The following is a 144179-nucleotide window of genomic DNA, read 5'->3' on the forward strand; positions in this document are numbered from 1 at the left end:
TGTAGAATGAAGCTTAGTGAGTAAAAACCGTAATACATTCTATCTTGCTCAGTAATTTGTTTTGTCAGGGGCTATGGTAGGTAAATGAATATACTTTTCCTTCGTCTGGACTTCAAAACTATTTTGCACTAGATTTGATCTCAAAACGAGATAATAGATCATTGAATCAAAGCCAGGAATTCAGTCAGGCTAATCTCAATACCAGACCTGAAATAATTAAATCTCCCCATTGTATAGGAGCTCATATTTGGCTGATAAATTGATATTAATCTTTTTCATACCTTATTTGTATTATACCTTTGATTAGGGCTATCTGGGCAGTAATACATGGCTTCATTAAATAAACAGCTAATTAAATAACTACCTAGATGCAAATAAACAGCTGAACATAGAAACCAAAGATGTTGAACAGAATTAAATAAAGGTAGAGTTGAGCATCATTGTTTCCAGTTTCTTGCCAAGCATTAATTACCTCTTTTATATACCCAACTGACATTATTATTTAGCCACTTTAAGATTGGGGAAAAAATTAGCAGAAATATTGAATGGTCAACATATTGGCAAAGCCATCATAAGTGACTGACATTTATACCGAATCTATCCTGAAACCATGTTCTAGTTTCTTCTTTAACTTAAGTACCATTTCACTTTTTGGAATTACCCATAAATTTTCAATTGCATCTGCTGGGCTACTGGTTAGTAACACATTACTATGTTTCTAAGAACTGGGATGCGTTGTTAAGTTAATTTCTTCCTACAGCTGCCCCTCACCCCCAGACTCCTCTCTGGGAACAACAGAGTGTGTATTTCTGACTGCAGTCTCAAGGCTAAATCCTTAGCGTGGTTTCTGCCTCAAGTAGGATGCACATTATTCTTTATTTACTCATTTTCTTAGTAATTAGGTTAATGCACAAATATATTGAAGTGGTAGTGAGAGAGCAGGGGTTACAGGTAAAGAAATCCATGTCCTCAAAGACCTTCTGATTTGTGGGAAGCCATTAATAGTGAAAAGGCAATATACGTACAATGCTAGGGACGAGTGTTCAAACTCAGATTGCATGTCTAAACTCAGTTCGGTGGGGCATGGTTGCAGGTCTCAGTCTCTGAAAAAGTGGCACCCTAAGATATATTTTGAAAGAGTTAATACTCAGTCCAGAGAAGGGGTGTGGGGGTAAAAAATTGTTGCTGATACTGTAGAAGAAAGGAGAAATCAGATAATGGACGGACTCTCATGCCCATCCCTGCGGGTGAATTTCATACTGGAAATTAGTTCAGAGATTGGGAAGCATAGTCTACAGGATTTTCAATAACAGCATTACCAGATTTGAATTCTAGAATGGTTTGAAAACCTGTTACACGAATATTAGTGGATTAATTCTAAGATTAACTGACAGGTGGACTTGCCCACTTCTTGACTGCTCCGAGAGCACCCTCGTGCTGGTATTCTAGATCTCTGCACCTTGTCTCTCCTCGTCAAGGATGCCATCTCCCAGCACCACCTCATGTGTTTCCAGGTTAATTCCCAGGACCTGAATGAACCCAAAAGAAACTTTGATTTCTGTTAACAGCTCTATGATGCATTGATCCTACCAGCTTTTTATCGTCCCTCACTATGCTGGTCTTCTCACTTCTCTCTCTGCTCAGTTTATGTTATATGATAAAGCCATTCTGTCCCCTCTCCTCAGCTGAGCTAATTTCACACCTGCTAAAATCCTCCTCTCTCATGTTTGCATCCAGGCTGTTAAAGAAAAATATCTAGCTCTGCCGGCCGGCCGGCCTCACTCAGTGTAGATGATCCTTAGTGCTGCCTAGCAAGTCTGCTTCATCTCCCCAAAATACCAAAACAATCAGAGAAGAACCTCCACGGTCCCCCACCTCCTCCACCAATCTACTTGCCATCTGTTGTCACTCCTATTTTTTGGTGGACGAGTTGTCTTCCCCTAAGGCCAACCCCTTCCTTGGGCAATGCATTGCATTGCTTCCTTCAAAATCCAGGTGATTGTTTCAGAAATCCCTGCCCCACACCCTCTCTCTGCAATAGGATTTCCCTCTGCAGGATCATTTCTGCGAGCATACAAACATCCCCATACTGTCCTCCATATTCAAAAGTATTCTTTGTTGGTTTTGACTTCAGCTCTAGCTGTAAGTTCTGCCTTTTACTGAGATTCCCCACAATAGTCCTCTGTATTTGTTTCTCCTTCTTCTTTCCTCCTTTTGTCTTGAGAACCCACTCCAATTACTATTTTTAATTACCCTCCTTTGCCATTAAAACAGCCCTTGTCAGTGACCTCTAGATTGTTAAGTCCATAGGTCAAATTCTGCATCTTTATCTACTCAACCCAGGCCTTTCTCTTGGAAGAGTTGTTCACGCCTTCTTTTGTCAAACACTTTAGTTAGTGGAAAGGTTGAGTGAGCATTGACTGAAGCATAGAGGGCTAGGAGGTGACGGAGTAGTTTTGTTTTAAATATGTTCATTAGGTAAAAATATCATAGTTATATAATATTTTATTATTTTCAAAGGTCACCTAGAGATGACAAGATGCATTCTTGACTAATCAAAGTCAAATTTGACTTGTATTTTTACCCCTATTGTGGACAAGGTAAGGTGTCTTTGATTTCATTTAACTCCTTCCAAATTACATACTTTTGTTTATTAATGGTTTTTAATGATATGTACTTAAAACCTTAGAACATGTTACAGTTACTGTTTTCTATAATCAGTATTCAGTTGGATTTACTGTGTAATTATCTTTTGAATTGCTCGGCATTCCTTACATTTCCTTGTTTGCAGCTGTGGACTTTTCTTTCGATCAAGTCCCTTTAGTATTCTTTAGTGCCCTTCAACTGGTGGTAAATTGTTTTTATTTACCTGAACATGTCTTTTCTTTCATGCTCATTCTTGAAGGACATCTTCACTGGCAAAAGTATAGGCTGGCATAATTGAATTTTAGCACTACGTTTTTGCCTGGCTTCCATTGTGTCTTCTAAGAAATCAGTTTTTCTTCAATTTTTTTACTCCTTTGAAGAAAAATTGCATTTTATTCTTTAGCTGCTTTTAATGTTTTAATTTTGTATTTGGTTTTGAAAGGTGTTAGTATGATATTTCCATGTGTCCATTTAAAAATATTTATCCTACCTGTGTATCCTGCCTCAATTTATTTTTTAAAAAATTCCAGTTAGTTAACATACAGCATAATATTGGTTTCAGGTGCGCAATGTAATGATTCACCACTTCAGTACAACACCTGGTGCTCATCACAACAAGTACACTCCTTAATCCGCATCACCTATATCACCCATCCCTATCTCCCCAGCCTCCATTCTGGTAAATGTCGGTGTGTTCTCCCATAGTTGAGAGTCTGTTTCTTGGTTTGCCTCTCTCTCTCTTTCTCCTTTTTTTCCCTTTGCTCATTTGTTTTGTTTCTCAGATCCCACATATGAGTTAAATCATATGGTATTTGGCTTTCTCTGACTGACTTGTTTCGCTTAGCATAATACTCCCTAGCTCCATCCATGTTGTTGCGAATGCAAGATTTCATTTTTTTTTTTATGGCTGAGTAATACTCCCTGGTATGTATGTGTGTATATGTATATTCCACATCATTTTTATCCATTCATCCATTGACAGGCAGTTTTGCTGCTTCCACAGTTTGGCTGTTATTGGTAATGCTGCTATAAACATTGGGGTGGGTGTGTTTCCCAGATTAGTATTTTTTTATTTTGGGGGTTAATACCTAATAGTGCAATTGTTGGATTGTAGAGTAGCTCTATTCTTAACTTTCTGAGGAACCTCCGTACTGTTTTCCACAATGGCTATACCAGTTTGCATTCCCACCAACAGTGCCAGAGGGTTCCTCCTTCTGCACAGCAAAGGAAACAATCAAAAAAACTAAAAGGCAGTGTAGGGAATGGGAGAAGAGATTAGCAAATGATATATCCAATAAAAGGTTAGTATCCAAAATATGTAAAGGACTTAAAAACTCAACACCCCAAAAATGAATAATCCAATTAAGAAATGGGCAGAAGTAGGGCGCCTGAGTGGCTCAGTCGGTCAAACATCTGACTCTTTTTTTTTTTTTTAAGATTTCATGTATCTATTTGACAGACAGAGATCACAAGTAGGCAGAGAGGCAGGCAGAGAGAGAAGGGGAAACAATTCTGAGCAGAGAGCCGGATGTGGGGCTCGATTCCAGGACCCTGGGATCATGACCTGAGCCGAAGGCAGAGGCTTCAACCCACTGAGCCCCCCAGGTGCCCCAAACATCTGACTTTTGATTTTGGTTCAGGTCATGATATCTCAGGGTTGTGAGCACCTGCTTAAGATTGTCTCTCTCCTTCTCCCTCTGCCCCTTCCCACTCAAGCTCTTTCTCTCTCTCAAAAAAAAAAAAAAAAAGCAGAAGACATAAATAGACATTTCTCTAAAGAAGACATCCAGATGGCCAACAGACACAGGGCAACAGACACGGGACAACAGACACAGGATGGTCAGCATCTCTGATCATCAGAGAAATGCAGATCAAAACTAAAATGTGGTATCACCTCACACCTGTTAGAATTCAATTTATTTTTATGTTTTGATAGTTTTGGAATTCTTGGGCTTTTTACTTTCAAATTTTTTTCTGCTATATGTTGTGTCTGTTTGTTAGACCTGCTCTCTGTGTTCCCTGTGTCTGCCACCTTCTCTTCCATATTGCAACCTTGAGTGTCTTTGTCCTACTGGAAACTTTCTTCTGACCTGTCGTTCAGTTCACTAATTCTAGTTCTAGCTGATCTGCCATTAAACCCACCTGTTGTTGGTTTCTTTGTTTTGCTGTTAGTGGTCTTTTTTTCAACTCTGCCTTATCTTTTTATATTTTCTACTCATCTGTCCTGTTTCTCTATCCTGTCTTTTATTTACTGGAACCCAAGAAGCTTAATTATTTTCAGTTCATTGTCACAGCCTCGGTGGATCTGTTTCTACTGTCATTTAATTCTGCTATTTAGAAAAATGTTGTCTTCTCATCTGCCAGGCTATTTTTTATTGTGAGCCAAATACAGTATTAGAAATTACAGCAATAAATTGAGAGAAGCCCTAGAAATTGAGAAGATTCCCTGTGGGAGTTCATTGGAACTTAGCATATAGCTCAGTACACTGAACTGCCCACAGGTTCACTGGTTCCTGGCTCCCATGTGGAGGGCATTGGGCTCCGGATGCTGTTTTATGAGACCTGTGAAAATTCTGACAGTATTCTGCTTCCCAACCTCTCTGCCACCTTCTCCAGAATCAGCCATGCCCATAGTAAAAGAGGTCATAGATTCTGAGCTTATCATTTGGTGTTTTTTCTCTTCCTAGATCATAGCTTAGTAATTAAAAAAAAAAATCAAACATTCAGAATTAGAAGGGAAAAATATCTTGCAGATTAAAACAATTTCTGCTTTCTTTTTAGCTATCTAATGTGTTTAAGTAGGTAGTTTTTACTTTTATCTAGATCTTGGTCTCGTTTCTCTCAAAGGTAGGCTTGGCCTCATAGCCACACTTAGTCTTACATTGCTGGAGCTAGAGAGCCTTACGCCTTGGGACACTTTCTTCTGTTGGATTCCAGAACAGCACTTGACCCCTTTAAAACCTCTTCCTGAGGAAAAAAGAAAACAAGACAAAATCAGAGAGGGAGACAAACCGTAAGAGGCTCTAATCATGGGAAACAAACTGAGGGTTGCTGGAGGAGAGGGGGGTTGGAGGATGGGGTAACTGGGTGTTGGACATTAAGGAGGGCACATGATGTAAAGAGCACTGGGGGTTATATAAGACTGATGAATCACTGACCTCTATGTCTGAAATAAATAATACAGTATATGTTAATTAATTAAAATTAAATAAAAAATAAAACAAAAAGTAAAGCCTCTTCCCTTCCTCACACATGTCTCTCCCCCTCTCTGCAGCCTCTCCTTATCTTGCCAGCCTGCAAACCGAGCTCTTCCCTTGGCCTTCTCTGTCTCTGTCCACACCACTCCTTCAAGATGTTTGTGTCTAGCTCACAGCTTCAAAGGGCTTCTACTTGCTCATAACTTCAACTGTGTGCACCCAGCCCACTTTTCTCTTCCAGCCTTCTGGCTGATGGACCAGACCAGCTATTCAGCATATTTATTTAGATGCCAAATAAACATTTCATGCTTAATATGCTCCGAAATGGGTTGTAATTCTCCACCCCAAACGAGTCCCTTCTGCAGCTTTTCCCATCTGAGCAAGAGGTGACTCCTTTAGGTGACAGAGTTAAAGAGCCTGCTGTCATCTTTGACTTCTCATTTTCTCTTAGACTCTACATCCAAACTATCCGTAATTTTATTGGTATTACCTTCAAACTGTACTCCAAATACTCAGGCCATTTCTTCAAACATCTTTTATGATACTCTGGATTGTTGTAGCAAACCCCTAACTGTTTTCTTTCCTTTTCACATTACACCGCCCCTACTCCCCTAATTGGTTCCCACTCAGCAGCCAGAACAATCATTTAAACAGTCGATAATATAACTGCTAACTTCTTTTTAGTACTTCTAGGCACTATTCTAAGTACTTTAAATTTGTTAACTTTTTTAAAACTTCACACAACCCTATCCAGTGATATCCTCACAACTCCTCATATAACAGATGAAGAATTTAAGTGCAGAGATTAAGTAACTTCCCAAGGTCATAAACTGGAAGTAGCAGAGCTGGGATCTGAACTTGACAATCACCTTTCCATCTCAGAGTAAATCAACATCACCGCCCCGTCTCTGTGGTCTCGATTATCTTCCTCTGGCCCCTTTCCAGTCCTATCTCCTACCACTCCCTTCTTAGGTCACTCAGGTTCTTAAACAGGCCGAGTACACTTCCATCTCAGGGCTTGTGTGTGCTTGCTTTTCCTATACCTGGAGTGCCCTTCCTTTCAATATCCAGCTGGATTGCATAGAATCCTAGCCCCTTCCCGATTCCCAGTCTCCCCTTATGGATTTATATTTCTCACCACCTGACCTATTTCATTTGTCCTCACAGATGGCAGAGACAGACTGGTAGCTCCTGACTGTATCTCCTGAACCTGCAACAGTGTCAGGTATAAGAAGCCATTCAGGTATTTTTGACTGCATGAATGAATGGGTAACTGCTTAGCTACTTAATGATGGTTGCTTGTACAGCACAGAGCAGAAGATGTAGCCCCTCTTTGCTGGCAACTTTCTGTGATGGAGTAAATGGAAGCAGGGCCAGGTCAGAAGAAACATTGAAATAAAATAAGGCCTAACCCCTGCTTTGTCATCAGTGAGTTGTGTCATCTTGGTTAATTGAATTCATTACCTTGAATCTCCATTTCCTTATCTTCAAAATGATGTATTGAAAGAAATGCTCACTTAGGAGCAAAATACATTTTAAAATAGGGCAGGATTTATATGATTATGGATACCCCTGTCAGTGGTAGAAAAATCAGCTTAGTATACAGCATTAAGTTCTCAACCAGAGGTAATTTTGCACCCTGCACCTCCCAGGGGAACTTTGGCAGTATCTGTAGTCACTTTTGGTTGTCACAGCTGGGGGATGAGCCAGGCATTTAGTGGATGGAGGCTAGGGATGCTGATAAATGTTCTACAGGGTATGGGATAGTCACCACTACCCCTAACAAAGAATTATCTAACTTAAAATGTCAAAAACTGTGCAGCAGAGACACCCTGGTATAGAGCAGACTGAACTGGTGAGGTGTTGGGGTGAAGCCAAGGAAGAAGAGCACAGCTAAAAAGGCGGGGGCCACCAACATGAAGTAGAAATATGTTCTATTCACATACTGGAACAAAGATTACGATCTTCAGGAACACTGATAACAGCAGTATCAACACAGCAGGGATGGGGGGGTCCGAAGGGGGGATGGCATCATGTGTGAACTTGGAAGACAATGACCACAGATGGATGAGAGCTTATCTGAGTGTGCCTAAACTAGCTTCCCTAGAGCATTTCGTGATTACGCACATCCCGGCCCATTTGTTTCTAATTGCAGTGAAGACCGTGCCCTGTTCTATCACTAAGGTGAATATCATCAGGTTTTAGAGGAAATAAATTCACAAGATGCTCCATAAAAGTAAGCTCTACTTTTTGGCATCTAAACCCATCAAGCATGGATGAGGCAAGCAGGAAACCTAATGAAAATAATACAAGGAAATCTTTTCATCAACACCCATCCCTTAATGTCTCAGCTATCAGGTCATTGTTTTTGCTTCCCTAGGTGGAATATGCCATCCGCAGCCAACGTCGGAAACTCTGATCTTAAACAAGGCTAAGTGGTAATTTTTACATGACCTGAGTCAGGCAAGTGGTGCCAACCCTGCCTCAATTAAGATGTAGTGATTTTTAAGTGTGTTTATATTATAGCTTCTTTCTCAAGCACAAGCACACACACACACAGACACCAGAACAGGGGCCTTCAGTGGTTGTAATATGGCCATCTACTTTTCTTTCCCGAAAGGAACATGCACGGAAAGTTTATATTGGTTTAAATATGCTTGGTTTATTGGCAAAGATAGAAATGGAATTAATCTGATGTTTTACAATGGCTCCCCCTTTCTCTTGGGTAAAAATGATCACTTTATAACATTATAATAATCTTATTTTATCTATAAAGAGCATTAAAAATGAGATTGACTCTTTATTCTTTCATCTAAAATATCCTGGTGAAGAAGTTTGGAGACCCCAAGATAAAGGATGAACCTTAGGGACATAAGTCCCATGAGGGTGTATTTACTGAGGTAAGCAGAGTTGAGTGATGGGCGTGTAAAGGTGGAGATGGGGGGATAGGGCAGGGACAGGAAATCCTCTTCATCAAACATACATTGCTTTCCTCATCATTAACGTAACAGAGTTACACAGATTGTCCTGGCTCAAACACTTAGAGGACCAGAAACTGAACCCACCCTTCCATGAGGTTCAAAGTGAAATGATCATCAAGGAAACTTGTAATGTCCTGTCTAGGGAATGTGGCCAGATAATGAGGATTTAAAAGATGGCTGTGACTAGGTTAAACTACTTCTGCAAGGTGCAAAGGAAACATAAATGACCCCAGTGCTGGAAGAACACAAAGCTTAACAGGATTGTTTATACTAGAATGGACTCATTCTTTTCTAACTCTTGATGTGGCATTTCCATCCTTCTTCCTTGGGTAGAACAGCAAGAATAGGCAGAGATTACCTCACAATATGCATTTTACTGGTACTTTGGTGCCTGGTAGGAGTTCAATAAATTATTAAAAAGGATATCACCAAGTAAGCACCTATTTTATGCAAGACACTGGGTAAGAGATATAAAAATACGAACAAAATAAGAGTACAGTTTCTGAACTCCAGGAATTTAAAATGGAGTTGGAGCCTATAGATCCACTAACTATAGTTTACAGTGGGTTGGCAAATTATGGCCTATGGCCAAAGCTGGCCCACTGCCTATTTTTGTTAATAAAGTTTTATTGGAAAACAGCCATGCCCATTCACTTATGTATTATTTATGGCTATTCTCACACTACAGCAGCAGAATCAAATAGTTGCCATAGAGACCATATGGCTGTTAAGTCTAAAATATTTACTTTCTTTTCTTTACATAAAGTTATAATGCCTAATTATCAGAAATACCAGGCAAAGAGAGAAAAATCTGTACCAGAATTTAAGAAAGAAAATTTCAAATTGAAAGAAATCAAGGTGTCAAAAAATATGAATACTTTCAAAAACTAATATTTACCCCTCACTATACCCCTGTGAAGTTGGTAGGTATTATTATTATCACAGTATCACAGATGGGAAACTAAGACATGGAGATGCTAACCAACCTTCCAAGCATTTTATATGTAGACACTCATTTAATCCTTAAAACAATCCTTTGAAGTAGGTACTATGATTATCCCAAGTTAGCAGATGATAAAGTAGGGCAGAGAAAAATTTAAAAACGTACCCAACATCACACAGGTAATAAGCATTACAAATGAGTCTTTAACCAAGGTGCTCCGACTCTGAAGGAATATATGTAACTATTAAGCCATAACTGCCAGATGGAACAAAATGAAGATTCACAACCAAACACAAATGGAACTTTTACATCTCATGGTAATACAGAAAAAGAAAATAGTTATGAAGTAATATCTTCAGACTATACAATATTAAGCTAGATTACTAGATTGGTTTTATTTAGCCAGCCAATAACTCAGTGATGAATTTAGGACTTTTGCTTCCAACCATGATGGAGTATTTGGTATAGGAATTGCTGTATCACCATAAACAACTAGAAAAAATGGGGGGGGAGAGAAAAAAAAATCCTGTTTTTAGAAGTTAGAGAATGAACAGGATAGGATTGTGATCCTGAGAAAAGAGGAACAAATGAGGTAAGCCCTACAATTCTGTTGTCTTTCTGCTGAAGAGCACTTACACTGTTGGTGAAACAAAACTCAGCACTCTTTAAAGGAAGACAAAAATATTCCAAGCATCAATATTATTTTATTAACAATACCTACCATCCAATCAAAAATTTTTAGACATACAAAGCAGAAGGAAAATATAAACCATAACTAAGAAAAACCAATCAATAGAAACAGGTCCAGAGATGACACAGATAATAGAAGCTGAAGTCAAGGACTCTTAAGTAGTTACTGTACACATGCTCTGGGATTTAGAGAACATCATGATCCATATAATAAGAAAAATGAAAGATATATTTAAAAAAAATAAGTGGAATTTCCAGAGAAGAAGAATACAATGTTTAACATGAAAAATTAACTGGATGGACTTATTAGATGATTAAGCATTGCGGGGGGAAAAGACCAATAAAACTAATTATGTGAAAGAGAAAAATTCCAAAATATAGTACAGACAGAAAAAGTGAAAAAAATTTTAACTGAGCCTCAGTTAGCTGTGTCACAATATAAAGGTGATAAGATGCAGAGATCCAGAAAAGGGGGATTGGCAGAAATTGAAGAAATAATGACCAGAAGTTCCCACATGCAAAAAGCTAAATAATACTAAACACAATAAACAACATCAAATCCTATCATAATCAAATCACGAAAACTAGGGAGAAGAGAAGGATTTAGAGAAGCCAGAAAGACAGACAGACATGTTACCTACAGGGAAGCAAAGGTAAAAAGGACAACAGACTTTTAAGAGCAATAGTGGAAGCCAGAATCTAATAAATTAGTCATGTTAAGTGCTGAAATTAAAAAAAGTCAATATAGAATTTTTTTTTTTTTAAGATTTTATTTACTTATTTGACAGAGACAGAGCAAGCGAGGGAACACAAGCAGGAGGGGTGGGAGAGAGAGAAGCAGGCTTCCCTCTGAGCAGGGAGCCCAGTGCCAGGCTGGAGCCTAGTGCCGGGCTCGATCCCAGGACCCTGGGACCATGACCTGACTGAAGGCAGATGCTTAACGACTGAGCCACCCAGGCACCCTCAATGTAGAATTCTGTATCTGATGAAAATGTGTTTTAGAAATTGAGGAGGAAGAAAGAAATTATTTTTTAGACCAAAAAAGCTGAGAGAATGTGTTGTTCATAAATGTATAGCACAAAAAATAGTAAAGGAATTCTCTCAGGAGAAAGAATAATGATAACAAATGGAAACTTGGAAAACCAACATAAAAAGTCAGTATGTGGATGAGTATTTAAATGTCTTTAAAGATAAATGGTTAAATAAAACAAAGCATATTGAATTTTATAATGGAGGTAGAAGCAAAAGCATGACGACACTAGCACAAACGATGAATTATGGACATTGGATTTCTATTGTTTCATAGTTTTTTATTGTAGATGAAATTATGTGATATTATTTGAATGCTGTCAGTTACAACCTGAAGATGTTTATAAACTCTGGAACAACCATTAAAAAACTTAGAATTGCCAGTAATTCATCAGTGAATAAAAAGTATAATATCCCAAAATAGTCACTCCCCCAAAAAAGGAGCAGGGGAAAAAAAAAAAAAGAAATAGCATGACAAACAACACAAATTTATAGCAAGATGGTAGACTATGTCCAACCACGCTGAAAAAGAATTAAATGGTCTAAATACTGTGCTTAAAAAGCTGATTTGGAGTTGCCTCAGGCTGTCATACTTCCCAGAACATCCGGGAATCACATCCACTTTGTTTTCCTTACTCTTCCCTCTCCTTCCTGGGACCTGCGGTTTAGGTGCCTTGATCTCGTTTGGATGCAACAGCTGCACCAAGAGGAGGAGCCACAAGCAGCCTGGCTTGAGAGAATTCTAGAAACAGGCCACAGAGTCCTACCTACTGGAAAGCCCAGGGTAAGGGAGGAATGGGGGGGCCACCAGTTCTCACCACACCAGCAGCACCACAGGGGTGGGGAGGAAAAGAGTGGCGAGTGCAAAGAGGATGGCGAAGGAGACCCACGTGCTGTTCCGTAGACACAGGATAAGAATGGGACAAACAACTAATGCGTCTCTTTATGGTGGAGAAGAAATGAAATGGACCTGAAAGGCCAAAAACCAGACCAGGACCAAAGAATAATCTAGGGCAGGGATAAGCAAACTAGGTTCAATGGGCAAAATCTTGCCCCTAAAACCAAAAATATTTACTGTCTGACCCTTTATGGAAAACGTTGCCACTCTCTGTTCTAGGGCGGTCAGGCAGAAGTTGCTTCAAGGACACCTCTGACCAGCTCCTCCTGCAGGACTAGTGGTGGCCCCATGTTTGAAATCTCACAATGAGCATCTCCTGGGCTCCTGCGGGGTCCTGACCTCCTTGACTCCTCTCAGCAGCCTGCCCATAAGTCCCTCGGGCCTGATCTGCCTTTTTGGGTGGTCATTTGCCTCTTGTTTGGAGGTCTGGCCCCTCTCTATCCCTCGTTAATGAAGACATGGTTCTAATAGAAAGGAAATACAGAAGTTGTCAGACTGGGGAAATAAAAACCATGTTTTCTGTTCAAAAAAACCTATTTACATATGAAGAAATAGATGAGTTACATACAAAAAAGGTAAAAACAGATACAGCAGGCAAATACTATTCATGAAGAAGCAAAAGTGGGGAGCGGCTGTATTAGTAGGAGAAAAAGTAGACTTCAGGACAAGCAATATTACTGGATATAAAGAGGGACATTTCGTGGTGATCGAGGGGTGAGCTCATTAAGAGAGGGTACCAAACCTCAAAGGATATGCACCTAAAAACAGAGCTTCAAAACACATAAATAAAATAGAAAAAAAAATAACTAGAGATTTTAACAATCCTCTTTCAATAAATCACAGAACAAGTAGACAAGAAAAGTCAGTAAGAATATAGAATGCTTAAAATATCAACCAACTTGCCATAACTGATATTTCTAGAGCAACTCATTCAGCAATACAGAACGCATTCTTTCCAGGAGCACATGGTAAATTCTCCATAAACCAAGTCTCCATAGTTAAAAAGGTTAATTATTGCAGAATATGTTCTCTGAGAACAGTGAAATTAATTAGAAATAAATACTAGAAAGATATTAGTAAAATCCCCAAATACTTGCAAATTAAATGACATGTTTCTAAATAGTGAATGGCTTGAAGAAGCAATCACAAGGCAAGTCAAAATATTTTGAGGTGAAAGAAAGACACAGTGTGACAGAATTTGGGGACTACAGCTTAAATAGTGCTTAAGAGATAATTTAGAAGTTTTTTTTTTTTTTTTAAGATTCATTTATTTATTTTAGAGAAAAAAGGAGTGTGTGAGTGGAGGGTAGGGGCAGGGAGAGGGAGAGAATCCAAGCAGACTCCCCCTGAGCCTGTGGAGCAAACGCGGGGCTTGATCTCACAACTCTGAGATCATGGGCTGAACCTAAATCAGGAGTCAGACGCTCAGGCACCCCAGGGGGCTCAGTCAATTAAGCATCTGCCTTCGGCTCAGGTCATGATCCCAGGGTCCTGGGATTGAGCACAGCATCAGGCTCCCTGCTCAGCAGGGTTGGGGAAAGCTGCCGCTTCTCCCTTTCCCTCTGCTGTTCCCCTGCTGTGCTCTCTGTCAAATAAATAAATAATTTTTTTTTTAAAGGGATGCTCAACTGACTTAGCCACCCAGGCCCCCCAGGAAATTTAGAGTTTTAAATGTGTCTATTTGAAAAAGAAGAAAATTCTAAAATCAGTGATGGAAACTTTCACCTTAAAGAGTGAGAAAGGAGAGAACTACAAAGAAAGTAAAAGGAAGAAAATAACAGAAATGAGTGAAATAGAAAACAGATGACTAATCAAGAAACTTAGAGCCAAAAAGTGGTTCTCTGAAAATATCAATAAAATTACAAAAACCTTTACTAGACCAATGAAGGAATAAACAATAAAAAGAATATGAGGGCACAAATTACAAATACCGAGAATGATGCATCTTGAGTAATAAATAGTTATCAGCCAGCCTCTGAGATTGCCCCAACCATCCCCACCTCCTGGTGGTCCTACTTCAGTAGGAATTTTACGTTAATAGAGCTCGCAAGCATGACGAAAAGATATCATAAAACTCACCAAGTGTGACTCCCAAGGCCAGGCCTCAAAGACATTGTGTCATCCACCTTGTTTGGCATTGAATCCCCCACTCTGGGAGCAGCCAGCTGTCAAGTTGTGACCACGGATAAGAAGCCTAGTGGCAGGGTTCACATGATAAGGACCTCCTGCCAGCAACCAATCCTAATCTGTCCAACTCATGTGTGAGCTGCCCTGATGACCAATTCTGCATTCCTGGTCAACCCTTCCAACGGCTACGGCCTCCCCCAAACATCTGACGGCATGCAGCTTCATGAAAGCCCCTGGGCCAGGGCCACCCAACTACCACACTTTGGAATTCCTGACCCAGAACCTAGGAACCTGTGTGAAATCTTTAAATATTTGTTTTAAGCTTCTAAGTGTTTGTCTATGCAGCGGTAGATAATACCAATTCTAGAGAAGGAGAACAAGGGAATATTATAAACAACTTCATGTCAACAAACCTGACTACTTCAAAGAAATGGACGGATTCTTTGAAAAACAAAAATTACCAAAATTGTGGCAGGAAGAAATGGGAAATCAGATGAACCATACATACCCTTTTAAATACATTGAATTTAGTAATAAAGACATTTCCACAGTGAAACTTCACACCACAATACCTTCACTAGTGAATTCTATCAAACATGTTAGGAGAAAACGGTCCCCATCCTACACAAAATCTTAGGGAAAACAGGGAAAGGGAACCTTGACCAATTCATCAAGCCAGTGTAATTCTGATTTCAAAACCTGATTAAAACATTACAAGAAAAAGACCAGTATTCTTCATGAGCATAGATGCAAACATCCTTAACTAAATAAATAAATAAGTTGAATCCTAGCTTGATATGATTATATCATATGGTGAGGTTTTAAAAAGTCCGAGTATGTACATCATCAAACCCTAAGTAAAAGAAAATTTAAGTTGATAGGCTTGGAAACATGATTGCAAATTATAACAGATTATCTAACACTTAGAAGCTTTCTTCGTAGAGCATTGTGATTATCTCATCGTGGGATTAATTTAACTAGTGAGGTTATAGCAGGACAGCAGGTAGACATCTGACTGGTTCTTCAGAACTTTCCACCACACTTTGGATCAAGTCTGATCTGCTACTGGGAAGGGATCTGGCTTTGGAACTCCTCTGAGTTTAAATAATGTGTCCTGATATGATGGTACACTACATCTACACTCAAGATTGCTGTAGTTTCAGTGACAGTATATAATATGATATCATCAAAACAACTGCCCTAAAGAAATTTTGAGGATAAAAACTCTAAAAGTAAACTCAATTGAAATGAAATACAAGTAAGCAAAATTGAATTTTAATAGTAATTAGACTTGGCTTTCTGCAAGATTAAATTTATGTGAGTCGATTATTAAGTTAATCTGAAGGTTACATTACTGAGCTAGGGGCTGGAGTGTCTTACCTCTGGGTTCGCATCACAGTGGAGGTGAAAAGTCTTTGCTTAGCCTGCGAGTGATAACAAGGGGCTGTCCTCTGTGTCCCAAGGGAAATAGTCACTCTCATATTCAGGCCTATTATGGTTTAAAACGCAATGTTCCAATAAGATGCTTTTTAAAAACGTGTGGGAAGGGAGTTGAGATAATCTAATCCTTTTACTTCGTTTATTTTCTCCATTTTTCAAAGGGTGATATGTTAGTATTCACTTTAATAGTCACTTAACTGTTGGCTTTGATTTTCAATAAAAGCATGTGGTTTTAATCCCCTATTCTGTACACAGTCATAGGCTCATGGGTTGACTGTGCGCAGACAAGGGGTAGAATGTACAATGCATTCTGTCCTGCCACCCTGCAGCCTCTCCCTGACCCGGGGCCTCCAGTCCTTCTGGTAGATCTGTCTTAATGGCCGAAGGCACTGTTTTCCAAAGGCCAAATGAAAAACAAATATAGAACTTGAGGCATAGAACATGTTAAGTAATAATCCTCTCCAGTTCTCTGAATACAGAGTCTGAATGTTCTCAGAGGAGGAAAGAGGAAAATGACTGCACCTTCCCTATGCTCTCCCAACAACCAGGGGCTGGTGTGTGCATACACATGGGCATGGAGGGGATGTCTGCAGGACAGCAAGAGGTGATGATAAAAGTCAGAGTTTCTGCACTCACAAGTTTCCCACCACCTTCAAATTGTGTCCAACATGCTTCCTCCATTCTTTGCAGGAACCATGTGAAGTTTACCTTTTCCAGGAAGTTCTTGATTTAATATGTCTGACCCTGTTTTGTTTTCAGTGGTACTTACAGATTTGACTTTTTTGTGATTTGAGTGTATTTCTGGGAGTTGCTTCTTTGTAAAACTTGCCTCTCAACTAGATTAAGAACTCCCCAGAGTGCATGAATCATTACCTTTTTAATTAAATTCCCAAAGAGCATCAACCATGAATTCTATATTTAAAAATAAAATGCTACATATAATACCTAGAGCAATCACTAGCAAATTCTCTTTTGCCATTAACACATTTTTCTCCTTCCCTCATTAAAACACCATATGTCTTCTTTTGTCTTCCTCCTTTATTCTTTATTTGTATTTATATTCTTTATATCCTTACTCTTCAGAAGGGAATATCTGAGGAATTTTTTTAAAGATTTTATTTATTTATTTGAGAAAGAAAGTGAGCATGAGCAGGGGAGGGCCAGAGAGAGAAGCAGACTCCTCACTGAGCCGGGAGTGCGACATGGGGCTCCATCTGAGGACTCTGAGATCATGACCAGAGCCAAAAACAGACACTTAACCTACTGAGCCACCCCAGGAACCCCAAATTTTTGAGAAATTCTGGCCAGCATCCTGCTTCTCCTTTTTCCCCGGTGTCTACCCATGTTTGAGGCATGAGGCCATGCATGAGGCATGACACCTTCCTAGCTGTCTTCTTGAATGCAAGACACAGAAAAAAGAGTCAAAAAGCAAGATTATCCTAGGCTTAGTAGAGGCAACAAGAAGGCCCGGAGGTGTACAAAGTAAGAACTGTTCTGTCACCAGGGATAGGCGCTACTGATGGAGGACATCAGAAAGAAACAGCACTTTTCACTGAGGGCTAGTGGGAAGTCACACAGGGTCCTTCAGCCGTGTGCTTGCGTGTCTCTGTGTGTGGATTTCCACGTGTTACAAATCATCCTCAGGGTCTAGTACTAGCAAACTGTTAATTCCAGGGAGATTTTTTATAAATTCCAGTGATAAAGTTTCTCTCACACATGAGGAGAGAATTGGTTTAGCATCACCCACAAGCCTCCTTAAAGGTATAGATTAAAAGACTGGGAGCACGAAACCTATATGGAGTCTTTTTTTAGTCATTCATTAATTTTGCATTATTGTTATTATTTTTAATCTGAGATTGTTTCACAGAAAGCATTGTAAGCCTCTTGTCCATCTGGTATGCATCCAATAATATCTGTAAATCCCCATAACCAGGTACAAACGGCATGCTGTATATTGAGAATGGACAAAGAAAGCGTGTTTCCCTGTCAACACCCCCACTTTGTGGAACTCTTATCTCCCACAGACCCAGTGAGGACACCAGTGTCAGAGTATTAAAGATCAGTAAGCAGGTAAGGACTTAAAATGCAAACAGAATAGCTGCTTGGACCTGTAGATGTATCCTCTCATTCCAGTTTTGGGGAAAAGTGGGAAATCCAAGTTGAGGCAAAATTAGAAACCTCTCTCCTGGTTTGTGGTACATACGTCCCACTGTCCTCTCTCCGCTTGGCCCTTTAGTGGCCAGGACCCTCACTTTGTCCCATGATTGTCCCCTTGAGCTGCTCTGTACTTCAGTATTACTCTTTCTTCTAAAAGTTTCTGTCTCTTAAGTCGGTAAGGAAGGAAGACACATATGACCTTCAGAAAATTTCCCTGGGACAGTTGCATGTTGTTTCTTCAGATCTTCGAGAATTGAACTCTAAAATGGGTTGGGGAGGAGCTCTTTTGGTGGAAAGGGACCCTTTTACATTAACTGAAGATTGAAGTACCTTATAATTGCCCATTTTCCCCTCTGTCCTCTTGGAAGCTGAGACACCTGCCACCCTCGAATCGTCAGCAGAGGGGTCAGGTAAGACACAACTCCTACCACTTAGGACGGTCAGCATTATTTCAGACCTACTCATTGCCTGCTTCTTCTTAACCCTGACAATCAAGAATAAACACTTCGACTTTGGGCTCTTTCGTAGGGATCGCTCCCACCGGAAAGAAAGACAAGAACTCATCACTCGCTGCTTCTGCACTACTAATCTGATAATTCTCTTCCTCGCTTCAGATCTGCTTCTCATGTAGGCAATGGCACCTGTCCTAGAGGTAGACCATAGACAATGGAAAGTTTTTTCTCTCTCTTTTTTAAAATTTTTTAAATTTATTTCCAGCGTAACAGTATTCATTGTTTTTGCACCACACCCAGTGCTCCATGCAATCCATGCCCTCTCCAATACCCACCACCTGGTTCCCCCAACCTCCCACCCCCCGCCCCTTCAAAACCCTCAGATTGTTTTTCAGAGTCCATAGTCTCTCATGGTTCACCTCCCCTTCCAATTTCCCTCAACTCCCTTCTCTCTAACTCCCCTTGTCCTCCATGCTATTTGTTATGCTCCACAAATAAGTGAAACCATATGATAATTGACTCTCTCTGCTTGACTTTTTTCACTCAGCATAATCTCTTCCAGTCCCGTCCATGTTAATACAAAAGTTGGGTATTCATCCTTTCTGATGGAGGCATAATACACCATAGTGTATATGGACCACATCTTCCTTATCCATTTGTGCGTTGAAGGGCATCTTGGTTCTTTCCACAGTTTGGCGACCATGGCCATTGCTGCTATAAACATTGGGGGTACAGATGGCCCTTCTTTTCACTCCATCTGTATCTTTGGGGTAAATACCCAGTAGTGCAATTGCAGGGTCATAGGGAAGTTCTATTTTTAATTTCTTGAGGAATCTCCACACTGTTCTCCAAAGTGGCTGCACCAACTTACATTCCCACCAACAGTGTAAGTGGCTTCCCCTTTCTCCACATCCCCTCCAACACATGTTGTTTCCTGTCTTGCTAATTTTGGCCATTCTAACTGGTGTAAGGTGATATCTCAATGTGGTTTTAATTTGAATCTCCCTGATGGCTAGTGATGATGAACATTTTTTCATGTGTCTGATAGCCACTTGTATGTCTTCATTGGAGAAGTGTCTGTTCATATCCTCTGCCCATTTTTTGATATGATTGTCTGTTTTGTGTGTGTTTAGTTTGAGGAATCCATCAGAATCTTAGAGGAGAATATAGGCAGTAACCTCTTCGATATCAGCCACAGCAACTTCTTTTAAGATAGTCTCCAAAGGCAAAGGAAACAAAAGCAAAAATGAACTTTTGGGACTTCATCAAAATCAAAAGCTTCTGCACAGCAAAGGAAACAGTCAACAAAACAAAGAGGCAACCCACGGAATAGGAGAAGATATTTGCAAATGACAGTACAGACAAAAGGTTGATATCCAGGATCTATAAAGAACTCCTCAAACTCAACACACATGTTTTTTCTCTTTTTAAGAAAATCTAACAGATATGTCTAGCACTCTTTCTAAGATTATATATGAGCTTGATCTATTTTCTTCAGCGGCACTTCTAAGACAGGAAAAGTCTCACGTAATACCTATTACACCAATTCTTTGTGGGGCTTCTTGTCTCCATCTATTTTGCATTAAATGCTGGGATGCTTCAAGGATAGTCACACTTTCTAACGGTATTTTAAACTACAATTTTGTGTCAGAATTGGTTAATATTAGAGAATTCTGTATAATTCTAGTTATTTGCTTATGAATTTTTTGCAGCTTTTTTGACCTTCCTAGAATTCCCTCTTTTACTCTGAAGATGATGTAATGTGTCAGCCCCATGGACTCAACATGAATTATGTATTTTAATATCACTACAAGAATCATGGTGAAGAGAGGAATTCCCTTAGTGATCACACAACAGACTTGATGTAAAAAGTTCTGATTCCTCTATTGCATGAAATCATATTAATGATTAGAAACCTTAGATTTCTAATTCACAGAGACCTGGCAACTAATTATGCTGTCCATTATTCTGATGATATAATTTTATCATCACAAACCCAGACAGAGCACAAAATAAAATTGGTCTTAGTATCTAAATGTTGTAAAAATATAAAAATATTAATAATTTTATAACTCTAATGCCTTCTTTCTCAAATATTCTCCAAAGCTGAATTCATTCATGTCAAGCCAAGTCATTTTTTTTTTTAACAATTTCCTCAGTAATAGGAACAAAGAAAATATGGGTGAACAGAATAAGTATTATTGCCCTCATGGGTCTTTAAGTCCAAAAAAAAAGAAATAAAAATGGAGTATCACCAGAGCATTGATGTAAATAGAATAAACATCATTTATGCATTGATGCCAAAATACAAAGTAGAAACCCTGAAATTAGGTTTGTGAAAGGGAATATCCAGGGAGATCCCAGAAACAATGTTACCAAAGGATATTGAATCTGAAGTTTTAAAGCGGTTTCATGTGAATACTCTGTGACTCAAAACCACTATCTAACAATTTCCTGGCTCAAAATAATTGTGGCCGTCTTGTGTGCTGAAGAATTGAGGAGATTCTGGAATCCCCCTCCCTACCCCACCCCCCATCACTGAGTTCTCTTAGTATTTCCTGGGGAAATTTCTGGCTTTGTCTTTAGATATCCTTATGCCTCTATCACTATGGAAGGTCATTGTTCTCACTCTGCCATGCTGAAAGCTGGTTAGCCATCCAGTTTACTGAGGTCCACCAGTTTCCCATCCTAGATGAGCCTAAGTCAATAATAATTTAGGATTCACAATAGTGAAAATTTATGGGGCACTTAACCTGTCCCAAGAGCAAATGTTTTAAATAGTAGCTCATTTCATTGTCGAAACAATCCCGTAAGATGGCACTACCATTATTTTCTCTATTTTTAACGACTGATTTATTTATTTGAGAATGAGAGAGAGGGAGAGAGACAGAGTAGGAAGGGGAGAGGGAGAGAGAGAATCTCTAGCAGACGCGGCTCTAAGCATGGAGTCTGATACAGGGCTCCATCTCACAGCCCTGAGATTGTGACCTTAGCTGAAGTCAGATGTTTTACTGACTGCACCACCCAGGCGCCCCAACTTTTATTTCCATTTTACAGATGAGGAAACTGAGGTACCATGATGTTAAGTAACTTTCCAAAGGCCACTCAGGTGTTTACTGGCATCACCCCTTCATGACTTCAGGCACTGGTATTCCAAAGTGCACACCCTGATAGACTGTTTCAGTGCATAGATGCACAGAAACTGGGGGGGCAAATCCATAAGCTGACTAGAATTACCTCTCATTTTATTTTATTTTTTTTTTCTCATTGATCTTCAGCTTGCATAGTGTGTTGTTATTTAACAAGCATGTGTTGTCTTGGATGACAAGCACGTGATGTTAAAGGAAGCAGGGAGTGGAGTGGAAAGAGCAGCTCGCAGAGCTATCCACTGAGTTAAAAAGTAAGTTAATAGATGCAGTTCAACATTTAAAAATCTCAGTCCCTCCAGTACATCGGAGGCCTCAAGTTAAATCAAAAGTTTTATTCTTTGCGAACACCAAACATGGAACCATCGGCAGCATTTAGGTTCAAAAGCTATTTTATGTGGTAGTACTTGAAAATGAGATGAGATGATGAAATGTGTCTACGAAAAGTCTGTTCTAAAAGTCACCAGGACTTTCCCTAAACACATTCCCTGAGTCTGGTTTTTATTACATCAGAGAAAGCACAGTTTTCATTCCCAATCATTGCCGCAAGGTAGATTGTAAAGGATCACAGTGCAGTACAAGTTTTTAAACATTTGTGTTCTCATAGTTATTATTTGATGCTTGTTAGATGTGTGAGCTGTTCAGACCCCACATTTTCCGAGGGCTTATTATCCCATAAGGAGATCATGATGACTCTTGGTTGCTTTTCTGTATGTGGTTCACGTTTTGTGTTTTTCTCTTGTGGGATGGGCTCTCTGAAGAATCTCCACCTTGAACTCTGAAATGGTTCCACTAGATTTGTGTGGATCATCTGATGGCTAAATGGCAGATCACATGGATTATATGTGTCGGTTGGTTAGAATTGGCAGAAAATTAGCCAAAAAACGATGTATGCACAAGGCATTGCAGTATTATTTGTAATTGCAAAGTACAAGACACACTGCAAATATCCATCACTACGGGACTGGTTGAATAAAGGATGACATGTCCACATGGTGATATGTGTGTAGCTGTAAAATGGAAAACAGAATATCTATATATGGCTACGCATAATCCCAGGATGTATTATTAAATGAAAAAAGCAGGGTTCAGAAGAGTGTTGATGATATGATCATTAGTTTTGATGATATGATCATTGTGTGTGCATGTATGTGTGTGCACACACGTGTGTGTATGCTTGCTTATATTTTCAGAAAGAAACAATGGAAAGTTAGTCCAAAAACTAATGAGCATCTCCACCTATATGATGAGAGAGGAGGTAGGGGGAGGAGCAGCAGTGGGAACGATTGTTCTCCGAACATTTTTATGTTACTTTGACTTTGGAATTATGCAATGTCTTACAAAGCAATAAAACCCCAAAGTAAGCAAACCAACCTAATCTTCTGCCTCAGGGAAAATCTAAAACTAATTTTAAAAACGTTGGTGGGTTGGAAAAAAAAATTTTTTTGTTTGGTTGGAAAAAAAAAAAAATCCTAAGAACGATGGGGCAAAGTGCTAAACAATGTGGCTGTCAGATAAGATGAGTCAGTTTATTGTTATTGAGAAGAACTATCAGGAGAAGAAGGTAGCCTTTTCTTATGTGTCATTAGATTCTAAATTAATTACTGAGGTCTTGGTATTTGCCATGAACAAGATCTCAAGTTACAAAATGACTTCTTGTTCTCTGGGCAGAGAAAGGAAGTAAACAGTGTGCAAAGATTAGACAAAAATATTTACAGGATGATCAAAGTGGAGAAGGGAGGGATCCCTGTTCTTGCTTGCCTTTGTTCTACTGACTTTTCAAGTTCCTTGCTTGTCAGGATTATAAACCATGTCGTGTCATCAGAGTTCATGGCTGGTAATAAGGATGACCCCAGAGGGCTTCCCCTTTGTCCGATGGCCCCGGCTGTCACACACTAGTAGGTGGAGGTCCTCGTTCACTTCCAGATGTAGTGATAAACACTCTCCAACTTGCTGACCTTCTTGGGATTTGGAAGGTCATTCCTGACTGCCCAGAAGTTTCCTCCAGACGTAGCCTGCCTTGTAGAAATCACATCAGCACTAATATTCTAAAAATGGCTTTGTCATTTTAAAGACTACAGATTGCTCAAGTGAATGCCAAAATAAAGAATGAAAAGTACTATAACTATGTGCTCGAAACAGAACAGAGGACAATTCCAACATCATAAATGGTGTGGATTGCGTGGTTGGTGAAATGCTGGTGAGTTGACAGGATGTGAAGACATCAAAGAAGCTTGCGTCAGAGAAAAACATGGCACCTACGATGATCAGCCGGTAGGTTACAGCTTGGAGAACCCATCACCTCAGTGTATAAACCTAGCTCTCTTTTACTGGTTTAGTCAAAGTGGACTGCAGGGCCAAAAAGTTTCTTGGAAGATTTCTGAATGAAATTGACGAGAAACTGGACTGTTCCATTATGGAAATACAGCTGCTGCCATATTTTAAAATTTTTTTACTTGATTTTTTCCCAAAATAAACAATAACTGTTTTTTTGACACATTATCTTTCCTATAATGAGGAGACTTTGATTCTGGTTATACTTAGAAAATGGCCACAAAAGGTAAAATATCTACACTGTTGTTCTTTTCTCCTAACCATGGAAACTTTTAGAATTTGTTTTAAAAAGTCAAAAGTAAAAGAATTGCCAGGTTTTAATAAGTTCCTTTGGTCTGAAAGTGGGAATAAATCAAAAACATTTGGAACCAACAGGATGCTGATAGTGTTTGTTATTTTAAAATGCTTCAAGGCATCCCTACAAAAAGGTTTGAAATTTGAAAACCCCTGGGGCCTCCCAAAATGTTTACACATTTTGTTATCAGAATGTAGAAGTAGGTTAGTGAATAGCATCCCATGCATTTCAAGTTAAACAGGATTTCTCAAAAACCCAACATCCAACTCTGTTTTTCAGCATAGTGCAAGTAATATAATCACGGAAAAAATTAATAAATGTTATGAGCCTCTGACTCCTGAGGTACGTTATCTGTGATAGTCTGCTTTTTATGCGCAATAGTTCAAAAAATTTTGTATCACGCCATTACTTCTAGTACCAATTATCTTCCTTTGAATGTGGGGATTTGGAATGCTTATCATTTCCCATAAATCTCTTAATCCAGTTCTAATCACGTAGATTTATCCATAAGAAATAAATAGCAACTTGATAAATATTCCATGCCTCTTATCATAAAAATGGAATGGCCCCAGATAACAGTCGTATGCATCCTAAGAGCGCTGAATGCAGTCAGTCTTCTATGATTCTTTGGTTAATTTTGTAGTATCACAGAACAGGGAGACCTAATACGTAACATGTTTAAAAAGGAAAAAACAACGAAAACCAACTAAAAGAGAGTAGATGTTGGTCACCTTGGGAAACATACACAGAACATAGATCATAAGGACCAAGGGGGAGGTCCGTTCCTATGCATCAAGCTGTACAGGTGCCATAGGTCACAGGGCTGACTTTCAGTCACAGAGATGCTAGTCTGTGGCCATGACTCATGGAAACAGTGCTAGAGATCTGGAAAGTATAAGAACCATACTGCGATGTTTGACATGTAAAGAATCGGTTGCAGAAGCTTTTGATCTCGATGAAGTTTCAAAAGTTCATTTCCCCTTTTGTTTCCTTTGCCTTTGGAGCCATATTTTGAAAGAAGTTGCTGTGGCTGATATCGAAGAGGTTACTGCCTATGTTCTCCTCTATGATTCTGATGGATTCCTGTCCCACATTGAGGTCTTTTATCCATTTCGAGTTTATCTTTGTGTACATCATCAAGATCAAAAGCTCCTGCACAATTGCAGGGTCATAAGGAAGTTCTATTTTTAATTTCTTGAGGAATCTCCACACTGTTCTCCAAAGAGGCTGCACCAACTTGCATTCCCACCAGTAGTGTAAGAGGGTTCCCCTTTCTCCACATCCCCTCCAACACATGTTGTTTCCTGTCTTGCTAATTTTGGCCATTCTAACTGGTGTAAGGTGGTATCTCAATGTGGTTTTGATTTGAATCTCCCTGATGGCTAGTGATGATGAACATTTTTTCATGTATCTGATAGCCATTTGTATGTCTTCATTGGAGAAGTGTCTGTTCATATCTTCTGCCCATTTTTTGATATGATTGTCTGTTTTTTGTGTGTTTAGTTTGAGGAATCCGTCAGAATCTTAGAGGAGAATATAGGCAATAACCTCTTCGATATCAGCCACAACATCTTCTTTCAAGATATGTCTCCAAAGGCAAAGGAAACAAAAGCAAAAATGAACTTTTGGGACTTCATCAAAATCAAAAGCTTCTGCACACCAAAGGAAACAGTCAACAAAACAAAGAGGCAACCCACGGAATAGGAGAAGATATTTGCAAATGACAGTACAGATAAAAGGCTGTTATCCAGGCTCTATAAAGAACTCCTCAAACTCAACACACACAAAACAGATAATCATATCAAAAAATGGGCAGAAGATATGAACAGACACTTCTCCAATGAAGACATACAAGTGGCTATCAGACACATGAAAAAGTGTTCATCATCACTAGCCATCAGGGAGATTCAAATCAAAACCACATTGAGAAACCACCTGACACCAAATAGAATGGCCAAAATTAGCAAGACAGGAAACAACGTGTGTTGCAGAGGATGTGGAGAAAGGGGAACCCACTTACACTGTTGGTAGGAATGCACGTTTGTGCAGCCTCTTTGGAGAACAGTGTGGAGATTCCTCAAGAAATTAAAAATAGAACTTCCCTATGACCCTGTAATTGCACTACTGGGTATTTACCCCAAAGATACAGATGTAGTGAAAAGAAGGGCCATCTGTACGCCAATGTTTGTAGCAGCAATGGCCATGGTCGCCAAACTGTGGAAAGAACCAAGATGCCCTTCAACGCACAAATGGATAAGGAAGATGTGGTCCATATACACTATGGAGTATTATGCCTCCATCAGAAAGGATGAATACCCAACTTTTGTATTAACATGGACGGGACTGGAAGAGATTATGCTGAGTGAAATAAGTCAAGGAGAGAGAGCCAATTATCATATGGTTTCACTTATTTGTGGAGCATAAGAAATAACATGGAGGACATGAGGAGATGGAGAGGAGAAGGGAGTTGAGGGAAATTGGAGGGGGAGATGAACCATGAGAGACTATGGACTCTGAAACACAATCAGTTTTGAAGGGGCGGAGGGTGGGAGGTTGGGGGAGCCTGGTGGTGGGTATTATGGAGGGCACGTATTGCATGGTGCACTGGGTGTGGTGCATAAACAATGAATTCTGTTACACTGAAAAGAAATTAAAAAAGAATAGGTTGCAAAATCTATGGTTCTATACTTCTGTTAGCAGCGTAGGCCAGAGATGATGATCACATGAGGCTTTGAAGACAGCCTGCCCCCAGAGGGCTCTTTCCTGCTATGTGAACTAGCCCCTCATCTCCTTGTTTTCCTCATCTATAAACTGGGCACAGTAAAAGTCCCTCCTTTCCAGGATGATTGGGAGGATTTAGTGATTTAAATCACGTGTGCATTTTAGAACAGTGTCTGGGACACAGTAAACTTCCAAAAAATATTGTCTAATTTTGTTTTGTGTCAGGAAAGGGACAAGAAATGCGGCATATACTGAATGTTATGAACAATAATATAGGTTCATGACAAAGGTGGTCTTTATCATTATTTTATAAATATGTTTTCATAATGGGTGAGGAGAGACATGATAATCTGCAAGAAATGTGCATACACAGATGTTATTCTATCAATAAAGGCTGAAAAATAGAACCATGATTTTATAGTCTTATGAAGACATTAAAAAGGATTTAAATCAGATTTTCAGGAGGTGATCTGGTTAAGAGTCTTAATCCAAGATAACTTTACCAATGGTGGTTTATGTATTGTACTAGAAGCTATGGGAGCCCCTATCCATGTTCCCAAGCTTCACCTTCTGAGGAATGAGCTTTCCTTCCAGAGTCTCATGGAGATCTCTGCCTGAGGGCTTTTTCTGGCATGCCCACACTTGAGAAGTTGATGCCTCTAGAGCAGCCTATGGGCCATGATGGATAGGAGTTGGGGGATAAATTAGCTGACTTCTTCACCTCTTAGGGAGAAGTACTTCTATGTGTGTCCGCACATCTCCCCAGAGGCACTCAGCAGTAACCTGCTCCTTAACATGCCCTGGGTTAACACCTTCCCCTTTCTGCCTCACTTCTCTGAGCCCTGCGATCCCTTCCTTAGATCACATCGCAGGTCTACAATGATCCCTACATTGGCATCTGTTTCTAGCAAACTCCCAAACCCCAAACTCCCCTCTGCTCCAGAGCCCTAAGGAAATGATATGTGACGATGTTTTCAAAACGACTCGTGGGCCGTTGTCTCAGGGCAAGGAAGACAGACAACATAGCACTGAAAACCACCTGATGAGATGACATTCTATTTCCAAATATAGCAATCTGTGTTCACACACGTTTTAATGGGAATTTCTCTTCCCTGTTAGACGGGACTCCAAGGATAAAAGAAAAGGCAGTATGGCTGGCATCCAAACCTGCAGCTTCTCCATCAGCTTCCCTTTGTCATTTAGGTGCGGAAAAAAGATAGAAGAGAAACCACAACCCAAGTATGCGGTTGACTGTTGTCAGTGTTTGGCTTCAAGGCCTCAGTGTTGAGTACTCAGCCTCCGTGAGCTGGGCTGTGCTGGCTCTGTCCTCTCCATTCTCATCTTATTCCTGAGGAGGAAAGGCAAGGATTTCAATTGTTCCCATTGCAGGTGCTCAGCGAAGCCAGCGCTCTGAGGGGGAGTGTGTCGTCTGTGAAGGAAACACGGCCTCTTCATTTGTCCTTTGGGCAGGTGGGCTTTGCATTTCATTGTTGTAGTGAGTTCTGAGAGGCTGGTTCGAGCTTTGGGAGAAAAAGAGCAGGCAGGAGAACCTCCTTGTTTCAGGAATATTTAGACCTAACTAGTATAGGAAAAATAAAATACTTCCATATGATTCAACTTTACTCACTGGGCTTCTACTCAGGCATAAAATCCTAGTTAATAAGAGAGTACCGTGTTTCTTATGTTGCCACAATTGTACATTTAGGGCCTTTTGAGAAGGAAGCGTGGCCAGCCAAGGCAGGAATCAGGGGATTTCAGTGTTCTTGGAGTCCCATCTTAATGCAACTCCTGCATAAGATCAATCTCTCATTTGCTGGAAACATAAGAGCTGGGGTGACTTCATTTGTATAGACTAGACAGATTAAGGGAGTCTAGGCTAAAAATAGGCCTTATTTACTCATTCCTTTTTATCCACATCCAAACCCTGGCCACTAATAGGCCACTCAGATCACAAGAGGCAAAGGAAAATAAACCTAACAGAAACTACACCGAGGGAAAGAGATTATTTTATGCTCTACAATCCAGAGCATGGCAGGTGTGGGCTGGGATTGTCCATTCATAGGCATCTCTGAGTGCTACAGGGAAGATTTCTCAAAGAGTCGTCTTTCTCATTCATTGCACATATGCTTATTGAGTATTTATGGAACACTAGAGACTTCATGGTGCAAAAAATGATAAAATTAAGTGCTGCCTTGATAGAGCTTACGCTAACCTGGCCTCCTTGTAGTAACACAGTAAAGAATCCAGAGAGGAAAGAGAGTTGTTTCAAATATAAAAGATGTCTTTTAAGTAGAATCCAAAATAATGAATGCACATTGAAGAATTAACTCATTCGCATGGCAAAAGGACATGAGGAAATTCTGTTGGATCTAGGCTTTGGCTCGAGTTCTTCTCCGTTCATGACACAGAGCCAAGGAAAGCCACTCTCTTCTCCCACATGACCTGCATTGATTGCTACTGGCAAACTTCCTAGGGCCTTGAGGTGAAATAGCCTTAAGATGAATCCAGCACTGTGCAGAGTAGAGAGAAGAAACAAATAATCGGAGGCCTGATTGCCATCTCTGTTTTGTGGGGTTAAACTATTCTGAAGCCTACACTCCTTATGGATGCCCTCTTTTACAAGATCCTACAGAAGTTGCACTAGTGTTGTAGGGGTTTTTGCTTTTGCCAGATACAAATATGTGAATGGACTTAGAAATTGATATTAGGGTTGTAGTCAGGAGTCCCCCAGGAACTGGAAGTTGTTTGGCAGGGGCTTATTTGGTCATCCAGTGTTGAAGGCAGTGGCGTCTACACAGTTACGGGAATGTGGCTGTCCATGGCGCACAGTGGTAAACAGCTTAATCAACTGTCATCTGAGGTACGCATCAAAGGTGAGGCTATGAGGGGCCGAGTTGCCACTGCTAAGAAACAGCATTCGTGCCATGCTTTTTTATCGACACTGAAAAGATTAAGATTAAAGAAAGAGAATGATGAGCTCAAGTTTTCAAATTCATAAGTCAATGTATAAACTAAATCTCAGGGGCTTCCTCCAATGGCTGAATGAATCTCTCATCTTTCCATGAGCATAGAAATAGCTGAAAAGCAAATGTGCCATGTGTTTCTGCAGTTGTAGATTTCCACACCAGTGTGCCTTACAACTACTGAAGAAACCTGATGAGACAGCAAGGCCATGGTTCGTAGGAAGAGAACTACTAGCACTAGTGTGGGGTTATCTGGGATGGATTTAGCAGATGAAGGAATTCAGGCATCGAACTTCAACAAACTTTCCATACCAGGTGAAGTCACTCCTTTCTACTTCCTAAGAGCTTGTTACTGCCTTGTTTAAACACTTAGAATCTCATGGGATGGAGGGAATTGTGTTTCAATGGGAAGCCAGCTAACTTCATCATCATGCTGTGTCATATCTAAATCTACAACTACATTAGATCCCATCACACTGGGGGCAGAGGATGGTGAGGAGGGATTATATAGTCAAGACCAGTAGGATGGGATTTACCCACCCCAAGAGCTGGAGTAATTTCCTAATTCATATCGGGAAGAATCTGGGGAACGGGTCTATGCATGCTTGAACAAGGGAGGAAACATAGTTTCAGATTGGGCTGGATTTATCCATAGGAGTGCCAGAATTCTGATGTCAGTGTGGCTTTAACCACTGGCAGTAATGATTATGATTTGGTTGAGTAACAAAAATAAAGTCTCAGGTGACTCTTACTAAGTCAAACTGAGAAGGCAGAAAATGTTTGGAATGAAATAAGCAAAGAAGTCCAAAGGTATTGGGAGAGAAAATATGTTAGAGTAGAACGTGTGTGGCTAACGTCTCCCTACCTTGCTTTGACCAGAGAAGACTCTGAAGACAGAGCATCTCTCAATGAGAGCTGATCTGCAGACCAGAGAGCCAGCAGGCTAGCAATTGTTGAAGGAAGACATGGCAATTGAAATGACTCCCTGATTTCAATGGGTAAGGTAATTTCCTGGGGTGATGGAGGCTGTGTTGTCACACTTCATCCCCCAAAGTAAGATGGATGTGCTTACCATAATAGGCATCAGGCACTGTGTGGTTGGTCATCAGTCTGAAGTTCTGTGGGGGTGGCTGGATAATCTGAGATTGTGAGGATGGAAACAGATGATGAACCCATTAAGGGCCAACTTGATTTGTATATCTGAGCAAGGACAGGTCAGATGAGAAAAGCTCTGGCTTGGACAGGATCATAACATCAACTCTTTCTTTGATTCCACATTCAGCGTCCTTTGATTGATGGAGAAGCCAAGAGTGCACAAGAATATCTGTGCAATAGCAACTCAGTAATGTTTTTCGAATCTCCTGATTAGCCTTCCTCAAACGACTCTATGGTTATTTTAAGAATAACAGGAAGAAGGAAAAGGGAGATACCTCTCTCTTTACCATCAACCTAGCACTGATTCCTTGTGGGCTAGTCTCCTGTAAATCTCCCTGGATATTGCTTTAGCCACATATGTACAGTAATCAAGGCTGGGAGTATGAGGAAGTGGTCTCAGGCTACACATTCTAGACCCCAGGCCCCTGATCATACGAGGGTAGGAACTTGGAGGTCAATTCTCTGCTTTGTTTTACTACCATAACTACAAGGCTTGAACACAAGCCTTCGATCTTGCCAGAGGAGAGGCTGGTACTTTTCCAGTCATGGAACTTAAAAGTCTCAAAGTCTGAAAGGGTACCTTTCTTAATATCATTTGTTGGGTCTTATAAGATCTCTCTGTGCTGTTCAACAATTCATGGGCCACAGAAGATCATACACTTGCTGTTGCTTTCACCCTGAGAGATTCTCCAGTAAATGGTGTGTCTGAAGACCTAGTGTATATAGTCTTAGATCCTTCTCCCTTACTGTACACACACACACACACACACACACACACTTAGGAGCGATGATTCAGTATTCATTAATGCAGTGTTATTATCATTGTTAGGAATAGCTAAGTGGGAGCTTCTAGAATCTTTCCCACTCACAATGGGAATAAATCAAAGGCATTACCACAGGCCTGGTGAAATTACAAATATTTGCAGTATCATTTAAGACTTGGAAGATGTGGGAGTGGAGATCCTCATCACTTTTGTAGTTGGCTGTCTAGTTCAGCTAGTGAAAAAGAGAGATGGAGCACAGAGAATGACTATAGATTATCAGAAGTTTAATCAAGTGGGAATTCAATATTGCAATTTTGTACAAGATGTGGATTCTTCATCGAAACAAATCAATATGGCCCTTCCTAAGCACTCATTGATTTGACAAATGCTTTTTTCTCTAACTCCAAAAGCAGTAAACAGCAGAAGTTTGTTTTCATGTGATAAAGACAGCTGTACATCTTCACTGCCTTGTCACAGGGTTATATCACCTTTCTGGTTCTGTGTCCCAAGTCATTCTGCAAGGATAAGTAATTACCCCATCAGTGCTCAGGACATCATCATGGCCAGCACCCTACTGATATATAGAAAACCTGGCAGGGTCCCTATTACCTTGTAAGATACATGAGTACCCAGCTTGAAAAATAAATGCCACAGAAGTGCAAGGATCTATCACTTCCACAGGGCTGCTATAATCTAAGTAGTTTCTCTTTGATTTTGAAAGAAAAATAAATCATAAATCTGTGGGCAGCACCGACCCATATACAGTTGCCCTAAACAATTGCTAGCTTGACCCAAGAATGCTCCCCTAACTGGTGCAGACCACAATGCAAGCCCCCCTTACGTCTGGCCCTTGTGACTCCTTGGGTCCTCTAGATGCTGCATAGACCCTGTGCTGAGAGCAAGAGGGAGCTCTGGTGATTTTGGAGACACATCATGCCTTTGCTGTAAATAAATTAGCTCTTGACTTGCCTCCAAGCCCTACTACATGGGGAAGGCCTGACTGTACCATCTCATGTGACCGTTAGATCTTGGCTGTCCAATATCAACTGAACGTTCTCTGACTCACCATGTCATAAATTTTGGTATTCATAGTGGTTGAGTTTTATGCTTAATAAATATGTGAACTTGGGCAAGTTTCCTTTTGTGCTTTGGTTTCCACATTAGCCAGAAGTTGATGATAGTAAGTACTCTACAGTGTTTTGATGGGATTAAATGGTTTGACACCTGTAGATCACAAACAATAGTGTCTGGCACATAGTAATGGCTTATTAAATGTTAACTTTTATGGTTATTGTTCTCCTTTGAGGAAGAGGACCTGTAATACCATAGAGCTCAGATTGGCAAGTATGGGTCATTAGAAATCGTTATGGTTCAGTCTTGCACCCAAACCAGTGTGCTCTTTATTGAGGGGTCCACAGCCCCATATAAAGGTTATGTAACCTGTCCTGGAAGAGGGGATCCCATCCTCACAGAGCGTTGCTCTCCAGCTGGTGCTGCCGTGCCTCTGGATGTTAATTCCAGTGCTTGTGGAGCCCCTTCCTCATCAATGTCTTGCTTACCCCACGTACAGGCAGAGCAGTATTCCCAGGTATGTAATATGGTGCCTCCAAAATGAGGACACCTACCAAGGGCTATGATTTGTTCCAAATGGTAGGAATCCAAATTCTAACAGTTTGCCTTCTCCTATGAAGGGAACATCCTGGCATGTCCTTGACCATGGGAGCCCTCCAATCTTTACTGGAGAGACAGGTCTCTGAATGTTCGCAGGAGCACTCTCCTGTCTTCCTCTGGAACATAAGTGTCTCCACAAGCCCCACCCGCACCCCGCTTATCCTGCCAGATTGCCCTAATATCACTGATCAGATGGATCCATGTGATATTTTGTGGAATATCCAAAAAGTCTAGATCTCTCTAGACCATATTATGGTGGGGTGGGATTATCAAAAAGCCTTGGAGAAAACTGTAAATGTGCAACTTTACTTTTTCCAAGGGAAATCTAATGGTTCCTGCTCTTCTTTGTTGATTGGGAAAGAAAGTATGTTATAGTTAAGTCACTAGCTACTTGTCATGTGGCTGAGGCCACAGTCATCTGTTGTAGCAATGCTGTTACCACTATCAGGGCAGCTGGTCAGCCTACTACTTGAAGTCTAAGATCCTTTTCCAGGATCCATCCATTTCTTGCAGGAGGCAGCCTGACAAATGAATGGAGCTGTAGTTGACATTGGGACCTCCCTGGCTTTAGATCTAGAAGGGTGGCACTATTCTGTTACCTTCCTGGTATATACTTTCCATTTACTATCTTGACTGGGATGGGGGGCAAAGTCAGAGATTTCCCCACTATCATAGCTCTTACTACACAGGCCAAGAACCCATCGTGAAGGTTACTTTATTTCCAAGCAAAGTCAAATGTATTTATGTACTTGGGAACTTTAGAAAAGACCTTTGGGTAGATTTATAGACCCAGAGCCTCACTTTAGATTGCATTAATTCTGGGAGTCCACTAATTACCTGGGCACCATAGGCTCCCATGACAACAAGGGGGCCAAATGGATAATTTAGTGCTCTGGGTATCCATATCAACTCAGACCTGTGTCTAGTAGTCCTTGAAATGCCTGAGTATTGCTCTATTCTCAGTGAACAGTTATGAGAGTATATTGTTTCAGGTTCATCTGGGGAACGAGTGGAGGTATGGTTACAGCATGTGTTTGCCAAGTTGTTTTAGGGTCTTGCTTCCTGTGGACACAGCTACCTCTTCAGTTAATGGCTCTCGACTTTGAAAACTGCCTCTGGATTGTGGCTTTTTATAGGGAGAGACAGCCTCCTGCCTCTTGCTGATCCATTCTTGCTTTCTTTTGATTATATGTGAAATAACACCCTCACACATGTATTTTTTTGCTAAAGATTCCATGTTACGTTCATCATCTGCATACCTCCCCATGAAGCAAACCCCACCAGCTGCCACTCTGATCTGGATGGTTGTTATGATCGTTGAGAATCCCCGCCTCTCAGATTCTGGTATTTAAAAGCCACTGGCTTCACTGCTTTAGGCCTGAGTGTCTCTGTGGCTTTCAATGAGGCAAGTTCTGTTACAGCTTCTCCTCTCTCAGGCCTGGCCTGCATAGGGCAGTCACTATTGACTCTTAGTGAAGCTGATACCAGTGATGGGCAATCTCCTGCGAGAGCTGTTGCAGATCTTCAGGGCAGCAGGTCTGCACTTTCTTCCTCCACGGGGGTGTGGAGAGGTCTTGACAGGGAGGAGAGGCTCACTGCTGTAGGCTTGGAGGGCTCTGAAGAATCTGGATGTTGAGGAGAGGAGGCTGTGCATACAAGGGAACATTCTGTACTTTCCACTCAGTTTTGCTGTGAACCTAAAAGTGCTCCAAAAATGAAGTTTAAGAATTAAAATAAAGAGTCTTAGGAACCCAAATCTCAAGGGACATCTACCCAGATATCCTCATCTTGTGTGTCAGGATTCCAGGTCCACCTAGCCAGGGCCCCAAGCTTGCTAGGAAAGACTTGCTTCAGCTGAGGCTTCAACTGCTTTGAAGATGAGTGACTATCATGGAAATCCTTGGTTTTGTCATAGGCCTTCTCCATTCTCCCAAGAGAGAAAATTGGCTTCTTTTAGGCTACCAACAAGGATGCGGGTCTTTACACTTGATTCTCAGTTATTTGTTGAGTAGTGTCAGCTTTTCATTGGGAAGGACATTGTACTGACTTAAGGGCCACCAACCATTCCACCATTCTTCTGTACACTGTTTCCTGTTCTGTTAGATCTGCCAGTCATGGCATTTCCTTCTGTAAGAATAGTCTATGCAGTCACATCAATGGCTCTTTAGCAATTGGGCTGCCTCTTTGTGCCAGAGTCTGTTCATGGCTCACACACCACTGGGATGGTGTCCTCATCATCAGATGGGGGGTTGGCCAGCCAGTCTTGGAACCACACCTTTCCTGCCAGCTGTCTTGGGCTACTCTTGGAGTCTGTTGGGTTCTTAGGAAGTAGACACTGGGATGGAAACAGAAGGCTTTTGTGAGAGGAAAAGAGAGGAAACAAGGTTGTCCTGGAGGAGCTCTCGGACCCTGATGGGCCTGACAGATCTCAGCGCTGCCAGTGTGGAGGTCCAGAGCCAGGTCTGCCTGCTAGACTGGTTGCCAGTTGGGCGGAAATGGTGAGGGCTTTGTACCTCAGCCTTGTTCTGTTTTCAGCCATCCTCTGGGATGATCCTGAAAAGAGTGTCACTTGGTGTAAATGCTGTCTGCTAACCACACTCCTCCCATATTAAAAAGGATCTGAGGGACTCAGCCCCACTTCTTCCACACATGCTCCAAATGAATTCAGGTAGTGAAATGTGGGGACAAGATTGATCTGCAGTTTGTATAATGGAGACAGGACATTGCTTCTCCAGCGTGAGAGCTTCCCAGTATAGTGGCTTCAAAATAATAAATCATTTTAGCATCCGTTTCTGTCTGAGGGACAAAGGACAGTGTGCCTCCATGTTAACTGTGACACGTCAGGGTCATCATTGTTTCATTTCATCTTATTTATTCATCATACAATTGAGATCAAATTATGGATCTAATCTAGAAAGTATTTGCAGTAACCTTGAATATCATGATGGTGCTTTTCGTGTGTACTTTCAAAGTGCTTAGATAACCATCATCTCATCTGGTCCACAGAATAACCCTATCAAGTAGACAGAGCAGTGTCAGAAATTCTCATGGTCAATTTTTATGGGTGTCCCATAGTTTCTAAAGATATTTTCATGACACCAGAAAAAATTTAAAAAAGATTTCCACATGATCATAGGGGCCCTTAGCTACTCTAGAAGTGATCCAGGGACTACTAAAACTGAGGTACGAGCACATTCTTTTTATCTTTTATTGGAATATAGTTGACATGCAATGTTATACTGGTTTCAGGCAGACCACACATAGTGATTTGATAAGTCTATACATTAAGCTATGCTCACCAGCATATTCTCAGTGACATTACTCTCACTTTTTTAAGTTTTTGTCACGACTCTAAGTTCATGTGAATTTGATGAATTTAAAGGTAAATGATATTATTTGTTGGCACTTGAATTTTAACCTTAATATATGAAATACAAAACATAAGGAAATTTGATAAGCGATAAAATTCACCAGTGATAACACAGATTTTAAGTTTCTCTTATCATCCAGTCTTTATTTAGGTACATTTTTACATTACTGCAAATATGTGTATATATAATTTTCTACTTTGCTTTTTTAAAAACTTTACACCATTAAAGCATTTCCAAGACCCATAATTCTATAGTCATCAGTACTATAATTTTCTTTTTAAGGTTGCATTTATTTATTTTAGAGAGAGAGAGAGTTGAGAGAGGCAGGGTGGGGGAGAGGAAGAAAGAATCTGAAGCAGACTCCTATGGAGTGCAGAGACCCCCCCCCCCCACACTCCACCCCCGCCTGGGCTTGATCTCATGACTCAAGATCATGACCTGAGCTGAAACTAAGAGTTGGACATTTAACTAACCAAGCCACCCAGGTACCCCCATTACTATAATTTTAAAAGACTGTCTACTATTATATCTAGTGTTTTAAAATGTTTTAAACATGGTTTAAATGGCATTTTAAAAATGAATCTCATGGCAGATAAACATCTGGGGACATATACAGTGAAAAAGACATTTTAAAATAGTATATTCCCATTTTTAAAAAACTGTACCAAAAACATGTGGTTAAAAATCATTTGTAATGTAGTTGTTCCTGTGAGACTTTAGCATTCTCATTGACCTTTCAGCCTGAATCTAAAAATAGAAGACTTTATCAGAGGTTTAGCCTGTAGACCTATTTTTAGATGTATAGCGTCATGACCTAAACTTAATAAAAATCAAACACAAAGAGTTGAAAGTGGGAAGCTTCTTTGTAGAAATTCCTTTGGGGCTATATCCTGCCTAAATTCTACAAGAAGAATTCCCACAGAAATCAGTAGGAGATTAAAATAAATATCAATGGCAGGATACAGTCCAAATTATGAACAAAAACTTTAAACTTGACAGGTTAATTGTTTTTCAGAATGATTGGAATTTGGGGGCAGTATTTTCATGAGGGAAAACCAGCATTTTGGCCATAGATGAATTTGTACACAGCGTTTTGTATAGTAGAGCCTTATCTATGGGAATAATGCCCACCAGTTGTTTTAAGACATTGGTTTCTACCATTTTTAAAAACATTCTTAAACAGTTTTTGAAATTATGTTATGTTAGTCACCATACAGTGCATTATTAGATTTTGATGTCGTCTTCCATGATTCATTGTTTGCGTATAACCTCCAGTGCGCCATGCAATATGTGCCCTCCTTAAAAATTTTTTTTTATTTGAGAGAGAGAGAGAGAGAGCTTGAGTGCATAGGGGAGGGGAGGGGGCACAGGGATCTCTATGTGGGGCTCCATCCCAGGACCCTGGGATCACCACTTGGGCCAGAGGCAGATACCCAACCAACTGAACCACCCAAGTGCCCCGGTTTCTACCATTTTGAAGGGAAGTGTCTAGATGAGGCGGCATTCTGATTTTTCATTAGTGGGTCAAATTTCCAATATGCTTTTATTTTAAGTAGGACAGACAATATACAAAGTGAAAAAATTCATTTCTAACCCTCCTTGCTTAACCACATTACTTGAAAATTATTAAGAAAAAATTATACCACAAGTGAAAGATTCAAAGACGAGATTGGGCAGTGTGAGGCTTGAAGCCCTTTCTCTGCAAGATGTTGCAACTAGTACGAATATATACAGAGTGTTTGGTTGCCTAACTTACCATCTGGAGCACTTGACTAGAGGTTGTATACAAGTCAGGTTTTGCATTCATTATTAAACTTTGCCCCAATATGTCACATAACAAATGCACAGCCTTAGACATGTTAACCTCTCTGAGTCACTTTTTCCTTTTTTGAGAAAAGAGGGTAACAATGCCTTTTTGTGAAATGAGGATGAGATTCAAGAAAGAGCAACATAAGCATGGAAGGGTTTCCTTTTCTAACAATTAGAAGCCAGGAGTTAAGCAATCAGGGACAATGACTCAGCATTTCAGGGATGACAGGCTAGCTGTCCTGGGCGTCTGGTGTCCTTTCCTTACTGTGATTAGGTGGCTGCCTAATTGCGTCTCTGTTCCAGATATCGTGTCTTTGTTCAAGGCTGATTGTGGGGGAGAGGAATGATGTCACTGATGCCCATCCCTTTTATCAAAAAATTAAATGAATAGATGAATGATTTCCCAGAAGCTTCCTTGCATCTGTCAACATGTGTCCTGCCTAGAACTATACCGTATGACCAGTCCTAGCTACAAAGGAGATTGGGGATTAGAGTGGAGCATTTTTGGCACAAGCACAATTGGATTGTGTGACCCCTTATATAAATTATGTTAATGATCTTAAAGGTACTTATTAAAAATTGCAATAATATTTTGGATAAAGATGGGCACAGAGCAGATGCCCACTGACCTCCATGAGATCAATAACGAGGCTTGTTCAGTGTACTGTAAACTCCACTGTGAGAGTTTTCACTTTACTGGAGCACTGTCATATAAGCCGGTGGTGGGCACATAATATGTGCAGGAAATACAAGGGGCTGAATCAGTAATATTCATTTCAATGAAGGTATTCAATTCAAACAACATTAAGTAAGTGCCTATTATATTCAAATTATGTTCCAGCGGCTGTAAGAAGTATAGTGATTCTAATGACATACCGAAAAGGACTATATTCTGATAGGCAGGTAAACTTGAGTCCAGACAACCCAAGCATACGCACAAGGAACATAACCAGAGATTTAAATGAAGACTCTAGAAATATAAAGCAATAGCAATTATTTTCCACTAGAAGTTAAGTGGAGAGTCAACTGGATGATTGGTGAGGAACACAGGCAGGGGAGGATCTAAGAGGAAAGGACCAACTTCTGCAGTGGCCAGGATGTCAATGACAGCGGTAAGACCTCACAAAGTAATTTGTTTTTATTTGGAAGTGAAAGAACAGACTCATGAATGAGTCTTTGGAAAGTGGTGACAAGAGTGGTTTTGATTATTTAACAATTTGAAAGTAAGAACATAAACAGGACTTCTTTTATGAAGTTAAAAGATTCTATCTAGTATGATGATACCACAGAAGAATATGGAAATTAAATGAGGTTATCTAGTCCAATGAGAAAGAGTACTTGGTTGAAATGGAAACAATTTGTTGTTTTCTGTGAGACCCAAGATCTTGAACAGTAAAACATAAGAAAAAAAATTTAAGTACCAGTGGGAAAATGATACTCCCTCTGATTAACTTTAGAAGCTGGGCACAGATTGAATTTGTTATCAAGGAAGCTGTTAAGAGAGCCCCAAATAAATCAGTTTGGTTCCAAATTTACCTTAGGTTGAAAATGGTCTGATCAAAATGTTTTCCATACTGCATGGAAGGAAAACCTCTATCTAAAGCATGTTGGCATTGCTATATTAGTTTCTTTTAATACCAGTTTCAGCAAATATTTTAAGACAATTGAGGCATGAAAATCTGTTTGAGATTAAAAAACTGCTGTTAGCCCAAGGAATGTAATAGCAAATGAAATTCAGGAAAAATTCAGTGTACATGTTTGAGCTTGTAGAACAACCATGTTCAAAGGAAATTAAACTGAAAAAAAAAATTGTTTCAATATGGCCAATTCATGACTAGATTAGATAGTTTATAAAAACCTCTTGTTCAGTGGCTACATTATAAAACTGTTCCTGTGTAAGTATACATTCCCTTTCTCTGATGCTAAGAGCTAATGTTTATTGAGCATTTACTATATTCCAGCTACTGTGCTAATTACATTACACTCTTTGTCATTTAATCTTCTCAGCAACCTAATGAGGTAGAAACTATTTTTAATTCTCCTTTAGCGATGAGAAAACTGCAAAGTGGTAGTGTGTCTGTGGTCCCACTGTTATTAAGCAGAAACATAAGACTGGGCCCTTTCTGGACTCTTTCTCACCGGTAACCATACTCTCATGTACTATTTCTGTTGTTTGGATTCACTAGGTATGTTTCAAAAAAAGTTGGGGGTAGAGAGGAGAACTTAGGTGATTGATATACCCTTGATACTAATACCCATGATTCTAGCTTATTCAAGTTATTAAATTAAGTTTAAACTAAAGTATTCTCAGCTCTATAAAGAAAGTCTTCCATTAAACATTAGACATAAATCTACACCCATTTTTCACCATTGAGTAAGTTTACCTCTGGAAAGGACTAGTTTTCAGTAGGTGAGATGATTTTGTGTATTCAGCTAGGGAAATAAAAAATGTTCTATGGTATGATAACTATATGAGTTTAAGAAATACATTATGGTTCTAGGACTCAGGTATGTTCCCTTTTATATATTCTCTTTAATGTTTAATGAGGAAATATCTTGTTTGATTTCCCTTCTTTGAAAGGGAACATTCATTTCTGAAAGTTATAAATCTGACTGCTGTTGTATTCCATGTAACAAAAGATTTTGAAATGAAAAAAATACAAACACAAATAAGAGAACTCCGCAAAAATGGTGTCTAGGCTTGAATACTGTTATTTGTCATTTTTGATGGCATTATGGTACAATTATATTGATAGAAATATGACCTTCTTTCATTAAATGACTGCCTTTATGGTTTCCATGAGCCATTCTTCCTTCTCACAGAGCATGGTCCTGGGGAGCTCTGTAAAAAGGACCTGTCTTGAGAGTGGTTCGTGTTGCCAGAGGATTTGGGGCACAGAACGAAGAGAAGTGGAGACCTGCGGGGAGAAGGAGAATAAGCTAAAAGCTAGGAAATGTCTGAAAATTTAAGTCTATAAAATCAGACAGTGCAAACACAGGAGCCCAAGTAAAGTATGTTACAGAGCATCTATGAGCCAATTTGGAACGTTGAGCCCAGAAGATTCCCCTTGGTCACAAGATAGGAGGTAAGGATTCTCTTACAGGTTGGCAGCAGTAGATCTAGATGCTGGGAAAGAGATCAATTTTAGACACTTAAAGTTATTAAAGTCTCATTTTCACAATGGAGTCTCTCAATGGTGGACAGTTCAGCTAACAGGATAATTTAACCAAGAAAGGAATTTATCCAAAATATTCCTGAAGGACTGATATAAGAAACTTTTTACTGAGGCAAAAACCCAGAATTTATTAAATTGTACCATGGACATTCTACAAGCAAATCTAATATTAAAAGTATTAGAAGTCCCCCCCCACACAGGGACTTTTATTCCTTGACCTAACTTTGCCCCTGGATCCAAAATTCATACAAATTAAGTGGTGAAATGTTTGAATTACCTTAAAATGACACGTTATGAATTTAAAGCAGAAGGAGGGAAGATGAACTAACGTTTGCCTAAAGTAACAGATTCACTAATTGCAAGCTTAACAGAGAAAGTGTTCATGAGAATAAAAATACCATAAGGAAATCACAATTCAGGAAATTTCTTTATGATGTAAAAGTGTTATAGGTAAAAAAAAACCATATATATATATATAAAATATTAATATATATGTGAGATTTTGCCCTAATGAATTATTATACAGTCAAATAGAAAAGACTTTAGGACCCACAAATCACCATTCCTGTGTACTAGACGCTTGCTGCACGTCAGATACTGCCTTCGTGCTTGACCTGTTGAGGGCTGTCTCCTCTGGGCTTCACATCAAACCCCCAGAGTAGCTGCGACTCCTCCCTGCACAGATAAAGATGCAGGTGCAGGTAAGAAACAGGCTCCTGGAAGGTTCCATGATTTGCCAGATGTGGGATTAGAAGTCTTTCATGCCTGTCTCCAAAACTTGACTTTTGAGGATAGATATGCCTATTAATTCTACTTTTCCCCATGTTATTCGTTGTTACATAAACAAGGGAGGTATATGTTCCAAGGGGGCATCCTAGGAACCCTTGAATCGTATATTATTAGATTGTGCTAAAAGCATACAATTGAAAGGAAATTTTGTATCATCACCTTTGAACATTTCAGGGTAAATCTTTTCAATGACTTGAATTTATTTTATAATTTATTTTTATTTTTTTAATAAACATATAATGTATTGTTAGCCCCAGGGGTACAGGTCTGTGAATCACCAGGTTTACAGACTTCACAGCACTCACCATAGCACATACCCTCCCCAATGTCCATAACCCCCCCGACCCCCCTGACCCCCTGCAACCCTCAGTTTGTTTTGTGAGATTAAGAGTCTTTTATGGTTTGTCTCCCTCCCGATCCCATCTTGTTTCATTTATTCTTTTCCTACCCCCCAAACCCCCACGTTGCATTTCCACATCCTCATATCAGGGAAATCATATGATAGTTGAATGACTTGAATTTTGATGAAAGCGTTGGTTTCCCTTCTATAACTGCCTTTTTTCTTGTCCAGGCTTTAAACAAATTGACAGATAAGATGAAGAGTAATGTATAAAGAAAATTAAAATATTGCTAGCCACACCCTCCAACCAGCAAAAAAAAAAAACAAAACAAAACCTCCCAACAACTAACAAGGGTTAAGTTTTCAAGGGCTCAATAAGCCTGGTAAATGAACCCAGAATTAGACTTACCCACCCAGTCAAGGCATCAGGGACCAACGGTTTTAGGAGAAAGCTGGCCCCCCAGACCAATAGAGAAACTGTACAGTTGGGAGCCAATAGCTCTCAAGAGGGAAAATGGGCTGGCTTTGCACGCCCAGTTCTTTCTTTTGAAATTTATCTATCAGATCAACCACTCCATCTCCATACGGCAGAGTAAAGGGGCAGACAAGAGGTAGGTTTTATAGTAATAGAATCACCTTCAGAGAAGGAAAACACAGGGTTCCCTTGAACATTTTTGTTTGGTTTCTTCTTCTTCACTGGCTAAGCTCCTCAGCCCTTGCATGCGTGATTGGTGGTGGTGATGGTGGTGGGGTCCTCTCTCTAGGAGATGACCATTCTAACACATTCTAGCTGCTGCCACACACACAAGGCCATTCCTCACCCTCTCTCAGAGACCAATCACTGCTCCCTTAGTCTCCTCTTGGCACCACTTCTGGGAAAGATACATTTTGCCCTGAGAAGGCTCTGAAGTGAGTTTGCTACTTCATTAATTAACCCACTCCAGGGCTACTCTAGGTTAGCATTGACAATTTACTCGCTACTTCTATTTTCCATCCCAAGTTATGTCCAACTGTGCTTTCCAACATAACCTGTCACTGGTTCTACAAGGTTTAATGACATTATTGAGAATTAAATATATAAATGTTACAATAATAAGATTCCAGAAAAGCTCAGTAGAAGCCCTCTTCTGCTGTCACATTCACAGAGAGGAAGGCCACACTTACTAAGCTTTAAAGAAAGTAATGCTTAAAATTTAATTTTCTTGATAATATGAGTTAAAAGTTAGAATTTAAAATAATGCCCAATTTTTAATTCTGCTAGTGGTTTTTCTTAATTGGATACATGAGAATGGGGTATATTTCTTCAGGACCTCATATATTTTATTAATTTAACACAGTGTCTAACATGTCTCTCTCTCTAGAGTCCAAAGAATTAATAGAGCATGAAGGCGTGTAACTATACTGTGCCTGTAGATACCAACTTTACGAAAAATGGGCAACCCTTGGGTCCTAGAATGTTTTCCCAGGTAAAAAATCCCTTGAACTCATGTAATATTAACAGAAACTATAGTAAAAGCTCAGTTATTTCTAAATGAAAGAAGGCATATTAGTTTGTCTGTTGCTATATGATAAATCACCCCAAAACGTAGTAGCTTATAACAACAAACATATCATCCCATGGTTCCTGTGGTTCAGGAATCCAAGAGCACTCTTTCTGGTTGGGTCTTACTCAGAGGGTGTGTCCCGCTGCCCTCCAGGTCAGCATTTCCAAACTCACTCACGTGGGACCTTCTCACCAGACATTGGCCATACACCTCAATTTTGACCATGGGATCCCCTCCAAAGGCTGTCAGAGTTCCTCAGAACATGGGAGTTGGGTTCCCCCAGAGCCAGTGGTCTGGCAGAGAGAAAGAGGAAGAGTGATATGGCGCTGTCATTTAGTCCTAAGTCCTGAGTCATGCACCGTGTCTTCTGTCTTACTCTGTTCCTTAGAAATGAGTCACTTGGGACGCCTGGGTGGTTCCATTGGTTGAATGTCTGACTCTTGATTTCGGTTCAGGTCATGATCTCAGGGGTCATGGGATGGAGCCCCTCCTTGGCTCTATACTCAGTGGGGAGTCTGCTTGAGATTCTCTCTTCCTCTGCCCCTCTCCCATGCATATGGTTTCTCTTTCTCTCTCAGATAAATAAATCTTAAAAAAAAAAAAAAAGAGTCACTCAGTATAATAATAACTTCAACAGAGAATATTATACAAAGGTTTTAATACTAGGAGGTAGGGAACATTGGAGGCCATCTTGGGGACTGGCTCCCTAAAACAGGTGATAGAAATAAAAAAATCTTAATTTTTATTCTCACCAAGATGCCACTGGTGAGTCGATACAAGGTAAGCAGAATCTATGATTTGTTCATTTAAATTTAATAAGGGTAAATCTCCAGTAAAAAGGTTTAGTACAATGCACCTACCATTTCTAGCAAAGAAATCTGCGCAGGGTTCTTAATTTCCATTTCCTCTTTGAGTGCTGTGTTCTTGGCACCTCAGTGCTATGTAGACAATGAACTCTGGTCATATAGCTACTATGTATCTTGTAACAATAATTTTTAATCCTCTGCCACAGTGGCTAATGTTTCTGCCTCTTGTGATAGAGCTGCTTCAGCCCAAGAAATTTGCTTTTAGTGATGGCTTTCATCTTGTCCCCATATTTATTTCAACCAGAAAAATACTAGCAACATTTTCTTGTGATGGAACTCCTGTGGATGCTTCCAAAGCCTGTGCCACTTGGGCTCTGCCATACGCTCCTCAAGACACTGTCTTTCCTCTGCTTGTTTCTTAGTCAGATCCCCACATAATAGAGTGAGACCATTGAAAGCCCCCTACAGTGACTATATCCCCTTGATACCTATCCTCTGTTTTTCCGAGTAGTTTCCATTTGAGCCTGTGGAGATCCTCATAAATCCATGGTCCTTTCCATGGTCCTGACTAGAGAGACTAATTCTAGGCAATTGATCATTGATCTATTGCTGCTCACCAAACCTGCCACCAACAAGGTAAAGATAGACCCCCAGAATACTCCATGGCACATGTGAAACTCAGCTGCCTGGTAGTTTAAAAGCAATTGTATCAGGGGTTCCTGGGTGGTCCCGTTGGTTAAGTGTCCACATCTTGATTTCAGCTCAAGACATGATCTCAGGGTCTTAGGATCAATCAAGCCCTGCATCGGGCTCCACACTGGGCATGGAGCCTCCCCCTGAGGTTCTCTCTTTCCCTCTGCCCTCTCTCCTGTGCTCTCTCTCTCTCAGAAATATATAATCTTAAAAAAAATAAAGCAACAATATCAGAGTCTACAAATTTATGGAAAAACTCCGGTTGTCTCTAGAACTTCCTGGAGTTCTGAGGTCTCTGTAGCGGCTGGCATCTGTTGTGGTTTTGCATGTGTATGTTATATGCGAGTGTATTTCAAGGTCAAGAAGCAATAAATTTGGTTCTAAACTGCTGATGCCTTTTGCTGATGCCTTTTGTTGCCTTGTACATCTTTGTCGAGGTCGCGCTAGACTTACCTCCATAGAAAGGTGCTTCGGTGAGGTGTGTGAGTCGGTAAAGGGGGCAGAAACAAGCTATCAGGGGGTTCACGAATGGAATACCCTCCAGAGGAAGAAAGCATAGAAGTTTTCTCTTTTAAGAAGAACAATTCAGGCTCTCTCTCGGGCTGAAAGGAGAAAAACACCTCTCTTAGACTCCTCATGTGTTGAATGTTCTTCTAAAAGTGTAGCTATTGCTTTGTAACACTATTATTTCCACTGTGGGATTTGAGGAAGAGATGAGCACAGACACCAGAAAAGAATCCGTTTTTCAAGAGAAAGCTCTCCCACTTGCCCCCTGTCCTGCTCTGCACCTCACCGTGTGCCCGGTGCCCGATGCCTGCCTCCCACCGGCCACCTTCTCAGATGTCAATGGGGATCTCCCAAATGCCAAATGCAACAAACACCCCACACTCCCCCTCCAACGGGCTCTCTCTTTGATATTCGAGACTCAGCTTTTTGAAATGATGTGTTTTATTTTTGGGGATCACTTTTTCAAAATTCTCATCTGCCTAGACTTCCTTAACCATGCATTCTCCAAAGTGTTGGCTGCATCTCTGAAAGCTCTTTTCCTCTCTCTCCAGACTCATCACCTGTCCTGAGTCCTTAAAGAAGGGATCCCAGGCGTCTGTCCCCAGGGCTGGTGTCTTCTAATCACATGCTCTGCAGTGAGATTGCGCTCTGCCCTGGCTTCGAAGACAGTCTGCAGGAGGGACACTCAGGGCGCTGTAGCCTTAGCCCTAACCTGAACTTCTGGCTTCCGACTGAATAGAGCAGTATTTTCATTTTTCAGGGTAATCATGTAAATGTGTGCAAAAACTAAGATCTGTCTATAGATCGATAGATATAGATCTACCTATAGATAGATCGATATATAGATACAGATATATCTGTATATCAACACTAAGATTGATTGATTGATTTTCTACCAGAAACCAATTTCCTCCATATATTCCTTATCCCAGCCAATCTGGTCCCCATTCTTGAAGTCACTGATGCCAGGAACAACACGATCATCGTCTGTTGCCACTTGCTCATTTCCCGTGGTCACCCAGGCAAGTTGGAGGGTGTGTATTGCAAGGGTTTGTCCGGCTCTGGACTCAGACTGGGGTTCAGTCCCAGCTCTACCATTTCTTCACTACGTGACCTTGAACAAACTCCTTAACCTCCCTGAACCTCAATTCTCCCAGCTGGAAAACAGGGATACTAAGCAGAAAGCAGCTCCCAGGGCTGTTTGGAAGACTGAACGGACAAGAGTGCCGGTGTCCTTACTCCAGTAAGGGGCACAGAGAAGTCAGCCTGTGTCTGTTTCAGGCGCATCGCTGTGCTGGTTCTAACCCTGGACTGTCTTTGGATTGTGCGCTCCGCCTTTATTTCCATGGCCACTGCCTTAGTTGATTTCCTTTGGTTTTCCCATGTGGATTATTGCATTTGACTGGCCGCCTTGTTTATATTTTCTTGCCCTTTAAATCCATCATTCGTTCTGTCACACGCTTTCTCTTACAAAAGCCTGAAAATGTTCATGCCACACTCTGCTACTCTCAATGCTCCCGTGGCTTCCCATTTGCTATAAGATCATGTCTGGTCCCTAGCACGGGATCCAAGTCCTCGATAATCTGCATACAACTTGCTGTCCTCATCACATGCTTAGGCTGCAGTCACACCGGACTCTTCAGTGCTCCCGAGGACACTTTTCCTAAACCCATGACTTTTCTGAAGAAAGAAAGAAAAAATCCCTCAGCCTGAAGTTCTCTATGCCGTTGCAGATATAAGCTAAAATTCCTTTCCTTTCTGCCTAATTAGCAGATTTTCCTCTTACTGTCCTCACCATTTTTTAACCTCATTGTCGTGATTTATAGGTTCATTTCTGCAACAACTTTGTAAGCTCCCTGAGAGCAGAAACCTTGTTCGAGTCTTTGGACACAGTCCTAACAGCAAACAGATGATGAGGAGGCATTTATGTACGTGAATCTGTAACTCTCAACCGTTCTAGGTTGGGAGCTTTAAACTGTGGATTCTACTCTGTTGCCAAATTAATATGTTTATGTTTTTATAATTATGTGCCTCTTTTCTACTTGGAGGACACTGTGCAAGGAAACGCATGGCCCGTTCCTGGCAGCGTGCCATGTGAGCCCGCCTGTGAAGAACAGAGGGAAAGTGGGAGGCAGGACATTCGCAGTAGCACAGTGAAGATGTTAAAAATTAAATCTGAAATACAATAAGTAAACAAATCAATGTAAAACTCTGTAATTAAAAGAACAAAACAGTATCAGCAAGAATCCAGATGGAAGGTGTTTTCTGAAATTAACATCAGTCTCTCATACCCTAAGAGTCATTGGTTCTAACTTTACTTAGAAACAGGTACTGTTAAAAGAAATTCAACTTTATTTAGTGCCACATCATCGACAGTACACTTTCCAGTGTTCACGCAGTTTTATTTCGGAGTCTCGTTTATTTCTTGGTTTTATTGAAGTTCTACGCCAAATGTGAGCCCTGTGGAGTTAATGAGCAGAAGCATCCTTTTCTACCCCTATTAAAACTTGACTGTTGGCTATATAACACTGAACACACCTCAGCTTCTTAAACAAGGTGCCAATATAGGCTGCCCTACTTAAAAAGAAAATTAAGAAAGGCACCTTGGTGTCATGTATTGGAACCGTTCCAAATCCCTGAATGCCTGCTAATGTACCTCATTTTCAAAATAAATGAAATCTCCAGTCTCTTGGTTGAAACACAATTTGTTTGTTTAAACCTCTGTTTTCAAACATTTATCACACCTCGTAATTCCTCCTGTGATACCAGTATCCTAATTTCAAGACATATCTTCAAATGTAAAGCTAGTAAACATAGAAACTTCTTTTTTGTCTCTACTTAATTTAAGATTTTGATTATTTTCTAAGCGTAAAATCTATATGTGTTATAGAAAAACAGAGAAAAGCAAACAATTTTATTTTATATCCAGATGTATCTACTCTTTCTATTGTAACATTTCTGGATCTTTTCCTATGTGTTTTACAACCTCTTATATACTTGTGTTCTGCTACAGAGTCTTCTAAAGTTGTGTCCTTATTTTGTCATTTAACATTATAACACGTTTTCCCACATTAGTAAAACTCTTTGCATGCAAATTTTAATGGTCTTATGCATACCGCTGACCCTTTACCAACTGCATGGGTCCATTTACATATGGAATTTTTAAATATAGTACAGTACTGTAAATATATTTTCTCTTCCTTATGGTTGTTTTTTTTTTTTTAAGATTTTATTTATTTATTTGTCAGACAGAGACTGAGAGGGATAGAGAGAGAGCCCACAAGTAGGGGGAACAGCAGACAGAGCAAGAAACAGACTCCCCACCGAGCAAGGAGCATGATTTAGGACTCAATCCGAGGGATCATGACCCAGGTGGAAAGCAGACACTTAAACAACTGAAGCACCCAGGTGTTCCTTCTTTATGGTTTTCTTAATAACATTTTCTTTTATGTAGCTTACTTTATTATAAGATTACAGTATATACTACACATAACATACAAAATATGTGTTGATCAACTCTTTATGTTATTGGTAAGGCCTTTCATTCAACAATAGGCTATTAGTGATTAAGTTTAGGAGGGAGTCAAAAGTTCTATGCAGATTTTTGAGTGCACAGATGTCGGTGCCCCTAATCTCTCTACATTGTTCAAAGGTCAGCTATATATCACCATTTATTAACCATTCCCTTATTACTAGGTGTTTTAGTGTATTTTAAGGTTTTAGACATTACAGTGATGCCCTAAGCAATTCTGTTGTCATAAAACTTGTCTTCAAGAGTGGAATAGACAGAAAATCTGTTGGCTTTTCTTCTTTTTTCAGCTTACAGGTCTTCCCACTCTCATAGAAACAGAAGCCCATTTTTAATGGGGAATCCATTTCATTACATCTTTGAAATTGCTGTCAGCCTTGCAATGAGCACATATTAGCATGAATTTCAGAGCACTGGTGACCTCATTTTCCTGGAAACTGTGGCTGGTTCAGGGAAGGACACATGATACAAGTCATGGCAATCAGAGAATTTTTCAGGTGGAGCTTTTCATTCAGGATGCTAAAGTGATAGGCAACTTTACTCATTGTTAGGAGTGAACCTGCTTGAATGGTGGAGAAAAGGACAGAGCTTTGAACTATACTATTTAAGCCTTGCCTTACTTAAAAAGCTCTATGCCACTCATTTTTGGTTATTTGCAGTTGTTATTATTTTAACTTCAATACCACTGTAAGCCTGAAATAATCCTGATTAATTAAAATTAGATCTTTGCGGGAAGTTGGAAGGATGGCTGATAAGAAGCCCCAGACTCTCTCTTTTACAGAGACACCAGTTCAGCAACAATACCACCATTCCCTTTGTGAGAAGTCCAGAAATCCAGACATGAAACTACTAAGAAACGACAATAGTAAGTCCTTTTTCATCAGTAATTTCTCTAAATATAAATGGATTAAACTCCTCAGTCAAAAGATACAGAGTGGCTGAAAGAATAAAAAGAAAAATCCAGCTATATACACTGTCTTCATGTGACTCACTTTAGAATGAAGTACACATGTAGGCTGAAGGTAAAAAATGGGATAAGATTTTCTATGCAAATGGTGACCAAAAGAGAGCAGGGGTGGCCTGAGTTATATTAAGCAAAATAGACTTTAGGTAAAGACTGTCAGAAGAGACAAAACAATTACATTATATATTGATAAAAGGGCTAATTTACTAGGAAGATATAAAAATTATATATGCAACCAATACACAGCACCTAAATATATGAAAGAAGGACTGTCAGAACTGAAGGGAGAAGTAGATAGCATTACAATGAGAGTGGGCAATTTCAATACACTGTCAATATGGATAAAACATTCAGACAGAAGATCAAAGAAAAAGAAGATTTAAAAACTATACATAAATGGGCCTTACAGACATATATGGAATGTCCCATCCAGTAGCAGTAGAACACACATTCTTCTCAAGTGCATGCAGGACATTCTCCAGGATAGAGCATGTTATATTACCCAATAAGTCTTGACAAATTTAAGAATATTACGATTATATTGAGTATATATATATATCTCCACCATGGAATGAATCCGGAAATCAACAGGAAAGGAAAACTGGAAAAGTCACAAATATGTAGGAATTATATAACACTGTTGAATAACCAGTGGCTCAAAGAAGAAATGAAAAGGGAAATTTGAATATATCTTGAGACAAACAAATGAAAACATAACATGCCCAAACTTACGGAAACAAAATATGTAACAAAAGCAGTACTGAAAGGACGGTGTACAGCCCTAAGCATCTAGATTAAAAAAGAAGAAATATCTCAAATAAACAATGTAACTCTCCATACCAAGGACCTCTAGAAGAAGAGAAGGCCACAGTGGTCCCATGAGTTCCCCAATTCTTTGAGAGCAAATTTCCTATGTTGCAAAGAGCTTGAAACTGAGGAGAGAATGATGTTCTCCAATGAAATGGAGAGGCAGAGATCAGGGTGTAAGGCATCTAAAGCAGCTTAAATCTATGGAGTGGGACATTGGGAGATATGCAGAGAGGCAAATCCTAAAGATTGTGTGGAGCCATGTCACAGGCCTATGAATGGAGGATGGACTGTGTATGTGGAGATCGAAGGTACTAAGGATTAAGAGTAGAAGAGAGATACTAGAAGAGATGCTGCTCATGCTGGGGAAGAGAAGTCCTTTAGAGTGACCTCAGTATCTACCTTCTTGATACTCTGCACTTAGCTAAGACAACAGCAACAATTTCATAGCACCAGTCAGATCCCATAAAACCTCCCCATATAAAGACTAATCCCTCAAGTAATATCTTTACTAACCCTCAAGTAATATGGTAAAGCCACCTTAATAAAGCCTAAAATCAACCCTTGGAAAGATCTGCAGAGAAAACAGTTTGGAGATTGACTCCCATTAAATTACAGGAATTGAGTGACTCTTGAGCTTTATGCAAATCTACACGAACAAAGCAAAAATTCAAGTCCGCACAAGTTTATCATAAGAGTCTGTAATTGAGCTACCTATTGAAATAAGAATGAATCCATTTCAGAAGGATATTTTTAAAATACCAGTTTCTATGGTACATTAATCAATAAACCTACTATATTAAACCTACTATATTAAAAAAAAATCACAAGACATTTGAAGAAACAGAATTTGAACCATAGTCAAGGAAAAAAGTAATAAGAAAACAAATCTGAGATGGATCAGTTGTTGAATTTAAGCAGAGAAAGACTTTTAAATAACTACTATAAGTTTCTCTTTAAAAAGTAAATATAGTTTTGTTGAGCAAAAGGGTAGGGTATCTCAGTGGAAAAATGAAAACTATAATCCACTCGAAATACTAGAATGGAAAAGTGCAATAGTAGAAATAAAAATTTTACTAATGGGCTTAAAGAGCAGATTCAAGATGAGGAAAAAAGAGTCCATAAACTTGATGACAGGTAAAAAGAAATTATTTCAGCAACAGAGAGATAAAATATTAAAGAAAAATAGACAAATCCTCAGGGATGGAATGGAATCTTATGGGAAAAATATGTTAATAGTCTAATTTTATTTTACTTGGTGTCTCAGAAGAATAGACTGGGATTGGGAAAGAAAACTGTACTTGAAGAAATAATGTCCAAGAACTTTTTAAATTTGAAACACCAACTTGCTTACAAATACAAAAAGCTTCCAAGCAGGATAAATATCAGAACCAGGCTGAGACACATCACTGTCACACTACTGAAACAAAGAGAACAAGAAAATCTTGAAAAGAGCCACAATGAAAAGGGAAATTTTGTATAAGGGAATGAGGATAATAAAGGTTGCTGATTTCTTCTCAGAAACAATGCAGGCTGGAAGACAATGGGATGGCATATTTATCTTTTTTAAAGAGTTTATTTATTTGAGAAAGAGAGAGGAGGGGGTGGGAGAGGGAGAAAGAATCTGAATCAGACTCTGCACTCAGTGCAGAGCCCGATGCTAGGCTCAGTCCCACCATTGTGAGATCATGACCTGAGTGGAAACCAAGAGTCTGAGGCTTAACTGACCGAGCCACCCAGGTGCCCTGGAATGACACACTTAAAGTGCCAAAAGAAAAAAATAAGACTGTCAGCCAAAGTTTCATATCCAATGAAAAAATTCTTCAAAAATGAGGATGAAATAAAATCATTTTCAGGTATGCAAAAAAGAAAGGAGAAAAGGAAGGCAAGAAGGGAAGGAGGGAGGGAGAGAAAAAGAAAGAAGAGGTAAAATTCACCACCAATAGACTTGGATTACAAAAAATATTAGAAGATGTCCCTTAAGTCAAAAGAAAATTTTACAGCTGGATATTAAAATCTACAAAGAATAATTAAGAGAACTAAAAATGACAGATTAGTAGGTAAATAGAGATGACTGTGTTTTCTTTCTTCACAAAACTTTAAAGAAAAAAGAGTAACACTTTAGACTCAGATATATAATACATGTAGAAGTAGAAGATAAAGGCAGCTGAGAAAGGGCAGGGGTGGGCAAATAGAATTATACGTTGTAAGGTAAGTGCGTTTGCCAAGTGGGAAGCTGGAAGTGGGAAGCCAGAGCAGGAAGTAGGCAGTGGTAAGTCTGTGTTGAATGCTAGGAGGGAAATGGTGAAGGAGTTGTAAAGTTCAAAGTGTGAAGGATAAGGAGGGATAATACTGTCTGTCCCTAAATAAGATTGGTAAGATGAATATTGTTAGTTATAGGTCAGTGATTAAAGTGATGAATGCCATTAGCCCTAGGGCAACAACTAAAAGATAATAGGTAGCTAAGAAGAGAGCAGAAAAAATAAAACAGACACTAAAAACATTTGATCAATTGTAAAGAAGGGTAGAAGGGAACCCAAAACTTAAGGGACAGATGGAAAATAAGTAGTAACGTTATAATCTTAAACTCAACCACAGCAATTACGAAAAAGACTTGTATAGAACCATTCTGACAGTTTTATTCATAATAGTCCCAAACTGGAAACAACTTAATTATCTACCAACTGATGAATAGATTAAAAGAGTGTGGTATATACATATAACGGACTACTACTCCACAATAAAAAGGAAAAAAATGCAACAATATGGTTATTTGTAAAAAGGTTACGTTGAGCAAAAAAGCCAGAGTAAAATGTATGCATACCTTATGATTCCATTTATAGGATATTCTAGAACAGACAGAACAAATCTGTACAGACTAATCAGAAAGTGGCTGGCTGCGGCAGGAAATGGAGTAGATTGATTGCAAAGTGGCACAGGGAAACTTCTGGCCATGATGCAAATGTTCTGTATCTTGAACAAGATAATGATTACAAGGTTATTGGTCAAAAGCCATCAACAGTTACATATAATGTGTCCGTTGTATTGTGTATAATTTATGTCTCAGTCATGTTTATTTTAAAAATTAAAAAACTATTAAAATGATATGTGTTGTGGGTTTGTGTTGAATTTAGAAAATTGGAAATATTTGGAGGTTTTGAATGACATCAAAGGAAGGTGTGGAATTTCTGTGTTTGTTGAACGAGTGCTAGATCAAAAGAAAAACAGTGCTTTTAGATGAAGGAAATTTGAGAGAAGCCTGTTTCTTCATTTTGGTATACTCCTAACCCTAGCAGGGTGGCCAACTGAAAGTTATTGCTCAATAAATTTTGGTTAAATTTAATTCATGTTAATTTTCAGAAAATCAATTACCTCAAAATGTCAAATGACTGCCTTTCATATTTTAATATGTTCTTGTGCATCTTGAAATTAAAGACATAGTTTTCTAAGTGAAAGATCCTTATTTTTAATAACTAATGAATCCTTGTTCTTGTCCAGTGCTGTGCAGGACATGTCATACATGGCTTGGTGTTTCCAACACCTCAAGAATATTGGCTTTTGATCTACCCTTTCTTTTAAGCCAAGTTCTTTTAGGAAATTTGTTCAAAATTGTACCATGTGAGAGATGGGTGAGAGTAATTTTTTGTCAGAGAGGTATGTTAAACATTATGATTGTTTTTTGTGGAGGGCTATACTTTGCCATGTGTGGATTTCTACCCCCACCCCCACCAGCTTGGTTGAGATATAATTAACATACAACACTGTGTAACTTTAAGGTATATAATGTGATTGTTTGATACACAGACATATTGCTCATTGTTTACCACAATAAGATTAGTTGAAACATCCTTCAACTCAGATAATTATAATTTATTTTTTGGTAAGGACATTTAAGATTTACATCTCTTAGCAACTTTCAAGTATGCGATATAGTGAATATCTTTTAAAAAGTGGATTTATTCTTGTCAAAGATAATTGCTCTGTAAAAATGAGATCAGGGCAAATAATAGGAATTTAAGTTTACTAGGGAAGTTTTGAGTTTGGATGAGGTTGTGAAGTACCATTATAATCCAGTGCACTTGAAAACTGTCAAGCTTGTGAACTGCCAAACACCCTTTGAAAGGAGGGGCCACAGACAGACTTTGAATTTGAGCCATTTACTGTCATATAAATACAAAGACCTAGTTCTTTAAAGGATATATCTTCTTTTAAACTCTGGAGTGTCAGAAGATCATTAATGATTTTAAGTGTTAATCTTGTACTAAATGTCTGTTTTAAAGTTTAGCTCTTCTGTTTCCTTTTTCTTTCTTTCTTTTCTTTTCTTTTTTTTTTTTCCCCCAGAATGCATTCTTGGAGCTCATTATGTCCCTGCATATTTATCCTGGATAAAAAAATGGGATCTCATTTGGTTTTTATTATAAAGCTGTTTGAGGCTATTTTGCTTCAGTATAATTTGATTAATTATTTTCTTTTCATACTTACTAATGGATATTGATATTTGTATTTGAAAAAATAAATGAATATGGAACTAATTTGGGGAAGACGTTTAGTGATAGTGGACTATTTCGCAGTAAAAATTATTTAATGAGCTTGGAAACATACTTCCAAGTATTCTATTGATTATTGTAAAATTATCCTATACAAATAACTCTATAAAGGCCAAGTTACTTACCAGGTAGTCTTTAGTGAAACCTGTGCTGTACTGATGACAGATCAGGAACTGACATCTAACTATGGATATAAAGTGACTGTAGTGAAGCAATAAATCATGGTCTGATTAGCCCTTCACTCATGAAATGAAGACGTGGGAGCCCAGTTATGTGACGTCACTGATTTTCCTGTTCTGAGTTACTGTCTCTCCCTCTCTTGATGTCCCTCCCCCTTCATAATCAAAGTAAGCCTACAACAAGCAGGTTTTATCTGAAGGTCAGTTTGAAGCCAGTGCTCTTAGGAACTCCACATCAAATCTTGTGGAAACTTCCGAACAAGGGAGATATATATTTTTTCTTTTATTTTATTTCCAAGCCAGGGGCTATGTTTTTAAGGTAGTTTGAAGTGACTAAGAGAATACACCCACAAGAATTCAGTTGCCTGTCAAGGTCCAACACAGGGAGTGGGAATGCGGTATTCACTGAGTCCCACACTTGTGTAGATAAAACTACAACATGTTTTTGTCCAATCCTAACCCAGACATTTAGCTTGGTAGAGGATAAGATTGACACAGTAGACATCAGAAAGTTCCAGGCCACTGGGATCACCTAAGTAAATAAATATTGTATAACCCTGCCTGCAAACGGGGTTGGAGAAGGCAGTTGGAGGAATCCTGAGGACCCTGTGTTTCAGGGTGCCCAAAGGGAGAGACGTGATCTTCTGCGTATGAGGGGAGACATATAAGTTTTATAGATATCTCTATAAATATATATATATATATATATACACACACATATACACACATATAATAGAGATATATGTAAAAGGATATCTATAAAACTTTTAATCATTGGTCTTACTACTCTATAGTTGCTTTCTGGCTATTGAATTATGATTCTCAGTTTCTAAAATAAATATCATTGATATGCTTTGTGTTCAAGAAAATAACCTTTTGAAAATTCTTTCATAACTAGAGTGTATTCCCAATATGCCTTGCAATCAAGAAACATTAAAAATAGATTAAAAATCTCTACTCCAAGTACTTTTATAGGATACAAATCCTAAATGTTAATATTTTCCCCCCACGAGTTTTCCTTAATGACATCAGAAGGATAATAACATGAATGTGAAAATGCTAAACTTATTCATCATAAAATCACTAACTTTATCTTTTCATTCTTCAGGTTGTTTGGTATCGATAAATTAAAGCTCCGTGGTGCTTGTTTGCGGAGACACTTGTGGATTCCACTGGTGATTATAGCATATTTTCCTGTACTGCTAAAAAAATGGCATGGGAAACATATCTTCATTTCAGATGTGTGTTTTTATTTGCAGTTATAGGATGTAGGTGATAAATAAATAATAGAGCCCACATGTTCTGGCCACAGTGGGTCCAGGTCCGAGACTAAGAAGTGGTGATAGTTTTGTGCTTGACAAGATATAAGGTGCAAACAGCTGTACTTTTCTTTCTGCTGATGTGAATTTCCAGTGTTAAAAGATGAAATGCAATGTACGTGTGCTTTTTAAGACTCTTTCAATCAATATTATTATTACTCCTAAACCAAATGTCTTGTGTAGTGTCTTACAAATGTAGACAGATAGGTCATCTTTGCTGACCATCATCTGGTTAGTCTTTGTTACAGTGGATAATTTACTGCCCAGAGTCATGGTACTTTGCAATATAAAATTCCATACAATATTTACTTTATACTAACCTATAACAAATATGTTTTCACTTTTTTATGTCTTTACTTTCATGAGGGTTTAGGCAAATATCTTGAGACTGGATGACACCGAATGTGTTCTGCTGAACTTGTCACTTTGGGATTGTTCATGCCCTGGAGACATCTCTCCTCTCATTTCTGATACATTCCTTGTTTTAAGAAACAATGAAGAATTCTGGAAGTTCCTGTAACTGGCTGGGAAATGATGAATAGTGTGATAGATTTTCTTATCCCCCAAGTAGCAACAGCTCTGTGCTGGTTTGTTATTTAGACGTGAAAGAAAACAAAATAAAGCATTTCAAAGAATCTCCAATGAGTATTATCAGAAGTTTAGGTGTGTGGCCCTTACATTCTCTACCACTTCACACACATTTTTTTTAATTTTTAAAGATTTTATTTATTTATTTGACACACAGAGAAAGATCACAAGTAGGCAGAGAGGCAGGCAGAGAGAGAGGGGGAAGCAGGCTCCCTGCTGAGCAGAGAGCCCGATGTGGGGCTCGATCCCAGGACCTGGGATCATGACCTGAGCCAAAGGCAGAGGCTTAACCCACTGAGGCACCCAGGCGCTCCTTTACACCATTTTTATTTGCCCCAAATATGTATCCTTTTAAATTAGGAATCAATGAAGAAAGAAGGAACTGTTTTTAATGAAATGATATTGAGGCCAAAGTGAGTGAGGACTTTGGTATTTTCACTATTTCTGTGGCACTTCAAAGTATGACTTTAGAACAAAATTCACTTTGGTACAGTTTTCAAGATGACCAGGTGCTTAGAATTGCTTATACATTCGATCCAGAAACACTTATTTATGGTTTATGAACACTTACTATCTACACTGTGCTGGATACTGGACTATAAAATGACTAAGAAACCATTCTCTCTTGAAGGGCTTCCTGCTCGACTGGTAGAGAGAGACACATAACATAGATGCAACTCAGTGTTATATGTGTAGGGAGCACAGAAGAGGGGATGGGATTGGAAGTAGTCAATGAAGCTCGTGAAGGAGTTTACAAGAAAGATGACATTTGATCTTTGTCTTTAAAGTTTGTTGAAGTTTGCTATGCAGATGGGTGTGGAGAGAAAAGAACATTCTATTAGAGTTGGAAATAGGAACAGAGAGACAGAGAAAGGAAATGACTCTTGAGGATGGTTGAATGCTGGTTCTTGGTAACCGGAGAGTAGTGAGGCAAAAAAAAGAAATCAGCATATCTTGTAGAAGTCTATAGTGGATCCTAAATAAAATATTTTATATATTTGTTAAAATCTTACTTAGTTTTTAGTAAAAGAAATGCTTCCATTTTAAATGGGAGAGTTCAGATTTTGCACTTTGAACCCTTAATTAGAGTAAATGTAACAGAAATTACAAGAATCATAGTTGCTAACAATTATGCAGTATTAATCTATTAATATATGTGACCTTTTGTTCAAAGAGCAAGCGATAATGGTTGCCTGAAGTAAAGAGAGAAAAATCTTTTATTGGTGAAGAAAACAAAAACCAGGGGATTCACATTGCTTTCATAAAAGCATATTTTCACCTGAAAATCCCCTGGTGTGCTTGTTAAAAATACCAAATGGCTAACAGACACATGGAAAAATGCTTAACATCACTAGCCATCAGGGAGATTCAAATCAAAACCACAATGAGAAACCACCTCACACCAGTCAGAATGGCAAAAATTAACAAAACAGGAAACAACAAATGTTGGCGAGGATGTGGAGAAACAGGAACCCTCTTACACTGTTGGTGGGAATGCAAACTGTTCCAGCCACTCTGGAAAACAGTATGGAGGTTCCTGAAGAAATTAAAAATAGAGCTACCCTATGACCCAGCAACTGCACTACTGGGTATTTACCCTAAAGATACAGATGTAGTGAAAAGAAGGGCACATGCACCCCAATGTTCATAGCAGCAATGTCCACAATAGCCAAAGTGTGGAAGGAGCCGAGATGCCCTTCAGCAGATGAATGGGATAAAGAAGATGTGGTTCATGTGTACAATGGAACATCACTCAGCCCTCAGAAAGGATGAACACCCCCCATTTGCATCGACCTGGATGGAACTGGAGGGGATGATGCTAAGTGAAGTAAGTCAAGCAGAAAAGACAATTATCACACAGCTGCACTCATATGTTCCATTATCCATTATCATATTATTATATGGTTGCACTGATAGCATTGAGGACCTTAGGGGAAGGGAGGGAAAATGGAAGGGGAAGAGATCAGGGAGGTACACAAACCATGAGAGACTGTGGACCACAGGAAACAAAGTGAGGGTAACATGGTGATGGGTATTAAGGAGGGCAGGTGTTGTGATGAGCATTGGGTGTTCTATGCAAGTGATGAATCATTGAACACTACATCGAAAACTAACTGAACATAATAAAAAAAGAAGAAAAAAAAACTTTGTGGGCTTGCAGGTCTGATGTCCAGATTTAGACTTCTGAAGGATGGGAAATGGAGAGATAAGAAATGTGACTTTCATTCTTTCATCCCTGTGAATTCCCACTATTCTTTTCCATTTTGCCTTCTTTGTTTCCTCCTCAGTCTGATCCTTGATTACACCACTTCTCATCATTCTCTTGGTCTCAGTTAGCACAGGGAGCAGCAGGACAAATGAAACTGAGATTCTCCTTAGTGATGGTTTTCCTGCTTCATGACCTGATTATTTTCCAGAATTAGTTTATGATGTATGGCTCAAAGTTCATTTTCATATTCTGATTACTAAAATAAATAGTCCTTGGGCCTTTTATTTTCCATTTTATAATTAAATGGCGATCATGGATATTTAATGTACGTGATATGTGTTGTTTAATTTATATGTTTAAAATTGCACCTAGAAATAAAAGTGTCATTTGCTCTCCACTGAAAATTAATTAATACTGTTGTTTGTATTTTAGTTGCCAGATTGGGCAAACCACAACATGATGAGAAATTACTTTTTCTACTTTCCTCATCTCAGGTATTGATGACATATGGTAATTTTCTTTTAGGGGGATTCTTCAGAAACACCACAAATCCCCACAAATTCCAATTTATCAAACTGCAAGTTTTAAAGCCCCAAATGGATGGGAGGGTTTTTCACAGTTGTTGTTTTGGTCCTTTTGAAAAGATTCTGTGTAGTATTAGAAACAGATCAGAAGTCCTTGAACTTAACATAAGACTAGAACACACTAGATGGTGCTGTTATCCCAGTTGCGATCGCCCTGGAAACCATGCAAGAGTGAAGTCAGAATAAAGCTAGAATAAAGGAAAGAATGCTCAGGGTGCATACTGGATTTTGTCTTCCAGCAGAAGATCCGCTCCTATCAGATCATATCGTTCACCTTCACCGCATTGCTTTTGCATTTTCCTCAGAAATGCCTTGTTGAGGTTTTGCACTAACACAGTCTTGTTTTTAATACACATGTGTGGGTGTGTACACATGAACACGTGTGTGAGATTGGGACCGGCCAGGTAGTCTGTTTTATCTGACTTTATTTCTGTTTTTATTGCTCATGACTTCATCAGAGGAGCCCTCAGTTCCAATCGGCTTCACTGGACATGGCTTACCTCCCGCCACCTCCTGGTTTCCCACTGTTTCCCTCCATGTGGGCTGTCTCTCCATCAACTCTTTCCCTGGATATTTTGCCTGTTTTGCAGGACCAATTTCAAAGGCTATGCCTTCCATTAAGACCTTCCTCATTGCTTCAGTCGTGGTTCCTTTACACTGAAGTCCTGTAACCCCTCCATACTGAGTTTATGGCTGTCACTCTCTGCCTGGCAATCTTCATGTACTTTTCTAATTATCTTTAAAACTCCCTGAGAACACGGGTAATTACTTACGCAGTTCCTCCTCCGCCTTCTGATATCAGCCTTTACATGAACTACTACTTCTTAAATGTAATTGGTGCTTACAAATGTGCTTGCCGAGGAAGAATGAAAGAATCAACAAGTGAATTACTATTAGAAAGACATTTGTTTGGATACCCTGTTTGCTCTCCACCCTTCACCACACTGCTCTGGACCGGAGATACTGATCTCTATTGACTACATCAATCACTTTCCTCTGGCTTCCAGTTGGCATGGCCAATAGGAAGTACAACAAGAAATGGAAAAGGAAGAGAAAAGTAGAGGCATTTATTCTCCAATCTCCCTCTGGGCCAAGTCATGTGTTGGCCATGGCTCCGTTTCTCCCCATAGGGCCACAGCTCTTGACAGGTATCTGGTAATCCCTCCCTTCCTTTTCCCCTTCAAGCCAAGGGGTGGTAGCTTTGATGCTTCCCTGTTCCTCGTTTGCCTTAACTTTGCCTCCTTAAAAATTTTTTTCCAGGGGCTCCTGGGTGGTTAAGCAACTGCCTTCTGCTCAGTCATGATCCTGGAGTCTGGGATTGAGTCCCACAACAGGCTCTCTGATCGCCAGAAAGTCTGTTTCTCCCACTGACCTCTCTCCTCTCATTCTTTCTCTCTCAAATAAATAAAATCTTTAAAAAAATTTTTTTTCCAGTTTTACTGAGAAACAGTTGACATACATCATTTCATAATTAACTGTCTCTATTAATCTCTTTGCAATCAGTTGATTGAAATGCGACATCTATGACCCATATACAAACTATGACCTATAGAAGGTCCTTAGAAAATGAGTTATCTCATATAAGACTTTATTCTTTCTGATAATGTGACCAAGGCATCACATCTTAAAGGGTTGTTTATATAACTGAGATTTGATTTTCCCTTACTCTCAGGTCAGAAGACAGCTTACTCTGACACACACAAATGCTTACTCTCATTTGCTAAGGTATTCAAAATAAGCATATTAATTATTGGAGGATATTTATTATTGCATAGAAAAGAGATTATCTGCAGTGATATTAATGGTAGCTTCCCTTATATGTGGGCTAATTGCTAATTATATATTTTTTATTTTATTTTTTTAAAGATTTTTATTTATTTATTTGACACAGAGACAGAGAGATCACAAGCAGGCAGAGAGGCAGGCAGAGAGAGGAGGAAGCAACGACCCTGGGATCATGACCTGAGCCGAAGGTAGAGGCTTTAACCCACTGAGCCAGCCAGGCACCCCTATTTTCTTATTTTAAAACATTCCATTTATTATTTTTCTGCTAATATACAGAATCACTGACTCAAAGAACTAAAACAATGGTTTTCAAACCATTGTCTGAGAGACCTAGGGTTTCCCAAATTAAATTCTTGTTTCAACATAAAAAACAAAATGCATGTGATTTTTAAGCTTTTAGCAAATATATGATCAAGGTGGCCATCAAGGTATTAGACGGTATAAGAAGGCATCTTGAAATGACACTATTAATATCTCATGTGATAGGATTCAGATGAAAATCTTTTCTGCCTACCAAAGTAATGACTTCAACCGGTTGAGAAATCTGTTCACTGATTCCCTTGCCACACAGATAATAGCCACGTGAAACTTTTTACTCAGCTGTGATATAGCAGTAATTGATGTAACTCGAAGAGGTTTTAAGATGATTAAATGGCATCACAATACATACATCATCCTACTCAGGGCTAGTAAAATGTGCTCCATATATACTAATTTTCTTGTTTTTCTTGGAGTTGTACAGTCACTCACCAGACAATCACATCAAAACTCATTGCCTCCTGATTTCAAATACAAGGTTAGTTATGCCTTTCCGATGCTGCCCCAATTTGCCTTTATGTACATTAATTTCCTTTTTCAGTTGTAATTTTCTCATTGCACATATGTAGAACATAGCAGCAGATCAGGAAAATCTAGGTTACAATATGGATTTTAGTCAGCATGAGAAGTCACCAGTATTGTGTTGTCTGTCAGTGTGTATAATCATTATCTTAGACAACTGTTCATTTCCCTGCTGATACTTACAAGCTCGGATATAAGAAAAACATGGCCTTTGTGATTAGAGCATTTGATTTTTCATTCATAATTTGCTATCATTTTTGAGATTGTGAATTAAATGACCCCTTAGACCATGTGTTTCTGGCTTATGCCCTGCAGACACTGTCTACCCACTTCCTGCTATTGGACACCTGAGCTCTGGAAGAATGGCATGAGGCCCATGTGCCTCTGTCTTCTGCCAACAGGATTCCACTCTCTTCTAATGTGACCCATTCTTTGGCTGACGAGGTCATAGGCCTGACAATGGGAGATAAGGCAATTCTGGGGGAGATGAGTTTTTTAATTCATTTTGAATGTAGGAATTCGAGTCAAAGCCTATCTCTGATGAAAGGAAATGTGTAGTTTTTGAGTTAGAAATTTGTAGTTCTGGGATAGTTCTTCAATCTGCTTTAGTTGAAGCCTGTTTGATATTTTCACTCTTTTAGATATCCAGGAAAGGAGAGCTACATGGAATCAATGGGTAAAGGTGAAAACACTGCGTTAAATCTTCAGAGAACTGTACCCCTGGGGCAACTAACATATTATGTGTTAATAAAAATAATGAATAAAAAACAATCTTCAGAGATAGGAAACAGCTGAATTCCAGTCCCTGGATAATAGAACATAGCCCTTAATTTCCTTTAAAAATGTTAGTTCCTTCTGAATTTTGCCTTTCTCTATCAATCAGGCATCAAGTACGTATAGTCTCATGCCTGTATGTGTTTGCAACTGTGAGAACATATTTTACATGTGGGAATATGTGTATGTAGAGATAGAAATATTTTAAGATCATTCTTATACTTTCTAGACCCGATGTCTGGATTTTCATGGAGAATCAAGATTTGTCTTGCTGATGAGGCTGCCTTGGTTGACACTGGCGTAGGCAGTACATGAAGGACAATGACTTTTCAACACAGAAGCCCACAAAAGCATATTCCATCGGTATGTAAATTACTTCCCAGAAGAGCTGTTACTTACAGAGTGAGTCATAAGGCACAAGCCCTCTGCCCCTGGTGCGTCAAGTACAGCTGTGGGGTGTGCGTACTTGCACACAGAAGGGCTGGGAGTGACATCCTGCAGTCCTCTATGTCCTCAGAGCCCTGCTCAGGGCCCAAGTTACTTCAAATGAGAGAGATCTAAGAAAGAGGGTGTTCTCATCATCTTCCACTTTTATCCTACCAAAGTCCCTGGAGGAAAATCAGGAAAACCCCACTCAACACAGAGAAAAGGAATCCCATAAAATGGAACACCAGGAAAAAGGGGCAGGAATTGAAATTAAAGAGAATGCTATTGCCACACACAGTACCAATATGATTTTTTTTACTTATATATGGAGGATTATTATACATACTAAGAAAAATTTGAGATGAGATGGTTGGGTTTTTTTTTTTTTTCCCCCCGAAAGGGACCATGTTTTATTCTTCAGTGATAAATCAACATATTTGGCAGACATTTGTCTCAGAATATGCAAATTGTCTTGAAAATAGTAATTGCTAACATTTTTGAGAACTTACCATGTGCTAAGTGTTTTATATTTTTGCCTAACACTCACCACCATCCCATGACATATTTTCTTTCCTCCGTTTTACTAAGAGGGCCTAAGGAGATTAGGACAATACCCAGATCAAATATGTTGTTAATGGTTCCCAGAATATGCATGGCTGTCCAGTAACTGTGCATAATCCTAACAAGAAAGAATGAGGGAATGATCAGTAACAAGGATGCTTTTCATTTATAACTCAAAATACTCATGAGATAGAAGAATGATTCTCAAAGAAACCAGAAATATTTATCAACGTGATCTCTCCATGCCTGTTGGCCACAAGGTGGATATAGGAAGGCCCCACCTGAGCATATGAAATAGCAATGGCTAATTTTGATTTCTGTTAATTAACACATTTTGTTCTTATTGAAACAAAAATGACCTCAACCCTGGTCTCTAGAGGACAATAAACATGAGGATAGCATTCCCTAAATGATGCTTCTTACTTGGTTTTGCACACTTGGGAGCTAAGAACCTGATTGTGATAATCACTGTTAGCTGAGTGATCTTTACAGCAGCAAGTGAGGAGCAAACATTAAACACAATCGAACGCCATCTAAGTATTGACATAGGACAGATAGGAAGAGTATGAAAAGAATTCAGAATAAAGAAATAGATTCATTAAATCCGATCTAGTTATGCAGCGACTCATATGAGAAGATTACAGATTCAAATCAGACTTGAAAACTGGGTGCTGTTTTGCTAGCACCCAAAGTCAAAGTCTTCAAGATAGCCATGTAAGAGGCACAAACTCTGAGTCCCTGTCGGCCCTGGGCTGATGGAAGAGGCTCGGCTCATTATTGAAGGTCATACAAAAATTGGATGTATGCACTTCTAAACTCTTCCACTCCTAAACTCTCACGTGAGAAAGAAAGAAAACTGTATCTTGTTCAAGCATAGGTATTTTAAATAGCTTTATTGAAATATAATTCAATATACTGTAAAGTTCACCTATTTTAACTGTATAATACTTATAGAATTGTGCAATCAAGACCATAACTTAATTTTAGAACATTTCACCACCCCCAAGCCCTCAGCTGTACCTTTCTGTCCTAGACCTACTTTCTGTCTCTATAGATTTGCCTATTCTAGACATTTATATAAGTGATATTATATAGTATGTGAACTTCTGTGACTAACTTTCATTCAGCATCGTGTTCTTGGGGTGCATTCATTTTGCAACGTGTATCAGTACTTCATTCTGTGTCATGGCCAAGAATTATTCCCTTGTATGGATACACCATAGTTTGTTTTTCCATTTATCAGTTGGTGGACATTTAGGTAGTTTCCACTTTTGGGCTAGCATGAACCATGGACATTAGTTGACAAGTTTTCAGACATATTTTTTTTTATTCTTGGGTATATATTGATATTATATGTAGAGAGAGGAATAGCATTACTGTTGTATAGTAACTCTATGGTTAACATTTTGAGGAACTGCCAAACTATTTCCAAAGTGACTGTATCATTTTTTATGTTCCCACCAGTAATATAAATATATTATATATATATATATATACACAGAATAAATTATTACATAAATTATATGCTGGAATAAAGAAATCAGGGACAAATGATTTATGAGAATATTCAGAACATGAATCTAAGAGACAGAGAGACAATGTTAGCTTGTTGAAATATATTCTAAGAACAGTTTGCTGCCCAAAGAATGTTTTACTTTACATATAATGGGAGTTATATATGTAATGTTTATTTATAATTATATCTAATATATATAATTTATAAATATATTTGTATATAATTATAATTATATATATTATAATGTTTCTTGAAGTATCTTTTGTATACAATTGAACTTCTACCCTTGAGTGCTGATCAAAATGTTGAAAAACTAATGCAGCATAGGGAACAACCAGTGCTGTGCTGAAGTCTACTAAAACTGGATCTTGAGAACCAATTGTTAAATATTTAGGAATTTTATCAGCCAGTCATTAAGTCTTTGGTACTTGAAATAACCCGTTGGTGAGTATTTACACCACAAAAATTGGCAAATGCTACAAATCAGGAGCTTTCTGTTTTGGAAAACTGGTTTACCACACCACTGGAACCAAACAGTCAGAATGGATGCTAATACCATAGGACTAGAGGCCAATTGTAAAGAATGGCTTCTGCATCAGTGAATTCTAGTTGAATATCAACTCTGTTTATTCCCTAATTAATACATTGGACATATGGTTTAACTCCAGCCAGCTCTAAGTATAGAAGTAGTAAAATAAATTCAAAGCATTCATAATTTTGTTTTAAGTTTAGACATCATCTTAGTTTATGTGATATTTGAGTATTCGTAACAGATTTTGGCATTTTAGAGAATGTAGGAGATTTGACTTGAGTTTTAATTTATAATATGAGAATTGACTTAGACTTGTGACTTTAAGTTAGAAAGCATGAGAAAATTATTGTTCATAAACAATGTTAAAAATTTAGAATGACTTGGGACTCACTGTATTTGTAAGTCCAATTTATTAGATTTATAAGGATGCTTAAGTACTTAAAAGGTTTTGTTTTATAAGAGGCATTTTTAATATTTCAAAAGAAAAATACAATAAGCTGATAGATCCAATTAAACGTGGTTACCGAAATGCTTCTCTTGATTAAATTTTGCAGATTACTGAATAGAATAAAATGATTTACTAGTCGTGACTTCAAGGATTTAGGAAAATATAAGTTTTTAAATTTGATTTTAATAAATCCTATATTACTTTTTAAAAAAATCAAATTCAAATCTGTCATAGTTACTAAAGGAGCTCTCAAGGACATAAAGGACACTCGGTGACATGGAGATTCTATCTGGGCAGGTATTTCTAGGTTCCTGACTCAAAGGACTACAAGAAAATATGTAAAAAGGTTTACTGAGAAAGACTCCCCTTTGCCCTAGAAAGAGAACCAGACGTATACACCATGTGATTCTGATAACGGTCTGTATTTCCTCTTCACTGGGAACTTGTGGTAATAGTTTGTCATCATGATTAAGGGATGACCCTACCCTGGACCCAGTGGCCTCTTCCATTCTGACTCTTGTCTGTGCTCCACAACCAATATTTTAATCTCCTCACATCTAGGGTGCTTACAGCTGTTTTCAGATTCTCCATCTCTGTTGATGCAGTTTCAGTTTGCCTCAGATATTAAACATTTATTAATAACCTTTCATGCAAATTTAAAGTGCTCTGGAGAGTGCTGGTTGCCAAATGGAGAACGTTATCATGGGAATGGCTGTATTCCAAGGTCTCTGCCTCTGGGAGCTTTGTTCTCTGCTCTCCGTGTCTTCCTGCCTCCCTACAGCAAAGAGAATGCTGTACTCCACATTTCTCATGAGAAGAGTTCCCTCTTGGCTTGAAGTGCAATTTATAAAGTCTAAATCCAACCATATCATGATTCTTTTTCTTTTGCACAATTTAACATCCCTCCTGGTAGCAACGGTTGAGAGAAATCCCTGTTTATATTTTTACTTTTTTTTTTTTCCTGAATGGTTTGCTCATTATAGTAAGGGTTACCATTCTACCCTAAGCCAACCCTAGGTCTCACACAAGCTATGAAGAGCCTTTGGCTGTGGGACCTGACTCATTCAGCACAGTCTGTTAATTCTTCAAGGTTTAAATGTACAGGGTTGTCGTTGTTGTTGTTGTCATAAGCAGTTTCCCACCTCATGTCCACAGGAGGACATTTGCAAGAAAGCTCACTCTGGTTTTTATCCTATCCATACTTCAGTGTATAAATGTTTACATTCCTCTGGAGAAAAATCCCTAAGATTCAATATACTCTGACTATTATCAAAATTCTTTGAGAGATTATCAGAATCTATTATAGACCAATATTCTGTGCTCAAGAAGAGAATATAATTTTAAGAGCTTATTTATTCACTAAAGAAGCCAATCCTAAGGTTGGTTTTTGTCACAAGAAAAACCAGACCCAAATTCATCATGAAAGTGCGTCAAAATCCTGTTTAAATAAGTGAAGACGTCGAAAGACACATCATGGATTCCAAATACCTTGTTCGCTGGGTGCTTGAGATACAGGGATCGATTATTTCCCACATAACCGAAGGCCTACCAATACTGAACACATTGCATCCATTAAATGATGGCATAGTTTTGACAGACCAAGTCCTAGCTAAAGCATTTCTGGGAGTGGTTCTGTTGGGTTGGCAAATACAATTATAAACTAGTATTGCATGGCAAGACAAGACTATTCAAGCATCACTGAAGGGCTTCCTTGTCCTGGGCTCCTTGGCCTGACAGGACACCTGCAGAAGAGGAAGGGAAACAGGTGTTTCTAATGCACTGCTGTGTGATGAGAAGTGGAATGATCACAAGCAGGGTATGGAGAAGAAATGTTACCCAGTTCCCCTAAAATACAACCTCAACAACACTGAGTGGGGGCAGAAACTAAAAGAGAACAGTAGCGTGTAACAGTCAACTTGCAACGAAGACCTCAGGGACAGATGACTTACAGGCATATTTAGCCCATGATTCTAAGAGAGACAAACACTGTTAGCCTGTTGAAAAGTATTCTGAGAGCCAGTCGCAGACCGAGGAGTGTATCACTTCGCATGTAGCGGAAAACACCATCCTCTTTTCTTCTGGAACCGCACGCATACACAGTGACGTGCTCGACTAGGAGGATTGTTCCGTATTAAGGATCTACATCATTGTCTTGGATACTTTACTCCACGGAGGAAAAGCAGATTTTCATGAAACTGTGTAATCAGGTTTTTGAAGTAAATTAATTCCCCTTGGATCTGTTACTTCCACTTTACATCCTCAACTCAAAACTCTTGGCTTTTTGCTTTGTTTTAAACGAACGGCTTGTTTCTTCTGGAGGCGCACCGCTCTACCTTCCTTACCCCTCTCTACCCTGACAGCCTGTTCTAAAAGCTGTTGTCTTCATTTTCCTAGCCTTCCGTTCTGTACAAACTGATGATAATGGGGAAAAAAAAACCAAAAACCTTGTAGTTAAATTAGCATGTGAATAAAATTCTAAGTGATTCAATATTCTATATATCACAGGGGTCTGTGAATCCACCATGTTGGAATGAGAGAAATGGCACCTTTCGTTTGCAAGTCGAGACGGTTTGCTATGCTGAGGTTAAGAGAACCTGGAGAAAGAGAAGTGCTTGCTGCTAAGATGTTTACAGATGAATACATTCAGAGATTGGCCTTTTTAAGGATGCGTGTGTTAGCCTCCTGGAGGCCCTGTGCCACCCGCATAGACGACAGGGGAAGGAAATACAGTAGGTTAAGGATGTTGACTCATCTTGTATCTCTCTCTCGTACTCGTACTTGCTTTCTCTCTCCCCAGTGCCCTCCCCCGCACTCTCACTATCTTTTGCTTAAGTCTGAGCCTTAACATTATTGCAATAACGCAGTTTGCTTCTACCAATAACTTTCTTGTCAGGAGACATCTGTTCTGTTATGAAAAGTCTCTCCTAGTAAAGCATCAATCATGTCTCCCTTGTAAAGCAAAACACATTTTTTTTGGGTCCCCAGATAGCAAAATACTGCTGAGAAAACAAACCGTGCAGAAATAGTAGCGTGGCACAAGAATCCATGTATTCTGAGCACGCTTTGTTTGCCTGCCGTTGGTGCTGTGTGGTTCCAACAGTGTGGACTGCTGACCGCTGAAGTCTGAGACCGCAGAGGGCTTGTCAGTGTCCTTGCTAAAAGTGTGATGATAGGCTGATGGCTATAGAGATCCACATGATGAGAATCTGAGGCGGGATTTCAGGCTCTTTGCTCTCATCTGCTAAAATAAGTCCTGACACTATTGCAACTGTCAGAGTCCCTTCCAGACCCATGGACCCAGAATGTCAAGCTACCTGGGAAGTCCTAGATGATCATCTAGGGGTTTGCAAACACTTAGATGCTCGGCATCATGGACATAAAACATCTGGTGGATGGAGCAAAACTTCTTCTTGACATCCTGATGCCTTTGGATTTTACTGACATGCTCACTCTGTACATTTATAGAATAGGATTCTCTGCTTTGAGACCCACGTTATTACTTCCTAAGTTTCATCAATCTCATGTATTATAGCATGTGTTGAATGAAACGGGAATTTGCCTACGTCAAGGCTTGAAGTTGGGTGTAAAAGAGAAATGAACGTAGTTTGGGTAAATACTTCCACACCAAAAAACTGGATGTTGTTAGAGCTAAAAGCAATGTGTCAGGCATCGTCCAGTCAGGGAGACAAAACCATGCTAAGTATTTCAAGTAGAGGGGGTTGGATACAAAGGATGTGTAGGGACTGGAAAAGTAAAAGGGAGAGAGAAGAGGGTGCCGAGAGAATTGCCACGGAAGGAGTGAGGTGCAGAGATTGGGAATCTGCTTGTGCTCCCGAGTCAAATCCCCTGAACCGCCACCTGCAGCTTTCTCTAGAGATCCTGCCTCTGTCAGAGCTGCAGACCCCAGGAGAGACTGCTGCCACCAGCCTGTCCTTTCCATCCCAATGGTGACGACCAGCCCCTGCCAGCAATGTCCCCTGCTGTGGGGCCCAGAGCAGAAACTTCTCTCTTCCTCCTGCTTTCTGATCTCCTGACCACGCTTTCACAGGACAGACCTGAGCAGGAAGCCAGCCGGGAAGGGCACGTGGGGCATGTGGTTTGCAGACTATGGAGGGGCGAATACGGAACCAGACATGGCCGGTGAGTGAGCAGGTAGAGGCGATGGTGTGTTGGGGGGTTAACATCTTACACACAGGAAATTAGATTATAATTAACACCAAAACCAAGAGCAAATGTTGGGAAGAAAGGGAAGTACAGAAAGGGGAAGGTTGTTCTGAAACACAGCAAGTGGTCTGTGGAGAATACGAAAGTGGGGAAGACATTTTCCTGTATCATCTGTTGACCTTTTTATTGTCAACTAAACCATGAGAGGTTTTAAAAATCATTACTTTCAAGTTTCTCAAGTAACACATGAATAAATTCTCCTTGTAAGACATTAAAATTTATTGATGCAGGTTAGTCTTCCTTTGATTACCAGGACAATCCTAGTCCCTTCCCAGAAATAACTGTCGGTTTGATGCATACCCAAAGAGGCTGAACTGGATCCTTGAGTGGGAAAAATGATGAAGTCAAATGTAGCATCGTTATACTAGGGAATATTGATGCTGTTTTGTAAGAGAACAGAATAGTTTTTTATGGGTAACAAGGGGAAATTGAATTTGCAGGAACATATGTAGTGTGTTCCATTTATGAGTTGTGTAAAAAAACACAAAAGGAAGTCTTGTTTTAGCTCTAGTGTTTGCTTCTAATACGATCTCTGCCGCCACTCCCCCCAGTGCATGTCTGGGCCGTCCCTCAGAGTGTCTCTGCCTCCAGCCCTTTCCCTCTGTTCAGCCCTAATTCTCTGCTATGTTTCCCCCCACACAGGTGACCAAAAGAAAATGAGAAGACAGAAGGGTAAGTGGAAAAAAAAAAAAAAAAGCAGAGTTATAAGTTAACAAGTTAACGCCTTAGAATTGTGTTATTGCGAAAATGTAATCATAAGAAATGGTTTCTCAAAAACGGCATGGATTCTCAGTTCTGTGAAAGGGCTAAACTTGTTTTGACCCTTCCTTCCTTCCTTCCTTCCTTCCTTCCTTCCTTCCTTCCTTCCTTCCTTCCTTCCTTCCTTCCTTCTTTCTCTCCCTGCCCCTGCTGTTCTTTTGTCAATGCTTAGATCTAATTCCATGTGAATAGTGAAGTCCTCAAAGGAGAAACTGCCTAAAAGATGGTAAATAATCTTTGAATGACATCTTTTCTAGATTCCTAGAATTCTGTGTCCGGGGAGGGATCATTGAGAAAAATGCAAGAAGAAAAAAAAAAATCAGTTGCATTGAACATCAGTAAGCAGCTCAGGAGATGAGGAAGCGTTCACATTGTTACAATCTGGCTCTCCCCCAAAGCAGACCTGAGATCATGCTTGTTGGCAGGGCGTTTATCGAGAGTGTGCTTCCCGGGAGCAGAAGTGAGGGACAGATGGAGGGAATGTCAGTACAAGATGTGTTGGGTTGGTCCTCACTCTCTGTGACAGACGCACATTTCACCGTGACTTTCTGAGAACCTTTATGGAATGCATCTCGGCACTGGTTATCTAAAGGAGGACAAAGGAAAACACTTGCTGTCAGTGTCTCTCCTCCATCCTTTGAGGATGGTCTCACAGGTCGTTAGCCCTTCTGTGGGCTTCCCCTGCCACAAGGTCGGAAAAGACTCTGGGAAGGACAGGCCCAGAGCTTGTCACCGTAGCTGTAGCTGGATGTGAGGCCAGGAGAACTTGGACACAGGAGGTGTCAGACCCATAATTCTTGAAAACTGTCGCCGTTAATCACCCATGTCACATAGTGGCAGGTGAATGTGAGTGCTGTGTGATATTTAATATGTCTTCCATCTGCCTTTCCCCTAGTGCCTGTCATTACACGGTGAAGGGCTTCTAAATGGACATAGGTTTTTACAGGTCCCACAATTTACAAATATATTTGAATATACAAAGCTCACTCCTTGAGAGCAGGTACCATGTTTTACTTATTTTACCGCTTCTGTACCTAGTAGAGGGACAGGCAATCAAAGGAACTCAACAAATATTTAATCATGGGGGTAAATGAAAACGACCTTCAAAGATATTGAACGGTAAGGTGACTCCAATCCAATCACTCCCTTCAATGCCCAACAGTTTGAGGGGGGAAGCCTTCTCTGTCCATTACCCACCAGCCTCTGCTTCTGCTAAGTGTAAAGGCAGAAAGGGTAGGTAGGATATCGTGGTAGAGGAGGAGGCAATGAAATACTTTGTCAAAATATACTAGATACTCCGGAAGCCATGTGTCCTGACCCCAGCGTATGGGATTAGCTCATGTCCAGGCTTTGTTTCCCCCCATCTTCCTGTCTCCTTATCCCCACTGCCTGCCGGAGCGCTCTCGGTCATTTGTGGTTTTCATGTCCACACTGGTCAGCTCCTATTTGAAATCATAGCGTGAGGAGTTGTCCGTTGCAGAGGGACAGAATTAGAAGCTCCTGAGGACTGTCTGGAGCTTGCTGTGGGCCACCCTGAGTCTATTGTTATTCCTGCCACCAGCTTGTCCACAAATGGGCCAGATTTCAAAAAAGTAATCCCTTAAATGAGAACAGCCTGAAACAATTCCAAATCAGCGAATACCGCATCTCTGCTTGTCCACAGGGCCCCATCCGAGAAGGATGCTGGCTTTTCCTGCTGTTGGTCTGTTTACACCAAGCTGACTTGATATTTTTATCTGTTTACAAAGTGGTGCAAAATGTTTATATAGTAGTGACCTGGTTTCTGGGTCTGGAAGTGCTGTTTGCAGTAGAATGTTTTCTAATCTTGCATGAAGCTCTAATCGTGTGCGTTTAGCGAGGACGCAGTTCCAGTTGGTGAGAGCTGTTCAGAGAAGGGGTCCAGCTCAGGGCCGACCTTGTTTTCTTTGTCTTCTGGAGGGTGGGTTCGGAAGCACGCCCATGTCCCAGACTGCTTGTCTTTTACTGTAGATTTGATTCAAGCTAAACACTTTGGGGTTCTGAAAATGTGTATTTTTAGCCATGGAACTTTTGGGAGTCTGTCTGTATGGTACAATAGCAGAAAAGAGGCTAATGGAACCTCTGGTTTGCTATAATTCTCTTAGAACCAGTTTACACTGACATGTATGTACCCGGTCTTTGGTCTACGTGAATTATTCCTGGATCTGTCCCTGGAAAGCACAACTAAGCTTCTTTACATTTTTTTTTAAGTTTATTTTTTATAAACATATATTTTTTCCCCAGGGGTACAGGTCTGTGAATCTCCAGGTTTACACACTTCACAGCACTCACCATAGCACATACCCTTCCCAATGTCCATAATAACCCCACCCCCTCAACCCCCCTCCCCCCAGCAACCCTCAGTTTGTTTTGTGAGATTAAGAGTCACTTATGGTTTATCTCCCTCCCAATCCCATCTTGCTTCATTTACTCTTCTCCTACCCCCTTAACCCCCATGTTGCATCTCCTCTCCCTCATATCAGGGAGATCATATGATAGTTGTCTTTCTCCAATTGACTTATTTCGCTAAGCGTGATACCCTCTAGTTCCATCCACGTCATCGCAGATGGCAAGATTTCATTTCTTTTGATGGCTGCATAGTATTCCATTGTGTATATATACCACATCTTCTTTATCCATTCGTCTGTGGATGGACATCTAGGTTCTTTCCATAGTTTGGCCATTGTAGACATTGCTGCTATAAACATTCGGGTGCACGTGCCCCTTCGGATCACTACGTTTGTATCTTTAGGGTAAATACCCAGCAGTGCAATTGCTGGGTCATAGGGTAGTTCTATTTTCAACATTTTGAGGAACCTCCATGCTGTTTTCCAGAGTGGTTGCACCAGCTTGCATTCCCACCAACAGTGTAGGAGGGTTCCCCTTTCTCCGCATCCTCGCCAGCATCTGTCATTTCCTGACTTGTTAATTTTAGGCATTCTGACTGGTGTGAGGTGGTATCTCATTGTGGTTTTGATTTGTATTTCCCTGATGCCAAGTGATATGGAGCACTTTTTCATGTGTCTGTTGGCCATCTGGATGTCTTCTTTGCAGAAATGTCTGTTCATGTCTTCTGCCCATTTCTTGATTGGATTATTTGTTCTTTGGGTGTTGAGTTTGCTAAGTTCTTTATAGATTCTGGACACTAGCCCTTTATCTGATATGTCGTTTGCAAATATCTTCTCCCATTCTGTCAGTTGTCTTTTGGTTTTGTTAACTGTTTCCTTTGCTGTGCAAAAGCTTTTGATCTTGATAAAATCCCAATAGTTCATTTTTGCCCTTGCTTCCCTTGCCTTTGGCGATGTTCCTAGGAAGATGTTGCTGTGGCTGAGGTCGAAGAGGTTGCTGCCTGTGTTCTCCTCAAGGATTTTGATGGATTCCTTTCTCACATTGAGGTCCTTCATCCATTTTGAGTCTATTTTCGTGTGTGGAGTAAGGAAATGGTCCAATTTCATTTTTCTGCATGTGGCTATCCAATTTTCCCAACACCACTTATTGAAGAGACTGTCTTTTTTCTATTGGACATTCTTTCCTGCTTTGTCGAAGATTAGTTGACCACAGAGTTGAGGGTCTATTTCTGGGCTCTCTATTCTGTTCCATTGATCTATGTGTCTGTTTTTGTGCCAGTACCATGCTGTCTTGATGATGACAGCTTTGTAGTAGAGCTTGAAGTCCGGAATTGTGATGCCACCAACTTTGGCTTTCTTTTTCAATATTCCTTTGGCTATTCGAGGTCTTTTCTGGTTCCATATAAATTTTAGGATTATTTGTTCCATTTCTTTGAAAAAAATGGACGGTACTTTGATAGGAATTGCATTAAATGTGTAGATTGCTTTAGGTAGCATAGACATTTTCACAATATTTATTCTTCCAATCCATGAGCATGGAACATTTTTCCATTTCTTTGTGTCTTCCTCAATTTCTTTCATGAGTAGTTTATAGTTTTCTGAGTATAGATTCTTAGTCTCTTTGGTTAGGTTTATTCCTAGGTATCTTATAGTTTTGGGTGCAATTGTAAATGGGATGGACTCCTTAATTTCTCTTTCTTCTGTCTTGTTGTTGGTGTAGAGAAATGCAACTGATTTCTGTGCATTGATTTTATATCCTGACACTTTACTGAATTCCTGTACCAGTTCTAGCAGTTTTGGAGTGGAGTCTTTTGGGTTTTCCACGTATAGTATCATATCATCTGCGAAGAGTGATAGTTTGACTTCTTCTTTGCCGATATGGATGCCTTTAATTTCTTTTTGTTGTCTGATTGCTGAGGCTAGGACTTCTAGTACTATGTTGAATAGCAGTGGTGATAACAGACATCCCTGCCGTGTTCCTGACCTTAGCGGAAAAGCTTTCAGTTTTTCTCCATTGAGAATGATATTTGCAATGGGTTTTTCATAGATGGCTTTGATAATATTGAGGTATGTGCCCTCTATCCCTACACTTTGAAGAGTTTTGATCAGGAAAGGATGCTGTACTTTGTCAAATGCTTTTTCAGCATCTATGGAGAGTATCATATGGTTCTTGTTCTTTCTTTTATTAATGTGTTGCATCACATTGATTGATTTGCGGATGTTGAACCAAACTTGCAGCCCTGGAATAAATCCCACTTGGTCGTGGTGAATAGTCCTTTTAATGTACTGTTGAATCCTATTGGCTAGTATTTTGGTGAGAATTTTTGCATCTGTGTTCATCAAGGATATTGGTCTGTAGTTCTCTTTTTTGATGGGATCCTTGTCTGGTTTGGGGATCAAGGTGATGCTGGCCTCATAAAAGGTGTTTGGAAGTTTTCCTTCCATTTCTATTTTTTGGAACAGTTTCAGGAGAATAAGAATTAGTTCTTCTTTAAATGTTTGGTAGAATTCCCCCCGGGAAGCCGTCTGGCCCTGGGCTTTTGTTTGTTTGGAGATTTTTGATGACTGTTTCAATCTCCTTACTGGATATGGGTCTGTTCAGGCTTTCTATTTCTTCCTGGTTCAGTTGTGGTAGTTTATATGTCTCTAGGAATGCATCCATTTCTTCCAGATTGTCAAATTTATTGGCATAGAGTTGCTCATAATATGTTCTTATAATTGTCTGTATTTCTTGGGTGTTAGTTGTGATCTCTCCTCTTTCATTCATGATTTTATTTATTTGGGTCCTTTCTCTTTTCTTTTTGAGAAGTCTGGCCAGCGGTTTATCAATCTTATTAATTCTTTCAAAGAACCAGCTCCTAGTTTCGTTGATTTGTTCTATTGCTTTTTGGTTTCTATTTCATTGATTTCTGCTCTGATCTTTACGATTTCTCTTCTCCTGCTGGGTTTAGGCTTTCTTTCTTGTTCTTTCTCCAGCTCCTTTAGGTGTAGGGTTAGGTTGTATACCTGAGACCTTTCTTGTTTCTTGAGAAAGGCTTGTACCGCTATATATTTTCCTCTCAGGACTGCCTTTGTTGTGTCCCACAGATTTTGAACCGTTGTATTTTCATTATCATTTGTTTCCATGAATTTTTTCAACTCTTCTTTAATTTTCTGGTTGACCCATTCATTCTTTAGAAGGTTGCTGTTTAGTCTCCATGTATTTGGGTTCTTTCCAAATTTCCTCTTGTGATTGAGTTCTAGCTTCAGAGCATTGTGGTCTGAAAATATGCAGGGAATGATCCCAATCTTTTGATACCGGCTGAGACCTGATTTAGGACCGAGGATGTGATCTATTCTGGAGAATGTTCCATGGGCACTAGAGATGAATGTGTATTCTGTTGCTTTGGGATGAAATGTTCTGAATATATCTGTGATATCCATCTGGTCCAGTGTGTCATCTAAGGCCTTTATTTCCTTGTTGATCTTTTGCTTGGATGATCTGTCCATTTCAGTGAGGGGAGTGTTAACGTCCCCTACTATTATTGTATGATTGTCGATGTGTTTCTTTGATTTTGTTATTAATTGGTTTATATAGTTGGCTGCTCCCACGTTAGGGGCATAGATATTTAAAATTGTTAGATCTTCTTGTTGGACAGATCCTTTGAGTATGATATAGTGTCCTTCCTCATCTCTTATTATAGTCTTTGGCTTAAAATCTAATTGATCTGATATAAGGATTGCCACTCCTGCTTTCTTCTGATGTCCATTAGCGTGGTAAATTCTTTTCCACCCCCTCACTTTATCTGAAGGTGTCTTCGGGTTTAAAATGAGTTTCTTGTAGGCAACATACAGATGGGTTTTGTTTTTTTATCCATTCTGATGCCCTGTGTCTTTTGATTGGGGCATTTAGCCCATTAACATTCAGGGTAACTATTGAGAGATATGAATTTAGTGTCATTGTATTGCCTGTAAGGTGACTGTTATTGTATATTGTGTCTGTTCCTTTCTGATCTACTACTTTTAGGCTCTCTCTTTGCTTAGAGGACCCCTTTCAATATTTCCTGTAGAGCTGGTTTGGTGTTTGCAAATTCTTTCAGTTTTTGTTTGTCCTGGAAGCTTTTAATCTCTCCTTCTATTTTCAATGATAGCCTAGCTGGATATAGTATTCTTGGCTGCATGTTTTTCTCATTTAGTACTCTGAATATATCATGCCAGCTCTTTCTGGCCTGCCAGGTCTCTGTGGATAAGTCTGCTGCCAATCTAATATTTTTACCATTGTATGTTACAGACTTCTTCTCCCGGGCTGCTTTCAGGATTTTCTCTTTGTCACTAAGACTTGTAAATTTGACTATTAGGTGACGGGGTGTGGACCTATTCTTATTGATTTTGAGGGGGGTTCTCTGAACCTCCTGGATTTTGATGCTTGTTCCCTTTGCCATATTGGGGAAATTCTCTCCAATAATTCTCTCCAATATACCTTCTGCTCCCCTCCCTCTTTCTTCTTCTTCTGGAATCCCAATTATTCTAAGGTTGTTTCATCTTATGGTGTCACTTATCTCTCGAATTCTGCCCTCGTGGTCCAGTAGCTGTTTGTCCCTCTTTTGCTCAGCTTCTTTATTCTCTGTCATTTGGTCTTCTATATCGCTAATTCTTTCTTCTGCCTCATTTATCCTAGCAGTGAGAGCCTCCGGTTTTGATTGCATCTAATTAATAGCTTTTTTTATTTCAACTTGATTAGATTTTAGTTCTTTTATTTCTCCAGAAAGGGCTTTTATATCTCCCGAGAGGGTTTCTCTAATATCTTCCATGCCTTTTTCGAGCCCGGCTAGAACCTTGAGAATCGTCATTCTGAACTCTAGATCTGACATATTACCAATGTCTTTATTGATTAGGTCCCTAGCCTTTGGTACTGCCTCTTGTTCTTTTTTTTTGTGGTGAATTTTTCCGCCTTGTCATTTTGTCCAGATAAAAGTATATGAAGGAACAAGTAAAATATTAAAAGGGTGGCAACAACCCCAGGAAAATATGCTTTAGCCAAATCAGAAGAGATCCCAAATCGTGAGGGGGAGGAAAGGGGATATAAAGAGGTTCAGAAAGAAAAAAAAGAAAAAAGAAAAAAGAAAAAAGAAACAAATAAAAAAGAAAACCAGTAATGAAAAAATAAAAAAGGAAAAAAATATATATATATAGATAAACTAGTTAAAAAAGTTAAAAAAGAAAAGTTAAAAAAATTTAGCAGAAGAAGAGAAAAAAAAATTGAAAAAGAAAATAGAATTACATTAACTGCAAGGCTAAAGAATCATGGGGAGAAAGCCATGAGTTCCGTGCTTTGCTTTCTCCTCCTCTGGAATTCCGCTGCTCTCCTTGGTATTGAAACCGCACTCCTCGTAAGTGAACTTGGTCCTGGCTGGGTTTCTTGTTCATCTTCTGGGGGAGGGGCCTGTCGTAGTGATTCTCAAGTGTCTTTGCCCCAGGCGGAGTCACACCGCCCTTACCAGGGGCCGGGCTGAGTAATCCGCTCGGGTTCGCTTTCGGGAGCTTTTGTTCCCTGAGCGCTTTCCGTAGAGTCCGGAGGGCGGGAATGAAGATGGCGGCCGCCCAGTCTCCGGCCCGGAGGAGCCGAGAGCCCAGCGCCCCACTCCTCAGTGCGCCCTCAGAGAACAGCGCCCAATTGCTCCCGTCACCCTGGCCTCCGGCCGCGCTCCGAGCTCACCGAGCCTGCGACCGGTTCAAGGTAACCCCGAGCTTAGAGCTCACTCCTCGGCTCCGTCTCTGTAGCCGGCTTCCCCGTTCTAATACCTGCAAGCTCTGCGACACTCAGACATCCCCGATCCTTCTGTGACCCTGCGGGACCTGAGGCCACGCTGACCCCGCGTGCGCTTCACCCCGGTTAAGCCTCTGGAGCGATGTCCCTCAGCGGAACAGACTTTTAAAAGTCCCGATTTTGTGCTCCGTTGCTCCGCCGCTTGCCGGGAGCCGGCCCCTCCCCCCGCCGTCTATCTTCCCGTCCCTTTGGATTCACTTCTCCGCCAGTCCTACCTTTCAGAAAGTGGTTGATTTTCTGTTTCTAGAATTGCTGTTCTTCTTCTCTTCGATCTCCCGTTGGATTTGTAGGTGTTTGCAATCTTTAGATAAGCTATCTAGCTGATCTCCCGCAACCTGAAGTCATCTCAGCCGCTACTTCTCCGCCATCTTCTCTCTCTCTACCCTGCTTATTTATTTTGAATTTTCAAATGTATTGTTAATAAAGTTTTTCTGTAGTATCCATATGGATGCAAGAGGATACTTTTATCTCCTCAAACAGTACACTAGACATCTCTGGGACACCTGGGTGTATCAGTCAGTTAAGTGTCTGCCTCCAGCTCAGGCCACAATCCCAAGATCCTGGGATGGATCAGCTTCTTTACGTTTTAATGAGGCATCATCTCCCAGGGACAGGGAACTTTTCACTTAGGGCTAGGTTGTAATTCTCTGCAGAAGGAATCAAGGATGGCCTGACTCACCTTGGAGGGCAGATGGGGCTGTCAAACGCGATAATGGATACGACCGCCTTTTACAAGCAGCATGAAACTCAGTGTGGATCAGGTTACTCTCCAGGTACATTTCATTTGGTTCCAACCGTGAACTCCATCCCTTGGCTTAAATTCATCAGCAGGAAGTAGAATGTAGGGGAGGCTCTGAAGTGCAAGTCACAAGCCCTATGTTTTCAACCCTTCTGAGGATAGAAATAATATTTGGTAAGTTACATATCTTCTCTGGGCCTCAGAATCCTCGCTAAAATTAAGTAAAATTAAGTGGCTGAGTTAAGAGATATCTAAATTCCTTTCAGCACTGTAATTCTTTGTAGCTATATAGTACATATTCCTGATGAGATCGGAAAGCCCGACGGGGCACCTGCAGGGCTCAGTCTGAGAGCTTGACTCCTGATTTTAGCTCAGGTAGTGATCTCGGGGTCCAGGGATGGAGCCCCGCATCAGGCTCTGAGCTCAGCAGGAAGTCTGCTTGAGATTCTCTGTCCTTCTGTCCCTCCCGGGGCTTGTGTGCATTCTCTACTCTAAAATAAATTAATTAATTAATCTTAAAAAAAAGAAAAGAAAGAAAGAAAAAGTAAAGCCTGATGTCCTACTACCTAATTATGACATAGGACCCTTCAGCTTCTTCTTTGCTTTATTTTCAGATGATTGGTCTGGATGAAAACCCTTTGAAGTGACTTTAAGACACTTCCCTTTGCCTACTAATCTTTATAGCAAAATAATGGTATCATTTTTGTTCTTTGAAATGTTATGAAAAAGGGATATCAAAAATTTTTTTAAGTGTAGAATACTTTCTGCTGTGATTAAGCAAATTTAGGTTAACCGATTCTGAATAAATATGGGATTTATTTCAAATTCCTGGAATTGCTATATGAACCCACCTCCCCAGCCATGCCTCCCAGACCAGCACCCACCAAGCCCATGGAACAGGGGAGGAATGGTGGCTGGGAAAGGGAGCAAAGTTCGGATGCTTCGTAAACAACCTTTCTACGCCGTGTTCCCCAAAGCTTGTGGCATAGAATCTTAGTTTCACAAGCCATTATAGATAAGGCATGAACAAGGTTCTGTTAAATGAGTTTGTGAAACATTGTATTTAACAAATAGAACAGATTTTCTCCCTACAAAACTTTCTCTAAGCCTTTACTGTGCTAACATATATTCTCCATCTCCGAAAGAAAGGTATGACATGCGTGTTGTATATAGGTGAGTGACCATGAGACTTTTATGTGAGGAAGTCTCGTAGGACAAGTTTCCTTGGAACAAACTTTAAGACATTTGTTTTTAAAGAGCCAGAATCCAGTGAAACAATTAAAGGTCTGCTGAGACGCTAGAGAAAGGGAACACTTATGGCCGTGGGACTCACTGGGTGTGCTCCCGCGAAGACAGACTTGCATCACACTGAGTGGTATCAAGTATGAGCTGTTGGTTTTATATTTACCTGAAACACATTTCCTCAGTTGCGTTCGATTGCCTTGTGTGGTGCTTAATGTACCACCAAGGGTGTGCAGACATTTCATAAATGCTGCTGATCCTGAAGTCAAACAATTTTTAGACTGTGTGTTGTAGCTTGTTCATAAAAATTGTATTCCTTACCACTTGTCTTCCTTCCTTCAACAAACATTTGGAGAATGCTTAGTCTTCGGTACTTTTCCAAGCTGTAGTGCTATGTTATTGACCACTAAGACTCAGATCCTTCCAAACAAACCATGATTTATTAGAAACAAATGTGTATTTTAAAACTAGAATAGACTGTAACAAACATGCCATTTAAACCAAGTACAGAGCAACAAGGCGATGAGGAGGAAAGACGGCAATTAATTTTCAAAGAATGCAAAGGAATGTTTTCTAGAAAGACACCTGAGTCTTAAAAGCAGAATAGAAGTTTTCTAGATGGAACATACCAGTTGATTCTAGCACCAAGAAGAAAATTTTCAAAAGCAAGGAGTTGGGAAACAATTTCACGAGTGTGGGAGGATGTAAGCAGTTGGTATTGTTGGAACATGAAGTAGAAGGAGCCAAGTTGAAAGATATAAGGATTAAGAACTTGGCAAGGCTCAGATTAGTAAAACTTTGTGTCCTTTGCAAAATGACTCCAGAGTCTGGTCCAGGCAGTGGTTTAGGCAGTGGAGAAGGTTTCAGAAAGGAGAGAGCCATGATAAGGCAAACGCTTAAAACCTGACCTTTGGAGCAGTGTAGAGAGGCCAGAGGTAGGGAAATCAATTAATAGCTATTACAATGACCTAAATGAGAAATGATAGGAACCTAAACCAAGGCACTAACAGTGGCATGTTTTGATAGGAAATATTGAAGGCACTGAAGGTGTGAATTTAATAATACTTGTCACTGATTGGGTTGTAAGGAGTGATAGTGAATGAAGTCAGACTCCCAGGTGTATGGTTTCTTGCTTGGAGAATTGGTTGGATAGTGATGTCTGTAATGAGATAGGATGTGTGGAAAAGTGGACATTTTTTGTAAGTGTAAAAATATATATATCTTATATATGTATCTTTTCATATATAAAATTTGAAGTGCCTTAGGATATGCAGGATGAGACCCTAACAGATGATTGCTTATATGTGCTCTGAGTCTCATAGAAAGCTTTGCTTATAGTTATGAATTCACAAACCACCAGCTTTTGGGTGGTAGATACAATATACTTGAAATAGAAGATACAGCCTTGGAAGAGAAAACTATAAGATACAGAAGAATAAAGATAATCCTTGTGCCAAAAAGAAGATGCAGAATCATTAAAAGGAGAATGAAAATGTTCTCAAACCAAAACCTAGAAATGTAAGGTATGACAAGACATAGCATAGTAAGAGAATTTTAAAGAGGGAGATCTCAGAGAGAGAGAGAGAGGGTGAGGGAGAGAGTGAGAGAGAACAAAAGCTAAGTGCCTGAGAGAAGTATTCTGAGCTAAAGCTGAGACTTGTTTTAGGATTTGGCAACACTGAGTCATCAGTGACCTTTGTTAGAATGATTTCAGTGAAGCCAGATTGCCTTAAGTGGTGGATATATAAGCAAGTGATATTGATGTGTTTTAGTCTTTTTTTTTTTTTCAAAAATATTTGGCTGAAAAAAAACGAAGAGAAAGATAAGCAAAGTTAGAGGGGAATGAAGGGTGAAGGAGGAATGTGTTTAAAATATAGTTATGTGTGTATGTGTGTGAGAGAGAAAATAAGGAAGGACGGAAAGAGGAAGGAAGGAAGGATAGAAGGAAGGACTGAGGGAAGGCAGGGAGAGTAAATACGTCCATAGGCTACAAGATATAACAATTTTGACACTGTCCTGGGCCAGGTAACACTGTCTTGTGTGCAGGTGTGGTGGGGGTGGGGGTGGAAGGTTCTGTGCATTGTAGGATGTTTAACCACATCCATGGCCTCTACTGGTGGATGCCAGTGGATGCCACCATGATGATCATGCATGTCCCCAGACATTGCCTGGTGAGGGAGGTGAAATTATTCCTTGTTGAGAACCACTGGGTTAGAAGAGAAGGCAGTGGAGAAGATTGACCATCTAATGGAGAGAAGTGAGAAAAAATAATGCAGAATCCACTGACATAGAAGGAGGCTCTGGGCTTTAGAACATAGATAAAGGTGTGTCCTTTGTACAGAAGAGACACATTTTCCTCTGATGCAAATGAAGGAGAAAAAGAGCACAAAGATGCAAGGAATTTGCATTCAGGGAAGGAATGCTGGTCAGGAAATGAAGTGATGACTCCATTTCCTTTGTGAGTTAAGGAGACAAGGTCATCCAGTAAAAATGAAGAAGCCACAGTCTGAGTAGGAGGCCTAAGGAAGTGGAAATCATTCAGGATATAAAGCTGAAGTGAATGTAAGAGGGAAAGTGCAAAAAGAAAAAAAAAATCCTGAAGAGTGTAATCAAGGTCACAGATTTGGAAAGCAGCAATCTGAATGAGCCTCAATCCTAACTGTGACAATTTTCCCTCCAGCCACGTCCTCCCCGTGGTTAAAGAACCAAAGATCGGTGCTTATGTGATGGCAATAGTGTTGGGTGTTTGTAGAGCAGGCATGGAAAATGGCGGAGTAGAGTTGGTTGGATCAGACAGACAAAGCCTAGCCACACCTCACTTCTGAGATTAGTGGGTTTTAGGAATAGCTAATTCAGAGGTTTCCAACCTAGAGTCAATTAACAGAATTTCTTCTAAAACCAAAAGGACTCAGATGACACTGTTTAAATTCTTAACTCCAGAAGCGTTGTCTGAAATTTGAAGGAGATTGAGTGTAGTTCATATTTTAAAAACCATTTGTATAGTCTTTCCTGTGTACTGTATCTTTCTTATTAAATGCTTAAAATAACATAGTTATCTTTTACTTACTGATTTGTCACTCTCTTTACATGTTAAAGAAACCCTACAGGAATCTGGTTGTCTCAGTTGGTAGAGCACATGACTCTTGATCTCAGGGTTGGGTCGTGGGAATACTTAAATTGAAAAAAAAAAAAAGACTTTAAAAGGAACCTAATGTGGTAATAACCCTATGTGATAAGTATTGCCAATATTTATCTCGGTTTTCTATTTGTCTTCTGACTTTATCTGTGGCTTTATTCAGGCATTGCTTAATTATTATGTATCAAATGCAATCAGTCCGTCCTATAAAGCCAAAGAAGTTTTGTGTCTAACCTGGAAAAGGTTTCCCCATACAGATACAATAAAACTATTTTCTACATTGTCTTCTAAAATTTTATGTTTTTAAAAAATTGACATTTGTGGATCATTAGGAGATTTATTTTGACCTAATAAGTAAGCTGGGGTTGCAATTAAGTTATTTTTAAGAGAGTATTAATCACCCAAACATAATGTATTAAATATTGTCTTTACCCCATTGTTATGCCATACTAGTTTTTTCATAAAATAAATGTATGCATTTATTTGGGTCTCTTCATGTACCCTTTATTAAGGAACATCATTCCATTGATGTGTTTATTGTTTGATAGGCATGTATTTAACATCTCCCTGAGTAATACATATGATGACACGGTCACTGATTAGACTTAACTCTTTATTTTATGACAAAGCCCAGAGAATTTACGTGGCTTATCAGAGATCATCCAGGTAATTAGTGGGGAAGCTCACCAGAACCTGAGACTCATGCTTCTCAGTTGAGTGTGGGATACACTTACCGACTAATGAGTTACTCTGTTACATAGCCGTTGACTGACTAGATGTGAGATGAGTCAGTCACGTCACTTATGCTGAGTCATTATGGCGACCAGATGAGGGATTTCCACAGATGGCTGATGGGAAGAGAAACTGTTAGGAAAAAAGGAGTTCTCAGTAGTCATGAAAGTACCTGATTCTTCATCCCAATTTGCAAGGCAAAGGATTAACCATGAACTCATTTTTCAATGATTTGTGTAAAAGTGCTTCTTTACAAAAATTACACATTGGTGTCAGTCCACGGAGAACTTTTTCCTTTGTGCTAGTATGAAGACAGAAAAAAAGGAACATTCTGTTGATTAGTTGGGTTTTTTAGTTTTTACTTCAAAGGTGTGACATCAATTTGACTTTGCTTTTTTTTTTTTTTTCAATTTAGAATGTATTCATGTTATTCAACTGATAGACGTTGGACTATAACTCTTTGGAATAGTTTTTAAAATTCAAGGAGATGAGTGTGAACCATTTTACAACCTTAACAAAGTGCCGTAGAGATCTTTGAATATATGAAATCCTAGTTACGAGTCAACTATGTCAATCAAAGTAGGAGGTGAAGAAATGGCTGAAATCCCATAAAACCCTAAGCAAAGTTACTGGCTGATTCCTCACCAACATGTACAGATACAGGGAATAGTGGGAGAAAGAGTACCTGCATAGACTCCACCTTTCCAGGACAGGAACTATTACCGTTAAGATTTCAGTTAAATGCAGATTAAATTAGCCTCGTGTGGTGAGGTTTCTCAGGGGAGATTTTCTTAAGCCCGGATATTCTTTGTTCTCCTTACTCAACATAAGGCAACTGGAGTAAATAACTATAATGCAGAGACAGGACAAATGTTTCGAGCATGGAGTTCACCCATAGACCTGTGACACACATGGACTGATTTGAAATTTTAGCCAACTTACCAGTTTGATGTCCTCTGATTTGCACATTGCCTCAGTGCTTCCAAAATCAGTGTTGAGGAAATAACTGAAGGTGTGGAGTGAACTGTGTTCAAACCATGAGACCTTCCCTTATTTTAACTCTTTGCAGGAGTCAGGATTCAAACTAAATCCGAACGTAAGAAAAGCTAAATTTTCCTTGTGGATGATGAGTTTTCATCTAAGTACCACATTTTAGTTTCAGAGTCACCCTTTTTTTGGGCAAAGAGGACACTTTAATACTATGGATTAAGAGTTCCAAAACTGGAACTTGGAGTCCGAGCAAAAATTTAAAAATATTTGAATCAATGTATTGTCTAAGCCTGGGACTTCGCTATAAGTAAATCAGGATGTAATATGTAGTGAATATTATATATATAATAAAACACTTAAAGGATTGGATTCTTTTCCTTCCTTAAAGGATACTTTCTAGATTCCCACTTGGAATTCAGTTTAGTGATACCGGTGTGGATCCAACCAGTGTCAGAATGGCAGAGCCACATTAGCTACGTGTGTGAAGTTGTGAGCACAGTGACTCTTTGAACAAGGAAGGAAGACTTACTGACAAGGCTCTGCTTACAATATGGTAATGATGTGGTCAAGGCCTGGAATGCACCAGAATCTTTCCAGTCATCTCGAGTTTATGCCCTGGGGTCACACCTCTGGCTCGATGTAGTAGCTAGGTCTACAGCAGAAGTTCTTCACGTAAAAGTATACTCTCCTGGGGCACCTGGGTGGCCCAGTTAGTGGAGCGTCTGACTTTTGATTTCAGCTTGGGTCATGATCTCGGGGTGGTGAGATTAAGCCCTGAGTCAGGCTCCCAGCTAGATGTGGGGCCTGCGAAGAGTAAGTCTCTCTCTCTTGCTCTTCCTCTGACCCCTCCACCCTCTTGCTGTGTGTGCATGTCCTGGTTTCCTGGTTTCCCTTCCATGCGATATTCCCTACCCATATCAAAGACCCTAATCTCTCCCACATTCTTGACCATTTTGTATTAACACATGTCATTTGGAAGTACCTAAAACCAGCTATGTATAAGTTAACATGAAATTAATGAACGATTATTTCCAGGTTAGTTGCATTTAAAGTCCTTTTGAGGGGCCCCTGGGTGGCTCAATTGGTTAAGCGGCTGCCTTCAGCTCGGGTCATGATCTCAGCGTCCTGGGATCGAGCCCCACATCGGGCTCCCTGCTCAGCAGGGGAGCTTGCTTCTCCCTCTCCCTCTGCCTGCTGCTCTGCCTACTTGTGGTCTCTCTCCATCTCTCTAATAAATAAATAAAATCTTTAAAGTCCTTTTGAAATTACAGATTGAATGTATATTCCATCTTTAAACAATCTTCAATACTTATATGCCATAGTGGTACCTTTATGATTGGTTTTAGGACTCATGATTGATTTGGGGAGTTCTCAATAGTTTCTTGAAAACTTTATGAGTATGTGTTTATAATTTTGGTATATCAGATGTAGGTATGAAATATAATTCCCTTTATATTTGAACTCAAATGTACATCATACACACACACAAAAACACCTTTTGTGTGTAAGCTAAATATTTCCTCAAACAATTCTATGTGGAGATTTGTTATCCTTCTTTCTTTGGATGAAGATTGTGAGCCCAGATTAGGGCAAATCTAGGCCTAGATTCCAGTGTTTCCAATGGAGCTCATTTCTCATTTTGCATATGCATGGTTAGGCTAAAATTTCTAAGGAATTAACTGTTATGATTTCCATTAAAAATTATTTTCTTCTCTACACATTTGCTGAAAGGAGGTCCAGTCAGCAAATTAAGGTGCAGGGCCTTGGCAAATATTGTTAGAAAAACTCAACTGTGTTGAAATCTTGAGAATGCTTCCTTCACTTTCTCACGTACCCACAGCGTTTCAGGGATAACCGCAGAATGATGAATGTTGCAATGCCATTCTGGAAATACAGACTTATGTTGAAATCTTAGTCAGCAACTTTAAAAAAAGATAGTGGGATGTGGTGAAATCATGACTTATGAGGAAGGTCCCAGGCTAAAGTTATAGAATAATTTCAGATTGGGAGAAGAGGAAGGGAAGGGCAAGGAAAAGTCATTTCAGGTAGAAGGAACAGCATTACATAGGTAGACCAGGGGCATGAGAGACCCCAGAACTTTCAGAGAAGGGTAAGACTGCACACCCAACAGCGTGGATGGCATAGGTCAGTGGGTAAGATCTACTGCAAAATGTTATAAAAAGTTTTTGGTGTCCTGCTAGCAGTTTTGAACTATATGCTGTAGGAGAGAATACACTGTGATCAGAATCATGATTTTGATGGCATATGAAGTGGATGTGATGGAGAGAGCCATGGATTATACAGAAAGAGAAAGGATGTGGGTTTGAAAGAAAGCAGCAGCATTGGGATGAAAATCAGGGTATATCTGAGGAGAGTTTGGTGTACTTGACTAGGTTTAGTAGGAAATTGGGTGTGGGGATGGTAGTAGAAGAAGATGGAAGAACCACCAAGGATAATGTTGAGATCTGGTTCAGGAACTTACAGGGATTGAGAAATGACATTAACTATGTTTTAAATGTTAGAGGAAAGGGAGCTCTGGAAAAGTTGGGAGGGTGGGTCCCAGGGAGAGTGATACATTGGGTTTTGGACATATCAAGTGTGCCATTCCAATGAAGCACCCAGGTTCAAAAACAATCTGTGGAAAAAACAAACCTGGATTTCAGGAGAGAAGCAGAGCTCATTAAGATTGGAAGAAGCATCAGGATCCACTGGGATCCACTGGGAAGAAAACACTGGGGCAAAGAGTATTGGACAGAAAGAAGGAAAGTGAGAAGAGCAGAGGACTGCACATGAAATCCTGGGAAGCCCTCAGATTAATTGACTGAGCAGTGGAGACATGGTTAGGGAAAGAGGAGAAGGTAAAACAAAACTGGTGTCAGAAACCAAAGGCAGGTCATTGGAAGGATGAAGGAATGGCCATCAGCTTCAATCATCACCGTTCGTGTGGCCAAGAACTGAAAAGAGAATACTTGGTTTGGCAAGGAGGAAGGTGTTTGGGGCCTTCAGAGCCCTGGTGTTTGGGAGGTAAGGACAAAGTCAAGCAGTAGCGAGAAGAGGGAGATGAGAAAATAAGAACAATAAGTTTGGTTCTGTTTCATTTTTTCCCTCTCTTCCCCAATGATCCTCTGTCTTGTTTCTCAAATTCCACGTATCAGTGAGATCATCTGATAATTGTCTTTCTCTGATTGACTTATTTTGCTAAGCATAATACCCTCTATTCCATCCATGTCATTGCAAATGGCAAGATTTCATTTTTGATGGCTGCGTAATATTCCACTGTAGATATATACCACATCTTCTTTATCTATTCATCTGTTGATGGACATCTAGGCTCTTTCCATAGTTTGGCTATTGTGGACATTGCTGCTGTAAACCCTGGGGTGCACATGCCTCTTTGTTGGACCACTACATTTGTACCTTTGGGTAAATACCTGGTAGTGCAATTGCTGGGTCATAAGGAAACAAACCATATGAGACTCTTAATCTCAGGAAACAAATTGAGGATTGCTGGAGTGGAGGAGGTTGGATAGGAGGGTTGGGGTGGTTGGGTGATGGACACTGTGGAGGGTATGTTCTATGGTGAGTATATGAACTGCATAAGACTGATGAATCACAGACCTGTGCCCCTGAAACAAATTATATATTAAATGTTAATACAAAAAAATAATGGACAAAAAAAGTTTGGTTCTGAAATCTTCTGGTGAGCACATTGCATGTATACTTAAAACTATACTTTGATGGGGCGCCTGGGTTGCTCAGTGGGTTAAGCCTCTGCCTTCAGCTCAGGTCATGATCTCAGGGTCCTGGGATCGAGCCCTGCATCAGGCTTTCTGCTCAGCAGGGAGCCTGCTTCCCCCCCGCCCCCCGCCTGCCTCTCTGCCTACTTGTGATCTCCATCTGTCAAATAAATAAGTAAAATCTTAAAAAAACAACAACAACTATACTTTGACATTTATCAAACATGTTCTCTGTGCCACGTATTGTTACAGGGGCTGGAACCATAAAGAAGAGTAAGACACAATCCCTGCCCTTAGTATATTCGTTTTCTATTTGAAATGGCCTCATCACCAATGAGGCCATTTCAAACGCTGTCTGCCTCAGTGGACCTGATGTAGTCACTTGTAAAGACCCACTGAACCACTTAGGAAGACACAGAGAATTCATAATATCAAACAACTAAGAATCACAATCAAACTATTTTTAGAATCGTGAAAGTTTTTCAGTCAACTATAAACTCAGTAGAGCTTATTAGTCAGTAAGACTGGAGGGCCGCAGTGCTTTCTCTTGCAGTACTGTGAGCTCTCTAGACTGAAAAACAAAAATGCTTAGCAAAACCATCCATTGATCTACTACTGTCTGCACCCTGAGGTCTGTAGCAATTAGAGAACTTCAGACACTCGTCCCTCATTCAGACAGTGCCCCTTGCCGCACTCCCCTGCACCTCTTTTAAAAGAACATTTGGCACATGCAGTCGCCAAAACACAGCTGGAGAAAGGGCTGATTGGTTGTGGTTTATCCCACACAAGAGCTAGAGTCTGTGTAAGGATTACGCTCTGTTTGGGGTTGGTGGCAACGGTGCAGGCTTGTAATTTTTCAAGACTCCATCAGCTTATAGAGTGTCTGAAACAGACAGCAGTGAAGGTTTCACCTGTGTCCAGAGGATGGACAGATTTCCTCTCATTTGAGATTGAGCAAAGGGAAACGAGACACCAGCGCAATAAGAAGTATTATGTTGTGGTAGAAGTTGAACAGCACCCTGAGTCTCCAGGGTAAAGGCAGCTTCTGAGACAAAGGCATCACCCAGAGAAGGGTCTGGAACTGTCAAGAGACTACAAGAACACAGGGCTTCCATGAAAAGAATCACATTTCAGACCAAGCAGACTTCAGCCCCAAAGGAATTTAAATAGGACGAAGAGGATTTCAATGTGAGTGTTAATAAAACGGCGCCTTTTTGTGATCTCCTCAAATAGACACATAACTACTTTTCTAAAAATAAATAAGAAAGAGAAAACATGAAACATAACTTTGCCCTTATTCAGTCTCTTGTAAAGAAATTACGTCCCCAAGAGCCTGAAGATTCCCTCCATCAAAAGCTTCCGTGGGTGCCTGCGTGGTGAGCTGGTTAAGCATCCAACTTGATCTCAGGGTTGTGAGTTCAAGCCCTATGTTGGGTTCCATGCTAGGCAGGAGCCTGCTTTAAAAACAAACAAACAAAACCAAACTTCCTTGTCATGGTAACCGTCTGCATAGTTTTCCTCTCCTCAAATATTCAATACCCAGTTCTCCATTCTCCCGCTCCCCTCCCCTCTCCAGGAAATATCAGGTGCCCATCTGACTCGTCTCTCCTGTCCACGTTTTTCCTCTCCAATTAGTTTTTTAGCTCTTCCGCAAATCAGTTTACTCCTTTGGCTTCTTTCAGTTCTCTGCTTTATGTACTAACCTTTCACAACAAATCTCTCAGAAACAAGGACATAGGAACACAAGTGTCTCAAAAAGGAGGCAGAGAAACAGAGTACTCACACGCCGGTAAGTTTTATTCCAGTGACACACAGGTGCAGTGCAGAGCTGAGGGACAAGACCAAGGTGTCATACTTACGTGTCATTCAATCCCCTGTTACACGTTTGGAGAATTCTGTGACTCCTGCTGGAGGCAGGGTCCATCAGCCCCTACAGAAGCTGAAGCAGTGAGAGCAACTTTTCCCTTCTCCCTGGTGACCAGAACAGGGGGATCAAGACACAAAGTGAAGAGTAAGAGTGAAACCAGAGCTGTGTGTGTCCGAGATCACCGTATCGACCAGCTGCTCAGGTGGTTCTCTTGGCTTTGTGTGTTGCCCGAGTTAATGTCAGTTCCTGTGGCTGATTTCCCAGGTTCTATAACTGTCCGATATGATGGCAGTAAGCAACTTCTTGCTTAAATTAGCCAGAGTCATTTCTTTTGCTTCGTAACAAGAATTCTGCTTAATAAACCAGTACCAGAGGAGTAATGTGGAGGTGGTGGCGGGAGGTTGACATGTCCGCAGGAGATGGAGGTGATCCGCTGAGGCTGAGGGACCACAAAAATGCTGTCGTTAGGGGAGGGAATGTCGCAACCCAAGGCACGCCAAGATAAAAGCACCAGTTACATTACCCCCTGGAAGGAGGTGCTGGTTTTAAGCAAGTTTCTGGGGAAGTTCTTTCCTCTGTCATAGAGAACATGAGGGACATGCAGAATTCCAGTCCTTGAGTTAGAGCGGCTGCTTCTGCTGGCAGAGGGCATTAAAGAAGAAAAATGGATAGCTTGAATTTCTAAGTTCTCAATTCAAAAAGCAGGTCATACCCCAGGGAAATTCAAAGGCCATGCTAATAAATTACCTTGTAAGTGCTACCAAAAGGCTGATCAAGCCAAAAATCAAAACACAGCTTTTGATCCTGTGGGTCATCAAATTACAGTATCTGTTGGGTTAATAGCCAGATCTCTTAAGTGAATGTCTGAGCACATTGGGTGAGGGGTAGTATTTACATATTTCAATTTTTTTCCCTCCCCTCCCCCCAAATCCCTCCACTACTGTATGAGATCTACAGTTTTGTCTGTGGAAAACTATCAAAACAAGAAGGCAGTGGAATTTGGGGAGGAATTGGCGTTACTCAGGTGTTCAGCGGGAAAAGATAAACTGAGGCCTATTAAAAATTTTGGAAGTTTATTTGAACAAAAATCAATTTGAATTGAGCAACATCCAGTCTAACAGATGGAAGGGAGCTTGAGGAGGTGTACAAGATTGAATAGTTTTAATGGGAGAACGGAATGGGAACAGGAGAGTTAGAGTAGGCAAGAGAGCGGGTTGGTTACTGTAAATGTCCTTCCTTCCAGGGATGGCAGGGCTCCGGTAGGAAGGTGACCTGACTGGTGCTGATCAGGAGATTCCTGATTGGCTGGTTTAAGATTCCATTTTGGGGACAGCCAGAACCGTAATTAAGTTGTTTCGGTTTGGTGACGTGGGGCTTAGCATACACAACTCCATTTGGGGCTGGTTTTCTTGTTTTTTTTTTTTTTATAACACCCAGTTGTTCCAAATCTATCAGATATAGTAACTCCTAACTTTGGGATCTGTTTCTCTATGAAAGGACAAAAATGTGGTTTTGGTTTTAGTGTAAGGTATAGTTGTGTTCTTGGTAGGGACTATCTTTTCGAGTACAAATACAGGATAAATTACATATGTGGAGATTGAGCTGTCAAAAAGAAAGGGTAGTAGACATTTGCCATTCTCATTCTGTGCTACATCCTCCTCATTTTGGGGTCCCCCCCGGATTGTGAACCTCGGTGAGAAGTATCTTCCACAGAGAGCAATGTAGACAGACCCACCCTTCCTCTCTCCCTCTCTCTTGGCAGCCATAGAAGACGTGGCTCTTGTTGACCTTGATTCCTGAAGGATGACCTTGGCAATTTGACAAAATATGGAAGGCATGAGTACAGGTTTCACAAGAGGAGTGGCAGCAGAAAAACAAATATTATTTGGAATAAGTTATATTCTTGGTTTTATCTCTATATTTTTAATCTTGCAATTATTTCTTAATCTGTCTTATTTGGATTTCATTTCTTTTTGTTCTTTTCAGAAAACCAATTAATTCTGTCATTCATCTTATTCCATTTTATTGTTTTCTTTTTCTGTACTGCTTCCTTTCCTCTGTTGTTTATTTTCTTGCCTGTTTAACTTCTTGAGTTCAAGCTTAGTTCATTTGTTTTTGATATATTTTTCTTCCTGATACGTGTGCACGTATGTATGTATGCACACAGACACACACACACACGCACATAAACACAGACACACAAATATCCGTGACAGATGTCACAGCAATTTGAGGGAGAGTAGGCTCTTCTAGAAGGTCCTCCCCAAGGTGAGCCCTACCGCTATGGCATCTGGTCCTCTCTCTTTATAGGATGCTGTTTCTCTTTTCTTGCTTAGACATGAGCGAACGTGAAATGAAAGGCCCATTAACCACTGATGCTTTCTTAAGATTTTATTTATTTATTTGACTGAGAGAGAGAAAGGGAGCACAAGCAGGGGGAGCAGGAGGCAGAGCGAAAGGGAGATGCGGGCTCCTCTCTAAGCAGGGAGCCCGATACGGGACTCCATCACAAGACCCTGGGATCAGGACCTGAACCAAAGGCAGACACTTAACCGACTGAGCCACCCAGACGCCTGACACTTACGCTTTCAAGAAAGAAGCATGGCGCGGTAAGCGCCCTCCTGAGAGCAGGTCTCTGTGTTTGGTTACTGCCTGACAGATTCGATGTCTCAGCTGTCAGTTCAGATTAAGCTGTTTAAGGCATACTTACAGCACTTCAGAATGACAAAATGTCAGGAAAAGTTAATATGTTGGAAGATCAGCTTGGTGAAATAATGGGTCACATTCCGAATTAGGCAATTTAGGTCATAATGAAACTAGTTACTGGTTATTGAGTACTTCCTGTTTATTGGGCACTGAACTAATTCATTCTAAGTCATTAAGTCATTGCCTTCTAACAACCACTCTCTGAGATCAACACTAGTCAGTGATAGATTGTGGCCAACGAGATAACTAATTCAACTTAATATGTCTTAATTGAGGACCAATACAAAAAATTATGTAGAGAAGAATGTGGCATTACTTTGTACGAAACAGTTCTTTTGTGTCTGGACAACTGTGATTATCAAACATTGCGGGCATGGAGGACCGCACTCGGCACATTAGTAGGAAAATGAACAGTCTGGAAGTCAGGCCATCCTGGGCCTCCGTTGGTGGAATCGTTATGTTGCAGTAAGATTACATGTATTCTCATGTTTCCAGAGCAGAACTGGGAAGAGAAATAGAAGTTGTTGGGAAGAAAGTTTTGACTCCTTATAAGGATGTTTTTTCAATAAGTAGTATGGTCTAGCCATGGGATGATCTACAGTGAGGGAGTCCCACAGCAGCAGCCAGATGCTACAAGAAAGTTGTAGTAAAGATTCCCACAATGGGATGATGTTGGGTTGAATAATGTCTCAGATTCTGTTGACTCATAGGCTCTGTTTCTGTATGTTTCTGGCATTAGGTGCAAGTAAGAAAAGGTGGCAGTGACATAGGGAGGCTGGAGATGTAACACCTTTTGAAAGACCCAAGTTCATTTCGTGGTTTCACAGGGTCGCTCATTAATCCTTCAGCAAGTCAGGTGAATTAGTGAGAAAACTGTCATAACCATCTGATTTAATATAGACATAGTCTTAGCAAAGCATGAGTTGAGAGCTGACAAGGTAGAACCTGTTTAGAGCCAACGGTAGGCTATGGGGCCAGATTGACTGGGTTCAAGCTGTGTGACTAGGGAAGTTACTTATCTTCTCTGTGCCTCTGGTTGGTTCCCTAATCTGGAAGTCGAGAGTGGTCATAGGACCTCATAGCATTGTTAGGAAGATTGAGTGAGTCACTCACGTAAAGAGCACTGTGATTTGTACACAAAATAAATATTATTACTCAAATATACACTGAATAAGAAAGCAGAAACATGTAATTCCTTAGAGTTAACATTTAGGGGAAAGACTTATTACATCCCAGGCATTGTTGTACGTGCCATAAAAAGCACATTTTGTACTTAGATGAACATGCCATGCTCTAGTGCATGTACAAGAAGATTTCAGGCGTCTCTTCAAACCATGAAAGACAGACGACAGCAGAGATTAGTGTTTTGTTTTGTTTTGTTTTTTCCCCTCTTGGATTTGAACGTAACTGGTAAACCCACTTAAGAGATTCACTAATACACTGAAGTGAAGGAAAATCCTGACATGATGCTCATTCTGTCAGGTGAAAAGAGGGAAAATTTGTGAAATGGAAAGAGCAGTTGGCAGTGCAGAGCTCAGTTTCTGCTCTGTATTTCCCTGTGGCTGTTGGCACATGTAAATGTGCTTGAACTAAGGTGAACAGAGAAACGGTGTGTCGCTTTCAGGAAGCAGCGTCCGTCTCTTGTCACCAGGCAGTGTCACCACACTCCGGTTTTCCTTACTCCTTTTGGAGTTTTCAGAAGAGCAGGGGTGTTTGACACAGGGCAAAGAATGACAAGAGAGAGGGGGGAAAAGGACATTGTTCCCCACCTGTTCCCTGCATCAAGCTGAATTGGTGGGAGTGGGGGTGGGGCGAGGTCGAGAAGCTAGAGGAGTAGGATGGGGGAGAAATTTCTAGGTGTGACACGAAACTCTGAGACTTAACATTTTAATATGTAATACTAAATACTGTTCTTTAATATGCAAAAGGACACAACATGCTGGGGCATCTCTTTTAGTTAAGCTCTAGGGACCAGCAGAGGAAAGCCTTCAGATTGAATGAAAAAGGCAGCAGGAAGGAAGGAGTGTTTCTTGCGATCTTGAATTCCTATGGAATCCTGACATCAGAGCTCATCATTCCGTGCTACTTGAGCTCATCATTCCGTGCTATTTTAGCTAGGCACAGAATTCTCAGTTCAAAATTATTTTCCCTCAGAATGTTGAAAGCATTTCTCCAATATCTTTAAGTATTTGGGACCATTGAAAAGAATCCGAAAGCCAATGCAATTATTACCCTTTTGTAGTTTTATTTTTTTTCTCTTTGGAATCTTCTAGGATCTTTATCCTTGGTGTGTTAAGACTATCGCAGAGATGTTCGTTTTTTCACTCACTGGAATAAAAACTCCATAAAGTCAGGGACTTCACTTTCTTAGCTCCTGCCTCTTGGCCCCTTGCACCATTGCCATGCCTGACACAAGCCCGTAAATGTTGTCGAATAGGAATGAGGTTATTCTGGGGAACACCTAGATGGTGCATTTAGTCTGAAGACTCTGTCCTTCTTCACTGAAAAAAATTCCAAAGTTCATTTGCATAAGCTCACTTCTCTTTCACTAACTGTCGTGGACGGCAATGATGGGGTGAATTCTCTACTTGTTGAGATCCTATGGGAGTTTCAACAATCCAGATAACTGAAATAGCATCTCTCCACTTCATTCTTTCTGTCTTTTCCTTTCTGTCAACTGGCTTCTTTCCATCAAATAAACAACCTTTTGTAATTATTCATTCTGAATAACTGAGTGGTTCTTAGTGCAGCTATCATTTGGGGGCCACTAACCTGCTTTGTTATTGTTTTTTTTTGAAAGACTTATTTATTTATTTGAGGGGGGGAGAGAGAGCACGAGAGCTCATGTGGGAGAGGGGCAGAGGGAGATAGAGAGAATCTCAGGCAGACTGTCCACTGAGTGTGAAGCACAGAGCCCAACTCGGGGTTCAGCCCCATGACCCTGAGATCATGACCTGAGCTAAAATCAAGAACTGGGCACTTAACTGACTGAGCCACATAGGTGCCTTTAATCTGTATTATTATATTAACCATGAAAGCTCTTGCTGGAGGAAAGCATGACAATTTTTTTTTTTTCTAATGAATGGAAGTGGCTACTTTAGCAAGGGTGCGAAGGAAATCAACTCACTTATGAGAGCCATGCGATTTTCCGAATTTCAAAAATAAATTTTCACCTTCAAAAAATTTATGAGACCATATAATTTCTCAGCTTCTATTTTTCTAGGACATGTTGTTTTAGAATGCTACTACAATCTGAGATTGCCATGAATTCTCTTAAAATATTACATTTCAACACCTTAAACTTAGAACATAATCAACAAAGAAGGGTTAATCATAACATTAAAAGTATTTGTATTTTTCATATATTCCTATTTATATATTTGTTCATTATTTAATTGAACTAGCCATTCATTCAGTTATTTCATTTCATGAAATCTTTTCTTGTGAACAAGACAGGTCTATGGGATCACTGACTTTAATAAACAAACACAAACAAACAAACAAAAAATTGCTCCCGGTGATTAAGGTCAGAATTTTGTGGCTTGTTCTAGTCTCCATTTATAGTCTTTTACTGCCATTCAACCTTAAGAGAAGTAAAATACATGCACATTTTCAGGAGATTATTTTCATGATGACTCTATTAAGTATGAACAGTAATCCAAGACATGGAAACAGAATCAAGCATGACATTTTTCCTACCTTTGTTTTAAAAGACTCCCTATTTCTTGGCTAAAGAAGAGAAATAGGCAAAGTCCCGTGGAGAGTCATGAAAACAAAGTGGGGATCCATCTGATCCTTCTGGGATATTTTTCAAGAACATTTTATCCTCTTTAAAATGTTACTCTTGTCCCATTGCCAAGGTCAGTGACAAGTTGGATAATCCTAGGTATGGACTAACTGCTTAAATGTGACCTGGCAAGTAATGTGTCCATTCTGTGATCTCTCACTTGAAAGTATTTACAACATTTCTCATTCATGATAAGTTAAACTATCTTTTACCACACTTGCTCATTTTTTCCTATTCTTTTTTTTTTTTCCTAGAAAAAGAGAGTAGATATATTTTCTCTTCAGAACTGGAATAGCACAAATGTAGTGTGTACATGGCTCGGAGGAGGAAGTTTCCATGTAACTTGTCCAAAATGTAGATAGGCAAGTGGGTGGATTTAAAATGTTTCTCCAGCAAAGAAAAAGTAATGGCATTTTCAGAAATAGAAGAAAGAAAGAAAGAAAGAAAGAAAGAAAGAAAGAAAGAAAGAAAGAAAGAAAGAAAGAAAGAAAGATTATGAAAGAAAGAAAGATTATGAAAGAAAGAAATTATGAAAAAAGATGCAAATGAAGTTAAAGAACTCCTCATTTGAAAAAGAGCCCTTAAGAAGAGGCAAATTCTTGGCGTGGACACTAATGCAAGCGATTGTCCATCTTGTGTAGTGACCGGCCGGAGTAGCAAAGGGTTTTTACGTCAGCTTTGGGAAGTTTCTGAATCCCACTTGATCTGTTGTCTTTAATTAAGCAGATTTATTGAATTTATCACCTCTTCAATCCCACCCATCCTCCTCTGTGCTTCAGTAGATAAAAAAGAATGGCCACAAGATCAAATCGTGGATACAGCATTATGTCCCGGGGCCATTACACGACTCCAACTGTATACCCCCAAAGCAAATGCCCTTACTGTGAGGGGTATGTGCGGCAACCTTTGATCCCTGCCTCAGTGAATGGTATTTCCCCTTTAATCTCTTGGAGATCCCCTCATCTTCTTTTGTGGGAGAAGATCATCACCACTGGTTCCGCCATCAGCCACCACTGCCTCCCCCTTCCTTCCTGTTCTGCTTAGGCAACCAACCCGATCACAGCAGAGCCTTTGAGCAGCTTCCAGCCATGCATTCCCAGAGGAAACACGGCACAGGGCTGGGTATCGTGAGGCCACCGAGGTGTGAGTGGGTATGAGTCTGACACGGCGGCCATCTTTCTGCTTGCTTGGGAGAGGCCCGTGTGAGTCCAGCTGACCCTATGCTCTCCAGATTACAGTCGCCAACATCTCTGGGGTTTCTATCCCCTGTGTTTCTTTGAGGTTAACTTCCTCCTGAAGGAAACGTTTCTATTCAGGTTGAAATTGGACAGAAGCACTGTCCTGTTGGCGTGAGTGCCCACTGAATCGTGTATCCTCCTCTGCCTGCCACTGGCCAACGAGCCAGTTCTTTGAGGAAACCCAAGAGAGACTGCTTGATGCTCAGCTCATTAAACCACAAACGCAAGATCCCAAGTGATCCAGCCTGATTCTGCCCGTTGCTAGTTGAGGGTTGTTATGGGTTGAATTCTGTCTCCCCAGAAGATAGGCTGACATCCTACCCTGTGATGTCACCGAATATGAATTCGTCTGAGAAAGGGGTCTTCTAGCTGTGATTAGTTAAGTTAGGATGAGGACATATTGAAGCAATATGGGCCCTTAGTCCACCGTGACTGGTGTCTGTACAAGAAGGATATTTTGCCACAGACAGGGAGGGAAGTCCACATCCAGACGGAGGCGTGGATTGGAGTGCTGTGGACACAAGCCAGGGATCCCTGGGACCACCCAAAGGTCGGAAGACACAAGGAAGGATCCTCCCTTACAGCCTTCAGACAGAGCATGGCCAGCACCTTGATTCTGGGCTTTTAGTCCCCGGAACAGTGGGGAAATAAATTTTTATCCTTCCAAGCCACCCAACTTGTGGTCCTATGTTATAATAGCTGTAGGAAATAAATACAGAAGTGTTTTAGATGAATTCAAGTTTAAAAAAAAAAAAGGAAACTAATAATCTTTTCCAAACTTTCAGTGTTCAAGGAACCTCTGAATCCAAGTATGGCTACTGCTTTTTACTTTGTTCTAGATAGTCCTTCTGGTGGGGTGGGGAGGACAGGTAAAATAAGACTATATACCTCCTGGCCCGGTTACTATACACATGGGTAAGCTTGAAAGTGGGTGACCTTTGAGGCTGCTCTCAGCAAGGAGCTCTTTTTCTTCTTTATTTTTTCTTCCCCTGAGTGGAAGGTCCTAGAATAATTATAAAACATGTCATGTTCACCTTCCAATAGGGAGCTCTTCTTTTATGGAGCTAGATGTGTATCTGTGCCTTACTCCAGTGTAACACCTGGAAGGACAGATCTCCATCTTAAAATGAAGAAGGATTTCCCCGTCTGTGAAAGAAAGAAGAGAGGGAAAACATCCCATATATTTAACAATATCTGTGTCTCTAGGTGGGAGTTACACATAATATAAGGTTGGTTATCCTACAGTTCTTGCTATGGGGCATCAATTACTCAAGCAGAGTGGCCTTCTGTGGATCAAGATGGACAAAACCTCATATAATTAGTACGTTCAGCACATTTCATTGCATTATAACTCACTGTTAAGAGGAAGTTCACATGAAAGAGATCGGCTACCCAAGTCTCCCAATAAAATAATTGATATTTCAAGAGGAAAGATTCACCAATACACTAACGTTTCTGAAGTAAACTTCACAATTACAACATTTCAAGAGACAACATCTATTTTCTTGTCCAACGTGGTTCTGTGGTCTCTTCATACCACACAGAGCAGCAGTGTGTCCCTGAATAAAGCTGGTCACTCAAAGCAGAGGCCATTTTCAGCTGTTTCTGGAATTCTCTTTTCTATAGAGATCCAAGTTGGGCCTGGGTTTAGGCTACTTTTTGGAGAGCACTGCCATTTGAATAATGTCTTTAAGTGGCAGAGACCTTCTACCTAACAACAAAAGACTCAAGATTGTCTGGGGTTGTATAAAAAGTCCACTTTCCTTCATCTCTACAGTTGAGGTCCTAAAATTATATCCTTGGTTTCAATCACAAGGGGGCTCCTTACCCAAAAGCTAAATGGCTATTACTCTTGGGAACATTATGTGATTTCTTCTCTTGGGATTGTTCAGTGCTTCCCCCCCAACCCCAACTCCCACCCCTAATGTATATTGTCTGCTATGTACTGTGCCCCCCACCCCAAGAATTACAGGAGAAATGGCCTGGATCAGGACTAGTTTTCTCCATTGAGGAGTTACAGGCTGTTTGGGGAGATAAGAAACAAACATAAATATCTAAGTGGCACATTAAATTGGTGTCTGGACTCTCCAGTCTCTGATAATTTAGACACATCAAGTTCATTTGGAGAGCCAGCGAGGCAGGCGTGCTAAGTGCCCGGAGACAGAATGCTTTGAGGCTGAAAGTGACCTCCAGCACTTAAACGTTCTGGCAATCTGAGAACAAGAGCCCCTCCTCTCTGCAGAGCCACTCCACATTGTATCCTGGTCGCAGTGTGCTGCATATTAACGTCGAAGCGTAAGTATTGCAGGGAACCATGGTCATTTTGGGAATTAAGTGGTATCAGGTAATTTCTCCTTACAGCCATAGTCAAAATTGCAGCACTAAGCAGAGTGACAGAAAGGTGAATGGCCCTTCCTAATTTCAAGAGGCGAGGAAGTGTGATTCTCTCCCGAGCTGGAAGCAGGACAGAGCCAGATGGCCGTGACCTATGGGAATGCCCACTACCCACAGTGAGCACAATTTTCTCACACTCCCTGTGTAGTTATCCTAACACGTTGTGTTTCTGTCCTTTGTTATTTTGAGAGGATCTTCTTAGGTACTTCTGTACCACGTTATTTTTGACCGTGTGATGGTCTTGTAGTTGATAAGTTTCTAAGAAATTTCGAGGCTTCTTATAACTAACTTGTTGAAGCAATAATTTCCATTCGCAGCTGCCCAATACCTCCAAGGCACTACTAGTCTGCTAGCAAATAAACATTAAAGCTTAAGAAGATACAAATTTGGACGGCAGTGTGCCCAAAGGCTGATTAATTTCTCATTCAGAGCAACCCTGGGTGTCCTCCCTTAACTCCCAGCTAACTTGGAAGAGGATGCCACTGATCACGTTGAGTAGCCGGGGGGCGGGGGGGGGGGGTGTCCATTCCCTTGGTCCTGAAGAACCACCGAACCACAGCTTAGCTTGGTAGCTTGCTTCTTATCAGTAGATGCCCTCAGGGCAAAAGCAGTTTTGTGTGCTGCATTCACCTCCCTGGAATATGCCCTTTGTTCAGATTTTGATCCCACGGCTCTTCACTGTCTTTTCACTGTTTTAGAAAATATCAGCTAATATTTCATTGGTTTATAAAATTTGTCCACAGTGGGAAGGTGAGCGAAACGATTTCACTTGTCCTGAAGCAGAAGCCCCTACATCAGTGTTTGTCAAGTTTTTCAGGCACCATTGACATTATGGAGTGGATGATTCTTTGCTGGAGGGAACTGTCCTGTATATCATAAGTTGCTCAAGCAGCATTTTTTTCTCTTGTTTTATTTTAAAGATTTTATTTATTTGAGATAGAGATAGAGAGAGAGCACTAGTGGAGTGAAAGGCCGTGGAAGAAACAGACTCCCCGCTGAGCAGGGGGCCCAACACCGACACCGGGGCTCGATTCTGGGACTCTGGGATCATGACCTGAGCCCAAGGCAGATGCTTAACCTAAGGCAGGCGCCCCTCAAGCAGTATTTCTAACTTCTACTAACCAGATGCCAGCAACAACATCCTCCCCTTTGTAAGGACAATCAAAAATGTCTCCAGACATTGGCAAATATTCCTCAGAGTGCTGAATTGTCCCTAGTTAAGAACCATTGTGCTACACTGTTGATATTTTAAAATGAAGATTTCTGCAATTGTTTGCAGTGTATTCTGAATTAAGAATAATTATATTTCGTGCATTTGCTTCGAACCTCAGCTTTGTGATATTGAAGAGGGCCTGGCAGATCCGGTGGGGCACGGCTGAACAGTGCGACGGAGTAAAAAGAACTTAAACTTTGGAGCCAGCTGGAATTGGATTCTAGACCTGCCTCAGCTCCTTGCTTTGACTGACTACTAATTGCATGGCCTCAGGCAAGTTACTTAACCTCTTCCCCCTTACTTTCTACTGCTGTAAATTATGATCCTCAAAGGGTTGTTTGTAATTTCCTTCTCATTTGGTTCCATTATTTAACCAGAGCACGTAGAACATGTAATGTCAACTTATTTTTTTCTTTTTTGGATATGTTCTAGGTAGTTTAAGTACAGATTTTACCCAAGTCTTTATTGCTAAGTTGGGAAAAAAAAAAAAAAAAAAAGAAAGCCCATTGAATTAAATATGTTAATACACAAAATACTTTATTTAACTTGGAATCTTAAAGTGTCTTCAAGGTGAGCCTCTGTTGTAATCTTACTTTAAAAACTTTTTATGCATGGGGGGGACGAAGGCGGAAACATTTTATACAATGTTTAGGCAATGTTTATACAATGTTTGTACAAGGATACAAATTGTGTTTCAAAAATGTGTACTTTTCTTCAGGTGTGTTTTTTACAATATTGTAGGCAGATCAAAAGGTTGCGGAATATGGATGTTTTCGAATATGGATGTTTTTGGTGTAAGATGAGTAATAAACACAATAGGGGTACAGGTCTGTGAATCATCAGGCTTACACACTTCCCAACACTCACCATAGCACATACCCTCCCCAATGTCCATAACTCAACCACCTTCTCCCTGCACCCCTCCTCCCGGCAACCTACAGTTTGTTTTGTGAGATTAAGAGTCTCTTATGGTTTGTTCCCTCCCAATCCCATCTAGTTTCATTTTTCCTTCCCTTTCCCCCAAACCCCCCACTTTGCCTCTTAAATTCATCATATCAGGGAGATCATATGAAAATTGTCTTTCTCTGATTGACTTATTTCGCTCAGCATGATACCCTCTAGTTCCATCCACGTTGTTGCAAAAGGCAAGATTTCATTTCTTTTGATGGCTGCATAGTATTCCATTGTGTATATATACCACATCTTCTTTATCCATTCATCTGTTGATGGACATCTAGGTTCTCTCCATAGTTTGGCTATTGTGGACATTGCTGCTATAAACATTCAGGTACACATGCCCCTTTGGATCACTACATTTGTATCTTTAGGGTAAATACCCAGTAGTATGATTGCTGGGTCATAGGGTAGCTCTATTTTCAACTTTTTGAGGAACCTCCATGCTGTTTTCCAGAGTGGTTGCACCAGCTTGCATTTCCACCAATGCAGAGGAGGGTTCCCCTTTCTCCATATCCTCGCCAGCATCTGTCATTTCCTGACTTGTTAATTTTAGCCATTGTGACTGGTGTGAGTTGGTATCTCATTGTGGTTTTGATTTGTATTTCCCTGATGCAGAGTGATGACAAACACAATTTTTATTCGTTTCCATGCCAGCTCGAATCAGAGAGGTCCATGCTTTCTTGGCAGCTCGACAAAGAAAATGTGGTGAGCGCCAATTACTGGGCACTGTGGGAAATGCTTTGTAAGTGCTCCCCTATTTCATTTTCCCAAGAAACACCTGAGGTTCTTGTTCCCACTTTGCAGATCCAGGAGGCTCAGGTGTAAGGAAGCTGTGTCTCCACATTCATCGAGCTAAGAGTAAAGAATCCCTCCAGCTCTGCTTTGTCCCAGAACCTGTGCTCTCAAATACAACATCCTGTGCCTCCAAAAACCAAATGCAAAGGGAGAAGTGATGATGTGTGGACACCAGAGGCTGGCGTTTACTGGAGGAAGCGTGAACTCCGAGAAACAGAATGGGAAGGGTTCTAGAGGAAAGGCAGTGGCTCAGGAAATGAAAAATATGAGACAGAAATAAGCAAGGGAAAAGGGATGGAGGGTGGAGCCAGAGGCACGGGTTTATAGAAAATTCCTAACATTTATCAGACCAAAGGAAACATCTTTATTTTTAGTTGAACAGAAACTCCCACAACATCTATTCAATTTGGTATGTTTAAATGGAGGATTATAAATGATACCCTCCTGCCCACCACGAGTTTACTTATGGGAAATGAACCTCCCTTTGACACGGAGACAAGCTTCTTAATCATTAGCTAATTCTAGCATGTGGACATTTTTGGAACCAGAGAATTATATTTCAAAGCTTCTACTGAGTGCACGAGTGCTCTGTGGGTATTTTGTCTCAGTAAGAAGCGGAGATGTTGGCCCATAGATCTTGGATAGAAAAGACCTTTGAGACTCTCAGGTGGATTTTCTTGCCAGGCCAGGAGCAGAGATGAATACTATTATACAGAGCCTCTAAAGGGCATACACTTCGGCAATAACTGCTTAGCAATGCCTAGTACTTGAGACCGTATCTGTCTGGCCAAGATTTAGTAGCTCCTAAGCCCTGCCAGAGTTCAGTTCCCACTGAGCCATCTGCCCTCCCTCTGTGTAAAGCAGATACTTTCTCACCAGAATGGTAATAAAAGTGGCAATTGGCAAGGAAAATTGTGACCATTTGTTTAGTTAGTGTAATTCTTCCTTCTCTGAGTCTATGTATTTCCAAGTGGTCTAGCTCCGTATTTACAACTGGTTTTGGGTGAAGGTCAACCTCAGACACGTGGAATTCCCATAAGGGCTTAATTTATAGTGTACGAAGGGGGATAGGAGTTTTTCGAGAGGAGCCTGAACTTGATACTTTGATGTGCTATTTCCCTAGTTTTCGTTATCTGCGACCACTCCAATCTTTGCATATACTGCCTGGTTCACATATGGTTATTCTGTGATCTGAGGAGATCTGAGGGCTGCTGAACTGGCCGCCTCTGAAGGCCAACAGACATTCCAGTCCCTGAGTTCACTGGGACATCCTGTCTGACTGCCCCGCAGGGGAAAGAGGAGAAGAAGGAATGAGATTCGGCAGCCATATTGTTTGGGGAATTAGTAGCTGTGTGTCTTTTGGACAGTTACTTACTGTTTCTTTTCTCTGTTTTGTTACTGGAAAAGCAGGGTAATGGGACCTGTCTCCCTGGGTTTTGGGAGGAATGAATAAGGCAGCGGGCTAACAATGTGTAGCTCCTGATACACTAACTGAATACCAGCTCCGTAGACATTTTAGTTCTTCAGCAGAGTCCAGAGAGGACCGGTTTATTCAGGGAGTGGTCCCATCTTGTTCTGTCAACTACAGTAATTTGGTAACTACGGAAGTTTTATGTAGAGAGGAAGAGCAGAACAGGATGGAAAAAAAAATATGGTGTGAGGATATGAAAGTTGGAAATCGTGAAGTACTGATTTGTGAATTAAGTCACTCTACCTGAATTCAAATATGTATTTGTTTTCCCATTCCCTGTTGCCCCAGTGATCCCAAATCTCTCAGCCGTGGCCATGGTACCCACCATCTTTGGGGGCGTGGGGATTGCTGGCTGCTACTTTAGAACCCCTGCTTGTCCCATCCTTGGCTTCACAGCATTTTCAGGCCCCTCTTCGCCGGGGTGGCACGCACTCCTTTACCCACCTCTGAGGCCTTTGTGCAGCACATGGAGAATGAGGACACAGAAAAGCGTCACCCAGGTGCTGCTGAAACTTTGGCGGTGACAGACTTTGAAGAAGCCGGTGCCCATCAAAGAGCATCACCTTCCTCTGTCTGGCCATTGTGTGGCTGTTTTGAAGGTTGCTGAGAACCCAGGATCTTTCTTTGTTCTTAGTTTTCTATGAGATGTGAAGAAACAGGAAGGGAAACCTGCTTCCGAGAGACACTTAATCCAAAAGAACGGGGGTGGGGGGGAAGAGGGGGACTTTTTTCCAAGGTAGGGTCAATGCTAGAAACCATAACTTGGGAGTGGAAAATGGAACAAAAGGTGAATGATGCTTTTTAAATGAGCCCATTGGTTTCATGAAACCTCAATACTTTAAGATAACATGAAAGCATGAATTTTTAAGCATATATTTTAAGAGAATAATGGATGTATATACATAGACACACCTACACATTTTACTGCCAAGTTACAAAATTCAGGCTATAGAACATCTAAACTTTCCTACATGGCTTGGCAAAAACCAAATCTCACATATAGGTACCACATCGAATCCAACTCTATTTCAGGAGGTGAAACAGATGGGTGCTGGAAGCCATTCAGCTGTAATTCTAATTAGTACCATGTTCAGTTTGTAGCAAAGCATGCAAATAGCTCATTTGCCTTTGAAAATGACACAATTTGAGATATTTTTCAAGGAGTTGTCCTGACGTGCTAAACTCACTCATGATTGTCCTCCTTGATTTGAATTCATCTTGTGCTAAATCACCTCCCGGATTTCCCCAAATTCTCTATTTTAGTGCTTTGTTCATACTGTTATATTTTAATATTTGCCAGGTCCTGTTAGGCTACCACGCATTGATTGGCTCACAGAATTTTATGTGAATTTCACTTTGTTGATTTTCGGCTTCCTGTGCCTAAGCTCCAGAATGTTCTTCACTGAAGTTCTGTCAGTTACAATGTGTTGGATATTGTGATGCACATGGGATTCCTGCTTCCTATGCAGAAGCCTGTGAGTAGCTTTCCAAAAACAGGTGACTATTATGAGCCAAAGGTAGGAAGTTGTTCTCAGCAGTCCTATAAGGTAAGCATTTCCTTATAAATGCAACTCTTGTATCCAGAATTAAACTGAGCAAACAGTGAAAAATCTGTATTTATCATGTAACGAGGGGCTTGAGGTTGTTTCTATAACAAATCTCTTTAATAACCTGGGAAGGAGTGTGGGAAGAGTTTATTGTTACATGTGATGGGAAAATTTCTAACTCTGAGACCCAGGAGATAGCAAAAAAGAGGAAAAAGCAGTTTCATTTGTAAGCTATCTGCATTTTCTAGACCTCAGTAAGTCATAATTCTAAGAAGTAAAATCTGGTGTGAACTTGAACTTGTACACTTAAGTTAAAAATCTAAGCCAGTGACACATTGCAGAAGATAAGACTGTCTTCCTCTTCCAAAACATATAATCACTCCTCTCCCCACTCCTTTGGCTGGTTTGCCCCATTTCGTGGTAGAGTCGAAATATTTCAAGCTAAGATAACAGAGTCAAATTCAAGGTCTTCCTAGCACAACTTGGGGAAATGCCAAACATAGCAGCATATTGTTCTTGACAGGTACAACTCCATCAGTTTCTTCAGGGAGAGAAAGATTTGCAGAACATCCCACAGGGAGATGGAGCCAATGCCTCATTGAGTTACAATCACTGAGTTATATTCCTTGACACACTGTATTTACATCTTTCATAGACCCACTGAAAAAAGACAATGGGACTGAAAATGAAAGCAAATCTTAGTAGAAAGGATTCTGTTCAGTCCGTCAATACTATGAAAAGTTGGAGAATTGTTGGGACTTACCTGAGAACAAACTATTTTCTTTGAGCTATTATTAGCACGCTGGACAAACACCACAGTAAACTGTGAATGTATATCATACCGCCTGACCTTTTCTTTTTGCCACTGACTGACCATGGGCTGTGCCAGTCGTCAGCACCTGTCCACAGAGGTACTTTCCACATGTATGTTCATTAGGTCTCTGTCAGACTTGATAGCTCATCCTATGATACGGGCCTATTATTTCTGAATAGGCAGTACAAAGTTTTAGTCTGTGTCTTTAGCAGGTAGAGGATGGGAGCTTCTCCAGGGATATAGCCTTAAACATTTGCCAGCCAAACCCGAAATTATGGGAGGTTTTTACAGTGACAGCTCACATTTAGAAAATCAGCTTTGCTTTCCCTTATTGTAGCTGCTTTATTTAGCCTTTGCTTTGTTAAGGGAAGAAAAACCGAATGGGGGAAAGATCAGTGTGTCCTGGTAGATTGTTTTTGCATATTTAAAACAGGAAATATGTTCGTGTTGCTTCTAGGCATTTAGGCAGCGCCTCGGCAACTGTGATGGGCAGATGGGAATCGCCACTATTTAGAAATATCTGCTGAGAAACATATATCACAGCTGCCCATTTAGCTAATGTAGACTATTTGTAATGTCATTTTTAATGCATTGGATATTATTTTGTGCACACAGTGCCCAAACACAAGCCCATCCTCCTAAGTACCTGTGATTTTCTGGGAAAAATATTTATAAACGATTATCCCTAGAGACTATTTTTAAACAGCCAAATGGCTATATACCCACGAACATTTGAACAGTGAAATATTTAGAATTATTGAAACAACGTACAGAATACGAATCCATTCTAGGAAAAATTGCACACAATGAAAATGGTGGGCACAGATGGGTAGCAGTGGTATTTGTAGATACCGTGCTTCATGCATGGGGCTTGGCTGAAGGGATATCGACGTTGGCTTCATGTTGCTAATCCAGACCTCATAGTCCTTGAGGCAGTGTGTGCAAGAAGTTACGCTGTTCCCACGTGGGAGGCCTTAAAGACATATGTGGGTAGGCTCAGATTTCCTGATTGTTTAGCTCGGTTCCTGTCTCTCCATTCACAAAAGCAAAATTCCAGAAGTAGAGAGAGCGATGGGGTGAATTTTAGCTATTGACAAACCTCTCTAAACTGTCCCAGGTGACTCCTGGTCCGTACCTATGTAAAGCTGGACTCTCGGCATTTCGTGACTTGGTCCTCTTCTTTCCCTGGTTAGTCTCTGATACAATTGGCTTGGATGTAGTTTACGTCAATCAGTTTGCCACGTAAGTGACCAGAACTATAAGTAAGTGCCTGGCATTTGTCGTTCCAACCGATCCATTTTTACCATCAAAAATAATCAATGCAGAGAGAAATCAGAAATACAAATCCATTTCTGCCCAAGCCCTACCTAATCCCATTTCACTGCCTACATACAATTCGTGCAGAAAAAGTACGACCCGACTAAAGCTCCCTGATCCCGACTGTGCTCTACACTTAAGATGATGTTTCATCTGGATTGGGAGCTTGGTTTTGGAGATGGAGGAACCCATTGGGCGTCAGTCCACATAGATGAGGTGACTGAGGAATACTGGAGACTTGGTTTAGAGGTCCAACAGATTTGGCTAGAAAAATCCTTTTTTCCGCTAACTTGCCTTATAGCCTTGGGCATGTCACCTCAGCAGTCAACCTCAGTGTCTTCACTGTAAATTAGTCTTTGTTTCCTCCTTTTCCTCCTGTAGTCATTTCAACTTGCGAAACTGACGTGGCTGTTAAAGAAGTGATGTGTCAATAGCACAGTGAGCTCTCCGACGGACAGTCGAGCGCATTAGGAAGGAACACAGATTCTAGAGCAGACATGTCTGAGTATGGACCCGGGATTTGCCCTTAGTATCTCCATCCTTAGTCTAAGTCACTTAACCTCCCTATGCTTCCGTTTGCTCTCCTACAGAAGAGGAATAATCGTAGTAACTAGCGTCATCATGGTGATTAAATTAGGATAAGTAAAGTACTTGGAACAGTATTTGACATGCAGTAAATAAATGATGTTTATTCAGTAACAATGACAAACATTTATTACTACACAATTACAATACTATCATTATTATATTTATTATTTATTATAGATTCCATGTCTTGTGTTCTGTCACTTGATGGTGATGGTGACTTTACACTTTTGGGTTCTTGCTGTGCCTCTAGTTACGTCTGTTCCCTTGCAGGCAGAATTCCAGCTCCAGAAGCACAAAGAGTCTGGTAGCAGCAAGAGTCCTGAGGACCTGCATCTTGGAATCACCCACAGTGTATTGTGGAGTCCCCCGTGTTGTGAATTTGGGCTCAACCAAAAGCTTAAAGGGCTCAACTGAAAAGCTTAAAGGTCAATGATATGCAGTGGAAACACAACTGTGAGGTTACTGGGAGATGGGGATGGTTAATTTTATGTGTCAAGTTGGCTGGCCACAGGGTGCCCACACATTTGGTCAAATGTCATGCTGGATATGTCTGTGTTTTCAGGCGACTTTAACATTGGACTTGGCAGGCTAAGTAAGAAAACTGCTAGACCGAATGGTAGGTGGGTGGGCCTCATCCTGTCAGCAAAGGCATGAATTGAACAAAAAGGATTCTCGGTAAGAGGGAATTCCTCTGGCCCGGCTGCCTTCCAACTGGACATAGGTTTCTCTTGCCTCCGGAGTGCAAGGACACCATCCACTCTCCAGGGTCTCAGGCCTTTGACCTTGAACTGTAACTAAACCACTTACTCTCCTGAGTCTCCAGATTACTGACTCATCCGAAAGATCTTGGGACTTATCAGCGTGTATTATGTAAAGTTTTTCCACGTTTTCACCCTTGCTTGTAGATTAATCTTGTAACAAAGATTTTATTTGACAAAAAAAAAGTGTATCTAACACATCAGTCCATTTATTCAGCAAAAACATGCATTTAAGGTCTATGATGTACTGGGCCCTACACTAGCCTCTGATACAGAACAGAGAATATGGTTGTTACTTTTGTGGAGATTTTAGTCTGGTAGAGAAGAGAGAAACATTGTACAAATAAATGAAATATTTTTATAGGTTATGTGAAAGACATGAAAAGGGTAGAGACTTTGAGGAGTTGCCAATCAAGCTGAAACCTGAAAGACGAGAATCTTTTAATCACATGGCAAGGAAGCAGGGAATTCTGGGCAGAGAGCCGGCCTGAAGACCCAGAGTGGGGAGGCTGACCTGCTGGGGGAATTAAGAAGAAGAGCTTTGCTGAATCCGTGAGCAGTCCATGGGATGAGCAGGGGTGAAGTCACACTATAGGTAGTACGGATACTGGACAGGGCTTTGAGGATCACAGCAAAGAGAATTAGCTAGAAACAAATGGGAAGCTGTGGAGGGTTATTAAGGGTTGGATGAACATGACTTAATTCACATTGATCATGTTTTTTAAAAATCTTTCCAAGCTTGGGACGCCTGGGTGGCTCAGTCCGTTAAGTGTCTGACTCTTGATTTGGGCTCAGGTTGTGATCTCAAGGTCATGAGATGGAGCCCCCTGTTGGGCTCTGTGTGGGAGCATGGAGCCTGCTTAAGATTCTCTCTCTCTCCCCTTCTGCCTCCTCTCCCATTTTCTCTCTCTCTCTCTTTCTCTCTTTTAACAACAACAACAAAATATTCCCAAGCTTACTGAGAAAAGAACTGATTAGCCTGGGCAGGATGGAAGTGGGAAGACCAGCGTCCTTGCTGGTGGTGTGGTGGTCAGCAGGGGATACTGTGTCCTGCGTGGGAGACAGACAGACAGACAGACAGAGGAGAAGCAGCAATAGGAAATGTGTCCTCTCTGATACTTGGCAGTGCTCATTCAGGTCTCACCGTGGGATCCCAGCGTCATTTCATCTCCTTAAGGATTCTTGTTCCTGCGCTGCCCAGAATGGATCAGGATCTACCTCGGCCTCCTTGCTGTCATGCTCACGACACCTCACAGTGTGATTCGTCAGAAACACCTAAGGGCAAGGGATTTTTCTGTTTTTCTTCTTTCAGAATTCTATGTCTGGGATCTAGCCGAGTGCCTGGCACTTCATTCTGATTCAATACATATTTGTTGAATGAGCAAAGGAAATGTGTACTATACACTCTGGTGGAAAGAGAAAAAGTCCCAATTTCCAGAGAGATTTTAGGAAATGAAAATGTAGAGAGTAAGAAACTCTGAATATGTTGTCCAAACTTGATTGAGACAGAAATTCTGGAAACATTGGGGAGGTAAAATCATCTGACACTTATCCCAGAAACCCTCCCCCAACCCTCCAAACTCCCACCTGTAGTCAGCAGGACAAAGCATCAGTGTTTTAACCAGTGAAACATTTTTCGACTCTGCACCACTTTGGGGATGTTAACATCTGCGAGGCTGGCAGGTGGTATCTTCTCAAAAGCTTTAGAGTCCTCGTGTCCTTCTCTGTGCAGGTCCCCATGCGACTATACCGACCAGCACCGTGCAGGTGTTTCTGCTCCAGATACCTCCAGGCCAGGAAAGGCCCCGGGAGGTACACTGTTCAGGAGTTTGGAGAGCATGTTGGAGAAGAAACACTGACAGCACAGCAGTGAAAATGCTACCGCTCAGGGCCCTGAAGCTCAGGAGCGACATTTGTTCTCTTTGTACAAGCTGCGTGTCCTTCACTTAGTCCCTGTTAGATGGGGAACTTAGTCTCTGTGCCACTGAGGAACAGGGGTCTTAAGGGATAGGAATCCAATTCACTACCAATGTCTTATCTGAAAATTAGAGAAAACGCTCGGATCTACCATTGTGAGGATTTATGGGGCTTCTGTGTGCACTGTTTGCACATATTGGACGGGTTAGTTTCAGTAACTTGTGTGATTTATTTGTCCGTGGAGCCAACCAGTAGTTTAAACTAGGCAAAATGGCTTGTCATATTTGGTGTTATATAAACAGAGACTATTTGTGGATTCAGCATCAATAGTCAGTGTGAAAAGATAGATCACTTGAGTTGAAATAAGTGTTTATAGAACTTGTATGGGAAAAAATATGTAAAGAGAATTCATGCCATCTCCCACTTCTGAAAAAAATGGGGAATCCCAACTTGGTAGAGGCATCCTGTAGACCGGGGGAGAAAAGCATGAGTAAAAGCTCAAATTTGGAAATGATCTACTGTCCTTCAACAGTAGAGTAGATAAATAAACTACAGTATGTTTCCATTCAAGAAGATTAGCAAAAAGCACTGAGTGGCATATGACATTAGGGATGAATCTTAGCAATAAAATGTTAAAGTAAAAAGTTAAAAACAGATTAAATGTTTTAAATATCCAGTTTTAGGAGTATAATATATTATAAGAATAAGGAATATATAGGAATCGATATAGGAATATAGGTAGGAGTATATAGGAATAAGGAAGATAATATCCAATATTAGAAATATATATATGAATATATAAATATATAAATAAATAAATAAATAAATATATATATATATATATATATATATATGATAAAGCTACATAGAAATGTGAGTGAAGGATTCAGGTTGCACCAGAGCAGAGTGAGAGAATGGGATGGGGTTGGAGGAACCACAAGTTTAGGTGTAGATTACTATGATCATTTTAGTTTGATTTGCATAGTAGAGACTATTTTTTTTAAATTTATTTATTTGACAGAGAGAGATCACAAGTGGGCAGAAAGGAAGGTAGAGAGAGAGGGAAGCAGGCTCCCTGCTGAGCAGAGAGCCCGATGTGGGACTCGATCCCAGGACCCTGAGACCATGACCTGAGCTGAAGGCAGAGGCTTAACCCACTGAGCCACCCAGGCGCCCCCTGATTTGCATAGTAGAGATTTGCAGGTGCTCCCTGCATCCTTAAGAAGAGGGGAAGAAAGAAAGGCAAGGAGAGAAGGGTGGAGAAAAGGCTTTGCATGTATCAATATGGAGAGTGGGTTGTCGAAAATATGATAAATTCAGTTTTAGGCCCCCAAGTGAAAAAAGAGACAGAGAGAGAGGGAGAACCCACAACAGTTTAACAACATTAGCCTTTTCTTGGAACACCAGGTAAAAAGTCTCTAAGATTATGTGGTTATGTGGGGTGTGTTGGGGACCGGAGCCCGAACAGGCAAATGGTTTTTCCTGATCCACCCCCCACCCCCGTCTGTTCTTTGGTGCATCCTTTTAAGCCACCGGATTTCAGAAAATTTTACAACTTCACACTCTTCTGTCACTCCATCTCCCTCATGCGCATCTAGTCCACATCCCACACATGCTGCCTTTTCAAGGTCTCCTGAAGTCACCATCGTTCTCCACCCCGTGGGTCAGTCGGCCACCCCCCAGCTGCCCGCCTTGTCCCCAGGGCTTCTATTGTGGAGCGGCCATCACTTTCCCTCTGACGCGATCTCTGCATGCTCTGCCCAGCTGCTTCCGTGGGAGAGTGAGGAGAAGCCCGAGCCCTAAGCACGGTGGGCAGGAGCTCCCGTCAGTGAGCGGGCTTTCAACTCCTGCCACAGCTGCTTGTTTACCCTGAGGGCCATGGCTGCTCTTGTTCTCCTTCTCTCTTCCACTTAGCGCGCTCTTCTCTTCCCCTCCCTCACCTGCTGGCCCCTCAAGGCCCCTCTGCATTTGAGGAAGGGTCTGCTTCTTGACATTCCTGCAGCGCTGTCCTCTCAGCCCCCTCCTGGCTCCGGAGCCCTCCCAGCCACGTGGTGGAAGGGGAAGCCTCTAGAAGCCCAGGCCCCTGCAGAGTGTCTGACAGCCAACAGGTGTGCAATCAGTGTGAGGGCAACAAGTGGACAGGTTAGAAACTGTGACCCTGTGCTTAATGTGCTTCGAGAATATGATGTCCTACTTCTTATTCCTTCTTTGGTTGCCTGCTCCTATTCAGAGTAGAATTCTGATAATCCCTCGCCTTTTCTCAAAATAAAAGTCAGCTGAAGTGAACAAAAGCTCAGAAAACTAGGATATTTTGGAAGGCAGAAGTAGATGGATGCATTGATACTACAGGCAAATTTTGTGTGAAATACATTATGTTACCACGCAGAAATGGTCTTTCCTCTCTTAAACATCTCTATTTATATCAAACTTCAATGATGGGTTTCAGTCATAGTGTTTAATTTAAAACAAAATAACAATACATATACTAACTAATTCTGGAGGGCCCACGGAGTTGGAAATAATGTATCCATAAGAATTACATTAAACAAATCCGTATTTAAAAACACTTCCCTTAAAGTTATAATGCAGTCAAGGCTTCAGTAGGAGCAACTGTAGCATGATTTAAGTTGTAGCTGTTCAACTATAAAGAGATACATCAAAATTACTTTTACCTATTTGTATTTATTGTTTTAATTTTTTTACAGAATTCCTTTTAAAGAGAGAAGACGGGGAGCTCTTCCGCTGTGGTTGTGGGGTTCAGGTTTGCTGCTGTGGAAGCCAAATCCAGCCTGAGTGTGACTGTGGGTCTCTGAGCTGTCCTGGGTGGAACTCCTCTTTCCCTGCGGGCCTGATGATCCACAGACAGCACCCCCCCCCCCCACTCCCATTCAGGCCTTTGTGGCTACAGGTGTAAGAGCAAGAGCAAAAGGACCACTGGCAAAGCTAGAAGTGAAGTCTGCTTTAGCCGCTATAACTGTTCCAACCTGGGGCTCGATCCCAGGACCCCAGGATCATGACCTGAGCCTCTTGGTGGACAGAGCTGCCATCAGACTTCCATGGGCTCTTTTCCCATAGAAGAGAATCTGGTTGTGACGGAAGAAAGCAGTTCTTTTCTGTTTTTTGTCCGCGTCTTCACCTGTTCCTGTATAAGGGGGGCTTCTGATGTGTTGGGGGCTGTCTCCATGCACTTGGGACATTCATTCTCTATTTCTAAGCAGCACATTTCCTCCTCTGCCCATGTCCATGGCATGCTTTTGGTGTAATTTAGGCAGAACTCGAAGTTTTAGCTGAATCTCTTCCAAGTTGTAGGTTTTCGGACTGCAAACACAGTTTTGAAGTTTTTTCTAATTTCTCCTGTAGGTTCCTCATTCATTCGATTTTCTTAAAATATGTTTTTGAGTATTTCTTATTTTTCTCCCTCAAGCCTTTTAAAAGAAGCATCTACCCATCAGCATCGATGACCAGATGACCTCCATTGCTGTAATCCACGCATCTGCTCTAAGGCCAGGTTGGGTCATTGAGGGAACCGTCTGGAAGGAGGCCTATCCACCTGACCGGCTTCAGCACCGTTTCCCTCAGAGATTTTAACGGGCTCTTCGGATCATTCACAGCCTGCGTTTTCAGGCGCGTTGTTGCGTTCCCTCAGCTGGATGTGCTCTTTGACTCCATGAAGCAGCTTCTTAGACGAGCAGTTCCAGACTTTGCTAAAGTCTAAATAAAGCAGCGTTTTCACTCAAACCGTGTAGTTTTCTGAGGTGGTTCTACATTCTCCTGAGAGGCTTTAAGATTCGTTTTGTTTGTGTTTTTCCGCATCTGTCACTTGGGACTGGAGGGTGTCAATGCCTCTTTCAGGGACCGTGTCTGTTCTTCAAGGTGACCCATCGGCCGCAGCCCCAGGAGTCCGTTCTCACCTGCTTTACTTCGGCCGCAGGCGGATCCCGGCGGCAGGTTCTGGGGCCCGAGGGCGGGCGGCGGCTAGAACACCTTGCAGGTGAGGCAGGCGGGGCCCAGCTGCACCCGGGGGCCTGATGCCCGGGATGCCCGGCACCTGGCCTCGTGCGTCTGCGTACACGGCGCAAGCTCCCAGCCAATCGCAGGTGGGGCCGAGCTCACCGGGAGGTCACCTGGAGGTCGCGGCTTCCCCGAGGCGGCCGCGGGCCATGCTCCTGGCGCTGGTCTTACGGCGGGGGACAAGCAGAGCTCCCCACCCACGGGCAGGTAGGCCAGGTCCGGCGGACCCGGTGAGGGTGGCGGTGGGGTGCCGGGAGGGGCGCCCGCCTGCCTGGCCGGGTGCCTGGTGGACGTGGGGGGCCTTGAGCGCCGGCTTGGGGACTGAGGACTTTCTCGCGGGGCCTTGGTGTCTCGGTCACTGGGCTCTCTGTGGGCCGCTCATTCCCGCCGACCAGCCGCTAGGTTTTGTGGGGGTGGAGGGGGGTTTCATGGCTGGCCCCGGGGGAGGGGAGCCTGGTCTGGCGGGCCAGGAATTTGGGTGCCGTGGGGCCTCCTCAGCGGGCCTGCTTGGGGACAGCATCTGGGGGTCCCCCCGGTAGGTGCTGGGAGGTGGGCGGCTGTGTGTGGGGGGGGGTGTCGGAAGGAGGCTTTCTGCGGCCCTGGCACCCACCCGCTCTGGGGATGCCGCGCCCCTGTCCTTGGAGCTTGGGGGGACGCAGGGGGCGGTGGCCACGAACACTGCTGTGTCCTCAGGGGCAGAGCCGTTAGGACTTTGGGCAGCGCAGCCAAACACAGCGTTTGTAACTTTAGAGGACTGAGTTCCCGGGCGGGTGACTTGGGGGCGGGGGTCCAACAGGCTTGTGAAATGGGTCCGGTGTTCTCATGAGCTCTAGGAAGTGCTAGCTCCGGCAGGTAAGGTTTCGGCCAGCTCTTTTTCTCTCTTTGAAGCATGTCGGCTCTTTATTATAAAAATGACCATAGCGGTGCGTACCAGGATCTGTCAGGGAGACCCAAAGACACCTGGGACGTGTCCCAAACATTGGAACAGCAGGAGAGCACCTGCCGCTGCCCCAGGGATGAGAGGGGATGACGATTTGGGGACAGCAGTCCCTCCCTGGCTCCAGAGGGCACCATGGTTGTACCTGGGGTGGCCAGTGTCCTGTGGGGCACAGCTGACCACGCACAACCCTGTGGAATGTGCTGTCTTTAAGAAAAACGAGTGGCCAGCAGGATTGCTCATGAGCTGGACTAGGGGAGGGGAGGTGTGGACAGCCAGGTTCTAGAAAAATGCTCTCACTCTGCTCTGCACACACTGCGTCCCCAGGAGGACTCCTAGGAGCCCCTTAGTCTGTCTTCTATCCTGAGTCAGAAAAAGGCCTTGGAGCGTCTGTGGGTAAGCGGTCACCCTCTCAGGTATCCCCTCTGGAGGGAACATGGCTGCCAGCGTCCGTGGTCACAAAACTCTACTGGGGGTGTTTCCTGCTCACACTGTTTGGACCTGCTGCCGATCAAAAAGGTGTCCCCAGAAAGGACGTGGTGCTGCCTGGGTAGACAAGAGGTTGCTCAGCAGGGCGAGGATCTTCCTCTTTGCCAGGGTTCCAGCAGCCAGCCCTCGGGGTGCCATGTAGTGTTGTGTTTGGGAACTGGCTTCCTGAGCGCTGGAGGAGGAAGGGGCCTGGACCATCAGAGCTGCTAGGCGGGGCCTCAGATCTCAAAGTCTGTTCCTCACATTTTTGAGGGGAACCATCTAGCCCGTGGTGTGGAGTTAATGATGACAGTGGGGGCCGGGAAGGCTGAAACCCATAGGGTGGGTGGCAGGCTGGAAATTCAGGTCCACGATGAAATGATAATCCCGAGTCTGGTCTCTGTAGAGCAAGCCACGCAGAATGGAGAGACAGGATGTCTATGTTATGGTCTTGAGACTCCGTTCCGTCTTCCTATTTTCATGTGTTGTATTACTTTAAATAGATTGGAAAGGAGGAAGACTTTACAGAGAGGACCAAGAACACACACTCCGAGAAACCACAGGCGGGAGCCATTTGGAGAACAAGAATCTGTTCTCAGGGATTGACAGAGATTTACAGATCAGAGGTAGCCCCCAAAATGCCGTGCAGAAAGAGAAAAGGAAGAGGAAGGCGCAGGTTAGGTCAGGGACGGCCTTCCTCTGCCCTGGGGTCAGCACACGAAGTCTCTGGATGTGGAGCTCTGCCTTGGGAAGGGGGAGAAAATGATAGAGGTTTCTAATCCTTGGTTTTCTCCCCAGGCTGGAGAAACAAAGCTTGCCATCTCCTTTGATTTGGGGCATAGCTGCTCCAGGTGGCAGGTTTTTTTTTTTTTTTTTTTTTTTTTTTTTTAAAAACTCTTTGAACTTGAGTGTGGGGGTTTCCCAGCACAGTGGAACTGTAACAAAGCTTCACTCTGACGCAGGACCTGTTGACCTGGTTGGCGCCAAGGTCGGCTTCTAGCAGATTTCCTGCAAGGAGTTGGGTCAAGGAAAGTTTTTCACTGATGCTTAATTTATTTTACACGATCACGTTGCCTTCTTCCTTCTTTGGGAGTGCCGTTAACAAAATACTCCTTAGCACTTGCCTGAATGACACTCACCGCCCCAGTGTGAGAATATTCTCGGTTTCTTTGTGTAGCCTTGGTTTGGTGAGGAGGATGTTTTGTTATTTCAGCAGCCTTCAAATAGGTAATAAATAAATTTCCACTGGGTTGGCACTTCCTCTCATTTCCTGAAGGAGGGGCTGATTGTTCTGACAGCTCCCTGGGGACACCTCAAGTTCTCCAGATGACTGAAGTGACCGTGGCGTCATTCCCTTATGCGCCTTGTCACATAGAAAACCCAGGGAAGGTCATTTGAAATATTAGCATCAAGAATGGGATTGCCTGCATTGGAGTCTCTCTGAAGTTAAAGCACCAGATGAAGTTACCGAAGAAAATGGTAGAGGAAGATTCTAGCCTTTTGAGACGCTCTTCTAGAATATGTGGGTTGCACAGTGTCATCTGATGATGTGATGATAAATGATAAAGGGGCGTGGTTAGCTTGGAAGAGCGGGAGGAGGATAGGACTTAGAATATGGAGTGCAGATAGCTGTGCGTGACCCAGGACAAGCAGCCATTGGTGGAGTAAGTCCTGCACAGGTGCTAGAGGTTCTGAAGGAGGACGCCTTCCCTTCAGTGCTGAGTTACAATCACCTGAGAACGTACGAACAAGAGAGCAAAGGTGCCTGAAATAAAAAATGTTCTTTAAAAGCATGGGGGTACAGGGGCGCCTGTGGCTCAGAGGGTTAAAGCCTCTGCCTTCGGCTCAAGTCATGATCCCAGGGTCCTGGATCGAGCCCCGCATCAGGCTCTCTCCTTGGGTGGGGACCCTGCTTCCTCCTCTCTCTCTCTACCTGCCTCCCTGCCTATTTGTGATCTCTCTCTACCAAATAAATAAATAAAATCTTAAAAAAAAAAAAAAAAAAAAGCAAGCATGGGGTACAGAACTCCATTGCTTCCAGGCCAGAAAAGAGGAGCTGTGGGCTGGTAGCTGGTTAAATTGACTTTTCTTACAGTTACAAGGCATTGCTCCTTTTGTAAATGAACCCCATGTGGTCAGTCCTGGAAACTCACTAAACTTTCCTGACACCCTCATTTTAGGGATTTGACCATATACTTAAAAAGTGATCAAGGAAACACCAAAAATTTAAATATAAATGATCTTGAGGGTTCATTGGATTTATCTAAAATGGGTATAAATTGTCAGAATTGTTACTAATCTGTGGTTGAGTGTTTCAGATCAATGTGCTCTTTTAAGCTTCTCTTTGAGGAGAGGAACGAAGGAAGAATAATGCTAGGAAAAGGGTCTCACTACTCCTTTCCTGTCCAAAATGTTAGCTGATTTCGTCAGTGAAATATAAGTCACTTAGAGAATTCTACCTTTTCCTCCTTTTTGGCTCTGAACCAAATGCTGTTTTGTTTCTTTTATATTACTCAATCATTCAAGGACATTCTAGAATATTTAGAAAATACAGATAAATTGTCCTGAAACTCAATGTTATCAAACTTTAATTTTCTCATGAAAATTACATCAAATTATACCAGTTACATCAAATTCTATAGGTACTCTTTACAATACAGCAGTGGCACATCCTTGGCCTATTTATCTGATGTGATACTATTGTCATGAATAACTGAAATATATAATTTATTCCAAATGTGGGGTTAGGAGTAAGACTGCCTGGGTCAGACTGTTTTCTCAGGGACACAAAGGTGTGACCTTCGGCAGATTACTTTTCTGTTCTCCAGTTTCTTCATCTGATAAAATGTAAATAACACACCTACTTCATAGGGTTATTATAAAGATTATATGAATTATAATTGAAAGCACTTAAAATGGTGCCGACTTTATACTAAGAAGTCAATACATTTAGCTTTATTGAGAGAGATAATAGTAATGTGCAAGAAGATACTTTTTTTTTTAAAGATACTTGGTTAAATTACTCAGTACCTGTAAAAAACTGACGTTCTAATTCTTGCCTTCAATAAGTGTATAGTGGTTAAGACACATAGATAAGTGAAAATAACATAAAGCTAAGAAACTTAGGAAAATTCCAAAGAGATTGATCTTATGTTAGGTTTAAGGAATCATCAATTCAACACAGCATCTGCTAATTCATTTCAATTTAATAAATAGAGGATATAATTTTTAAATGAATATATGCTAGTTAATGGCAATTAAATATTTAATATTTAAAAACTACTTAATGAGCCAGGATGGCCCTCAAATGATGATCTTTAATATAGATGACTCTCAGATATTTTAAAGTTGAAGGTTTATAGACTTCTTTCATTTATTATCTTTGTCTTCCTGATGTAGTTTTATGCCCAATTTTATATAATTCAACATGCTTCTTATAATCTTTTTCTGTATCAGTCAACTTGATGATATTGGTTGAAAGTCTCCTCTATGCTGATCATTATACATGTTCAAAGGTAGTGGATGTATTTTTAAATGTAAAAATGAGACCCCATTAGAGAAAAAAACAAAAATTTTGATTATGCAGTAAAACAACATCTCAGTAGCCAAAAACATATGTATTTAAAAAAATGGAGAAAATATTCAAAATATTTAAAAGAAGGCTAGAATCCAAATTATATTTTTAAAAGCCCTTTCAATTCAATAAGGAAAAAACATTCAGAGTGAAAAAAGTAGGATGAATATAGGACAGTTAGCAATTTTAGTGCCAGTTTAACTAAACTTGAATACATTTTTCATTAGTCACATTTGCAAATACTGATAACTAGTGTTGGTGACAGGGCTGATGAAACCATAAATTAATAAAACCCATTTAAAAACCACATTTCTTTGGAATGTTCCTATTAATATATCAATGTGTACAAATACTATCCATAAGAAAATACTTTGGAAGGGCGCCTGGGTGGCTCAGTGGGTTAAAGCCTCTGCCTTCGGCTTGGTCATGATCACAGGCTCCTGGGATGGAGCCCCACATCAGGCTCTCTGCTCAGTGGGGAGCCTGCTTCCTCCTCTCTCTCTCTCTGCCTACCTCTCTGACCACTTGTGATCTCTGTCAAATAAATAAAATCTTATAAAATTCTCCAAAGCATTTTCTTTTTTTTTTAATAGGGAAAATAGGTTTGTGGAGTAAATGAGGTACTTAAGAAATAAAATGAGATAAATATTTACTTGTACAGAAGGGTGCTCAGAGTGGTTCACATCCCACTTTTAGGGCGGAAACACTCAGTTTCCCAGGTGTTGCAGGAATGCTTTTTGGCCACTTATTAGTCACAGCTGAGTTCCTCCCCAGGAAGTGCCCTCCGTGGAAGTAACTGCCTCACCTAAGGGGACACACTCGCCTGGGGGTGGCTGGCGTCTTTGACTCATCATGATAAAAGTGGCATAAAAAGGCTCGGTTTCCTGCTTCAGTTCTGGGCCACTGGGTGGGACAGTCCCAAATCTAAAATTCCCGCTGGGCTTGTTGGAGACCTTTGATGAGAATGCGTGATGTTGCCACTTCCCCAGTGGCCCGTCCTGCTTCCTTCATTCCCTCAGGACCCCAGTAGACCTCCTGCTGCCAAACCTCCATCTCCGTCTGTTTCTTGAGGCTTCAACCTAAGACCATTGGTGCCAGAAGCAGGCTGAAGAGAAAACTAGCGATGTTCTGGCAAATGTTTAAGAACTGGCTTTCTGGGGCTACATGGGTGGGGTGGGGAGCAATTTAATTTGTAGCATTAGTCAACTTCCATGGTATAAATACTCCCACCTTGGAAGATTTCAAGCTACCGACTTGACCTTACTGGATGGAGAGTCCAGAGGAGAAGCACGTCGTCCCTTCCCAAGAGAGGGGGTGAGCCAGCTCCAGCACTCTGCTGGGAGCAGCAGCTTCCCAAATGGGCCTGGGATCTTGATGACTCACCATGAACAGGATGTGGGTGATGAAGACTCCATCCAGGTGGTAGGTGAAGTGCTCGTGGCTCCAGGCCTTTTGTGGCCCTGCAGTTACACGGCTCCCCCCCACCCCCACCCCCTCGGCCAGCTGTGATGGGCTGTGGGTGGAAAGCACAGCAGGGCACTATCCCAGGCACTATCCCAGGTGTTTGAATGATTGGGGCAAGCAGTGATTGTAAGAACAGTAGACTGTGTTGGCTACTCTTGAGTCCCATGGATGGACTGGAGAGAGAAAATGAGGAACTAAAGGGTATTAACCCCCAGTTTGAGTAGAAGTTTGATCAAGCACCTCCTTGTCTGCATATAAAGAGACCTTCACCTCCTCATCCTAAGCAGTGAAAGACCAAGTACAAGGCCAAGGACTGTTTATATTATGACTGTTCTATGGTGACCTTTGGGCTTCAGGGCAGAGATAAGCAGGCACAAAGAGGAGTCCCTATCCTGGCGAGGGCAGTTGAGCTGTTTACCAGGACACGTTAAGGCGGCTGCTGCACCACGTAGGCTCCCGGTGATCTGCTGGGTCATCTTTCCATGGTCATTTCCTTGCCTGCTTTTGATTGGACACAGAGAAGTGCTATACTCCTACCTGAGCAAGTCATGGAATTCAGAAGCAGAATTCCCTCAAGGATGAGGTTTAGGTCACCCCTCCAGATAAGCCACCTGGCCGAGTGCAGATGCTAGCCCAAGGTGCGAGAATCTAGAATGGGTAGTACAGAAGATGGTAGATGTCAGTACGGCCCTAGGTATAGCAGAAGGGGATGGAGTTTGTTCTACTAACCTTCTTCCTATTGATTTCCCCCCCAAAAGACCAATCAGATTCTAGGAGGAGTTCTTCCAAGGTGGGGTGCGCTTACTATAAGGAGTGAATGAATTTGGTTTGACCAGAGCATGCTGGATAGAGTCTGTGGTGGAAGGTCCAGATGCTGGAGTGCTAACCTTCATTCCCCCAAAAGCTGAAGGAATCAGAGTTGGCTGCTCATAACTCACAATGATTTCCTCCCCAGTAATGTGACCTTAGCAGAAGGGAACTGTCTTGCCCATATATGCTTCTTTCTTGGGGGCATTCTGCATGTAATAGCTGGTCAGTAGACAGTCATAGGGCTTAGCCCTCTTGCCTTAATCTGAGATAATTCTGTAGGGCCATTTTTGCTCTACAGCTGCCATGGTGTTGGTTGAATCTTTTCTTCCGAATGCATCACAGACCAGTCCTTCCCTCATTCCCTTCTAGTTGCCATCCTGAGAGCCCTCTCCAACAAACTTCCCACACTCAAATCTGCACCTCAAACTGTGGAACATGACTTAACACATGACTTAAGAAAATACAGTAAAATTTCTGGAATCATGCAGCCTAGGAAGTTCAACTGTTGAGGTAAATCTAAATTGGTTCTAAGACCTAAAAGAGGTAAGCTCAGTAGAGAACAGAAGCTGATAATGCATGGGCAGTAGAGGGAACCTTGTGGAAACACTCTAATGATTGCTTTTTATGTCCTGTGAGCTAGGGGGCTGAGCTGTACAGGTTGGAAGATGGAGGAGAAGGTATAAAATAGTTGTCTAGGAAACTGAGAGGTACATGTGTACAGATGTAGAATAGACTGTTGGGGGTAAGCAGGAGTGGGATTTTGTCAAGAGAACATATTGAGGGACAAGGGATTAATCATAATTTTCTTAGTTATGTCATGAAGCTCATTGTAAAATTCTGCTTTTGTGATAATTTGTACTAATTGAAATTTACATTGTCAAGATGGATGTAATCTTTCATGATAGCTGACTGGGTTAATGGATAGTGATGCTGAAACTGTACTGAGAATTCTGGAGGAAATAAACTGGAATGTTCTCAGTAGGATAAATCAAGTTGGGATTATCTAAGGATTAGAGACATGTATGATGACACAGCCAAGGAAATGACAGTGGGAGTGAGAAGATGGATGCAGTAAGATATTCGCTCTTCATTTAGTAATAAACATTTATTGTAGACAAGATCAAGGAACTGAGGAGACTGAGTATTAAATCTGCTTGAATACTGGGGTTGGATATAGTGTTAGAAAGAGTGAGAGGCAACCTAGAAATATAAAGACCTATAAATCTTTGAAGAAAGCTTTTCCTAGCTTTATCAAGATATATAATAGACATACAGCATCATTTAAGGTGTACAATGAGATGATGTCATATACATATATATTGTGAAATGATTCTCACAGTAATTTAATACATCCTCTCCCTTTTCTTTTTTTGTGGTGAAAACTTTTAAGACCTAGTCTCTTAGCAACTTTCAAGTATAAAATAGTGTCATTAACTATAGGCACCATGATCTACATTACACCTCCAGAACTTATTTTATAACTGGAGTTTTGTACCCTTTGTGGACCCATACCCATGTCCCCCACCTCCAGCAACCACCAGTGTCTTTGGTTTCTAGGGTTCGTTTTTAGATTCCACAAAGGATATCATATACTGTTTGTCTTGCTCTGCCTTGTTTGACTTAGTGTAACGTCCTGAAGTTGTTGCAAATGCAGGGTTTCTTTCTTTTTTATGACTGAATAATATTCCACTGTGTACGTGTACATCTTTATCCATTGATCCACCACTGGACACTTAAATTTTTTCCATGTCTTGGTTATTATAAAAAATACTGCAATGAACACTAAGATGCAGATATTTCCTTGAGATTATTTCATTCTCTTTGAATACACACACACACACACACACACACTCACAAATAGAGAACTGCTGGGCGTATGGTAGTTCTAGTTTTAATTATCTGAGAATCATCCATACTGTTTTCCATAAAGGTTTCTAATTTACATTCTCACCAATAGTGTACAACGGTTCCCTTTTCTCCACATCCTTACTAGTGTTTATCTCTTCTTCATAGTCCTTTTATTAGGTGTGAGCTGATACCACATTGTGGCTTTGATTGGCACATCCCTGATGATTAGTGACGTTGAGCATCTTTTTGTGTTACAGTTGGCTTTCTGTATGTCTTTGGAAAAATCCCTATTCAGGTCCTTCACACTTTTTAAGTGGGATTATTCATTTTTTGTTACTGAGTGGTATGGGTTTCTTTTATATTTTTGATATTAACCTTTGATATTTTCCCTTTTCATTGAATTGTTTCCTTTGTGCAAAGTGTTCAGAACGATGTAGTCCCACATGTTTATTTTTGGTTTTGTTGCTTGTGCCTTTGGTCCAAAAATTCATTGCCAAGTCCAGTTTCATGGAGCTTATTCCTTATGTTTTCATCTAGGAGTCTGACAATTCCAGATCTTACATTAAGTCTTCAGTCTATCTTAAGATAATTTATGTGATGTAAGGATAGTGGCTCAGTTTCACTCTTTTGTGTATGACTGTCTGGTTTTCCAAACACCACTTACTGAAGAAACTATCTTTTCTCCATTGAGTATTTAGTTGGCCATACATACGTGGGTTTCCTTCTGGGCTCTCTGTTCTATTCCATTGGTCTTTGTTTTTATGCCAGTAGTCTTGTTTTGATTACCACAGCTTTGCTGTACAGTTTGAAATCCGGAAGTGTAATACCTCTAGCTTTGTTATTTCTCAAGATTACTTTGGCTACTTGGGTTCTTTTGTGGTTCCATATACATTTAAGTTTTTCTTTCTATGTCTATGAAAAATGACTCATAATCTTGATTCAGATTGCATTGAATCTATAGATGGATTTGGGCAGTATGGATATTTTAAAAATTCTTCCAGCCTGTGACCCCAAGATATGTTGTCATTTATTTGTGTCGTCTTCAGTTTCTTTCACCAGCGTCTTAAAGTTTTGAGGGTACAGATTTTTTACCAGCTTGGTTAAGTTTATTTCTAACCACTTGTGACATCTATTAATGACCCTGAAATGTCAAGCTATGGCAAAAAGGCCTAAATCAATTGATATGAAATGTCTTAAGAGTGGAATTTTTCTTACAATTAGATTTGTGACTGTAAACAGGTAGTGAAAAAGCATGAGAACTTCTTGTTCATTGTTGAAATTATGTACTTGAAAGCATATACAATCTTGGTCAAGTTAGAGTCAAAGTTATACTTTTAGAAAATACTTGAGCTCCTTTAATATTATCTTTTTCCATTTCTGTTCCTGGTTTCCTCTTTAATGTGTCAGTGTGTTTTCATGTATTTTCATATATAGTGTATTCTGTACTAAAAGACCATCCTTAAATAAAGTTAAAATCAGGAAACAACCACATGATTGACTCTATAATATTTTTTCAGAATCTTGGCCTCAAGTACAAATAGCACAAAATATTGTTAGACCATGCCTTTTCAATGAGTTGCTCTTCTCATCATTGAGAATATTTTTGTTCTTTCGACTAATTATCTTCCAGTTTTCAACAGCTATTGCCTTTAAGATGTGATAACCTCCATGGATTAAAATTATTTTCTCATCTGGAATCCAGGTAGTTGTTTGAGTCTCTGTGCAAAGCTCATCATTTTCATTCCCCAAGGGCAGTTCTGCAAATGACTTGTACCTTGATAATTGGGTTGATATATTCTGATGATAATGATAATCACAAACTAAAAAAAACTGTGGGGAAAGTCACTTAGTTCAGGCACATGATGCAGAAGTATTCCTCCTATCAAAGGGCTTTCTCCTTTCCCATTAAAAAAGATGAACAAGAATGATCCTTTTGGAGTGTCTGCCAACAGTGTTCTGCTCTTCAAGTAAATTTTAGGTACTTGGAGATACACCAACATATGGAGTTACTCTACATGTTTAGCTTGCTTTTAGTCACAAGAATACTATGTAATCGTAGTTTCTACATGTAAATTTCCAATTGCGCTTTCTCATGTAAATTTTCCAATAGTAGTTTAAACTTGGGGCTAACAATGTGTTATAAAATCACTAATAATGTGAAGTTTTTTTGCTTATGCCTTTGAAACAGCGCCATTTAAAAAGCACACCGTAGGACTCTGCCTCTGGAAAGAAGCTGATCTACTTCTCCCTACTTCTCTCTGTAAGGATAACTAAAAATACATACATAACAAAACATACATACATACAAAACAAACTCGGAAAAGTGGAGAAAAGCTAGGAAACTTGGGGCCCAAGGATTAACACAGGAGTGTCTCCCTTGGGTTTTCTTTTAGTGTTCAATACCCCAGACTTGGAGATGGAAAAGCTGGCAACCACCAGCAGGTATGGACAAAACACCACCATCAGCTCAATGAAAGTCTCCTCTCTCTAGCCAAAGGACCAGGAAAGGGGCAGCCTAGCAAGAAACAAAAAAAATAAATAAATAAAAGTTATTTAGACAATAACTGCTCTACTCTAGCCAAAGACCACAGGAAAAGTTGTGACTCCACTCCCACTCTATGCCAATAAATTTTGAGCGGGCAGCCTACACCAGGAGGCGTCACGGTATTGGAGGCTCAGATTCAGTACTGGATTTCCTTTCCTTCTAACAATTTTGTGAACTACTTAGTGGGGTCTGGGGCCAGCTCAGGTCTCCTTAAGAAAGCGAGAAAGCCATGATACTCCTCTCTTTCCAACTTGGCATTCATAGCTACGGTACATTTGGCCGACGAAGAAAGAAAAAATAAAAATTCCAAATTTTATTTTAACTGTCTCCAAAACAAAATCTCAATAGTTACAGTACCTATACCTGAAATCACTATTACATATAAAAGAAGTCCAAAAATATATTTTTTCCCTAAAAAAATTGTTTCCAAGCCACATTAGGTGAAACAGAACAAAATGGCTGTTCATATATTCAGCAAATCCACTGGGGTTCAACAAGACACATTTCTTCTTGAGTCATCAGCCCATTTCTAAAGTGTATTTGAAGCTTTCCTTAAAAGGTCCTCATATATAAATCTTAATGTGGTTTCTCAAGCTGTTATGGAATATCTGACATGTCCTCATACATTATTTTCAAAAGATTCATGACAGTACTTGCTTGTAGATGCTCTCACACTAGCAATCTCAGAAAACCTTTTATTATTGGGAATTTCAATATAACCACAGATAAAATAATTGTTATACTTGTGTGTGCATGGAGATCTTATTAGTGATATTATATTAAACACAGCAGAAAAAAATACAGACTAAGAACTCATTCTAGTAACAGTGAAGTCAAGAGAAAAAGGTCGGTTGGGTGGGTTTCTTAGGCAAAAATTCATCATTAAAGTCTCTCTTTTTTCCCATCACTGACATTTTTTTTGCCCCTCTTTAGGAAAATGAACTGTATAAGTATATTATATATGCTGATCACATTTATGGGTAGTCGGAAACTTGAAATTTTATGCCACCAACTTTGCCTAAATTGCTCTGCATATTCCTTTATTTTCTATAAAATCTGATATAAGTCAATGGAAAATCTCATCACCATTGTTTATTATATGGGGGGCTTTATTTACTTATTTTTATTATGTTCAGTTGGCCAGCATACAGTACCTCATTAGTTTTTGATGTAGTGTCCAAGGATTCATTAGTTTTGTATAATACCCAGTGCTCTTCACAACATGTGCCCTTTTAAAGATTTTATTTATTTGACAGAGAGAGTACAAGCAGGGAGAGAGAGACTCCCTGGTGAGCAGGGAGCCCAACATGGGGCTCGATCCCAGGACCCTGGGACCATGACCTGATCCAAAGGCAGATACTTAACCGACTGAACCACCCAGGTGCCTCTTGGGGGGTCACTTTAAAGATGGTATCAGGGAACTCCACTGAGGTAATAAAATGCCTAAAATTTGGCCCCACAATTTTGCCTAGCAACGAGTATTTTCACACAGTTTCTCTAATTACTTTATTCCTCATCCTGAAAGTTGACTTGGGGGCATTCATTATGCATACTTTCTCTCTTTCACCTTCACACACTTACCAAACTTAGTCCTTTTTCAAGTCTTATCTTCTTAGATGAAGTTACATAGAAATATGTATAAAATCTGTACAAAAGGTTCCCAAAACATTACTCCTCCATAGCCTAACGAAATACTGAGCTTTCATGCTCTGTAATGTTCCTTCTTCCATGGCAGAGAAATCCACTCTTAAAAATTAATAAAATATTAGGGAAAAGCTTATAACTTACAGAATACCTCAAAGTGGTATTTTTTTCTTAGTCCTGTTGAATTTTCATTTAAAAGTAAATTTATGGGAGCTGCTGGGTGGCTCAGTCGTTAAGCATCTGCCTTTGGCTCAGGTCATGATCCCATGGTCCTGGGATCGAGCCCCACATCAGGCTCCCTGCTCGGCGGGGAGCCTGTTTCTCCCTCTCCCACTCCCCTTGCTTGTGTTTCCTCTCTTGCTGTCTCTCTGTCAAACAAATCTTTTTAAAAAAATTTAAAAATAAAAGATTTATGAATGACAGCCTTGGCACATATGAAGAACCATTTATCACTTTTAACAAGCTGCCCGAGGCCACACAGTATTCTGGAAAGAAAAGAAGAAGGTATCTGGGAATCTGTGTTTTAGTTGTGTCTCCCACAGTTGCCTGAGACTGATCACCATTAAGTCAACCTTTGTGCTTCCGTTTCCTGGTAAACTTGATAATGCACACTCTGCTAATCTCCTACAGATTTCAAACAAATCAGTGCCTCTTGGTATCATTGGCACCATTGTGAGTACTTGACATGTATGGCAGCATACAATTTTAAAGACTAATGTGCTCCTCACTTCTTGCATTTTTAGTTCCTGTCTCCTTTCCCTGCCTGCTTCTCAAATTCAGGGAGCGGGTGTGTGTGTGGTGATCTGTTCTTACTGCCTCAGGGTAGGATTCTTGTAGGAATACAAGGAATCTGAGGAGTTTTTGTTGTTTTAAAGCAGAGTTTTGAACCCTCAAGGTAAAGCACAAGTCATTGAGGAAAACCTTTACTTGGGCTTCCCCCACCGTCCAAGTTTTTACTTAAATTCCAGCGGGTTACCATACAAAGTGATACTAGTTTCAGGAGTAGAATTCAGCGATTCATCACCTACAACACCTGTGCACATCACAGCAAGTGCCCTCCCTAGTACCCATCACTGTTTGACCCATCCCCCACCCGCTTCCCCTCCAGTAGCCACCAGTTTGTTCTCTGGAGTTAAGAGCCTGTTTCTCGGTTTGCTTCTCTCTCCCCCCTTCCCATTCTCTCTTTCCCCTATATTCGTTGGTTTTGTTTCTTAAATTCCACATATGATTGAAATCATATGGTATTTGACTTTCTCCGACTTACTTAGCTCAGCATAGTACTGTCGAGCTCCATCCACATTGTTGCACATGGCAAGATTTTTATGACTAATGTTCTGTTATATATATATATAAATATACCATATTTCCTTTATCCACTCATCAGTCGGTGGGCATTTGGGCTCTTTCCATAGTTTGGCTGTTGATAATGCTGCTGTAAACATCAGTCAGTATTTTTGTGTTCTTTGGGTACATGCCTAGTAGTGAGTTTTAATCTGTATTTATTGAATCATAAGAGCCAAGGTTCCCGACCTAAACAATAAACAGCTTGCAGGAAGAGCTAGGTTGTGGCTAGGTTTTTCCCCTAATCACTGAGATCATGATTAAGAGTCTATGGGCTCCAAGAAGGAAGATAAATTGGAGATGGAAGAAATGCACATTGGGGCTCCTGGGTAGCTCAGCTGGTTAGGCATCTGACTCGATTTTGGCTCAGGTCATGAGCTCAGGATCCTGAGATCGAGCCCTGTGTCAGGTTCCATATTCAGCAGGGATTCTGCTTGAGATTCTCTCTCTCCCTTGCCCTTCGCCCCTCTTGACTCTCTGTCAAATAAATCTTTTAAAAGTGAACATTGAGTGTATCTATAGAGGAACCATTTATGTCCTTCACCTCCTCTCCAGATTAGCCTTTGATGGCTCAGCCTTGAGTTGAGCAGATACAAGCTTTTAACTTCACAGAAGTAAACAAGCAGAATGTGAGTATTCCTGACTTCTGCCCCTCTCTTGAAGTTTGGAAAGGGAGGCATCACTTGTTGAGAAAGAAAAAGCTTGATAAAATCCATTTCTTCTGTGTTTCATCAAATTCTTCATCTCTGTGTTTCTCAAATTTGGCTGGAAATAAGGTCCTGTAGAGTCAAAGTCAAGGAAGATGTAAATCATATTGACTAGCAGCCAGAAAATACTGGGAAGACTGGCATCTCGGCACTTGTCAGTATGTTTGGTTGATCACGTCCAAGGATTGGAAAACATAGTAATTCAGAGGTTTCAACGTGAACAGATGTCAATATCTGGGAACAGGTGTTCTCTCCTAATGCCAAGACGTTATGTAAATTCCTCATGTCTAAGATGTTACTTAGTTGAATTTAAAGTCTAGTGTGACTGAATTCCTCCATAGTTGGCCAATCTTTACTTTTGTCATCAGATACATATTGCCTCAAAAGATAAAATCATATAGAAAAATACTTCATTTTTTGCATTACTGAATAAATGGAATGAAATGCATGTCAATGACACATGCATTACTTTAATGTCTGCAATAGTTACAAAGAAAATCTTATTCCCACTTTTAAATTGAGAATCTGGGACACATTGGTTAAGAAACTTGCCCAAGTTCACATAAATCACATATGGCAAAACTGGGAATCAAAATTAGATATACCTAATTATGGAGACCTCTTATTCAAAAGAAATAATGAACATGGTATAATTTTCAAATAATATACTATAATATAATGTAAGTTAATCCCATACACTTATCACAAAGTTATTGAGGCAATCTGTGCCTCAAAGGACACCAGTAACAGGAGAAAGAGTAAACAGGGAACCTACAGTGTATTAGTTTATTGGCGGTGCTATAACAAAATACTGGATGGCTTAAATAACAGACGTCTATTTTCTCACAATCCTGGAGGCTAGAAGTCCAAGATCAAGGTGTTTGAAGGTTTGGTGTCTTCTAAGGCCTCTCCCTGTGGCTTCATATGGCTGCCTTCTCTGTATGTCCTCACATGATCTTTCAACTGTGTACTAATCTTCTCCTTTAAAAGGATACCAGTCCTGTCTCTAAATACGGTCACATTCTCAGGAACTACAAGTGAGGATCTATTGAGAATCCATTTCATAACTTCTGTAGTGCTGAGAAAAAAGTATTAAACTATTTTAACTGCATTTCACTATTTGAATTGTATTAATTATTATACCATAACTTTGGGAATAATTTCATTGCCTTTGCTATATGTGTGGCTGTCTTTCTTAAAGTATTAGCATTTTATATTATCTAGCAATCTCAAAGTAGAAGTGTAAGGAAAGCAAAGAGCGTGAATCTCTACAGACTTGTAATAACTGAATTATTTCTTGAATGAATCTACATTCTTTACCCCCAACCCCAATACGGTGGTTTCCATGTGACTGAAATAGGAAAGTACTACAGGCAAAGAGTGACAGATGAATTTGAGGGAATTGGTAAATGAAAGCAGAAGAATACCCCCTCCCCAAAAGTAAGAAAATTTATATTCTTTATTCATGTGAATCTAATTACTACTTGCCTGTGTTCATCTTTAGTTTAAATTATGGTACATCTTGGGGTCATCCATGAAAACACAATTTTCTCACTACTAGATTCCCTTGCAATGGAGAAGTTAACTTTCATCTCCAGTTTGAGCTAGAATCCTACAGTTCTGTTGGGTTTAAGGTAACTTAATCACATATGTGCATAATTGTTGCTGGTGGCAAGAGCATGCCAGATGCTTCTGTCTAGTTCCTGCTTTGTAAAAGAACATTCAAAAATCATTTCTTGGCCTATGAATCAGAGACCATGAATCCACAGAGGCAGCTGATATCCAAAAGAGATTCCCACACATTTTATTTACATGGTTCTATTCATTATTCAAGTTTGAGACACACTAGTTGATGGTTAAAGATTTTTTCCACATATCAAAACTGTTACTTTGATGTCTTTCTCCAACTTCTTTTTTGCCATAGGGATCATTTTAAAGATCTTATCAATTTGTTTTAGAGAAACTTCACACTCTAGAATGACCCTCCTTTTTAGAATCTTTTCTGATTGAATTTATTTTAACAAATGTTTATTTGTGTATTCATATTTCTATAGTATAAATCTACTAAAAACATTTATGTGACAATTTATTTGTTTTCTGATGTGAAACAAACTGCTATATAAAGTTTAACTGAAAATTCACTAAGCTTCAGTGAATTTATTTTTATTCCAGTCATAAACAGGAAAAAGTTGTAATATACTACTGATTGTGTATTGCTTTATGTGTTTGCTTGTCACCCTCGGCATTGAGTGCTTCAAGGTAGAACTCTGTTGGGTGCTGAGAGGTACACAGATTCAGAAGAATAATAGAACAATGAGATGTGCAAATACATGTATTAGAATGTCTGTAATGTAGTTGCTAATGAAAATAGAACTGATGAGATGTTCGGAACAATAGGATACCATTTTTAAAGTATATACCATAACAAAGTACAATTTTCCAAGAATATTATATCAAAATGTTAGAGTAGTTGGCAATAGAATTAGTGTGAGTTTGAAATTTATTTGTTATTTTCTGAATGTTTGGCAATCAAGTTATAGTCCTTGTAACTTGGTTCACTATGAAAATATGTAGAAGTAGAAAAATAGTAGAATAGTAGAAAATAGTAGAAAATATGACCTTCCTCATAGAGGTAAGAGATCAGTAAGGTGAAAAGGAATGAGACCTGCTGTCCCAAAAGGGACTGGCACCAAGAAAGCATTGTGTTGGGAAAAGTGAAGGAATACTGGATATTTGGGGGAGTGGAGGGTCCAGTCCAGACTTACTGAAATCTGGATAGTAGTAGAAAATTCCTACTGGGATTTTGGTGGAAAGAGGGGAGAATTCTGCTTGTGATCTGGAAGGTAACACTGTAAATTTCTTTGGCAGAGAATACAGTCTAAGCAGTGTTTTAGGAACATTATTCTACTTTTGGTATTTAAGTTGAATTAGTGACAAATGGGAATGAAGAGGCTGGTTAAAGTAATGCTCAGTTCTTTTTTTTTTTTTTTTTAAGATTTTGTTTATTTATTTAACAGAGAGAGATCACAAGTAGGAGAGGGGCAGGCAGAGTGAGAGGGAGAAGCAGGCTCCCTGCCAAGCGGAGAGCCTGATGTGGGGCTCAATCCCCGGACCCTGAGATCATGACCTGAGCTGAAGGCAGAGGCTTAACTCACTGAGCCACCCAGGCGCTCCTGCTCAGTTGTTCTTATAGGAATAAAAAATATTTGATCATGAATGCAAACTAATTTGAGAATTAAGCCAGCTTTACTGAGAAGAAAAGTATACATCGGGTGTACTATAGTCTTCCTGAAGGAAAGCCTACATGTTTCTCTGTATACCCTATAAAAAGCCACTTATTTACAGATGAGTTACTTTCTCTATACTAAGTCTTCCTTAAATAAAGATTTAGTCATATAAACTAGTTTTAAGAACTGGTAAAACTTCCATATTAACTTTTTAATTGACAAAACACTTTTGTGACTGGTACCTTGGCTTATTAGTAATTGGGCAGTTGAAATACAGCTCTTAGTCCAAGAGGAATGCGAGGTGGCTGGAATTCTTTTAGTGGAAATACATTGTGGTCAATTAAAAGAAGTGAGCAAAGCATCAAAGGATTTGGATAAGGCATACAAATAGGAAAACTATTTCCATTTACCTCTTGTCAGCTCATTTTAAACTCAATGAGTATGACCACTCAGTCTTTAAAAGGCCATTGATTTATTAAAGGTCATTATTCTGATTTTTAAATTCACCTACATTTCTAAAAGTTAGAAAATTTCCGAGAATTCTTTAAACTTTAATGGTGGAATAAAATTTTAGAGTCTTCCTCAGTAGTGGATTCCCCAAATCCTTTTAGCTTTCTTTTCTTTCTCCCCCCACCCCCTGACTTGCCAAATTCTCCAATGATATAAACCAGCCCCATGCTTCCAAATTTCTGGAATAGTTGCAGATGAGTTGATTAAAAATGCCAGCTTTCTGGTCTGATCTAGTATAATTATTTTGGTGGTAGTTTTGATACTTGGTGCTTTTGAATCCACTTATGAGAGAAATGCAGCTTTTTTCGCTTTTGCTTTTTGGAGAAAGTACACTGAAGCACGGGAAGCTTTTCTGTTATTTCTTAGTTGTTTTTTTTGTTTTGTTTTGTTTTGTTTTTTGTTTTTTTTTGTATCAGTGGGGGAAGAAAACACAAAAATCCTGGAAACATCTGTTTTCCTTCAAGTCTCTGACTTTCCATGTCCATTCCTCAGTTATTACCAACAACCGATTATAAAGTGGGTGATTTTTTCTAGGATGCTCTGTACAGAAGAACAGGAATTTTAAAAAGCTTGGGGATATGATGTTTCTGAACCCATGAGATAATGCACTTGGGACTAGCAAGCAATTCTCAGCTCTTAACAAACCGAACCATGACCTGGGTTAACTTGCTGTTTGGAGATGGTCTTTGCTCATTTCACTAAGCTGTTCTTCTGCATATGGAGGTAGAAACATTTGGAAGATATGAAGGTAGCATTGTGGTCCATGGCTTAATGTAGGGCTTGGGTCACTTGTTCTGTCTTAGGAGATAGTTATTTTGGAATTTTCCTAATCTTGCTATGAACTTATTTAACAAATCCTGAGGAACTATTTAAATTATTCTCAGATTTCATCTGCAAAATGGGCATATATATACTTCTCTAAATCATTGGAATTTTCTGAACTGTGACAAATACAGGTAGTTGGAACTTTATAACTTAATAGAGAAAGAGATATGATTAATGCTGGCAGATACGTTCCTCAGAAATAGGATTGTTATAAAATTAACAGCACTTTTCCAGAGCTTAATGGCATTACACTTGAAATCAAATGTGCCAGAAGTATATTATTTTTTTCTGGTATGTACCAGATTCTCCTACTAAATATACACTCTCTGGTATAGCCCAACTCCATGAACACTGCTATACTCAGAATTTTCAGTGCTCCTCTGCTGGTGGCTTAGTGCTCTTAGTTTGAGTATTGCAAAAACTTGACCTATATGGATTGTAAAAGGGTACTGAGAACGATGCTGAGCATCTAAGGTGATGGGGTGTGAATAAGTTCTCATAGCACACCTGCAATTTTGTGGAAGAAAGAGTTTGGGGATTTCTTTTCAGTGCCCACTATGCACAAATCATAGAACTAGATTTGTTTTACATTTATTAGCTCATTCAATTCTCACAATCCTAGGGGATGTGTATTGCTTTCTCCTTTTCCTTTCCAAACATAGAACTCGGGGTTCAGTGTGATGAATGGTGAAGTCTGTCGTCACAAAGTCGGTCAGGCGCAGAAGCGGAACTCTAAATTCACTTGTGCCTCTGACATCAGACCACGTTGAAGGCCACAGTTCCTAACAGTTGAAATTAGCCATCTAAATAGGGAGGGATAGGGGATTTCTTATTTTTAGTTGTTTTTGTCGATTTAACAACGCGGTTCCACTGATGTTGGCTAGTCATAAGCTAAGTTCCAAGGTGACCTCAGTGACTTTCTACCACCAGTGTTTCTCCCTTGATTTTGTTACCTTATATGGCAAAATGGATTTTTCAGATGCTAGGATTACTGATCATTTCACCTTAAGATAGGTTAAACCCACTCCGATCATTTTCTGATCGTCTGACACTCATTAAATTTCTTGACAAGGTCAAAGAAGAGTGAGTAAGTGCCAGAGGGATTCTTCGTGAGAAGAGTTCAAGGCTATTAAGAGATGGGGAGTTCCCGAGGCTGGGACCTGCAAGTGGCCTCTATGAGGCACTGAATTGTGCCAGTGAGGTGAAGGAGCTTGGAAGCAGACTCTTCCCAGAATCTTCAGATGGAGTCTGCCCGGCCGACACCACGAGGGCAGCCCCTTAGCTCCTTGCAGAGCAGTCAGCCTTCCGGGCTCATGACCCGTAGGAAGATGAGCTGGTCAGTGGGTGTTTTAAAGCTGCTCAGGTTTTGGTAATCACTTCTGTGGTGAGAGAGAACTAATATGTTGAGTGAATGGTCAACTGTGCCCTTGACACAGTTCCTAATCTTGACCTTGGCTGCCCACTTGGATAACACCATCACTTCCTCATCCATCAGCCTGAGCAGATGCCCTCACCTTGTCTGAGCAGGTTGACTTGTGCCAGCCGGGACAGTGAATCAGTTCGGGCCCTGTTGGTCTTCCTACACATTGTTCAAAGGAGAACAGAGTCTGGTCTAAAACCTGTGCTTTCTTGTACGCACAAATAAGGAGCCCTGTTTTCCCGAAGAGTTGTAAAGTCCTACTGGAAGCCCAGTGCTGCCTGTAAAACATACACGAGCGTCGGTGTTTGTGGAGGAGACAAGTCACTGCAGGAAAAGCATCTTGTGTACTGTTAAGAATCAAAAATGCTTTGAATCCATTGGAAAATCTGGCAACTTTGCTCTAAAGTCTTGTTTTTATTAACATGGTTTGGGCTGGACCTTTCTTTGATAATTTAAAATTCCTTTCCACTCTCCCTCCTCCCTGCCTCCAACCCCCATGCCTAAAACATTATTGGTATTTTGGCAAATCCGGCGGGCTTAGAAACAAACTACTTGCTGACATTTTGTCAAGCATCTGTCTGACCCAAAAATATGTTGACGGGTCTGCTCTCCCCACGCTGCTCTTGGGCACGTACTGGGTTCTGCCTTGCAACCCTGAGCTGCGTGTGGTTGGAGGAGCACTCACCGCTCTCCGGGTGCCTTCGCAGGGGCTGCCTACCCTCACGGAGGCCGACTGCTCCATGCGAACTAAAGCCTCGGCTGTGGTGCCGTCTACAACCTCTGCAACCTTTTGGAGTCCCTCTCCCTTCACTTGAGTTTTTTCGTTACAAGACCATCCGTATTTACTACTGTGAGGCAGCAGTAATCGTGTTACAGTCACTGAGTCTATGGGTCAGGAGTTCAGATGGGGAGTAGCAGGGATGGCCGGTGTCTTGTGTAAGGCCTGGGGCCTCCACAGAGGGAGTTTCAAGTGTCTAAGGCCTGGAATCATCTGGAGGCTCTTTAACTCACATGTCTGGTGTCTGGGTTGGTATGACTCAAAGGCTGGGCTCAGCGAGGACTGGTGACTGGCAGCCACTCATGACCTCCCCATGTGGGTCGTGGTCCACGTGGCGCTGTGGCTGGGTTCTGTGAGAGGCCACAGCAGGAAGGCAGTGCCTGGAGTGAGTGTTGCGAATGACCAGGCCCATAGGGGCAGCACAGTATTTGGCCCAGTCGGAAAGTCCCAGAGCGTCCCTGCACTGTGCTCTCTTGCTTCAAGCCACCAGAAACCCACCTAGGTTTGAGGACAGGGCACGGGGACTAGATTGTGCTTCTTGATGGGAGGGTAGCCAGACACACTTCAGTCAAGCATCTTGAACAGGATCTATTTGGCTGCCCTCTTTAGGAAATAGAGCATGCCCCCGTTCACCCTCGAGGACACAGCCATTCACAGTCCACAACACGCATCATAGTCACGGTCTCTCAAGACCCCAAAACTACCCCTCTTTTTAGTTTCCACCTCAGGCTCGAGGCCCAGCATCTTGTCGTCTAAACGGAGCAGGATGTAGGTAAGACACCAGGAATCCAGTGTCTCAAGTGTGGGGTTTCTCAGTTTGAACTGTGAACAGGAGAGACAGGTTATGTGCCCCCAAAGCTGCAAATACACAGTAGGTAAGCAGATTGGGATAACCGTAGCGGACTCTCCTAGCAGCAGTAGACCCACTGTTCCAGAACAGCTCGGAAATGGCAGGGACCATGATACCAGTCCCTGGTATAAGGATTAGACGTACACCCTGAGACATGTTTCTATGACTTTTGGGTCTGTCCTGGGTTCTTTGTTCAACCCCTGAATCATACTTTCTCATAAACCATAGCTTATGCGCAGCTAAGCGGAGTTTTAGTTACGTTTGGTTTTATCTTCTATCTTGTCTGCAGTTCAAGGATTTAAGTTTTGGGTTTGTTTTTTTGTTTTTGTTTTTTTTTTTTTCTGTTTTGTCTTGCCTGGCCAGTTTAGTCCCAATAAAGACAGTTTCTCTAAGAACTTTGTGGGTTCATTATATGACAGTTTATGAACTTAGCTCTTTAGATGGAATCCATATTCACAAATCTCTTGGAGACAAGCCCATTTCTACTTTGGGTCCCTTGTGTGACTTTTGTGGAATAACATCCTTAAGATTTTTAGAAACCCTGATTTTTTTAAAAAGTTTTTTTTTTTTAAGATTTTATTTATTTATTTGACAGGCAGAGGTACAGCAAGAGAGGGAACACAAGCTGTGCAAGTGAGAGAGGGAGAAGCAGGCTTCCCACTGAGCAGGGAGCCCAATGTGGGGCTCAATCCCAGGATCCTGAGATCATGACGTGAGCTGAAGGCAGATGCTTAGCGACTGAGCCACCCAGGCACTCCCCCCATTTTTTCCTCTTAACAGAGGCACACCCTGGAGGCCATCAGAAGGTTTTGTCTGTGTGAACATGTCTACAGGTCACAGATGTAAATCTTCTGATGTCGTCATGATAGTTTCCATAGTCAACCAAAGGTTTCATCTTTACTCTGAGAATGTTTTTCTGCTAGCACTCTGGTTTTGATATTTGTACCAAAGGTCCTTTTCTTATTTGAGAAGACTTTCTTATTTGAGAAGACTTTTCTGCCTGGAAATGCTGTCCTAAGGCTTCTATAGCTGCTTTGGGAAACTGAATATAGTTTGTTTTTTAGTTAATCTCTCTGCTCTCATATTCTGCCATAAATGGCTAAGAGAAGCCATATATACCTCAGCTCCTGTCCTGAAACCGCCTTCCCCAGCTTACTGAGTTCTTTGCTGTATTTCTTATTTTCCACATGACCATGGGTGACTATCGCCAAGCTCCCTACAGCTCCCTATGAGTTTCCTTTGCTCTGGTGGGTAGTAGCCACCTCCTAAGTCTCCCTCCAACCTTTTCTGACTTTATTTTAGGGACTCTTACTTTCCTGTGACTGCTCTAACTGATGACCACAAACTGGGTGGTTTAAAACAATAGACATTGGGGGTGTGTGGGTGGCTTAGTCGGTGAAGTGTTTGCCTTGAGTTTGGGTCATGACCCCAGGGTCCTGGGATCGAGTCCTGCATCGGGCTCCCTGCCGCATGGAGTGTCTGCTGCTTCATCCCCCTCCCCCACTCCCCCTACTCGTGCTCTCTCACTCTCTCAAATAAATAAATAAAATCTTAAAAACAAAACAAAACAAAACCCAGCAACAGACAGCGATTCTCTCGGTTCGGGAGGACCAGTCTACAGTCAGTGTAACTGGGCAAAATCAAGGCGTGGGCAGGGCCGCATTTCCTCTGAAAGTTCTGGTGGAGAACCAGCTGCTTGCTTCTCCCAGGGGCATGGCGTGTGGCCGTGCTGACCAGGGCCTCCACGTGTGGCTTCTCCATGGCTCAGACTTCTCACAGGCTGGAAGCAGAGCTCCAGAAAGCCCCCTGAGAGAGGGGGTCCCGTCACTGTGCACCCAGACTCAAGGGCCTGGTAGGACAAGTACAAA

The sequence above is a fragment of the Lontra canadensis genome, unplaced genomic scaffold (genome assembly GCF_010015895.1).
Source record: "Lontra canadensis isolate GAN:19392208 unplaced genomic scaffold, GSC_riverotter_1.0 scaffold39, whole genome shotgun sequence".
NCBI lineage: Eukaryota > Metazoa > Chordata > Mammalia > Carnivora > Mustelidae > Lontra > Lontra canadensis.